Source organism: Engystomops pustulosus, chromosome 2 (genome assembly GCF_040894005.1).
Source record: "Engystomops pustulosus chromosome 2, aEngPut4.maternal, whole genome shotgun sequence".
NCBI classification, from domain to species: Eukaryota; Metazoa; Chordata; class Amphibia; order Anura; family Leptodactylidae; genus Engystomops; species Engystomops pustulosus.
This window is the reverse complement of record NC_092412.1, coordinates 177596856-177741034: the sequence shown is the minus strand read 5'-3', so window position 1 is coordinate 177741034 and position 144179 is coordinate 177596856. Positions and strand designations below refer to the sequence as shown.

Genomic DNA, 144179 nt, shown 5'->3' with positions numbered 1-144179 from the left:
CACCCGTCACTTGATGATTGACTACAAGTTATCAATGGGATTAAGATCTGGGGAGTTTCCAGGCCATGGACCCAAAATCTCTATGTTTTGTTCCCAGACCAATTTAGTTATCACCTTTGCTTTATGGCGAGGTCCTCTATCATGCTGGAAAAAGCATTGTTGATCACCAAACTGCTCTTGGACGGTTGGGAGAAGTTGCTCTTGGAGGACATTCTGGTACCATTCTTTATTCATGGATGTGTTTTTAGGCAAGACTGTGAGAGAGCCGATTCCCTTGGCTGAGAAGCAACCCCACAAATGAATGGTTGCAGGATGCTTTACAGTTGGCATGAGACAAGACTGGTGGTATCGCTCACCTTGTTTTCTCCGAACAAGCTGTTATCCCGATGTACCAAACAATCGGAAAGGTGATTCATCAGAGAAAATGACTTTACCCCAGTCCTCAGTCCACTCCCTGTACCTTTTGCAGAATATCAGTCTGTCCCTGATGATTTTTCTGAAGAGAAGTGGCTTCTTTGCTGTCCTCCTTGACACCAGGCCTTGCTCCAAGAGTCTTTGCCTTACAGTGTATGCAGATACACTCACACCTGCCTGCTGCCATTCCTGAGCAAACTCTGCACTGCTGGTAGTTCAATCCCAAAGCTGAAACACTTTTAAGAGATGGTCCTGGCATTTGCTGGTCCTTCTTGGGCGCCCTGGAGCCTTTTTGGTGTAAGCCGAGTTTTGTGCAGTGCAATGATGACTGCACGTGTTTCTTTAGAGATAACCATGGTTAACAGAAGAAAAACAATGAAGCCAAGCACCAATTTCCTTTTCAATGAAGTTGAAATGTGCTTTGGGGGAAAAAGGCAAATATTGACTTTGAAATTAATTGCTGTTAAGCTAATTGTTCTTTATAACGTTCTGGAGTATATGCAAATTGCCTTTATAAAACCTGATGCAGTAGTCTTTGTAAGAACTAACATTTGTATCATTCTCAAAACTTATGGCCATGACTGTACATACACCTGGAAGAAGAAGGTGAACTCCGGCGGACAACACATGCAGGATATCGGGCTCACGATTTACGTGGATCGTAGCACAGTGCATCATTGTAGGGACAGTCCAGATCGGGGATCGCGACTCAGACAGGTAAGTAAACGTGCCCCATAATGTGCATTTTTGGAACGATGACAACTTGATTAAGTTGGTGGTAAGATTACATGCGCTAACTTACGATAATATATGGCTGGAAGGCCATCTGGGCCGGGGGCTTTATGTGAGGGCATTGATTGTAAGACCTTCTCCACTTCCTCTTTTGTGACTGGTTTTATCAGTTCATCTATGTCTGGTTGTGCTATCTTAGGTAAATTAATTTTATTTAGAAATGCCTGTATAAGAAAGGCAGTTTGTGGGTCCTCTGGAGCGTATTGGGGGGATAGGTTGTATAATTGCTCATAAAATTTTTTAAATTCTTCTGCTATTTCCTGGGTTTTCTCTGTAGTTTGTGTGGGTGATTGAGCGATACTGGAGATTGTTGAAGAATCTTTTTGTTTTTTGATCAGTAGGGACATTAATTTGTTTCCTTTATTACCATGTGCGTAATGTCTGAATTTAGCGTATAGGTAATTTTTGGCTGCTTTGGCATTCAGAAGATCTGCTAATTTACTCCTTTCTGTACATAGTTCTTTGAAAGTAGCCTCCAATTTTGTTCTTTTGAAAACAGATTCTAATCTGTATATTTTTTCTAGGATTTCATCTAGTGTTTTTAGCTTCTGTTTTTTGTGATAAGCACCTAGTGCCATGAATTCACCACTAATAAAGATTTTGTGTGCCTGCCAGTTATTGGTTATGGACGTGTCTTCTGATACGTTTCTTTTAAAGAAAGAGGTGAGTTTATCACATATAAGTTTAATTTTTTCCTCAGAGTCGAGCAATGTCTCGTTTAATCTCCATGTTCCTGTCTGGCTGGGGAGAGAGTTTATACTAAGGGAGATGGTTACAGGCGCATGGTCTGAGACCGTTATCGAGCGATTTCTACTTTTTTGATTGCCTCTAAGTAGTTATTATTTAGGAATATGTAGTCAAGTCTTTGGAATGAATGGTGAACCTGGAAATAGAAGGAGTTGTCCTTCTCCTGTGGGTGTAAGGTTCTCCATGTATCTATCAGTGAATAAGTGTGTAGTGTTTTCATGATACTTGCCAAAGCTCTTTGTGAGTGCTCTGACTTTCCAGTAGACGTGTCAAGGATTGGATTTAAAGCTATATTTAGGTCACCTCCCACTATCCACATGCCCTCTGCATAAGTGTTCAACTTCTCCAATGTGTCCCTTTTCCAATTCACTTGGTTCGTGTTGGGAGCATATAAGTTCGCCAACGTGACCTTGGTTGGACCTATTTTACCTAGAACAAATAAGAACCTTCCATCCGGGTCTTGATAGCTTGATATTTGTTTGAATGGAACTTTTTTGTTAATCGCTATGGTAACACCCCTACTTGCCTGTGTGTGGCAACTATGGAACCATTGGTTGAAGTGGCATGTGGGTAGGTTGGGAAGTTTCCCCAGTTTAAAGTGTGATTCCTGTATAAAGCAGATATCTGTCTTCATTTTCTTTATCAGAGTCATTATCTGCGATCTTTTTTGCGGGATATTTAAACCCTTGACATTAAATGACGTTACATTACCGTATTTTTCGCCCTATACGGCGCACCGGACTATAAGGCGCATTAGTCCGATGCGCCTTATATATGTAATAATTCCATGGCGTGGCGGAGGCGGAGGCCCGACGGGACGCGATGGGACGCGACGCCGAGACGCGACGGGGAACGCGGGGAAGGTGAGCGGGGAAGGTGAGGGGGAGGTGGAGGAGGGCAGCGGACCATACTTACATAGGTCCCCGCTACCGGAGACAGCAGATCTCCAGCGGGAACTGCAGACCACGCGGCAGAAGTTGTTCGTGCCGCGTGGTCTGCAGTTCCCGCTGGAGATCTGCTGTCTCCGGTAGCGGGGACCTGTGTAAGTATGGTCCGCTGCCCAGCGCCATACATAGGGCGCACCGGAAAATACGGAAATTATTGTCATTTTCTAGTGTTACAATTAGCTATAATATATCGGCCAACTGTACAGAATTTCCTAACTTTTGCAATGACATCTGTTGGGAATAGGGGTATGGGGGTGTAACCAGAACTCATATACACTGTACTAGAAATACTATTATCGTATAGAATGATTTTTACCATTCTTTGTTTCATCCTACCCTTATAAAACCGTATGAGGTTTCAAATGGAGGATGAGAAAAAGTGAATAAGCAGGAGTAATACCTTCACCACACACTTGTCTGTCTAGTGTATGGCGGGGTATTAGTCAGGGGGGGGATGTAGTGTCCTGATCGAGGTGGAGTGATATGATCCAATTGTGAGATCACAGCTGAGTGGGGGGGAGTTTGTACAGTCCTCTTGGGACCATTGTAGAAAGTATCACAGGGGAGAACCCTTTTGTGTAAGAGGGGTGTTTGATTCTGGGGAGAACCATTTTTGCCGACCAATAACGTAGCATAAACAGTAGAGTTGAAACCTCAACTCAAACATTAAACCACATAATATTTTCTAACAAGATTGCTCTTGTGTGCCTGAGCATGAAAATTGGGAAACAGATGTTACCACACTGGGGATCTTTTCACCTGTAAGTGGGCTTAAGCCACGTAGACAGTTCTTGCATGTCCCTTTCTTTGTTCTTGGAGACTTTGTAGGACCCACTACCGACCATTGCTGAGGTTTTGGTAGCGTCGGGAGCTCTAGAAGGTGTTCTGGGACCGCTTGCCAGGATGAGATCTCTAAAGGGTTAATATCCACTATGTCCCATGCCTGCAAAAGATCTTCAGGGATTCGGATAGTACACCTTTTCCCTCTAAACTGAAAAGTAAGACCAAAAGGATACAGCCAGCGAAATAAAATCTTGTTGCTCCTCAGATAATCTGTTAGAGGCTTCAACATTCTTCTCTTGTTTAGCGTGGATGATGCTAGGTCCTGAAAGAAGCTGATCTTGTCTCCTCTAAACATGAATTCTCCTCTTTCTCGAGCTGCTCTTAAGATGGTGGCTGCGTAACAGCCCGCATATTACATCTCGCGGTGGGTCGTCATGTTTGGGTACTGGTCTCAATGCTCTGTGTATGCGTTCTATGCGTATCTGCTTTGCCCTTTCCAGGGATAATAGATCAGCAAACATGTCAATGGCAGCTTTCTGCAGATCATCATATAAGATTGTCTCTGGGACCCCTTTTATTCGCACATTTTTTCTCCTGCTCCGATTTTCCTGATCTTCTAGCAGGGAGAAGGCAGAATTTATTGCTCTCAGTTGTGCTCTATATCCTTCCTCCATAGCTGTACTGTGGTTGATAATGGCGTCATGTGTTTCCTCTAGCGCTTCTACTCTTTTCCCTATCTGTTTTATCTCTGCCTTAAGGTCAGATAGCTCTTTAGCGACCGGGGTTAAGGCTTGGAATAAAGTCTTTTTAAGAAAAGATCTGGAAAGGGGTACCTCTGAGGAAGCTGCTGCGTCACTATTACCCGCCACGCTGTCCAGGTCTGATTCCTCTGGTGCATCGGAGTCGCGTGTGTTTTCCGGCGCCATCTTGCGCACCAGCGCCGGAGGGGTTGCCAGCTTCTTTTTTAGGTACTTATCAAGATCTCCCTGGTGTTTTCGGGATCTGGGAGTCTCCATTCTCTCCCCCGCTCTCTCCTTGGTAAGTCTCCCCATCTCTGCTGGAAGATTATGTTGGCTTTCTGATGGATCATATACCTACACAGCGGGAGCTCACTCACATGCGGCCGTCTCGCTCAGCGGTCAGGCTCGGCCCCCCCGATGGCAAACCTTTTAGAGACCGAGCCTGTAGTGAGCATTTTAACCCCCACCATGCTGGTCAAAATCTAATGCAAAGAAAATGGCACACCCCAAAAATCATTCTGCGGGTTGTTCCGAGTACAGCAACACCACACAAGTGCCAATAACTGACATGCTGGGCACATAGCAGGGCTGAGAAGGGAAAGAGCAAAATTTTGCTTTTGGAGCTGCATTTTCACACATTTGGATTTGGAGTGTCTTATAATGTTCGCCGGGCCCATGAGATACCAGTGCAATAGAAACCCCTGAGAAATTTTACCATTTAGGAAACTACACCCCTCAAAGAATTTATCTGGGGTGTGGTGAGCATTTTAACCCCCACCAAGCTTGTCAGAATCTAATCCTAAATGGTACAGAGCAAAAATTAAATTTTTATCTCAAAAATGTCATTTTAGTGCCTAATATAATGTGCCCAACTCATACCACTTTAGACAAACCCCCCCAAAATCATTCTGCGGGTTGTCAATAGCACTGCAATATCACACATGTGCCAATAATTTACAGGCTGGGCACACAGCAGGGCTGAGAAGGGAAAGAGCAAAATTTTGCTTTTGGAGCAACGTTTTCAGACATTTGGATTTGGAGTGCCTTTTAATGTTTGCAGGGCCCGTGAGTTACTAGTGCAATAGAAACCCCCTGAGAAATCATACCATTTTGGAAACTAGGCCACTCAAAGGATTTATCTGGGGTGTGGTGAGCATTTAACCCCCACCATGCTTGTCAAAATCTAATCCAAAGTAAATGGTACAGAGCAAAAATTACATTTTTATCTCAAAAATGTCATTTTAGTGCTTAATATATTGTGCCCAACTCATGCCAATTTAAACAAACACCCCAAAAATCATCCTACGGGTTGTCGGGAAGGAGCAAAATTTTGCTTTTGGAACACCCTTGTCACTAGACTGGTGTTGGGGTGCCCCTGAGATACCAGTGCAATAGAAACCCCAGAGTAGTGACCCCATTTTAGGAAAGGGCACCCCTCAAATAATTTATCTAGGGTTGTATGAAAATGTTAACCCCTGAGATGCTGGCCAAATAAAGTACAAATTGAAGGGGGCAGTGTAAAAATTGCATTGTTTTCTCAAATGTGTAATAATAGGAAGAAATTTATTCAGCCCAACACATGCCACTGTGGATAAATACCCCAAAAATAATTCTGTGGGTTATTATGGGTATGGCAATGTCCCATGTGTAGCAATAGTCTACAGGCTGGGGACACGGCAGGCCTGAGAACCATTACAATAGAAAACCCCGAGTACTGACCCCAGTGAGCCTCAAAGAATTTATTTAGGGTTGTATGAGCATTTTAACCCATAAGATCCTGGCTCAAATGTAACTCAAATTGAATGGTGTTAAATGAAAGGGAAAACATTTTAATACACGGTTATCTCGAGCAAGGCATGTAGTAGAATGTGCATTTGGCTTTTTGATCAATCAGTGGCAGTTACTAAGCACTGTAATATGTTTAAAAATGAGTACCAAGACTTGGTTTGTCAAAATACAAAAGCATTATGTCATTGTTCTGTGGTGTCCGGGTGGTGCATTAGGGATTGCTTTGCCAATTATTTTGATTTTGTTGAGGGCTATGTACCTTGGCAAGATATGGATTCATTTCTTTTACTGATTTCTGAGTTTCAATGCATAAATTTGTATATTTAAAGATTTTTGCATAAATTCATTCATTTTCTTTTTTTGAGATGCGTTTTGATTTTCATGTTTTTTTGTTTGTTTTTATTTTTTAAATTTGTGTTTGTTATGTTATTTTTGAATGCAAGACTCTTTTTGGAACTTAAATTACCGTATTATAAACACATTTTTACATATTAGCCCATAATAAGTACAAATCAACAATTCAAGTTTTAAACGGCAATGTATTTTTCATTATAAGTCACAAATCAACAAATTCAAAAATATGAATTTCGAAGAGTTTAATAACATAATATTTGCTTCCACTTTGAATTCTGGGTTTTTGTTTTCAAATTTCTGAAGTAACAAAAAGTGCAATACAATGTATCTAACATATTTGAGAAATATTGTTATTTGTTTGAATGCAGAAATTATTGTCTTTAATCATTCATAAAATGTTTTGCCATAAACTTAAATGGCACAAAGTATTATACAAACATATAAGCTTTGAATCCGGAACTATATATATATATTTTTTTTTTTTGGAAAAGGATACAATTTTGAAGATTGAAATTAAAATTCAAAAAATAAATGTTGCATTTGTAACATATATGTCATGGTTGCAATTCCATCTTTGTATCCACCAAAGAGTTTAATAGTTTTTTAATTAAGTAATTTAAAAAATAACTATAACATTTAGTGTATTTATCCCAAAAAAAAGAGGCATCAGTTTGCATTGACATACTGCCAATGGCACAATGTATGATCATTAATGATTTGTCAAGAATACAAATATACCTTCCTCCTTATAACAAGGCACACTAGAATACGGACAACAAATGCTTGCAGGAAGAACCACCAACAATCTAAAGATCAAAATTGGATGGTGGCTGAGCTGTTACCGCTTGTAACGGAGAAGGGGGATTGGAAACACTCCAAACCTCTGGCTCATCACTTAGCATCTCTAATAAACTTGGTTGTGTGTTTCCGAAAATGAGATTGCCAGACTGCAGTGGTCCCCTCCATTCAAAATGTGATGGTTGACTTGACGCCTGACTGGAATAATGTGGCATATTTGGTCGGACATGTTGTGCAGCAGGATGTGTTGCTGCTTCCTGTCTTGGAAGTAGAACTGTGCGAATTGTTGCTTCAAGTACATCTATCCCTGGTATTACATGACAATCAAGCATTATCTGGGCAAAATTAACGGCAAATGTCATGTATATATATAAACGTCTGTTACCCTCCAAAACCATCATAGGCATCCTCCCTGCTCACCCTTTGTAAAAACGAAACTGCCTCTGCCCTGGCTGGTGCATTTTGCTTTTTCTGAGCAGTGGCACGTTGTCAAAGTTGGATGGGCAAATTGGATGGCCGAGTTGGTGGATCAACACTTGCAGGTGGTGAGTTAGACAGTTTGGGCAATATACTGGCAGTCCCCGGATTACATACAAGATAGGGTCCGGATGATTGTTCTTAAGTTGAATTTGTATGTAAGTCAAAACTGTATATTTTATAATTGTAGATCCAGACAAAAACAATTTTGGCCCCAGTGACAATTGGAGTTTAAACATTTTTTGCTGTAATGGGACCAAGGATTATCAATAAAGCTTCATTAGAGACACTTTACAGCTGATTATTGCAATCTGGGACTATAGTAAAGCATCCAGAAAGCTTCACCAGAGGTCAGAGGGGTCTGTCTGTGACTATGGGTTGTCTATAAGTCGGGTGTCCATAAGTAGGGGACCGCCAGTACTCCCCTTTATCTCAAGTTCTAGATTTTCTTCCATTGGATCATTGGAGTTGTGTTCAATATCAACATTTCCTTGACTCTGCAAGGGGAATGTTTCCCTGTGTCCTATTAGTAAGAAATAAAATTAAATATGTACTATCTTTTTATCAAAGTGTGATTTAATTCTTACACATCCTATCTAATATGGCCATGTTTTTTTTATTGAAGATCAATCGGTGTGCTTTCATGTATTGCAATTTGCTTGGATTACATGTTTAACATTCCTCAAATGAAGGCTAAAAGCACCGCCCACAGCTACGGAATGGTACAGTGTTCTCATGCACTGCACTGTAACGCTCCATATGGCACCGCACAAACATTGCCGGTCTATGGGGGACGTATATCCAACGTATACGTCCCGCACCTGCCTTGTGAATGAGGCCTAATACAATAACTATCAGGTGTAAATAGCTATTGGACTACAATCTTACAAAAATAACACCCCCCCCCCCAAAAAAAAAAGGAGGAAGCAGGCAGACACAGTCTCATCACAGAGAATTTTCCAGCTATAGAGCAAAATTCAACCATCTTATGGTATATTGGTATGGTATGGTATATTGCATTGATTCAATGTTCCAAAAATGACTTCCAATGTTTTAAAGGCTTTGCACGTCCATTCCAAGATACATTGTCAACCCTATTTGGATCAAGCAGACACCTTGATAGGTCATAAATCTCCCCACACCCGCCGGCCGCTTGATTATCAGGCTCTCCAGGACATTAGGTATGTTTTAAAATAAGCCAAAAAGAAAAAAAAAGGCAATTGTCAAAGAATTCACATTGGTCATTTTATGTGGTGGACATTGATGTTGTTTTTTAAACACACTTTTGCCAAGCATTGACATAGCATCACACATGACGTATGACACTGGCTGAAATTGCACTTTGTTGTACATTGACATTAAACAAAGGACCAAAAAAAAAAATACACTATGACAATATGGCAAAGCAGAGACATAGATGTCGGGACTATGGACTGTGACAGTGGACATGCTTGGAATTATTATTTCTCAAAATATGCAAAATGTTTTTTTTTCTGTCTAGTGAATACATTTTTTAGTTAATAAAATTGGAGACATGATTGTTGCATTCGTTGTAAACAAATTTTTCAGCTAAAGTTTTCGTTTGGACATATCATTTTTTGACGTTAATAAAAGAATGAAAAGAAAACTTACTGTCGTAATGTATGTGAAGGTGCTACAAACAATAATTCATCATAATGAATATATTTTTTGATTTTGCATGGCGATGAACCACTTTTCTCATACATTGAATGATCTTTGCGAAAATGGTCCCTCATGGAATGCCACCGATTCCGAATATCTGCATCTGTGACAAAAGTAGCGTGTTCAGACTGAGCATTAAATAATAAATAATATTTGTAAATAAGGCTTTTTTGGCATAAATAACAAAAATTAAAATAAACATTGCAGAAAGATGTTCAGAATGCATAAATGCATATGTCTGAACAATCTCTTTTCAAACTGTGTAATTAAACGTTTTATGATATAATTTTTACATTGTACACATTTTCACATTATCCAAAATGTATCAGATTACTGTTTTAAACATGATCTTAACCCCTTTGTGTCTAAGCCATTTTAGACTTTTAGGACCAGGCCTGATCTTTAAAATTTGCCCTGCACCATTAAAAGAGGTTATAACTTTGTGACGCTTTAAAGGAAACCTACCACTTGAAGTGGCAGGTTTCAGAAGAAAACACCGAGCACCAGCTCAGGCTGAGCTGGTGCCGGTGCTTATTTTTGTTAGTGTTTTAAACCGCGGTATCGCGGTTTAAAACACTTTTTAAACTGTATAGCCGGCGCAGGGAGGTACGCGCTCGGCGCTTACCATGCGCGCGAACGTGCGCGCGGCTACATAGGAAGTGAAGGAGAGCCACGCGCATGGTAAGCGCCGAGCGCGTACCTCCCTGCGCCGGCTATACAGTTTAAAAAGTGTTTTAAACCGCGATACCGCTGTTCAAAACACTAACAAAAATAAGCACCGGCACCAGCTCAGCCTGAGCTGGTGCTCAGTGTTTTCTTCTGAAACCTGCCACTTCAAGTGGTAGGTTTCCTTTAACGTATCCAGGGGATTTTGAGACTGTTTTCTCGTCACACATTGTACTTCAGAGTAATAGAAAAATTTTGATAATATCTTTTGTGTTTAGTTATGAAAAAAATTTAAATGTGGCAAAAATTTCTAAAAATTATTCATTTTCAAAGTTCAAAATTTTCTACTTTTCAGGCATATAGTCATAGCACCCAAGTTACTTTATAACTAACATGTATTAATTTGGGCCAAAAATTAAACCATCACAAAGTAATAAATGACAAAATCTCCACAAAGTCTGATACCCAATTTCTCCCGAGTATGCGGTTTACCACTGTATGGGCACAAGGCCGGGCATAGAAGGGAAGTAGCCCCATTCAGAGCAGATCTGCAATGTCACATTTTACAGGCTATAAAATGTTTATTTTTTTGTAATTTGGACATATGGAAGATTATTTTTTTGTGGATGAGATCCACTTTTCAGGTACACCATTTATGGGGGGCTAAATAGCTAATAATCAGATTTTATTAACTCTTTCTTGGTGGTGGTTAAAAAGAATTAATTAATTCTTGTTTATGGTTTGAGCATTTTTTTCACCGGACGTTCATCGTACCATAAAAATAATGTGTTATCTTTATTCTATTGGTCATCACTAGAGATGAGCGAGCACTAAAATGCTCGGGTGCTCGTTATTCGAGATGAACTTTTCCCGATGCTCGAGTGCTCGTCTTGAATAACGAACCCCATTGAAGTCAATGGGAGACTTGAGCATTTTTCAAGGGGACCAAGGGTCTGCACAGTGAAGCTTGGCCAAACACCTGGAAACCTCAGAAAATGATGGAAACACCACGGAAATGGTCAGGAAACAGCAGGGGCAGCATGCATGGATGCCTCTGAGGCTGCTTAATCGCACCATTATGCCAAAATTATAGGCAATAGCATAGCGATGACAGAGTGACCGAATGAGGCTAGATAGCATCTAAAACATCCAATAATTGACCCTGACACTATAGAAGACGGCACGCAGAGGTAGCGGCAGCAGCGGCAGGCTAGAGAGTGGCATGGCGACATACCCCAAATGGACTCAGGCTTCAAACCAATTTTAAAAATTCCTTTTGGCGAGGATAACATGTAGCACTGTATGTATCAGTATTTTGCCTGGTTAAGGCGGCAGAGAGGAACCAAAGGAGGTGAGCAAGAAGCGCTGAAATGATTTCCTTGTGAACAAAAGGTTCACAAGGTTAGTCGATAACACAGCATGGTGGCGACATAGTGACCAAGTTCCATAACGTATCTGCTGAAACACCCAAAAAATGAGCCTGACAGCTCGTTTGATAAGGGGACGACATGTGGAGGCAGCCATGGAGACGATTTCCATGATTAAGAGCGACAGTACGGGGCATCCATATTGCGCTGCTATGATTGAAAATTCAGGTCTCCAGCATGGCGGCGACAGATGTGCCGAGTTCCATTATGTATCTGGTGAAACATGTGAAAATTCTGCCTGACACAGCTCATGTGATAAGGAAATGATGTGCTGTATTTCCTCTTGCGCTCAAGCGTCTGGGGTATAGACAAGTGAAAGTTGCGCATGGAGACATTGGTGGACGCTGTGGAGGATCGTGGAGGCGAAATGGACAGGAAACAGCAGGGGCAGTATGCATGGATGCCTTTGAGGCTGCCTAATCTTGGGATGGAGCTGGCTGTCCGCTGCCAGGCGAGCTTTCGCCTGTCCAAGACCCTGTCTCTAGGCTCCTCCCCACCCAAAATGGGCCTGGGGGCCAGAAGCGTTTACTTTGAAAACATTATAATTTTCAAAGCAGGCGGGGGCTACAAACAGCACTTCTAAGAACCTTTTGTATAAGATCAAGTGTAGTACTGTTCTTATAAGTAATTGGCTTGGTTATGGCAGGTGATATCAGACATCCACATCCACTCCTCATTGTAGACTTGAGGAAGCTGACTGACCTGACTACCAGTTCTGGTAGAAGTTGACATCTGGCAGTCTACAATCGCTCTGCGCTGCTGGTAAACTCTGGATAACATGGTTAATGTTGAATTCCACCTCGTGGGCACGTCGCACAACAGTCGGTGAGCGGGCAGTTGGAGGCGGCGCTGTGCTGCCCTGAGAGTGGCAGCATCTGTGCTGGACTTCCTGAAATGTGCACAGATGCGGCGCACCTTCGTGAGCAAATCAGACAGATTGGGGTATGTCTTGAGGAACCGCTGAACTATGAGATTTAACACATGGGCCAGGCATGGCACATGTGTCAGTGTGCCGAGTTGCAGAGCCGCCACCAGGTTACGGCCGTTGTCACACACAACCATGCCTGGCTTCAGGTTCAGTGGTGCCAGCCACAGATCAGTCTGCGCCGTGATGCCCTGTAATAGTTCTTGGGCGGTGTGCCTTTTATCGCCTAGGCTCAGCAGTTTGAGCACCGCCTGCTGTCGCTTAGCGACGGCACTGCTGCTGTGCCTAGAGCTACCAACTGATGGCGCATAGTAGGCCTGAGAGACCTGGACCGAGGTAGGCCCGCAATCCTCGGCGTCGGCAGTATATGACCAGCCCCAGGGTCAGACTCGGTCCCAGCCTCCACCAAGTTAACCCAATGTGCCGTCAGCAATACACAGTGGCCCTGCCCGGCAGCACTCGTCCACATGTCCGTGGTCAGGTGGACTTTGTCAGAAACGGCGTTGGTCAGGGCACGGATGATGTTGTCTGACACGTGCTGGTGCAGGGCTGGGGCGGCACATCTGGAAAAGTAGTGATGGCTGGGGACCGAATACCGAGGGGCGGCCGCCACCATGAGGTTGCGAAAGGCCTCGGTCTCTACCAGCCTATAGGGCAGCATCTCCAGGCTCAGTAATTTGGAGATGTGGGTGTTGAGGGCTTGGGCGTGTGGGTGAGTTGCACTGTATTTCCTCTTGCGCTCCAGCGTCTGGGGTATAGAGAGCTGGACGCTGCGCATGGAGACATTGGTGAATGCTGTGGAGGATCGTGGAGGCGAAGGTGTGGTTTTCGCACGAGAGGTGTTTGGGCCGGGGTCCTGAGCAGGGGGCTGACTAGCAGAGGCAGCAGATGACACAGGGGAAGGAGCAGTGGTGTGCCGGCTGGAGGTGAACGGCCTTGGTTCCATTGAGTGGGGTGTATGCCTGCGCATACTGGTTAAGCTGGTAGTGGTGGAACCCCTGCTGATCCTGGTGTGGCACAGGTTGCACACCACAGTCCGTCGGTCATCCAGTGTTTCTTTAAAGAACCTCCCGACTTCCGAAAATCTAGCCCTCGCCACAGGAACTTCACTACATGAAACATTTGGCGCTGATGCACCAGCTCTGGCCCTGCCTCTCTCCGTCTGGCCCCACCACTGCCTCTTCCAACCTGTTCTGCTATAGGACTCGCCTCCGTCTCAGAAGCACTGTGTTCACCCGGCCTATCAACCCAGCTTGGGTCTGTCACCTCATCATCCTCCAATCCTTCAGTCTGCTCCCCCGTCGGTCTTCCTGCCCTGACAACAACTTCACCACTGTCTGACAACCGTGTCTCCTCATCGTCCGACACCTCTTTACACACTTTTTCCACTATGTCAACAATGTCATGTCAATGACAAGAGCTCAGCAGCAACTGGACAAGTGGTTTGTGACTCTGGGAAGGGTCCAGAAAACAGTTCCTCAGAGTATGCCGGTTCAAATGCCAAATTTTCCTGGGGGCAGACTGGGGGGGAGGAGGCTGAGGAGGAGGAGCTGCAGGAGTGCTGATTTCGGTGACATGGGTGGACTGCGTGGAAGACTGACTGGTGGACAAATGGCTAGAAGCATTGTCCGCAATCCACGACATCACATGTTCACACCGTTCTGGCCTCAACAGTGCTCTACCACGAGTCCCAGTAACTTGAGACATTAACCTCTGCGGCGTCCCCTGCTCCCTCATCAGCAGGTGGTGTCTCACCCCGCCCAGGACCACGGCCTCTGACCCCTGCAGTAGTTGGATGCCCACGCCCTCTACCCCTACCCCTAGCCCTCGGGTTCAACATTTTCAAAATTAAAGTGTAAACTGTAAATTTATTTTTGTTATGTTTTTTTGTGTGTTTTTTTGTGGTTTTTTTTTTAAACAAAACAATCACACAGCAACCACAAAAGATGATGATGATTGCTTTGTCTAGTTTCTAACCTACACTGACAGCACACAACTGGATTTTGTGGTGTGCCTGTCACTTTAAGTTTTGAAAAAAAAAAAAAATCATCAGACTGTGCCTAATTCAATCAAACCCCTAATAAATTGTCCCACTTAGGTGTTTGAGGTAGGTATGTGTGTCAGTAAGAGCTAAATAGAACGTTCGCAAGTCTCCCTGCAAATTTGTCACAATATGGTACTAGCTGCATTACTAGTGCCAGCAAGCCCAGCCACAAGCAAAGAAAAAAAAAATATTCTAGCCCTAAGAAGGGCTGTTGGATTCTTGTAGACTCACTCCTACCTAACAGTCAGCTAATATAACACCTTAACGCTACCCCTGCAGCAGCAGCAGCAGATCTCTCCCTAACGACATCCAGACAGAGAATGATGCGAGCAGCGCAGGCAGGGGCTAGTCTATTCCAGGATCACCTGATCAGGCCAGCCAACCACTGCTATCGACGTGTAAGTGTACCACGTCATGCTGGGTGGATTGCAGAGTCTCCTGGCTTGTGATTGGCTCTGTTTCTGGCCGCCAAAAATCAAAACAACGGGAGATGCCATTTTCTCGAGCTGGCGAGATATTTGTCCGAACAACGAGCAGTTTCGAGTACGCTAATGCTCGAATGAGCATCAAGCTCGGACGAGTGTGTTCGCTCATCTCTAGTTATCAACATTACGGCGATACCCGATTTATATTGTTTTTTTATGATAAACTTGTTTTGCAGAATATAGAACTCATTTTGTGAGAATTTCGTTTGTTTTTGTATCGGCATGTAACAATGGGCAGAACATTTATATTTTTTTGTTTACAGAGCTGGTTTAGATTTTATTTTTTGCGGAACCAGCTGTACTTTTTCTTGGTATCATGTTGGGGTAAATTTTACTTTTTGATCACTTTTTATGCGCTTTTTATGCGGTCAGATGTGAAAATTTATTAATTTTTGTGAGGGTTTTTTTTGTGTTTTTTTTTTATGGTGCTCACCATACAGGTTCAGTCACAATCTTATTTTATTGTACGGGTTGTTACGGGAAAACAAATGCTTAAAAAAACAAAAACAAAAAAAAATGATCGAAAAATTAAAACCAAGAAACAAAATGATTAATAAAAAGCCCAAATAGGAAATAAAACACTATAGATAAAAAAAACAAATAAAACTAAACACCAAAAAAAAAGGTAACAAGTGTGCAACATGACTGTTACGCAAAATAAATCTGGATACATATAATGTAGCACAAAAAGAACGGTGAATGCCACATATACATTGAAAAAAATTCAACAAAATTTCCACGTGCATCCAGCTGCAACAGTAATGTACAAATGCAATTATGGGGCCAAATACGTAACATGAGCCCACAGCTAAGAAAAATATTGCAGCCAAAAAGCGGTTGCTGTGACCAATTAATATATTAAAAATGAATAAAAATGCATTCAGATTAACTATTACAGTATTTAAACAACTATGCTGCATAAAATATATAGCATACAAAAAGCAAAATAGGAAAAAAAACGATTAGGCCAAAGATTTAAAGAAATTTTCCATCAAAAGCAAATCCCTCCAAAAAAACATTTGAACAAGAACAACAAGAAAAAAATAATAAAGATCCTGGTTAAACCAGTGTACATACAATGCAAATTATACATTTGGGCAAAAAAACACAATGGTTCCTAAAGTAAAACAACAAATTTGAAACCAACTAAGCAGAAAAAAACAATATAGAAAGGATGACAGGGAGGAGACACCTACCAGACTTATAATTTTGGAAACATCTAGGCCGAGCCGATGATATGCCGCCATTTTCAAATTCTTCTCACAGCACAAAAAAAAACATTGTTCCTCTTCAGACAGTCTGCGCATGAGCAGTATTGGGAGGGAAACAAACGCAATTACAGTCGAGCCGCACCCTCCAACATCAAAGGCAGCACGTAAGAGCACAGCACACACGCACATACCAACCACAAAGGGCCAAACACAACCTCCAAACGCAGCCAATGAAAGAGAACAACGCAGTCATGTAACGCAAAAGGAACATGGAAATGCAATGAGCGAACAGCAGATGAGAAAGACAACCTAAATACATTACTGCGTCCAAGCAGTGATGAGAGACGACAACCCAAACCAGGTGTTCAGCCGCAACCAAAACGCAACATATGATCCCCCTAAAAAAATTTTTGGCACCATAAAACATTTTTAGATGCCCTTTAGGGATCAGTACAGTAGAAACCCCTGAGAACTTACCCTATTTGAAAACTATATCCCTCCATGAGTAAATCTAGGGGTGTAGTGAGCATTTCTACCCAACAGGTGGACCTCAAGGATGATACATAATGGATAGTGCATAGTACAAAATATCCATTATGTCATCTCATGCCCAGCTACTGCCACAGGAGACAAAGACCCCAAAAAACATGATGGGGGTTCTCCCGGGTAATACCCCATATGTAGCAATAATATATGCAATCGTTCGTGCATAACCCTGGTTTCTCGAGGCACGTGTCACACTGGTATATGGTTTGGTTTTTTATGCCGCTTTTGGAACACACCCTGCACCTCTTCTGTGTCCTTCCCTTGCTGGCAGTTTGGAGAACTTCTCCTGGAAAGTGCTGCCCTGGTACAATGTGTGATGTGGCCTCGCTTCCAGACGTACTAACACTTGCCGCTTCCTGGTCTCTAAAAATCAACTGCTTGACTACCACCTCTTGATATTCCAGGAAAGTTCCCCTCTGGCCTGAACATCGATGTAGCGCGTAAGCATTATACAGTGCTATCTGCATTATGTGCTTCTTGTACCACACCCTCGACTTCCGCATGGCATTATATGGCTGAAGTACCTGGTCCGACAAGTCCACCCCTCTTACGTACCTATTATAATCCAAAATACAGTCTGGCTTGGGGGCTTCTGTACTGGTACAATACAGAACAATGCCTACTCCTCCACACAACACCTACTCCTCCACGCAATGCCTGCTCCTTCAAGCAACGCCTATTCCTCCACGCAACACCTGCTCCTCCACGCTACGCCTACTCCTGCACAAAGCACCTACTCCTCCACAAAGCGCCTACTGCTCCACAAAACGCCTACTGCTCCACAAAACGGCTACTCCTCCACACAACGCCTGCTCCTCCACACAACGCCTACTCCTCCACAAAACGCCTACCTCTCCACAATACTCCTACCCCTTCACGCTACACCTATCCCTCCACGCTACGCCTACTCCTCCACGCTACGCATCCCCGTTGGTAATACAACTCCTCCTCTATTTTTCATGTTTTATGTGGACAGCGCATTTCGAGGACGGATTGTCCTCTTCATCAGGTCCAATAAATATAAATAGTACACTAGAATGAGATCACAATAAAACAATAAAAACATATAAGTATGAGAAATAAATAAGCATATGGGGATAATTGGTATAAAATGTCATGGTTTGCAAGAATAAGATACATAAATAGATAGATATATACATACATAGCAGTTCATATATGTTCATATATTCATACATAAGTGATTGGTAAATACATACAAAGCAGTTCATATGTATACACATATAGGTCTAGTTTATATACACTTATGTATATAATCCCCACATATATAGTATCACCGCCTCTGTAACAACCCGTAGAATAAAATTATATCATTATTGAACCACACGCGATGAACGCTGTAAAAAACTGTAAAAAAAACCCCAAAATTATGATTTTTAACTATTGAATCCTACAAAAAATGCAATAAAAAGTGATGAAAAATACATATCTACTCCAGAATGAAACTGTTGCAAAGTACAACATGTCCCGCACAAAACAAGCTCCGTAGCCAAAAAAGTAAAAATGTTATGCCACTTGAAAGACGGCAATGCAAAAATGGTGGATTTTTCCCCACAATAGGGTTTTATTTGGCAAATTTAGTAAAACAAAAGAAAAAATATTCAGGTATGGTAACCCCGTAATTGTATCGACCCATAGAATAAAGATAACATGATTATTAAGATTTATGGTGAACACAAAAAATAAGAGGAAAAAATCCTGTACAGAATTGATGCTTTTCTACTCCTGCCCTCAAAAAAAAGTTCCTACATTTTCAACAATAGGGAATACCAACCCCAAAATGGCAACACTGGAAAAAGCATCTCATCCCACAAAAAAAATGTCTTCACATGGCCATAATAACAAAAAAAGCAAAAATTTTATGGCCTGCAAAAGGGGCCAATGAGGAAACTAAAATCCTGGCAGCTGCAGGACGCTCCTTCCCTTCTGCGCCTCGCTGTGCGCCCCTACAACAAATAACAGCCACATGTGGGGGGGGGGTCTCTGTACTCAGGAGAAATTGCATAATAAATTATAAGGTAGGTTTTCTCTTTTTATCTTTTGGAAATGTGTAAATCTTAGGGCTAAATGAATGTATAACCGACAAAATTTGACCATTCTAAATTTCACCTCCATTTTGATGTAATTACTATGAAGATCTCAAGGGGTTAACAATCTTCCTAAAAACTGTTTATCATAGGTTGAGGGGTGCAGATTTGAAAATGGGTCAATTATTTAGGGGATTTTTGATGTTGAATATGTAAAATTTATTTCAAAACAGTATTTATCCCGAAATAGTCAATTCTGAAAATATTGAAAATCGATATTCAATTTGTAAGCCGCGTGACATCAAATAAATTATCGAGACATTTCAATTGTAAAGTAGACAAATTGGAAATGTTATTCAGCAACTTATTTAGGTGGTAAATCTATCTGCCTGAAAACGCAATGATTTCAAATTTCAAAAATGGGAAATTTTTCAAAAAAATTCATAATTTTTTCTTTTTCTTTGTAAATAAACGCAAAACTTATCAGCCAAAATTTATGACTAAAGTGAAGTACAACATGTGGGGAAAAAACACTCTCATGATTGTTTTGATAAATAACAGTGTTCCAAAGTTATAACCATATAAAGCAACACATGTCAGAATCCAAAAAATGATGCTGAGCCTTAAGCTAAAAATTGGCTACGTCCTTAAGGGGTTAAAGTATTTTAGTTTGTGGGAGAAGCTCGGGTTACCCAGAAGGTGGATTTGCTCAAAGGCTCCCATGAACAGGTTGGCATAACAGGGGGCGAATCTGGTCCCCTTTATTTCCGAAGGAAAAGGTGTTGTGTTCCAAGATGGATGCAATACTATCCACAATGAATTTAGCTTCTTCACTTGGTAGTGTGGTGTCTGTGGCAACGGTGTTTGAGACAGCCATGGTACCTAGTTCGTGGGAGATGTTCGTGTACAAAGATGTAACGTCCATGGTGATGAGCAAAAAGTTGGGTTAACTTTGCGGATAAATTGGTTAAAATCCAGAAATAGATCGAATTCCTTTGATATGGTGGATGGAAAGAAAGAAAGAAAGGCCCTTGCTTAGGAGGCTGGTTTCACTTGGTGAGAGCTTGTGTGTGGATAGATTGAATATCTTGACTGTCTGGATTCTAAGGTCAGTTAGTGGTTTGTCCTTTTATTTTTTGTTTTTGTTTCGGCCCCCTCTGAAACCCATGGTCCTGCTTTTCTTTTTTGCCTGTTGTGGGCAGGGGAGAAGATGGAGAAGGTGGCTTTGGGGCTGAGGAGGGGCATTATCAAATTCTCAGTGATCGGGGGGAGGGGGGGGGGAGTTCTAAAAAGAAATGAAGCTGTTGGAGTTTTGTGATGGAGGAGTGTAATTAGCAGGGACTTCTCTATGTTTATCAACAGGGTTTTGGGGTGATGTTTCACTGATGGGGGTGTCTCCAAAAGTAGTGGGGCAACCCATGGGAACTGGAGTTTGCGTTGAGGTGGAGAATGGTACTTCAGAATGGTCTGTTGATTTTTCGTTATGGGTAGAGATTTGAGATAGTCTGAAGTTGTTCGTAAGTTTTTGTGGGGAGGGGCTAGGTTTCGTCTAGGTTTCGGTGTCCATGCAAGGGACTTTTTCTGAAATAGAGGAACTCGTTGTGGTTTTCTTGTCGGTCTGATTGACATAAATTCGAGGTTTGGTTGGTGCGGGATTATTTTTTCAGTATTGCAAATGGTTTCTTGTGGGAATGAGTGGAGGGATATGTGGATGGAGGGGACAGGACCTGGGGAGAGGTTTGACATAAGATGCCATTGGATTGACCGATGGAATGTCTATCAAGAAACGAGTTAAGATAAAACTGTAAAGGAGTCGTTCCTCGTCATTAATGTAGACCTGTAAGCATTTTAGAACAGAAATAGAAATTTGAAATTAAAATGAGGTCTTATTTCAGGATAATTTTTCTGCATTCACTCTTTGATACTCAGTTTCAGTTTATTCAATTGCATTCAAACAAGCATAAAAAAGCTTTCAAGAATTTGTTTGCCTTTATTATCATGGGCACATATTTTACTAATAACATTTTGTAGTGATGAGCCCTGATTAGAAATATTTCACTATTTACACCTTACACTCCACCTACACACAGAATACCTACTAAAACCCATTCTGCCTATAAAGGCAACCTGTATCTATATTGTTGTGTAAATCAAATAAGTGTTCAAATTACTATTCACAAAAAAGTGACCAAAGCTACAAAACTGGTGATGACCATAAACATTAGGCTGGTATTTTAAAATTCTATTGGTGGGATAGATATGGAGGTTGGAGAGAGAATCCAGAATGACAGATATATAGCATGGTTACACATGGTCATATTGGGAATGTCTAGGGACCACCTAGTAAATCTGTTCTTGAAGCACGCTGTACAGATTTATGGAGACATTAACTAGATGAAATGAAACTGATTGTCTACACAGTACATCTAAATATTATCTGTCATCCAATGCAGTCACCAAACTTTTTTTTAAAACTACGGACCAACTACACAATACAGTTTTTTCCATTGGACCACTGGGTGGAAGTAAGGGGTCGGTTATGAAAATGAAAAAAATTAAAGATGAAACATTTTACACTTTTACATTATTGTCACTACACATTTACAGATAAGGTTGGAAAATATCCAACCTATAATTTAGGATTGAACAAATTTTTTTTTCCCATTACAAATTACGTTTTTGTTTTAAAGAAAGACATCCATTCCAGGGGCGTGGCCTGGCTATGGAGGAGACAAGACCCGTGTGAGCTCAGCTCCCGCTCTTTCTCTGGGTTATGCTGTGTTTTGACCCAGAGTTTGCCATCTAAGACTCACTAAAGATGGTTCCCAAGAAAAGAACAGGCAGAGCTCCCAGGCAGAGATATCGGGAGCTTTTTCTTTGGACCGGAGGCCTCTCCTGCCTGCGGTCCCGGATCAACACCGGGTGCTTGCCAGGCCTGTGAGGATATCCCTTGTACTACAGGGGAGAGGCATCCGGGTAACCCTGCATTAACCGCCGAATATCAAGCACAGGACCCATACTCCTAACTCTCGGCGTCTATGCAGCGTCAGCTATGACCTGGGGCCTGGTTATACCATTCTCCACAATGGCTGGATAAAGAAGAACACTGGTTATCTGAGGCTTCCTATGGGGCTTCCGATTCCTCGACACCAAGATCCATTTCTCCAGACTCCCCTCTTACCCATTCCCTTAAAGGGGAAGAATCACCAAATCAATTGACATTCAGTGCAGATTTATGCAGACATTAACTAGAAGAAATTAAACTGGTTGTCTACACAGTACATCTAGATATTATCTGTCATCCAATGCAGTCACCAATCTTTTTTTTTTAACTACAGACCAACTACACAATATAGTTTTTTTCCATTGGACCACTGGGTGGAAGTAAGGGGTCGGTTCTAAAAATCAAAAAAATTAAAGATGAAACATTTTACACTTTTACATTATTGTCACTACACGTTTTCAGATAAGGTTGGAAAAAGCCCAACCTATAATTTAGGATTGAACAAATTTTTTTTTTCCCATTACAAATTACATTTTTGTTTTAAAGAAAAACATCCATTCCAGGGGCGTGGCCTCGCTATGGAGGAGACAAGACGTGTGTGAGCTCAGCTCCCACTCCTTCCCTGGGTTATGCCGTGTTCTGACCCAGATTTTGCCTTCAAAGACTCACTAAAGATGGTTCCCAAGAAAAGAACAGGCAGAGCCCCAAGGCAGAGATATCGGGAGCTTTTCTTTGGACCGGAGGCCTCTCCTGCCTGCGGTCCCGGATCAACACCGGGAGCTTGCCAGGCCTGTGAGGATATCCCTTGTACTACAGGGGGAGGCATCCGGGTAACCCTGCATTAACCGCCGAAGATCAGCACTGGACCCATACTCCCAACTCTCAGAGTCTATGCAGCGTCAGCTATGACCATTCTCCACAATGGCTGGATAAAGAAGAACACTGGTTATCTGAGGCTTCCCATGGGGCTTCCGATTCCTCGACACCAAGATCCATTTCTCCAGACTCCCCTCTTAACCACTCCCTTAAAGGGGAATAATCACCTAATCAATTGACATTCAGTCCAGAGCAACCCTCATCACAAATAGTTTCATCTCCAATGCCATACAACACCTTACAGCCTGCTTTGCTCTCTCAAATGTTAGAGGGTTTAGAAGAACTTCGATCATTCAAATGTCACTTGAAGGCAATTTCTACAAATGAAGACATGGTATGCTACATTTCAAGACTCGAACTATCATATAGCATGGAGATAGCAGGGATCAGAGAAGAAGCTCTACAACTGTCAAACAGAATATCAGCCTTTGAAGTGGCACATACAAACCTGCAAGAATGTATGAAATTTCTAGTGGACCAGCTAGATGATAGAGAAAATAGAAGGCGCTGGAATAATATCCAGGTGAGAGGCATACCTGAAACAGTTGAACCAGCCTAACTCCATGACACACTCCGTTGTGTCTTCAACTCTGCACTCAGAGTCCCAGAGCACTCCCCGGTTGAACTAGAGGGGGCACACCATGCACTTCAAGCCTGCCCAGCAGCTGATGACCATCCGAGAGATGTAATATGCCGGGTACATAGATTCCAATTGAAAAACAACATCATGCAAAGAGCCCCTGGAATGGCAAAGATAGGGTACCCATTTGCGGCTCCTTCCTGATCTATCCAGATTGACATTACTCAAAAGAAAGGCCCTAAAACCACTTTTAGACTCCCTATGTCAAAGAGAAATAGCTTATTCATGGAGATTTCCTTTCCTCCTCCAGATCTGCCATTGGAGTAAAGTCCATGTTGTCCGACACCCGTCCGAGGTGCCACAAGTGGCTGCAGACCTCAATATTGAAGTTCCCAACATTGAGACCTGGCTGGCTCTGCCGCTACCTCCAGGCTTCGCAGCTCCACCTCAACCTCCGCAACCTCCCAAAAGAAGACCAAGACGTGAACAGGGGGTTCCTCGAATCTACCCTGCGGGTGATAGGTCTGGGTACCCATATGCTTGAAAGGATTATGGCACTGTATCTTTGAATATCACGAACGGTACCAGACAAGGGTGCCCATTATCCCCCTTTCTATATGTAATGATGATGGAATCCCTGACAATAACACTGAGGAAGAACACGTCAATACAGGGGATAAAAACAAGCCGGGTCACCCACAAAATGTCCCTATTTGTGGACGATCTGCTCCTTTATATGTCCAACCCGAGAATCTCCCTTCCGAACATATGGAAAGAGTTTGAGATCTTTAGAAAACTGAGTAATTTTAAGGTTAATGTCAGAAATACTTAACATTTCCCTGGCAGATTTGGAAGCTAGCGCCCTGAAGGCAGAGTTTGCCTTTCATTGGGGTGAATCTTCCATAAAGTACCTTGGGGTTCACATACCTTCTGACCTTTCCCATCTGGTAGCCTTGAATCACGAACCAATGCTGAAACGTATAGCGGATGACTTGTTTTGGTGGAAACAATTGATGTTGTTGTGGTTTGGTAGAGTCAATGTACTCAAAATGGACACACTACCACATCTCCTATATATATTTCAAGCACTTCCCATACCTGTTTCTAGGGCTTTCTGTGTCTCACTCAACAAGCTTACCACAAAATTTGTGTGGATGGGATACCCCACACGTATATAATGTAGCTTGCTCAATAGGCTGAAAGTTTTGGGAGGGGTGGGGCTACCAGACTTCACAACTTACTATAGGGCATCCATAGGGGCCTGCATTCTAGATTTGTTCTACCACCAAGAGGATAAACTGTGGGTGGTGACAGAATTTGAACTTACCTCAGCCCACATCTTAGGAACATTTTGGTTACCATCTGCTTGCCCCCTCCATGCTTTGGCCTTACCAGCAATTGTGTCATACGTTCTAAAAGCCTGGAGGAAATTTGCCTTCAACCCGAAAATAGTAAATGTCCCAGGCCCCCTCACACCAATTCTAGGTAACCCCCAACTACCCACATTCCTTCCAGTAAACTTAATATTGTGTTTTCCACTGATTCCCCTCTCAAGAATCCGAGACGTAGTAGACGATACTTGGCTATGCCCACTTTCAGACTTTCCGACAGACCCAGAGGAGCTGGAGTTGCCCGCTGATATCCCATTTATGGCAGGAGATCACACAATTATACAACTCCCTTTTCCACTCCTCAATCACATTGCCACCAGAACAAGCTTTGCTTTCAGTTCTTCCTGGGCTGATTTCCAAAATCAAAAAGAGCCTTTGGGGCCATTTCTTTTTGGCTATGCGCCAGGCGATCCCTAGAAAATGGCGGATAGATTCAGCACCCTCAAGGGCAGATTAGATCATTGCACTTAATCAATTCTTTAGGATATTTAGGATCTTTTTTTTAATTAATTAAATTTTAATTAATTTCACATCCACCACACCAGGCAGCAATGTTAGACTAACAGGCACACAACCATCCAACCTGATGGGAGAGGAGAGGATCTACAAGGAAGAATGGCAGAGGATCCGCAAATCCAGGTGTGCAAAACTTGCCACATCATTCCCAAGAAGACTCATTGCTGTAGTAGCTCAAAAGGTGCTTCTACTCAATTCTGAGCAATGGGTCTTAATTAGAGATGAGCGAACATACTCGTCCGAGCTTGATGCTCGTTCGAGCATTAGCGTACTCGAAACTGCTCGTTGCTCGGACGAATACTTCGTCCGCTCGAGAAAATGGCATCTCCCACCGTTTTGCTTTTTGGTGGCCAGAAACAGAGCCAATCACAAGCCAGGAGACTCTGCACTCCACCCAGCATGACGTGGTACCCTTACACGTCGATAGCAGTGGTTGGCTGGCCAGATCAGGTGACCCTGGAATAGACTAGCCCCTGCCCGCGCTGCTCGGATCATTCTCTGTTTGGATGCCGCTAGGGAGAGAGCTGCTGCTGGTCAGGGAAAGTGTTAGGGTGTTCTATTAGAATAGTGTTAGGCAGGAGGGATTCTACAAGAACCCAACAGCCCTTCTTAGGGCTACAATAACGTTATACATTTTTTTTGTTTTATTTGCTTGTGGCTGGGCTTGCTGGCACTAGTAGTGCAGCTAGTACCATATTGTGAGGAATTTGCAGGGGGACCTGCTACCGTTGTGTTTAGCTCTTAGTGACACGCATATCCACCTCAAACACCGAAGTGGGACAATTTATTAGGGGTTTGATTAGAATTAGGCAGAGTCTGCTGATTTATTTATTTTTTTTTACCTTTATTTCATTTTATAGCTCAAACTCTTCTTGCAAAGCAGTGTGCTTTCAGTGTCGGCTACAAAATAGCCATAGGAGAACCCCAATGGCTTACTTAGACCTACAATAGCGTTATATTTTCCTTTTTTTGGTTTGCTTGTGGCTGGGCTTGCTGGCATTAGTAGTGCAGCTAGTACCATACTGTGAGGAATTTGCTGGGAGACCTGCGACCGTTGTGTTTAGCTCTTAGTGACACGCATATCCACCTCAAACACCGAAGTGAGGCAATTTATTAGGGGTTTGATTAGAATTAGGCAGAGTCTGCTGATTTTTTTTTTTTTTTTTTTTTTACCTTTATTTCATTTTATAGCTCAAACTCTTCTTGCAAAGCAGTGTGCTTTCAGTGTCGGCTACAAAATAGCCATAGGAGAACCCCAACGGCTTACTTAGACCTACAATAGCGTTATATTTTCCTTTTTTTGGTTTGCTTGTGGCTGGGCTTGCTGGCATTAGTAGTGCAGCTAGTACCATATTGTGAGGAATTTGCTGGGAGACCTGCGACCGTTGTGTTTAGCTCTTAGTGACACGCATATCTCAAACTCCGAAGTGGGACAATTTATTAGGGGTTTGATTAGAATTAGGCAGAGTCTGCTGATTTATTTATTTTTTTTTTACCTTTATTTCATTTTATAGCTCAAACTCATCTTGCAAAGCACAAAATCCAGTTGTGTGCTGTCAGTGTAGGTTAGAAACTAGCCATAGCAATAGGATAGCATCGTTTTGGTTAAAAAAATAATAAAAATTAAAAAAAAATAAACACAAAAAAAAAAAAATTAAAAGTTTACACTTTAATTTGGAAAATGTTTAACCCGAGGCCTAGGGGTAGAGGACGAGGGCGTGGACGTGGGCGTCCAACTACTGCAGGGATCAGAGGCCGTGGTCCTGGGCGGGGTGAGACACCACCTGCTGATGAGGGAGCAGGGGAACGCCGCAGAGCTACACTCCCTAGGTTCATCATGTCTCAAGTTACTGGGACTCGTGGTAGAGCACTGTTGAGGCCAGAACAGTGCAAAGAGGTGATGTCGTGGATTGTGGACAATGCTTCTAGCCATTTGTCCACCAGTCAGTCTTCCACGCAGTCCACCCATGTCACCGAAATCAGCACTCCTCCGGCTCCTCCACCTCAGCCTCCTTCCCCCAGTCTGCCCCCTCCCAGCAAAATTTGGCATTTGAAGCGGCATACTCTGAGGAACTGTTTTCTGGACCCTTCCCACAGTCACAAACCACTTGTCCGGTTGCTGCTGAGCAATTTTCCGATGCCCAGGTTTTCCACCAGTCGCAGTCTGTGGGTGATGATGACATTATTGACGTAGTGGAAGAAGTGTGTAAAGAGGTGTCGGACGATGAGGAGACACGGTTGTCAGACAGTGGTGAAGTTGTTGTCAGGGCAGGAAGTCCGAGGGGGGAGCAGACTGAGGGATGGGAGGATGATGAGGTCACAGACCCAAGCTGGGTTGATAGGCCTGGTGAACACAGTGCTTCTGAGACGGAGGCGAATCCTATAGCAGAACAGGTTGGAAGAGGCAGTGGTGGGGCCAGACGGAGAGGCAGGGCCAGAGCTGGTGCATCAGCGCCAAATGTTGCCCGTAGTCAAGCTCCCGTGGCGAGGGCTAGATTTTCAGAAGTCTGGAGGTTCTTTAAAGAAACACCGGATGACCGACGGACTGTGGTGTGCAACCTTTGCCAAACCAGGATCAGCAGGGGTTCCACCACTACTAGCTTAACCACCACCAGTATTCGCAGGCATATGAATGCTAAACACCCCACTCAATGGCACCAAGCCCGTTCACCTCCGGCCGGGCACACCATTGCTCCTTCCCCTGTGTCATCTGCTAGTCAGCCCCCTGCCCAGGACCACGGCCCAAACACCTCCCTTGCGAAAACCCCATCTTTGCCTCCACGATCCTCCACAGCATCCACCAGCGTTCAGCTCTCCATACCCCAGACACTGGAGCGCAAAAGGAAGTATAGCGCAACCCACCCACACGCCCAAGCCCTCAACGTCCACATCTCCAAGTTGCTTAGCCTGGAGATGCTGCCCTATAGGCTGGTAGAGACCGAGGCCTTTTGAAACCTCATGGCGGCGGCCGCCCCTCGGTATTCGGTCCCCAGCCGCCACTACTTTTCCCGATGTGCCGTCCCAGCCCTGCACAAGCACGTGTCAGAGAACATCATCCGTGCCCTGACCAACGCCGTTTCTGACAAGGTCCACCTGACCACGGACACGTGGACGAGTGCTGCCGGGCAGGGCCACTATATATCGCTGACGGCACATTGAGTTAACTTGGTGGAGGCTGGGACCGAGTCTGACCCTGGGGCTGCTCCTATACTGCCGACGCCGAGGATTGCGGGGCCTACCTCGGTCCAGGTCTCAAAGGCCTACTATGCCTCCTCCTCCTCCCACCCCTCCTCCTCCTCCGAATTACCATCCGTGGGCATGGCGCCATCAGTCGGTAGCTCTAGGCACAGCAGCAGTGCCATCGCTAAGCGACAGCAGGCGGTGCTCAAACTGCTGAGCCTAGGCGATAAAAGGCACACCGCCCAAGAGCTATTACAGGGCATCACGGCGCAGACTGATCTGTGGCTGGCACCGCTGAACCTGAAGCCAGGCACGGTTGTGTGTGACAACGGCCGTAACCTGGTGGCGGCTCTGCAACTTGGCAGACTGACACATGTGCCATGCCTGGCCCATGCGTTAAATCTCATAGTTCAGCGTTTCCTCAAGACATACCCCAATCTGTCTGATTTGCTCACGAAGGTGCGTCGCATCTGTGCGCATTTCAGGAAGTCCAGCACAGATGCTGCCACTCTCAGGGCAGCGCAGCGCCGCCTCCAACTGCCCGCTCACCGACTGTTGTGCGACGCGCCCACGAGGTGGAATTCAACATTAACCATGTTATCCAGAGTTTACCAGCAGCGCAGAGCGATTGTAGACTGCCAGATGTCAACTTCCACCAGAACTGGTAGTCAGGTCAGTCAGCTTCCTCAAGTCTACAATGAGGAGTGGACATCCCGCTGCTTGGCCTGTTGAAAAACTCTCTGGTCAGCGTGAAGTCGGAAGCTTTGCGCTCGTCACAAGAGACGGGGGAAGAAGATTCCCTTGTTGATAGCCAAAGCACCCTTAGGTCTGTTTCTCAGCGCATATCGGAGGAGGTGGAGGAGCATGAGGAGGAAGAGGAGGAGAATGTTGGAGAGACAGAAGAGGGGACCATTGTTCAGTCCTTCACTGTTCAGCGTGTATGGGCAGAAGAAGAGGAGTTGGAGGAGTTGGAGGAGGAGGAAATGGGCAGTCAGGCCAGTGAGGGGAGTGAATTTTTGCGCGTTGGGACTCTGGCGCATATGGCAGATTTCATGCTAGGCGGCCTATCCCATGACCCTCGCGTTCAAAGAATTTATTCCAGCACCGATTACTGGGTATTCACTCTCCTGGACCCACGGTACAAGCAAAATCTTTCCACTCTCATCCCTGGAGAGGAAAGGAGTGTGAGAATGCATGAATACCAGCAGGCCCTGGTGCACAAGCTGAAACAGTATTTCCCTTCTGACAGCGCTAGCGGCAGAGGGCGTACTTCTGCGGGACAAGTAGCGAGGGAGAGTAGGCGAGCAGGCAGCTTGTCCAGCACTGGCAGGGGTACGCTTTACAAGGCCTTTGCCAGTTTTATATGTTCAGAGCATATATGTATACACTGCCTGAAGAAGGTCCGAGTACCGGACCGAAACGCGTTGCAACGGTATATTTTATGTAATATATTTAAACGAATAAAACTTCTGATACCAATCAGACATCGGAGGTCGTGAGTATCCTTGAGCGCTCGATACCACGCGATTGTGGAAATATCAGATGCTCTGAACATATGAAATACCATCCCCGGTGATCCTGGAACACGGAGGACGGGCTATAATCCAGACGGAGCGGCCGGATACACTAGACCACAAATACTATATGCTGTCATTTATCATCAAACAGGTGAGAGTCCATCTGGACAATCCTTTTATATATCTCTAATCACCTTGGATAATGCACTAGGAGAGCGCTCCTGTCTTTTTGTTCCCTTCTTTGTCTCTCTCCTGTTACCCCGGAGGGAGTCTGCATTGTGTGCATATCCCACCTTGCTCCCAGGTTTGCCAGTTTTATGTCACCCCAGCAAGACACTGTCTCCTGTCCCCAGTCTCGGCAGAGTAGGGCTGATTTTTACAGAAAGATGGTGAGGGAGTACGTAGCTGACCATACCATCGTCCTAAATGATCACACAGCTCCCTGCAACTACTGGGTTTCAAAGCTGAACATGTGGCACAAACTGGCGCTGTACGCCTTGGAGGTTCTTGCCTGCCCTGCCGCTAGCGTGTTGTCCGAGCGGGTTTTCAGTGCAGCTGGTGGCATCATCACCGATAAGCGTACACGCCTGTCGACTGACAGCGCTGACAGGCTGACGCTTATCAAGATGAATAAAGCCTGGATTTCTCCGGATTTTCATTCTCCAACAGGTGAAAGAAGCTCAACCTGAATAATGTATGCACTCCTCCTCCTCATTGTCCTCCTTCTCCTCCTCTTTGTACACTAAAGCATAGGAAACTGGCTATTTTTTGCCAGGGCCAACTGGCTCTAGCTATAGTACTCTATGTATTTAATTTTTCTGGAGGGCCACCTACCCGGTTTTCTGTTTTAAGCAATTTTTGGGAGTGCCACATACAGGCACTAAATCTATTTAATTTTTCTGGAGGACCACCTACCTGCTCCTCTGGTTTGAAAACTTTTTTGGACTGCCACATACAGGCACTCAATTTATTAAATTTTTCTGGAGGACCACCTACCTGCTCCTCTGGTTTGAAAACTTTTTTGGACTGCCACATACAGGCACTCAATTTATTTAATTTTTCTGGAGGACCACCTACCTGCTTCTCTGGTTTGAAAACTTTTTTGGACTGCCACATACAGGCACTATCCAAATTAAATTGTCTCCATAGCAGCCTCCACATGTCGTCTTTTTAGCTGGCTCCACACGTTGTCTCCATTGCTACCTCCACACGTCATCGCCATAGCTGCCTCCAAAAGTCGTCCATATAGCTGCCTCCATACATGGTCTCCTTATCAAACGAACTGTGTCAGGCAGAATTTTGGGTTGTTTTCATGGATTCCACATCAAACTTGTTAACTTTGTCGCCACCCTGCTGTGTAATCCACAAAATATACTGGCAAACTTTTATCATTTACCAATATTATTTCAGCGCTTCTTGCGCATCTGTTTACATTCCCCTCACCTGCCATATCCTAAACTTATAAGAACGCTACTACACTTGATCTTATACAAAAGGTTCTTAGAAGTGCTGTTTGGGGAGTAGCCTAGAGACAGGGGCTTGGAATGGCGAAAGCTCGCCTGGCAGCGGAGCGCCAGCTCCATCTCAAGATCCAACTAACATAGTTTTAACTGCAGCACCTTTAATCTACTACTAGTTCACTGCCTCCATACATCGTCCCCTTATCAAACGAGCTGTGTCGGGCAGAATTTTAGGTTGTTTTCATGGCTTCCACATCAAACTTGTTAACTTTGTCGCCACCCTGCTGTGTAATCCACAAAATATACTGGCAAACTTTTATCATTTACCAATATTATTTCAGCGCTTCTTGCGCATCTGTTTACATTCCCCTCACCCGCCATTTCCTAAACTTATAAGAACGCTACTACACTTGATCTTATACAAAAGGTTCTTAGAAGTGCTGTTTGGGGAGTAGCCTAGAGACAGGGGCTTGGATTGGCGAAAGCTCGCCTGGCAGCGGAGCGCCAGCTCCATCTCAAGATCCAACTAACATAGTTTTAACTGCAGCACCTTTAATCTACTACTAGTTCACTGCCTCCATACATCGTCCCCTTATCAAACGAGCTGTGTCAGGCAGAATTTTCAGGTGTTTCACCAGATACATAGTGTAACGTGTCCCATCTGTCGCCGCCATGCTGGAGACCTGAAGTTGCAATCACAGCAGCGCAATATGGATGCCCCATACTGTCGCTCTTAATCATGGAACCATTTCCGTAAAAACAATTAAAAATAGAACCACTATGCTATTCCATTATTCCTAGGTGAAATATTCAAACGACCCGGCCTGCTTTGAAAATTATAATTTTTTCAAAGTAAACGCTTCTGGCCCCCAGGCCCATTTTGGGTGGGGAGGAGCCGAGAGACAGGGGCTTGGACAGGCGAAAGCTCGCCTGGCAGTGGATCACCAGCTCCATCCCAAGATTAGGCAGCCTCAGAGGCATCCATGCATGCTGCCCCTGCTGTTTCCTGTCCATTTTGCCTCCACGATCCTCCACAGCGTCCACTAATGTCTCATTTCAACTCTCTATACCCCAGACGCTGGAGCACGAGAGGATATGCAGCACATCATCCCCTTATCAAACGAGCTGTGTCAGGCAGAATTTTCAGGTGTTTCACCAGATACATAGTGGAACTCGGCCCATCTGTCGCCGCAATGCTGGAGACCTGAAGTTGCAATCATAGCAGCGCAATATGAATGCCCCATACTGTCGCTCTTAATCATGGAAGTTGTCTCCATGGCTGCCTCCACATGCCTCCATTTCCGTAGTGTTTCCATCCTTTTCTGAGGTTCCCAGGTGTTTGGCCAAGCTTCCCTGTGCAGAGCCTTGGTCCCCTTGAAAAATGCTCGAGTCTCCCATTGACTTCAATAGGGCTCGTTATTCGAGACGAGCACTCGAGCAGCGGGAAAAGTTCGTCTCGAATAACGAGTACCCGAGCATTTTAGTGCTTGCTCATCTCTAGTCTTAATACTTATGACTATTTGATATTTTAGTTTTTCTGCAGAGTGTACATTAATGAGCAAAAAAAACAAACTTTTTTGATCTTACCAGCCTGCTGCGATGGAACGAGTGAAGTATTCATAGAGGCCTGAATACTTTCTGTATCCACTGGCAAATACGCTAGTTGAAGGAGTTGTGTATAGAGGTTTACTAGCCTTGAAAATTGTGCCATAGAATCCAAATTTCTTCAGTGTGGAGAATGTAAATGACCAATTAATCCTGTTGAATGCCTTCTCTTCATCAAATGTAAGAAGTGTACAAGACATCCAATCTCCATCACTGTCTTCAGATAGACCATCCATCTTTGTGCTGTAAGATGCATGTCTCTCTTTTGTAAAATTGTTGTGGACAAATTTTAGCAGAACCGCAAGGAGTCGTTGGGCTACTAGTATGACATACAGTTTGAAGCCGCTGTTGGAAATTGGAGGTTGGCAGCCATGTGCTCTGCCGGCAGGTGCCGCTGCTGACATCATAGTATGTGCCGGCCGGAAGATAACATGGGCACGTCTATACCGGCTGTTACAGGAGACCGTAGACAGAAGAGGAGCCGCGGGGAAGACAGAAGAGGAGCTGCGCCGAGGGTGAGTAAGTTTATTTTTTTAATTGACTCGTGTATAAGCCGAGGTGAGGTTTTTCAGCTCATTTTTTGTGCTGAAAATCTTGGCTTATACACTAGTATATATATATGTATATATATATATATATATATATATATACAGTATATATGCGTGTATAAATATATAAACAGTATATATATATATATATATAGTATATATGTGTGTGTATATATATATATATTTACTGTAAATATGTGTGTGTATATACAGTATATATGTGTATATCTATATACTGTATATATACAGTATATATGTGTGTGTATATATATATATATATATATATATATATATATATATACATAGAGTATATGGGGGAGACTTATCATACGCCGACACCCCTGCGCTGCGTATGATAGCGGCCCCACCCACCTCATTGCGCCAGATTCATCAAGAGGCTTAGGCCTCTCGATGCATCTGGCGGGCGGCCTGGTTGGCGGAGTGTGTATGTATGTATGTATATATGCAGTATGTATAGGCAGTATGTGTATGGATGCTGGGCGTTCCTGTTCCAGCACTTGTGCACTTGCTGCAGCCGGCAAATTTTCATATGTGAAAATGCGCTGGTTGCGTTTATAAACACTGCTTTGGACCCCGGCGGATACACCAGGAGGCCAAAGACACTTGATGTATCCAGCGGCGCTGGAGCAGCGTCCGGCTTATGATAAATAACCCCCTATGTGTGTATATGGTGTATTTATACTGCATGTATGTGTAAATATGGTGAGTGTATACTGTATGTATTAGTATATGATGTATATATGTTATATGTTTGTATATAATGTGTATGTAGTATGTATGCAAATTTGATGTGTATGTTTGGTATGTGTGTATAAATGTATGGATGTGTATATAATGTATGAGTTCATATATACAGTATGTATTAGTGAATAAATGTATATATGAGTGCATAATGTATGCGTATAAGTGTATACGAGTATATAAAAGTAAGTGTATGAGTTTAGAACTTTATGTGTGTGTATATAATCTAAATGTGTGTACATGAGTGCCTAAATGTGTGTGATTGAATAAACGTGTCAGTACCAATATGTATATATTTTTTTAAGGGGAGCCCCATGCAAAAATCTGCAATGGGGCCCAAGTTCTACTAGTTATGCCCTTGTAGCTAGGTATAGTAAACAATTCTATATCAGTGCAAACTCATATTGGCATAGATTGGCACAATGGGTACATGGTATGTGGTTAAAACATTGCATAACGTTACTTAGCATCATTTGTTGCAGTAACAATATGAGTATAAAAGCAAATACTCCTCATGGCAATCAATAATGTTAAGAGTCCTTTTTCCCTAGAAAAGTAACATATGACTATTAGTCTCTCAGAATTCTCTGATACGCTACAGTCCATCCTCTGGACACAGTACTTGAGTGGGGAAAAAGGGGCACCGTCTGTATTCTCAGCATGGGGAAACAGGGGCAAAGAATCTCCTCTGCGATGAGGGGCACTATCCTTAGTAGAGGTAGTTGCATCTGTGTTCAGAAGAGACGGGTGCTTTAAAGCACTAATGGAGAGAAGTCCAACAATGTCTCTAGCTTGTAAACATAATTATAAGAGTCCCAGGAAAGTCTCTCTATAGTAGCATAGAGATTATGGGTTCAGCCCAGTTTCGAAGAAAGCAATCATATATACAAGAAAACAGTACCTGTTTTGGGTTTAAGCCCTAGCACTGGGAAAGCTGATACTCCTGCAGGTATGGAGGAGCCTTTCCTTTAATCTCCCTCTGAAATCTGCGCAGGAGCTGCTGAGTGGATACCTCTAGTTCTTCACTGTCATCTTCACCATTGGGAACTGGAACAAGGATTCAGGTACCTTAGAGTCAGGTAGCACAGCAGGCTCAAGCATGCTTTTCCTCTAGGGTCATCAGAAAAGGAAACTGCAGTTGCCGCGGAAGCCTCTCGGGACAAGGACTCACTGTACACAAAACTGAGGAACAGTCACTAGGTCGAGAAAGCCAGGAGTATCTAATCATACAGGATCCCTGGGTGTGGACACCAGAACAGGAGACGCTGACAGGGGTGTGGAGGAATGTAGATACCTCTTGAGTCAGTTCCTATGTACATGGATGATCAATGTCCAACTTCTGTTTGCTCTGTGCTTTCTTGATGATCTCTCTAGTTGTACAATCTCTCTAGCATCAGCCAGACATCTCTGGTGCTCCTGGATCCAATCAGTTTGAAGGAAGCAGAGGTTGGTAATCAGCTAATATGTCTCGGGCCATATAAGCTGGCAAATGGCTGTGTCTCCCAAACATCAGATTAGGTGGGGTGCCCTGTAGAGCAATGAACAGTGTTATTGTAGAGGTACACCAGCTCAGGCCATTCAGTCATTTGTGCAGTTGGTAGGTTCCTCAGTATATTGATAAGGATCTCATTCATCTTTTCACAGAATCCATTTCCCTGTGGGTGATAGGCAGTAGTCCTCAGCTTCTTGCAGCTGTAGAGAGTACATAACTCCGGAAATAGCTGGGACACTGACCCGGTAACTCGAAGTTAAAAAAGCTGTAGGCTATGACCTTCTTGGTTCTGCTTTGAAGCTGGGATAACACAGCACCTAGACCTTATTTGCTGGCATAGGTGAAGAGAATGAAAGGCAGGTTGAAGTCTGAATACCCTAACAACGGATTCTCTGTAATCCTTTATTTCAGCTTCTGGAATGCAGCTTCTCACTCTTCTGGGCTGTCCGTTAGCTGTCCTTAGGAAGTCTCCTTAGGAGATCTTGTACGGGAACAGCTAGCTGGGCACACTTCAGGATAAACAGCCGGTAGTAGCTGGCAAATTCCAAGAAGCTTTTGACATCCCTGGTTGCAGGGTAGTCGTGTACAGCAATCATGATGTATAATCATCGTATGGCTCTATTCCAGCAGCACTCACCATGTGCCCTAGGTATTTTACACTAGCCTGTAGCAGATGGTTTCAACTTCATCCCAAGCTGGGTCAGGATTTGGAAAACTTCAGCTGGATGTTGTAGTAGGTATAATAGTACAATTTCAAAGTTCTGATGTCCCAGACATCTCTCCATTAACCGCTGAAAAGTGCCTGGGGCATTGCACAAGCTGAAGGGCATGTTTTTGAACTCATAGAGGCCCAATGGGGTGGTGTATCAACTTCTTCACTTCTTGGTAACAGGCAGGAGGAATAGGTTGGTATCTCTCCCTGATAGGATGGTGAGAGCCAGTGGGGATGCTATGCTGGATCAAGGTGGTCTGTCCAAAGTCCAACAGTGTTTGCTGAAAGGCCTGGTGGTGTTGCATATCCAGTTCCAGTACACCTTGCACCTCATCAGCAGGGGTGATATCATCATCCCCAATATTGAGTTTGAGCCACCAGGATTGTTCAGCAGGTTTGCCTTCAGCAGTTCGGTTGACCTCCAACTGTTGTGAAGCTGACAAGGAGATTTCCACCAAGTCTTATGGATAAACCTCTGAAGAGGTTTGGTACCTCCTCAGATCCACTGGGGAGTCTCCCACATTTAACAGCCGAATAGGGACTTGTCCTGGTTATACAGTGACCAGGCTTCTGGCTACCAGGATGGGTAGATCTTCATCAGCTGGTAAGGGTTCCACCATGGCTTGGTAGTCTTGGTCCTGGACACCCATGAGGCTCAGAACCATACCAGCATTTCAGTCCCAGGTCCCATCCTTAATCTGGACTCTGCAAATTTTTCAGTCGAGGCTGACAAACTTTTGTTGTGCCACAAGGACCTGCATTGTCTCGTGAATTGCCTTCCTGGAGTCACTGGGCATGGATGGCAGGGAATTCTGGAGAGACTTAGGCACTTCTGGATGACACTGGTATCCAACCCCAGGGAGAAGTTACCGTCATCATGCACTTGGGATATATCTGTCTCTCTGGAGGACACTGGTACCCAACCCCAGGGAGAAGTTACCGTCATCATGCACTTGGGATAAATCTGTATCTCCCATGGTTAGAGTGGGCTCCCAGTAGCCGTGTAGGGGCACAGTCTTCCCATTAGTAGGGATGATGTTTGAGTAAGTCTTTGGAGGCTGTAGCAGGTTGAGCTGCGTATAGTGGTCACCTGAGAGCCGGTGTCATTTAAGGTTGTTCAAGCATTTTGTTCCATGTGTCGGCCAGAACCGTCACTTGCTCCACTAGGACAGCAAATTATTCTGATACCAGAGGCGGTGCAGCTGGTGGGGCCGGCAAAGCAGTTAGAATGGTATCCTCCAGACTCACTAGCTCAGACTCCTGGCAATCACTCTCCTAGGATGTTGATGGCCATCTCTTTAAACTCTAGAAAAGAAGCCTAGGCGTGTTGGAGAGACTACAGTTTTAGTTGACATTTGTTATTCTTATCCAGAAGCTCAAGAATAAACTGTTCCCGCAGGATTTGTTCTGATCTGCCTTATTAGGGAGCCTAAATTCTCAGCCTCAAGGTGCATGATAGCCTTCCACGAAAAGGCAAAGTCTCCGAGGGATTTGTGGGGATCCTGTCTCTTCCCAAAGAATTGTTGATTTAGCTTGGAAGCCGTATACTTCTCCAAGGTAATGTGCAGCCTATTTAGGATTTGGGCCACAGTCTGATGTTCTACCCAGGGCCAAGACTTGACCTCACAGTGAGCTGACGAGTCTGGATCCCCCCCTTTTGATCCTCAGTTAAAGGGTACAGGGTAAGGGTAGATAGCATCTTGGCCCTAAACTCGGATGGGGTGTTTCACTTCCCTTCCTAGTGGGATGGCATAGTAAGAGGCATAACCATGGCAGCACTGGTATGAGTAGAAGTAGGCGGGCTGTATGGCGTGCTTGGTAGGCTCCTGTGTACTTGGAATGGATGTGGCAACAGGAGTCGCTCCATCATGGCTTCATCATCCTGGTCTCGCACAGTTGTTGCAGGAATACTAAGCCTAAGGGATTGGAAATGTAACAATGTCCGTTGCTATGGGCGATAGCTCGTAGTGGGGCGTGGTCCCTTTTAGACACAGTCACTAATTCCTAACACTGGGAGGCGAGCCAATATACACCTAGCTTTGGAAACAATCTCTCCCCCCTTTACCCTCCCCAGCAGTACTCACTGAGGATCAGCCGCGGTGATGGAACAGCTCTGGTACACAATCGATCCTTCTGTGGATAGTTGGCTGGCAGAAGGTGGACAGCTGAGGTAAGTGGTTCTCCTTTCCAGTCGCAGCATACTCCCCTCCCCCCCAGCGTCCAAACCAACATGTGCCCGGAGTATATACTACTCTATATACTCTATATTCTTAATCTTGTACTGTTCGTAAAATTAATTTAATGATGAACTTCAAATGTGCTCTTATAATCCATCTATAACTAACCAAGTTATGTCGGATCCATGCTTTGTTGATTTTAATAACGCACAAGCTTTTTCTCTGTGCATTAATTATGGTTATGAGGTCTTTTTGGGGTTTGTGCTTTATTATATGTCCGGGCATGACTGCTTTTTGTCTGTGCACCATTTTTTATGTACCCGGCATCAATTTATATGTTTTTTATGTACATGTGTTACTATTCAATTCATGTCAATAAAGATTGCAATATTTTTTATATTTACTCAGATTTGTAGTCCTGCCTTGTTTTCTCCTTTTTAGGAGTACGATATGTAATATAATTATGGTCTTTTGAGGTAGCTGACTTGGTGTTTCTAATTATACAGGGATACACTCTTCAATTTTGTTGGGAATAGGCTCAGTCCCCCCTCTTTCTCCCCTGATTTTCCTGTTTCTTCTTTTGATTAAACCGGCCATTCTCACTTTGCTAGGTTTCTGCTGCATTGGCACCTTCTTTCTCCTTCATCTCTTTCACTTACACCACCACATCCACCTCCAAATCCTCCTCCCGAACTCTGACACTTGTCTAAATTCTTATTTTATTTAATTTGTTTTCATTACTTAATTATTAATTTAATTAATTAGTTTTTATCTTATTTTATTTTTTATTTTATATTAATTATTATTTTAAGTACTTCACCCAACCCAGTTTTTGCAAGGCAATTGCCCTGTTTAGAGATGAGCAGACCAAAAATGTATCGATATATCCATTGTGTCTTTTATTGCAGTGAGAGGAAGGGCCTGGTTTTTCCTATTGCGTCTTTTGTGGCAGTAAGAGGAACTCCAATTGTGGTGGAGATCCCATCTGACATTGAGGGCTCTGTGGCAGTTACAGATGACTACGCTCCTCTCATAGAGACTACAGATGTCACATGCATCATTCTTTAGAGTTTCCCTGAAGATGTTGGTGTGTTAAGTCTTCGCATGTTTTCTTTTATTATATTCAGTGTAGAATTGATAATATCTTAGTGGAAGATGACCACTATTCAAGAGCCAAATCTGTTTTCCTTATGACGAAAAAAAAAAGCAAACTTCGGAATGATTTACTGAAAAGCTTAACAATTTTGCATCCCAGGCTTTTTGTGATCACTTTTTGCTCCCCACCTTCAAGAATCTATAACTTTCTGCGTAACAAATTGTACTTTTCAGTAACATTACTTATTATTCCATGCCATGTACTGGGAAGCTGGAAATAAATTCCAAATGTGGTCAAATTGACACAAAACGCATTTGCATTGCTTACTTCTGGGCTCCATTTTTATGACTTTCACTGTGCGTTCCGAATGATACATCTACTTTATTCTCTGGTGGGGTATGATCACTGTGATACCAATTTTATATAGGTTTTATTGTTAAAAATTAAAATAATGGGCCGCATTTATTAAAATCCCTGCACTAGTTGTTTTCCATGTTCTTTTCAGTGCACACTGCTTGCACATGTATTTAAGAAGTGTCCGCAACACATATTATGTGTTATGTGTCGCAGCTGCACCATACCGGGCGCCACGGGCGCCACAATTCATGAATCCTGCATACTTTTCACACTTCAAAGACAAAGTGCACCTAGTTTGCACTGTTTTTGATAACTGTGTCCCAATGTATACTAAAAAAAAGGATTTTGCCATCTTCTGACGCTAATAACATTTTCATACTTTGGTGTATTGAGCTATGTAAGCGATCATTTTTTGCAAAATAAGCTGACATTTTAATTGCTACAATTTTGAGAACTGTGCAATCACTTTTTATAAAATGTTATGTTTGTGATTTTTACTGTTTATTTATTTTATATCAGTCTAGGGAAAGGTGGGTGATTTGAATTTTTAGGTTTTTTAACTTTTTCAAAATTTTTTTACCTTAGACAGTCTGATTGTTCCTACCATATATTGCAGTACTACAGTATTGCAGTATATGGCAATTTTACATATCATGCAATATGGCAATAAAATTTAACAATTTACAATGGACTTGTCCTCTAGATAACCCAACTACATTGTTAGCTATCTGATTAGCAACAAATGGACAAAGATAATAGAACATGACACTCATTATCCACAGCATATATCAGAAAACACACAACCTGTATTGTGTAGATAACAGCAAAGAAAGGACATTCATCAATAAAAAAAGGCAACCAAACAACAAGAATTCAGCACCAACCTTGTGACTTTACTGACTTTGATTCTTCTGTGTCAAAATGCTGATGGAAATTATATAAGGTAAAGTCATTGTTTTGGCATGGTTGTGTCTTGTTAGTACAGCGTAAGGAACTGGTTTGGTTAGGTGAGGAGCCTTAGACATGGGTCAGGAAGCTAAATATGTTGCTACCCTCTTCTTCTTATGTAAAAACAGTGCTTGAACTGATATTCTGGTATTCTATCATAAGGAATGGAAAGTGTGTTTTCAAATATGTTTATAATATTTACATGCTGTATATTGTTCTGCTTTCCTATAAGTAAAATTTATCATACAAATAACTGATTGTTTATGACCCTTCCCCAAAAATCTTTCAGCCTCCATAAATTGGATAACATATCGATAGCTGTATCGCGGTTTAAAACACTTTTTAAACTTTATAGCCGAAGCTGCTTCGGCGCAGGGAGGTACGCACTTGGCGTTTACCATGCGCGCGACCGTGCGCGCGGCTACATAGGAAGTGAAGGAGAGCCGCGTGCACGGTAAGCGCTGAGCGCGTACCTCCCTGCGCCGAAGCAGCTTCGGCTATAAAGTTTCAAAAGTGTTGTAAACCGCAATACAGCGGTTTAAAACACTAACAAAAATAACCTCCGGCACCAGCTCACCCTGAGCTGGTGCTCGGTATTTCCTTCTTATACCTGCCACTTCAAGTGGTAGGTTTCCTTTAAAGTGTAAATAAGGTAATTTGATTTGTAAAGCAAGACCTTTATGAGCAAATATATGAATCTCAGGTGTCTTAGAATCACCTAGATACATGGCTCTTAGCCAGGAGAAAAAGACAATTATTGGCAATCTACTATCTCCTGACTTGGTGAAGAAATCAATCTTTCATAAAGCTGAAATGGCCACAAATTTACAAGATCATGATATTTATAAACATAAATGGCATTTTGTTTCAAAGCATGAAATCTGGTTCATTGTCACATACGCAATCTCCAAATATGTTAGGTGAATGCAACTGTAAGGCGACACTCGCTAAACCATGCACTTCATTAAAGAGGACCTGTCAGCCCCAAAAAGGCACCCATCTAAAAATGCCCGCCAAAATTCTTTCCCCAGCCGCTTTCTATCTATGCTAAATTTATCGTAATGTATCTAGGGAAAGTTTAGGTAAATCTTGCTGGAAGAACTAACCTCTTATCACATCAAGTCAGATCCACGTAACTTCATGCTTGCGGTCAGGTATATTCATCAGGGGGCTGGCACACCTCTGTACCTTCTGGTCGTCACTCCCCCGGGTTTTAGTTCTCGCGTGTGATAATGGCATCCAGTGTGAAAGTGCTCCCAGCCGTGCATGGCAGTAGTTACCCCGCTGGCGCACTCAGCAAGCAGAGCGAGCGTGTGGGCCGCATCACGGAGATCCCACAGCGATTTCACAATATATGCAATGTTGCCAGCTTCACTGGCATTTATCCCCTGTACAGGGATCTGGAATTTGCTGCGGAGAGGTTGCAACGCCACTTCCTCTTGAAGTGGTCCAAGTAAGGATAGCAGCTGGCCTAGCAGGCATAGAGACACCAGTACTTGGTACCAAAGGGTCAGGCAAGTGAATACTCTAAGTCAGTCTGAGGTTGAGGCAGGTGGCAGGTGCAGTCGAGTACAGGCAGAGGGTTGTGGCAGGCGCACAGGATCAGAATACTAGCCAGGGTCGTATATCAGGGAGAACAGGAACAGTCAGTAACAAGCCAATGGCCACACACAGAAAGTCAACAGAAGAAATCACCAAATTGCAGGACTAACAAACTAGGAGCCTTTGCTTGGGCGCTGAGGAGCAGGACATGCTGGGCTATATGGCTACTGGTGCACGCTGTTGGGCTGGAACAGCCATAGCTGGTATACGCCCTGTTCCCTTCAGAAGGGAAGAGAGACGTGGCTCACACCCTAAGGCAGCTGGAGGAACAAGGATGCCTGACAGAGTATACTGAAGTGCTTTGCTGTAACATGGCTGGACACGGTGGCTGAAGAGAAGCTTGAAACGGGGAATGTGACCAGGGACAAATCGCCATTGTTAGAGTAGCCTTACCCAGCAAACAATCAATCTGCAAATACAGACATCACAGAGCCGCAAACACAGTCAAGAATAGGACCTTCTCTGAGTTTTCTTTTCGAGGGAATTAGGCTCATACAAGGGTCTGTGATATCCTCAGCTGTGTTTATGAGCTTATAGAAAGCCATAGGGACAGGAGCAAACTGCAAAAAACGATGGCAAATATGGTGGCTAAAAAAGAGAAAGCAGGTTGCACACAGGACGCTGTTTTATATTGGGTATAGACAATGGCTCTGTACTTGTGTACTGTGTTTGTTCAGTACCTGAGCCGTATGGATGCAAATGTCTTCCATATGTCACCCGTACATCCAATGTATTTGTGGGCTGCAGTGCTTACCCCTGAAGATTGGCTTAAGATTCAGCTTAGTTTCCAAATTGTATTGATGGAAACATATTCTAGTGAAGAAGCCACCTCACTCACAGGCCCACTAGCACTTACTGACAGTAATCTCCTGTGTATACTTTTGTATATTGGGGCCTATGGAAGCTCTGATGCTGCTGTCTTTCGTGCTTTGTGATTGCCTGCGTTCAAGTTAACTTTCCCTTCCAGCAGCCAGACCTTTGCCAGTCTCCTCAGGGTCAGTACCATTTTGATGGAGATAAGGTTGTTGCATTCTCCCCTCATGTGTTGCAGCATTTTTGTAAATTTTTTATATGACCGGAGGTGCATTTTTAACTACCGTTTGTGGACTGTGTCTTTGCAGCAACTGGGAGGTGTTTCATGCCTCAATCGAACTTGATCCAGACAATGTGAATTGGGTCATCTAAGCCTGTGTGATTCTGCCCTTTGTTCGGATACATGCTTGTGGTACTGATGTTTTCCATCCCATCTATCCTTCTGGGACAAAAATATTATGGCAGGCCAGGTGCTGCTGTACTGTTTGTTCGGGAACAGTTTGCTGCCTATTTTGTGGCTCCAGAGTATGAAGTTCCCTGGCAGCAGGCTGCTTGTTCCTACAACTGATGATGTCACATGGGTTGCAAACTTGTATCTTTTCCTCTTTTTGCTTCTTTTTTTTAAAATCTGTTCTTTAATAAATATGTTTATTAAAAAAAAAAAAAAGTATATACTAAACCCTCACGGAAGATAAATAAGCTATTAAACATAGTGAGGACAACTTAGATTATTGTTATGTGTGATATAGCTTAAATTTTTTGTACACATTTTGTGAACATCCTGATCAAAAAAACTAAACAAGCACATTAATAAAATTGAAAGGGCCAGCATAAAAAATATGCCAGAAAACATGCCTTGTATGCCGTAATGGCATATATTTCAGTATTTTATCCCACATTATACTATAACTAAGTACCTTTAACAGTTTGAAATGCATCAGATTTTTTCAGCTATGTTTTTAATAACAATATGAATAAAGTGATGTTTTAATTCATCCCTACCTTATTTTTTTTTATCAGTAAATTTATTTTTCTTTGTAGTATATAATCTAAAAAGATGCCGATCATTCAATAATAATGTCCATAACTAAAGTGGTAGGAAAGGAATAGAGCCTATCATATGTGCACCAGGTTAAATCAATAAATCACAGATTCAGATAACTTTGGCTTGATAGATGATAAGATGAAAGCAAATTACCATACTTTTTTGGAAAGTTCTTGACAGTAAACCCCTATTATATGCAGAAGCGGTTGGTCCACTGAAAATAATCTGTTCTATGTGACCTCAAAAAATTATGCAACAAGCTCATCTTATAGGACTGTAAACTATTACAGGATAGGACTTGCCTAGAATAGGACAGGATAATCAACTTGCCTATTTCAGAGAAGCGTCTCTTCGCTGTTGCTGTGCTTTCCCTCAGGGCATCAATAAAGTATTATTGTTTCATATTGTATCATTATTTCAGCTGATACTACCCTGCCTGCTTGTTTTGGTTACACTGCTTCATCTATTTGCTAAAGAAACTCCCGCCTAAGAACACATTAGTCCTTGTAGTCTACTTGAAGAAAAGTAACCTTGCTTTGTCTTGCCTAACTGTCAGGTAACTGTGAGGTACATTGTCTGGTCCATAGTTTTCTTATAGGAGAAGTGTGTCAGACACCTTTATGTTGATACTGTTTCTGATGTACATGGTAATGCTGTGGCTTCCTTTCATAAGGCTACAACGTGGAGTACATTTTAGTAAATACTCCAATTATACCATGCAGCCGGTCAATTACTTACCCCCTCTTTATTGGAATAATGTGCAGAGGCCAAGAGATTGCTATCAGCCAATACCCATCTATTATGTATGGTTTGCTTTACCAATGCGCTTCATTTAATGTTTTGCAACCATTAAACATTCTCAACTTAATTGTGACTGTTTAAAGCAGCTCTCAGGGGACTCAGACCTTAAGGTCTGCAGGTATCCATAAAATATCTGGTTCCCTGCTGTATCTTGTATTATTGATGCTTACCCAGACACATTACCCCTGATAAGACTAAAAAGCAGACAGCACCATCATATTTAATGGGTTGTCTATGCATTACAGTGTGCATCCACAAGATGCCTATACATGCCAGATGGGGATGTTGCTGAGAAAACCATTCTCTGGTCAATTGTAGGTTGTATCTGCAAGTGTCCTTGGGTTATCAAAACACTTAAGAGACACTCACCAAGGCAATGCAAGATTTTATTGAGTGTCAGATGTCATCCCCATAGAATGAGTCATAGAATAGTCAGTTCAAAAGGGTAGTGGATTATTTGTATAATTCACTATCCAAAGAACCTTTTTGGAGATACTAAGACTAAGCACTCGTACACACATTGAACTTAACTGATTTAATGTATACATATGTATATAATATAGGAAAATGCAAAGCAGTACAGCAAATGAGTAGTGAGTGCACAGCCGTAGGTTCCGTGGCGTGGACCGTTATATAAAAATCCAAAAATAGGCAGCACTCCGAGGTAATGCAAAGTTCAAAGGTGAAGTTTATTCCAATGCGATGTTATACACTCACCGGCCACTTTATTAGGTACACCATGCTAGTAACGGGTTGGACCCCCTTTTGCCTTCAGAACTGCCTCAATTCTTCGTGGCATAGATTCAACAATGTGCTGGAAGCATTCCTCAGAGATTTTGGTCCATATTGACATGATGGCATCACACAGTTGCCGCAGATTTGTCGGCTGCACATCCATGATGCGAATCTCCCGTTCCACCACATCACAAAGATGCTCTATTGGATTGAGATCTGGGGACTGTGGAGGCCATTTGAGTACAGTGAACTCATTTTCATGTTCAAGAAACCAGTCTGAGATGATTCCAGCTTTATGACATGGCGCATTATCCTGCTGAAAGTAGCCATCAGATGTTGGGTACATTGTGGTCATAAAGGGATGGACATGGTCAGCAACAATACTCAGGTAGGCTGTGGCGTGGCAATGCTCAATTGGTACCAAGGGGCCCAAAGAGTACCAAGAAGATATTCCCCACACCATGACACCACCACCACCAGCCTGAACCGTTGATACAAGGCAGAATGGATCCATGCTTTCATGTTGTTGACGCCAAATTCTGACCCTACCATCCGAATGTCGCAGCAGAAATCGAGACTCATCAGACCAGGCAACGTTTTTTTCCAATCTTCTACTGTCCAATTTCGATGAGCTTGTGCAAATTGTAGCCTCAGTTTCCTGTTCTTAGCTGAAAGGAGCCCATCTGCCTCAAAGTTTGATGTACTGTGTGTTCAGAGATGCTCTTCTGCCTACCTTGGTTGTAACGGGTGGCGATTTGAGTCACTGTTGCCTTTCTATCAGCTCGAACCAGTCTGTCCATTCTCCTCTGACCTCTGGCATCAACAAGGCATTCCCGCCCACAGAAGTGCCGCTCACTGGATGTTTTTTCTTTTTCGGACCATTTTCTGTAAACCCTAGAGATGGTTGTGCAAGAAAATCCCAGTAGATCAGCAGTTTTTGAAATACTCAGACCAGCCCTTCTGGCACCAACAACCATGCCACGTTCAAAGGCACTCAAATCACCTTTCTTCCCCATACTGATGCTCGGTTTGAACTGCAGGAGATTGTCTTGACCATGTCTACATGTCTAAATGCACTGAGTTGCCGCCATGTGATTGGCTGATTAGAAATTAAGTGTTAACGAGCAGTTGGACAGGTGTACCTAGTAAAGTGGCCGGTGAGTGTATATACGGTATGCAGTCCGACCAGGGCTAAGAGAGAGATGGTAACAGTCACTGTGATATGGGCCCTCGGGTCCATGGTACTCACACCAGAGGTGGTCCCTTAGAGGTCCGTAATCGAAGCACCAATAATGGAGAAAGTCTACTGTAAGGGTGGGCCCGGAGTCCCAGCCGGAGAGGATGGCTGCTGGGGATGGTCCACCATTTTGGACCTATTTCTGAGAAGGTCGGCAGAGGAGGAATGCAGTGCGGGTAGAGAGCCACGCTCCATTACTGACTGGAGGTAAGCGGTTCTACATTCCACATGCAAGACACTTGTGTCGGCACTCCGGTCGGCAGGCTTGGTGGCGGCCTGTGCGGAAATCCAAGATGACCAAATAACCCTCTTCCTTGCTGGGCCGCAGTCACTCCAGCTCCTCCTCTAAGGTACTTCATGCCACAAGTGCAGAGGGCAGAGCTTAGCGAACAGCCTGGATTTCCCACCAGTTAGGATTTTTGGCAGGTTGGAACTCCTTGCTGTGCCACACAGTCTTCCAGAGGTTGATGCTTTGAGCGCTGCAGCGTCAGATGTAGCAGACACAGTACTTTTGCAGGGATTAACCTCCTGGGTGCTCGAGCAGCGCTCGACAGCATGTGGCAATGAAATAACCCAGTTTATCTTGTAGATCCCAATCACTTGGGCCTTAACACGGATGGCAGCAGGGTTAGGCAGCACAGTTTTTTTGTAAAAGGACGGTTTATAGTGCCAGGATAAGGCACAGAAGTATATATCCTGTTTGTGATGCCGCTTGCAACATCCACCACCTGGCCCTAGCCTTTTCTTGGGGTCTGGAGGCAGGCCGGGGCCCAGACTGCTGGGGTGGCTGAGGATTGCGGCCTAGGGGGCGCTGATGTCATGGTGCTTGGTATGGGGAGCGGAGGGCTGTCCTACAGCCTGGCAGGTCTCCAGCAGGTGGTGTGTGCAAGAAAAAGGAAGGAAGGGGCTGAATTACTGGTTCTCCCTGGGGCAACCCCTGAGTGTCTGTAAGATAGGTCCCTGGGTAATGGGTGAGGGAGCCCGTGGTGGTAGACAGCCATATCCAGGGATTAGAAGGAGGCAACGTTGTGCAAATTAACTCACAGTTCTTTATTGAACAACAAGTAGCAGGCAACGGGCCTTAACAGCCAATATGTATTCTGTTACCGGAGTGGTCGTGGAGAGGGGTCCTCAGGAATAAAGCACCAGCCTCATGGTAGATGCAGGCTGGAATAATTCAGATGGAGCTGTGTCCAAACTGTGGAATCTGCAGCTCTGGGTTAGAGTCTCCTGACTCAGATCTTGGGATTGCTTTCTGTGGCAGCACTCTGTACACTCTGTCCATGTTCTCAAAGACCATGAGGTCTAGACAGACCAGAGAAGACTCGCATAACATCTTACACCCTTTTAACTATTGTGTTTCCAAGCAGAGGCTACAGCTGCAGATTATTTGAGTTCTCCCTGCATTATCCCTTGGGTGACTTACGCAGGCTTACTAGATGGATTTTGACAGGTAGAGGGCCTTATTTGCAATTACCCCCTTGCCTATATGTTGACAGGGGTGTTGCATTCAGCTCTAATCAGTGTAAGAAATTGCATGTGGCTTCTTCAGGGCAAAAGTAGTATCACTATATGCCAGACATGCAAATAAGTGAGTTTTGGAAACACTAAACCAATCCTTTTTATCCTTTTTATGATAGGATTTTTATTCTGGTTTGGAGATTGAGGTAATAAGACTGAGATCTACATGAAACAAACCTTTTAAGCCCACTATAAAAAAAACATTTTAGGTCACTATTTTTATTGCAGTTTCTTGGTAAAGAACAGTCAAAACACATTCTCACATTTTCAATTTAACTACTTTTTTACTGTATGTATGTTTTTTCTGTCTTCTCCCATTGGCTTTTTCCCTGACCCAGTTTCTTTTTGTTACTAAGGCTGAAGAGAATAAGCCAAAAGCAAGTGATGTCCTGTAAGCATCCATCACATAACCTCTAAAGCTAAGGGGCATTGAGTACAACTAACTAGACTGGCTTTAGGCAAAACACATATCAGAAAAAGTGTATTTATGACATTTTAACACCAAGAGAAAACACAGTGGAAAACATTTCTTTCTAGTTATAACTTAAGCTATGTTCATCTTTTACCAGAATACTACATTGTTAATTACCTCTGCCAGTATAAACTAAATAGTTGGAAAAATTGGACATGAAGGCGCCAAAACAAGTAGGGTGCATTAAAGATTTGTTGTTCAAGCGGGGATCATTTGTTTTGACTGAGGTCTTCCCACTTCATGAGATCCAAAAAAGCAGCTGGAGGAAAGGTGAATGCGGTGAGTTTTTTTTGTATAAATTAAACACATTTGTTTACAGAACTTACTGTAGTTCCTGTTTCATCAAATTTGCAATCATTCGCTATGCCTCTTTTTAGTTTTATTTTGTGAAAATCTCTGCTGTGTGGTTAACTAAAAAATTCACTAATAATTCAGTTTTAAAAAAATAACTAAGAAGTTGACTCCTAATCTGAGAAGCAGATCCACCATATCCACCATAGCACACAACAAAATCGGCTCAGTGAACCTTTGAGAAACAGTGCCTAACACAAGATATGAAACAATCTGCATTGTGTTATGATGGACCTGAGCAGCTTATGGGTGCAGGTGCCTAGTGTTGGCCCTCTCCGGTTAGATATTGATGGCTTATTCTGAAATAGGCTATCAATACAAGTTTGTGGAAAACACCTTTAAAAGACATCTACCATCATAAATGTAAGAAAAAGAGTCTCACATACCCTGGCTTGTCTGTGAGGTGGAGCCTTCCACGGCGTCTGGCATGTAGAGCAGTCCCAAGAGAATATGAAAAACAGCCGGAGCACATCCAAATACGATCCAACGTTTTTTATTACATATCCATTAAAAATAACACACAATCTTTGTGCGTGGTCGATGTAGGTACACACCTACGCGTTTCAGCTTAGTACAAAGCCTTAGTCAAGGTAAACCAGAAATACGTTAAAAAAAACAGGCTTTTTAACACCAGTGTACACCTGGCCAATCAATACATCACATCTGGTTAGGTGTAGGTAAACATACTTGAACGTTTTCATTGCATACTAATATTAATGTAGAAGCAACATTGTGTGCAATCAATAGATATATGTTAAATCATTTTTGGAATTCACTCCATTGGGATGTCTGGAATTAAGTGCTAGAATCCAGAACACTTCTCTCTTAAGGAGAACCTTTCTCCAGTCTCCTCCCCTAACTGGGCAATTAACATGTTCAATGCCTTCAATTACGCTACAGAGGCACCTCATACCTGATACGTCATCCTAGAGACATTCCTGAGGTGGTAGTCGCTCTTGAAGGTCCAACTCCTGACATACTAGATTGGCCTACGCTTCCAACTCCACTCGGCTTGGCTGATCAACCTCGCCTCCCACGTCTTCCTAACCGTAGGGCGGGTAATGGTGGTGGGGGCCCCTGCAGGAGGAGGACCGCCCCCACGCTCCCCTAGATCAACTATGAGGACCAGTTGCAGCTGAGCTGAACTTGCTGGGACTACTCTTTATTCTCTTTATTCTTTATATCCTTTTCTCTTTTTTTTCATTGAAGTTGTGGTTTCTGGGACATATTGAATTTGTTGCTTATTCATTACTTATTAGTATTAGTATTATTACTCAGTATTATTAGTATTAGTGTTGGGTGACGTCAGTTGTTATTTTTAGGCACAAGGGGTGTGGACACGGGCTCCCTTTGTAGCGAGACCACTTTCCACTAGGGGGCACATATCCAGCCAGCCTGTATACGGTGTGTATATTTCCCCTCCCACCTGTTTTTTCATAGCTTGTTTCCTTTACCCACTCCCTATTCTTACTACTCTCCCTTCAGTTCGTCTTCTCCTACCCCTTGTTCCCCCTTTCTTTCCCTCCCGACTCGTGTCTGTGGTGTGAGTAGTTGTCCTTCTTGTTAACGTATCCTGTGCATTCTCTTTTTATCATCTTCAGTGCTATCTTATCTTATCCTAGCCCATTGCCTCCTAGTACTCAACTGCAGTTCTGGAGATTTGTTGCAGATACCCCATTATGGCAGCTGTTAAGATGGGTTCCCTGAATGCCAGGGGTCTAAATGTCCCTCAGAAACGCTCACAAATCCTGTATGGAATGCACAAACAAGGGGTAAAGGTCTTATTTTTGCAAGAAACTTATTTTAAAACTGGCCATGCCCCATCAAGTAGGGACCAATATTTCAAAACCTGGTTCCACAGTACTAACCTTGAGTCATGCTCCAAAGGCGTGTCAATTGCAATTCACAGCTCGCTCCCTCACATGATCTTGGTTGAAGAGATGGATGAAGCAGGCAGATAAGTCTTCTTTAAATTTCAGATTTATGGTCAAACTTTCACCAATCGTTTCCCCAGTGGCCGCGTGCAGACACATTCTAGCAACCTTATTGGTGGTCTCGGAGGGGATGTTGGTTGTAGGAGGAGACTTTAATTTCTCTCTAGGTGTTAGCTCCGATACTTTGTCGGGGAAGAGCCACATTTCACTTCAAAAGCTGGGGCCCCTCAAGAGGGATTTACATGATCTGCGGCTAGTGGACATTTGGCGGATACTGCACCCAGGTGATAGAGACTATACATACTTCTCCCCGGCCCACAATTCCTATAGCCGGATTGACTTCTTTCTTCTCCATATTGATGAAACAGCGCTTCCCTGCTTAGGGACAGAGGTAATGGAGGAACTATCCCCATCAACAATTCCCCTTCTGGGAAAGCCCGGGCCCTGGCTGTTTCACCCCGGCCTTTTATAAATCCTTCCAAGCTATCCTCATGACGAAATTCATCAATTCTATCTCCCCTACTACGGCTTTTCATCCTCAGTCACTTGGAGCCAACATTAGCGGCCTATTGAAACCAGGAAAGGACCCTGTATCCACAGCCCGCTATAGACCTCGCTCTTGAACATTGACTTAAAAATTTTTTCTAAGATCCTGGCCGACCGCCTAGCTCCTCACCTCCCAAATGTGATCCTGTAACGATCTGGGTCTGGTTTTGGAGTCTAAGTGTTGTAACTTACTTGAGTTATTGCAGGCAGGAATCGTAGTCAGTAAGGCCAGAGGTCAGAACACAGGAGAGGCTTAGCAGTACAGTCGAGCAGACAAGTATCGTAGTCAGGAGGAAGACGAAGGTCGTAGCACAGAAGATCAGCGTCAGTATTGAGGGAGCAGGCAGGTATCGTAGTGAGGAGGAAGCCGGAGGTCGTTGCACAATAGAGGAGTCAATCGCAGGATAGAAGGAGACAAGCTAGACTACAGGCTGGAAGCACAATAATCTTGCAAGGATGTATTGGCAAGGCTGGGTTTAAATAGGAAGTCCACTCTAGGAAGGGTTGGAGCAAGGCCAGGGAAACAGGAACTGGGAACTGGAAAGTCAAAAACTAGGCCAAGGATCAGCACTGGAGCTGTCCAGAGTGTTGCATAACTCAGTTGGTAGAGCTGCACCCTGGAAGCATTAAACGTCTCACTATCGCCCTTGAGGACTTCTTTCCATTCCGTTTGCACGCGAACGTGATCACATACCTAGGAATACAGGTCCCCAACGACCCCTTTAACCTATACTCCTTGAACTACCTGCCACTCTTGGAACACACAAGGACATCTCTTCATACAACAAAAAAAATCTGTCCTGGTTTGGTCGTATCAACGTCATCAAGATGAATATATTACCCCGGTTCCTTTACCTTTTTCAAGGGGTCCCGATTCCGCCACCCGCATCCTTTTTCAAATCCATCCATTCAGGGTTACTATGCTTTATATGGGGAACAACACACCCTAGAATTGGTTGGCGATATGTTGTCCAGTCAAAAACGGCAAGAGGGGTGGGTCTGCACGACTTTAGACTCTATCATCAGGCATCTACCCTAGTGAGGCTTTTATATTGGCACTATCATCAGGCCTTCAAACAATGGGTACAGATCGAGCAGTATAGCTCTACAATCCCAATACGCCTATTTCCTTGGGTGTCTTACTGATGAGTGGACTTGGAACCGAAGTCTCTATTTCCCTCACAAACTCTGAAGATATGGGATTCCCTGATTCAACGTAAAGTTCTTTCCAGACCACTCAGCCCCCTAATTCACCTATTCCAAAATCTGGACTTCCCACCAGCTTACTCTAGATCCATTTTTTAAGGTCACTCAGCAGGAGGACCTTCGCATGTATGAGCTGCTGGGTGATGCTCCATTACCCTCCTTCAGGGACTTAGCCAAGAGGCCCAAAAGATCCCATGTATCATGGTTGGAACTTTCTCAGCTAGGATCTGTCCTTGAACGACTGGGTCCTGACGCAGCATTCAATGCCTTGCTGACGCCCTTCGAGAGTCTTTTTACACCAAACACCCCCTCCGGAACATTGTATCTCCCAAATATACAGTCTCTTAGCAAAGGAAACTGACAATTCTAGTCTTCCATATGTAAAGTACCATATGTAAACGACAGCTAGTTAACCGGAAAGAGCTTTGCTGTCCACACTTCCCGGTGAGATTTGGAAACAAAAGCATAGCTTGCTTGCATTCTCCTTAATGGCAGTGCGCTCAGCCATCTCCCGTAGGTGGCGCTCCTCTGTTCCCCCCTGTATCTCATACTGGGCCCAGGAAATGCTTCAGATCTACCGCATGGAAGAAATAATGGCTGATATAAATGGCACAGCAGTGAAATTCCTCAAACTCTGGCAACCCTGGGTAGTGTTTCAGGAATGTCTTGTTTTGGCCCCTTGCACTGGACCTATAGGCTATCATTACTCCTGGGTAGGGATCATAATGTAGTGTATCACATGAGAAATTTATCATAGCTCATAGCACTTCTCAGGCCTAGAATCTCTGATGGCGTCTCCACAACTGGAAGTTCTCCTTTACTGCTCTCAAGATGATACTGGGTTCTCCATGCTGAGATTTCGGCATATACAGGCAGTCCCCGGGTTACGTACAAAATAGGTTCCATCAGTTTGTTCTTAAGTTGAATTTGTATGTAAGTCGGAACTGTATATTTTATAATTGTAACTCCAGAAAAATGTTTTTTGGTCTCATTTAAAAATGTTGGCTGTCATAAGAACCAGGATTAACTATAAAGCTTTTCATTGCAGACACCTTTAAGCCTAGGGCTAAAGTAGAGTAAATTACCAACATCCATAGGTAATTTATATAAATACAAATAATCAATCACACATCCAAAATGGTACTACAAGCACGAAGAAAAAGCAGATGTGTATAGATAGAAAATAACAAATTTTATTGAAAAAAACAGTTCTTTAAAATCAATTAAAGGACACCTGTCATCAGGTCTGTGTCACTAGTCCTGTCACCTGTACCTGTTGGAGCAGCTCACAAGGATCCCATCACAGCCTTTATCTAGTTATTTCATACATTAATCATTGTAAAATCATCTATTCTTTATCATAGAAATGAGGCTGGTCACATGGTCAGAGGCAGTGATGTCACCCCTGTTCCCCCTCCCCTCTCCTCCCCCTGCTCATGTCTGTGTGTAATGTATAGTAAATGCTGCATCCTCCTAATATACAGGTGAGAGACACAGACATCAGCTACACATGAATCTGACATGTTCTGCTGTAACATGGCTGCCAGGAGCTGCTGTATATCTCCTATACACACACACACATGCACACACAGGCTGCAGGGGGCGTGGCCACCAGCACCAGGAAGCACATCATTATACAGCCTCACAGCATTATACAGGCTGTCAGTCAAGCACTGGGGGTGTGGCTGTGCCTCCCACTCATGAATAGAGTGGACAGCTTGAATATGCTAATGCTTCATTGGACATTTCACAGGTCATTTGCATACAGCTTTAGGACCTCATTGCTTAGGTTTACAGGCATGTAGAGGCACAATGAAGGGATAGAGGCAATGCTTTCTAATGGCAGTTTATGAAAATATATTTAATTTAGGGGGGTTATTTTGCATGACGGGTTCTCTTTAAAAACCCAAAACGGGTATATACCAAAAGGCTCCCCAAGTCCAGACTAAATGCGTGGCAAAAAGATGGCAAGAATAGTAAATATGCTACATATTTAAATACAGCTTTATACAGTTTTTAGACACATTGGGGGTCATTTACTAAGGGCCCGATTTGCGTTTTCCCAGCGTGTTACCCGAATATTTCGGATTGTGGCGCATCGGCGCCGGCATGCACGCAACGGAAATCGGGGGGCGTGGCCGAACGAAAACCCGACGGATTCGGAAAAACCGCCGCATTTAAAAAAAGAAATGTGTCACTTGGTCCGGCCCTGTGAACTCCAGTGCGTTCAGATGCTTTTCAGCGCAGCAGCGCCACCTGGTGGACGGCGGAGGAACTACCTTGATGAATCCACCGAAGAGAACGCGCCGCTGGATCGCGAACGGACTGGGTAAGTAAATCTGCCCCATTGTGACTGGTACAACAAAAGGTGCATTGGCCAACTTGCGTTCTGGTATAAACTAAGCTAATAGGAGGTGCTTAGTTAGAGCAGACAATCTTATTCACTGTGAAAAGTCTGGTGCAGTATAATTCTGTCTAACTGTACACTAATGTTAAATGGTTCTGATAAATCTACAGTAATTGCGTTAAATATTGTGCAAAGTCATAATATCTATTGTTCAATTAGGTGTAGTCAGTTTTTGTACTTAAGAGTGTGACCAAAAAAAGGTTTCCTCTGGTAAGCCCAGGGTACTCCAATTTAACATTGATACCAAATTAATTGTTTAAATGAATGAAGCAGCAGGTCGCTACTATGGTAGCAGTTGGAAATTGAGCAGTGCTTGGCAATTTCCAACAGCTCCCATAGAAGTAAATCAATAAAGGAAGCCTACCACCACATATCTACCTATTAAAGTTCCTGTAATGGATAGTAATATAGCCCTTTTTAGGGCTAATTCTTTCGTGGCTCAGAACTTTTATACATTTTAATTCCCCCAATATGCAAATTTCCTAAATAGGCTAATGGGGCGTGGAGTAGCCGGAGCTGAGGCTACACGAAGTAGCTACTCCACACCCGAGTAGCCTCTTGCATTCCGCCTACCAATCCATCTTCAGCATACAGCTACGAGGAGCTGCGCGTACTCGTCTTTGAAGATGGGTTCTGCACATGCACAGTTGCTCCGGCTTCAGAGCCAAGACTGCGCAGCGGGCAGCCTGCGTTCTGCGCACACGCAGAACCCAGCTTCGCAGATGCAGCTTCATGTGATTGCACGCTGAATATGTATTGGTAGGAATGCAAGAGGCTACTAGGGCATGGAGTAGCCGTGCTATGTAGCCTCCGCACTGGCTATTCCATGCCCCAGTAGCCTCTTTAGGGTATTTGCATATTGGGGGAATTAAAATTTATAAAAGTTCTGGGTCACGAAAGATTTACCCCTAAAAAGGACTATACTACTATACATTAGTGGAACCTGCCCTCGGATCTACCTTAATAGGTAGATCTGCGGTAGTAGGTTTCCTTTACGCGTATGTCCTGCTGCTTCATTGAATTAGAACATGATCCCTGTTCCAGTGATTGGAGGGGCCCAACTGCTGGGATATCCTGTGGATAGGGTGATAATAATACTTGGTTCAGTTGCTTTAAGGTTGCTAATCGTATTCACTAAACAACCTTCACTACCAGCATTCACACAGCATGCAAATGGAAATACATCACGGAAGACAATGACCTGCATCAATCCTGTGTAGGAGTCCAACAGAGTGCTGCTCTATGTCTACCCTTCACCGGGTCTGCAGCGTGGCCTGCAACAAGCCAAGCCTGATCCGAAGCTTGCACAAGTCAAAACCAACCAACTTTACCCGTGTCATTGTCCCACAACATCGCCGCCTGTTGCCCATGCCTCCACCAAGCTGGGCCCAGCAGTAGTCACACATTTGAGCGGTGCTAACGCCATTGAGGTCCCCAGCACCACCCATGGCATCATGCCAGACCACTGTCGCTGCACGATGCCTCCTGCAATAATGCCTCTACCTTCCTACATGCACCACAAGCCTGTCGTAATGCAGAACCCGTCCACAGTGTGGATTTGCAGTTGTCCAAGCCTGTATTGCAGATCCCTCTACAGCACAGATTCTTCAGCCATCCCAGCCTGTATTGCATCCTGTTATATAACCTACCTACACCAGGCATCCTCCACCAGGGCTGCATCCCTAATAACCAGGGATTCACCTAGCCCCTAGGCCCTTGTGCTCACCAAGCCATCCATACCACCTACATGCAGCATAAAAGTCATACCCCCCATGCAAATGGCACCCTTTTTATCTCCACAGCACAAACAAATAACAGCACCAGGCAGTGACGACACCAAGTGGCTCATGTAGCTCATCTGGCGCAGAGATTGCTGGATCCTGGTAGCTAAGAGTGACAGTACGAACAGCATGGGCACAATTTAAGAATAACACTGTACCAATTGCTTCTGGGGTAGCTTAAAGTGCAGGTACCTGGCACCATAGTGGCCATGTACTGTGCCCACCGTGCTGACCTGCGGTCATTCCTCCCCAACATTGCTAGCTGTACAGGTGCCTGGTATGTGACCTATGAGTATATTTCTTGTGTCTATATTAAATATTGTATTGTGTATAGTATTTATGGATGTGTAACAGTGAAAGTGTGTAATGGTGTAACTGTTAATGTGCTTCGTGTTCGTAACTATATATATCGTAACATAAAAATAACATATCTATACAACTGTACCTAAGCCTATCCTATTCTTGTGTAACATTATGCCTGGACACTTTTGGAAAAAAGAATATTCTCCCTGGGATGAATAAATATATATCATATTGCTCTGAGACACATGCAAGTGAAATGCATATTGCACTGATCAATTGACATAGAAACGATAGATCACATTCATGAGTCTTTTTCACTCGGATGCATAAAAAATGCATTTCAAATGCTAAAAAAGGATGCGGGAAAAATGAAAAACACTTATGATTCGGATGATGGAAATCACAGGCAAAAATTTCAGTTTTACATGCATTTCACTCTGACGTGATCTGACGTGAGGGCCTAAGACTGAAGGAACTGCCTAAGTACATCAGTCCCATAGAAATGAATGGAGTACTGAAAATATTCCTTGAAAATCGTTTTGTCATGAGGAATTTTTGTTAATGTTAATGCTAAAACATGAAATACACTCTTATCGTTCTAAAATCATATTCTAATGCTGTCACAAAGCCACATGGCAGCCTAGTTGTACCAAGGGAAATGCAATACTAGTCGTGAATGTGTTATCTGTGCTGTGTAGTTATTGATCTCTATTGTGGACAATACAATTTGCTTATAGTGACTTGTAGTTCTATTGTCTCTAACCAATCTGCATCCCAAAACCTATTCCAGCCTAACAATGTAGGATAAAGAAAGGCAAAATAGATTGTAAATAATATTGGAAACAGTTGAGCTTTCAATGCATCACACATTGGTGTATTTCCATTAGTGATGTATTCAGTGTTTACACAGCCTTTGGGCATTGTGAAAGGCAACATTTTCAATTACTGCAAAACACAAATTCACAAACTGTTCACATGAAAACCAAAATTAGTCAGGGAAGTTTATAATGTATCTAATGTAAGTTTATAATGCAATTATTGAAACAAAACAGTTTCGACCTCTTATCTTTTTATTACTATTTTATATATGTACACTGAAGCAAGGGGGTGAAATAATTAGGGGGCAGAGGTGTAATGATTAAACACATTGAGGAGAAGTCAAAAGAATCTAGTGCAGCTGAGTGTTAAGTGTTGTGTTTAAAGAGAATCTGCCATTGAAATGAACTCACCTACAATAAATATTTAATTAAAAACTGTGATTAAAAAGCTTTGTCCTTATCACTAAATGGTTCATTTCCATGGCTGCAATGTTAAAAAATCAGTTTGTAAATTTATGTGAAACACACCTGATGTTAGTCCAATGATACTAAATGAGTACCCTACATATTCAGTGGTTACTTTATTGCTCTGCCTCCTTGTTCCTGATTGACAGGTCTCAGTGCAGTGCTATGATATGCTGCTGTATGGACATTGAGAGAGAGAAGGCTCTGGTTTATCATTGGGCACTTAAAGTCATGTGTCTAGGGTGATGTCATTTAAGGTCCTGTTACATCTGCACCGTCTACCCCATGTATGAAATCACTGCATGGACCCTCCTTGGACTTCTACACCTCCCCATCCTTCATGGAGGCATGCTGTGATTTCATGTGATAAGATACATACAAGGGGTAGACATTGCAGATGTAACATGACCTTAAATGACATCACCCTGGTCACATGACATGAAGTGCTGAATACTTACAAGAGGGATGGGAAATGGGGAGGAGTAGATGGGAGGGGTCAACCGAGAAGGGTAACCATTTTAGCTAAAATAAGGGAGTCAGTTAGTTAAATGAAATCTACCAATAAAATAAATTAAACTGAAACTACACTTATTCACCAAATGTCCTCTTCTCCAGGATCCCGTCGCTTTTCTTCTTTCATCTACACGTTGGGATCGCTGAAAAAAAGAGATAGACAAAGCAGCCTGGGCTGTTATTTATTCAAACATCATGAGTGACATCACCTCCCTCTCCCATTAGGGAGGTGACGTCATGAGAAAGGTGTGAATTCACCACTTGTTTACCCTTCCTGCATTATAGATACCTCCCTTTCCCATGTTGAAGTCAGGCAGGAGGCTTGAATAATTAACAGCCTGGAGCACGGATACATTGTGTCCCGGAGCTAAAGGCTGCTTTTTCTAACTCCTTTTTTCAGTGAGAACGGGGTGCCAAGATTAAAGAAAACAAGCGCAGGGATTCTGGAGAAGAGGATCTTAGGTGAGTATGTGTAGTTTATTTTAGTTTATTTTAGTGGTAGATCTCCTTTAATGGGATCTGTGGGAACCTGCCACTAGCTGTATTTGTGAAATTGTGGTGAAGTTTCCTTCAAGAAAGTAAAGGAGTGTTGCTTCAGTATTTTAGGTATAATTCAAATTGCTTGGAATTGAACACTAAAACCTGAGAGTAACTTTGAATTTATTGATTTAAGTTCCAAATCAGATGAATATATACAGTGTATATTGGTAGCCTAGTTTTAGTTAAATTCCTGTAAATAAAACTGAATATCCCTACAGCTCTGGACATGAAAAATACTGCAGACTCCTCAGGACTAATACGAGAAAACAATAAAAAACAATCTTTTTTTACTCAATGCTTGCCCACAACAATTTAAAATAAATTCACTTGTAACAAATCAGCTTAAGAGGGCTGGCCGCACTTTTACATAATTTGCTCATGTTTCTTTACTGCCTCAATAATAATCCTTAAATGTTTATCTAGTCATTCAGCATTCCTGCTACTTACTTTAGTTCTGTCTGCGGGATCTGTGGATCTTTGTTTACATGTCTGAACACTGATCTATAGGAGGGTGAGCAGGAGAGGTATAACTCATCCTGCTATCCCCTCTCAGAGGGCAGCATGGTGAAAACAGGGAAAGTCTGACGCTTTCAAAGGAGGCTAGGAGGTACTGGTACATATACATCCAGAGATGTTGAAGGGAACAGATTTAATGAAAAGTAACTAACCCCTTTAAGTAGTTTCTAGTTTCATTGGTTAACAATTTCATGACCAATAACTTGTGTAAGTGCCAAAACAAAGAGTAATTGGCTTTGTAAAGGGTTTGTCATTCCCTCTTCTCCTACACATGGTTGGGTATCACTGGACCTAAAATACGGTGGCCACCTTTTTATAGATAATTAAGAGAATAAGAGATAAGAAATAAGAGAATCTTTCCTAATGTCACAGACAGAATATGGGCTAAGAAGCAAATAGCGCCCATCTTTCTTTGTTCTCTTCTGAGGGTTGTTCTGTGATCTCTGGGCTCAGAGCTGGAATGAATCCTTATCTTTTCCTCAAGGATTCATTTTCACATTGGATTCCTGTCTTCCCACATCGGCTAAGCCTAGACATCAGTGACCTTCCCCTCTTCTCACTGCAAGTCCCTGAGAGCCAAAGTGATACATGGAAAAAATGGAATGCCATGACCACTTGTCTTTTTACACCTTACCTTTTAAACTAAAAGGGTTTCTATGACATTACTATCATGTAAGTTTTAACCTGACTGTAAGCAAAAAAAAAACAATGCTGTCCACTAATTCTGTGCACTCTAACATACAGTATATTATCTCTCAACCAGCCTCTATGGCTGTCAACAGAGTAGAGGTATAGGAAATTGCTTTTAAAGATTTCTGAGATCACATTCTTGATTTGTTGCTAAAGTGGCTGCAGTGGTTGATGAAGTTTCTAAAATTGCCAATGCAGAAGGATGGTATGGTGTGCTTTTATCACTAGGTACAGGGATGTGACATAATGGGGAATGGTCGAGATGCACCAAAATGATAACAATTCTCTTTCCTGACTCCATAATGTTTCATTACAATGTTCCACTGGCAAAGACCCAAGGCTGTCATATTGCAGCAAACTCCCACCGCTAACACCCATGGGTGTGAACCCTTTGATTACAGCGGCTGTCAAAGTCTGGAGGCGCATGGGCTCCACCATATTGTTTTCGATCACCGCTCCCTGTGACGTCATCGGGGAGCGGTGATCGAAAACAATATGGAGGAGCCCATGCGCCTCTAGACTTTGACAGCCGCTGTAATCAAAGGGTTCACACCCATGGGTGTTAGCGGTGGGAGTTTGCTGCAATATGCATCAAACCTCATGTCTGTATGAAGAGGGAGCCCATATATCATTCACAGCTCTGTGCCATAGTATTATTGCGTGGAGCATGAAGAGGTTAATTAGCTTCGAAACTGCGTTAGCTAAAACAAAATGAATAAAAGTATAACTTACAAACTCTGCACCTTAGTTTCCATGGCTCCTCTTCTCCCTGGCTTCCAGTGAAGGAGGTGGCAATAGCGCCATGATGTCATGGTGCTGACACATCATAGAGAATGCGCAGGATATGATTTCTATGCCCGTGTGTTCGTTATGATGCGGCAGCTGTGTTACCTCTCTTATTATCAATTGTATGTGTGTCTTAAAGATGCAAAATACAATTGATTCCTTATCTGCAGTCTAAGGGCCCTAGCAAATAAGGGCCCCCTCCATCCCCGGCTGGGTTGTGTTACACCCCTGTTTGCTAGAGTATACATATATTTAACATGCATATGTGGCATTCATACTTTGCATTAAGTGCTGGGTTTTTGTGTCTAGTACGTTGCATTCTCCCTTTGCATTAGCAATGCAGCCCATATTTGCTTAGTATAGTTACTCCATTAGGCCTATTTTAGCACCAGATAAATACCCTGTAGACCATTAACCTGAATGTACTGTAAATGTTCTCTAACATAATAGCACTTAGTAAATAATTTTTCTGAATGTAAGAAAGCAATTATTGCTAATTATCAGCATTTTGGCCTTACATAAAGTTACATGCATTAAATATTAAAATGAAACAAAGGAAACAGGAACCTACTTTCCTGTTAGTATAATCCACATTTTACACATCTTTCTTTCTTTTTTTCTTTTGTTTCTTTTCTGATCTGTATATCAAAAGTTTATATATGCTGCATTTTGGTGCAACTACAGCCACCAAACATTCCACATGACTTTTCTTTGGGTAAAGGGAAGAAGCCCAGAAGAAGACAATCATTAGTAAAAATCCATGGCCAGGAGTGGTTGGTGTGATGTGTATAAAACAAAAGGTGCTTTTTTATGGTTATAAGTTGTAAGTGTAAAATTAATATTATTAACAGAACATTTTCTCTGTGGTCTACACTGTGTGGTTTTGATCTAGCATCCAAGACATTACATAATGCTGTGCAAAACACGCAGTGTATAAAAAAGGTAAAATCTAAGGCTATATTCACACTGCCGTTGCCCGCCCGTGCCGTACCGTAGCGGGCAACGGCAGTGTACTGGGAGAGGAGGAGGAGGTGAGCGCAGCTCACCCCCGCCCCTCTCCATAGCAACCTATGGCGCACGGCCCCGTATTACGGGAAAAGATAGGACAGGTCCTATCTTTTTCCCGGGTACGGAACGGTACGGTGCCGCACGTGTGCGGCACCGTACCGCTCCCGTAGGGTGCCGTGCGCCCATAGGAGTGTATGGGGGACGTATATCGGCCGTATATACGTCGGCCGTATATACGTCCCCCATACGTTCGTGTGAATATAGCCTAACTCTGAAGATACTTTCAGTCTGGCAGCTCCTATATTTTCCTGAGATTGTTAGACTGGCAATGAACGACTGTGCCTGGTTCATGAAAACCAAACTGTGTGCTAGTCGGATTCCGCAGACTGTGCACAGTCCTGTGGATGGAAGTCATTGCATCATACTGATATATGATGCACGGAGTCCCAGCAGGACTGGACTGATTACATCACGATGATGTGCCAAGTCCCTTTTTATGCACTATGTTAGGTCCATGGAATCTGACCAGCAAACGGACTGGTTTCAACAGACTGAGCACGGTCTTGTGCCACCAGCCTAACCTTATCACCAGTCCTGGTGAACTGCATGAATTTTGCAAAAAGAAGTATAGCAACCCCAGGTATAAACTATATTTTAGTCTAAATTTTTGTTTAGAGTGTAGAACTGTACTACCCATGTGCTTTATAAGTAACTATCGGACTAAAAAAATAGAACCTAACAACATAATTGGTTTTATTTCATGTACGTCTCTTAAAAATTTTTCATTATGTTATTACAACCTTTTTTGTCTTTCCATTTTACCAGATCATCCAATACAATGTAAGTGATAAGCAGCTGTTCTTACAATTAGAGGTGTGGATATTCCATATTGTGGAGTACTCAATGTTAATGGAATGTGCTACTATTTTTTTTTTCAGTGTGTGCTCTAAATTGTATGTCAGTTTTGTCTACAAATACTCTGCAATACTATTGTAATTAAAAATAAGACTGCATGCAACCCACTATATTTTAACCCCAAACCAAATTATCAGCACAAAACAGAAAAATAACTTTTGCCCTAAAGATATCTTTCTTATTTGAACCCACTCCATCAACAATTCAATACTATACCAAAAAATGAGTGAAAACCGGTCCATGGACAATACATCACAACTTGATTAACCCCATAGCACAATAAAACGTACCCTTACCTCTTTTAGCGCATGGGGGAGTATGAAGAGGGCTCACGGCTGAGCTAACACCCATTGATCAGTGAGAAGCATGGATGGTTCCAGAGTGGGAGACCTTTCGATACCTTTCACGACAACCGGCATCCTTTGCAGGTGTTAGTTTTCCTCTGTAACTGGGGTTCTTTTAAATGCCCCAGTTACAGGGGAAAACATGTAGAAGAAAAAAAATGAGTAATTTTTTTAAAAAAGGAAAAAATGTGAAAATGTTCCCCATGGGATTTTTATGACCTCATGGGAGGGGATATAAAATAAAAAAACGCATACACAAAAAATATTAACGAATATTCATAAAAATAAATTTGCATTTCCTCATATAATAAAAAAATCCCCTGCTACACTACAAGCAAAAGCATCGCCATTGTCATGTTTGCCCGAGACTATACATATTAGATTTTAAAACAACCAAAACAAAATAGGGAATTCATTAATAATGTTCATTTTGAGTTAATTTGAAAATAAAATAAATATGTACTATGAATTACAAAAAAAGCCTTTTTTACACTTTTAACCCCAAATAAAAATAAAAATGAAAAAAAATGTTGAAACCCTTTATAATGTTTTAATAAGCTCCATGTGTCCCAAAAAATAAACACAGCAACAAATTTAAAGGTAGCATGCAAAAAAACATATTATGACCCTTAAAGCGTAGCTTACGAAAATTCGCTAAAAATGCCCGGTCGCTACAGACTTTTAAGGGGTAAAGTAATCACTTTGTTTAGTAGTGATGGTACCCAAGGCAATACCATCATCAATAATATTTAAGCTTTTTTCTTGAAACCAAGCAGTAATCCCCCCTATTCATCAAAACCACTGTGCCGTCCTTATTGGACATTTCTATCGCAACATCATCACAATTTTTTAGTTCAGACAAAGCCACAAAATGTTCCATAGACAAATTTCTTTTGTATTTCATGGTAGTATCTGAACGGGTGCTCCAGAAACCCACATCCCCTCTCCGCTCCCCAGGATCCCACTGTCAGTCTCACCTTTTCTCGATTCAACGCTAGCTCTGGCAGTCTGGCTTGCGTTTCCACGCCTCCTTGGGTGTGTGCGCGCCATCTTACGGAGATTTAAAGGGCCAGCACTGGCCCGATAATTGGCGCTGGCCGGCTGCCAATTCTGTTAAATATCCATCTTCTTCCTGTGTCCACTGCCGTATCGTTGTGCCTTATAGCCTTAAAGAAAGCTTGTCCTGATGCCCTGTGCTTGTGTTGTGAATTCTATTGTGACCCCGGTTCTGTTATTGAGTTCCATCCCATGCTGCCTGTCCTGACCTTCCGCTACGTCCCTGAATCTGATCTTGCGCTGCCTGTCCTGACCTTCTGCCTGTCCCAGTCTAGGATTCGGCTTTACGGCTTTGTACCTCGCCTTGGCCACCAACACGGTCAAAGTCGCGCCTGTGAAGCGACCTGATGGTACCACACCGCAACTAGTCCAACCCGCTTTGAGATGGGCTCTGGTGAAAACTGGGTACCACTCAGTCTCCCAGGTGACGGCTTACGTCAGTAGGTCCACTACCCCTGGTGCCTGATAGTATCGTTTTGGAGAAAATATAAATCCTGCAGTATCTTATCCAGTAACACATCTATCGACGATGTTTTGGATTACAGCGAACAGAAAAATCGATTCCTTAATTTGAGTCTGTCCACTTGGCATATCATAGCATCATCATGTGTGTTAATAGTGTGCAGTGACACTATTCACAGAAATTGAAATCACAAAAAACTTTATCATATCATATTGGATTTTAACATGTGGAAAAGGTGTCATTTTGTTGAGTATTATCATACAGGAAATACCATTTAACAATTACATTTCGGACAAATTTATATCACAGATGGTGTAAATTGGTCAAATTTCTTGGTAGGAACATAGTATATACCAAGGGACAATAATTACCTCTGTTCTCTAGTTAGCTGGTGAGATGACAAATTTAAAACATCCAGGGAACCATTTACATTTTCTGGCTCCATTATTTGAAGGTCGGAGGATCGGGTGCGTCTGTGTTTGCGGCCCCTCCTCCATTTTTGAAGGGGTATCAGATATCCCTTGAGAATTTTTATTATGATTTTTCTTATACTTTTTGTAATAAGACCCTTTCATTTTGGATTCCCCTGAATAAGAATGTTCAAAAGTGACATCCGATGAATCCGAATCAGAGGTTGTAAAGCTGACATGTTCAGATGAATTAGTTAGATTTTTTTTTTAAAATAGACCTAGGTTTTTGGATCAGACGCTCCCACCGTCCCCACTCATACACCTGGTCATGTACATAGTCAAAAACGTGTCTTTGAAACTTATTTCTCTTAATATCGTCCTGAATGGCAGTGACCAACTAATGTATTTTCTAATGTATTTTTTTTAAATCCGATTATCATAATTAGTGATCGTTTACTCTTTTTTGAGGAGCTCTTGTGTTCTTGTGTTTCCATTTCCCCAATCCTTTAGGCAGTGAGGGCAAAGTAGGAACAATGATTCCTTATTTAATGTGATAATAAACCTCAATAAGAAGAAACAGTCCAATAAAAGTTGCTGACTCCAGCTCAAACACATGGGACGCTGGGCTCCAGCAGCATGTGTATGCACATAGCTGGTTTTATACAAAGCCTTGCGAAAATATTCAGCCCCCTTGAACTTTTCTAACTTTTACCACATTTCAGGCTTCAAACATAAAGATATCAAATTGTAATTTTTTGGTGAAGAATCAACAACAAGTAGGACACAATTGTGAAGTGGAACGAAGTTTCTTGGATATTTTAAACTTTTGTAAAAAATAATAAACTGAAAAGTGGGGTGTGGAATATTATTCCTCCCCCCTATATTAATACTTCGTAGCACCACCTTTTGCTGCGATTACAGCTGCAAGTCGGTTGGGGTATGTCTACCTGTTTTGCACATCGAGAGACTGAAATTCTTTCCCATTCTTCCTTGGAAAACAGCTCGAGCTCAGTGAGGTTGGATGGAGAGCGTTTGTCAACAGAAGTTTTCAGCTCTTTCCTCAGATTCAGGTCTGGAATTTTACTTGGCCATTCAAACACCTGGAAACTTTTATTTGTGATCCATTCCATTGTAGATTTTGCTTTATGTTTGGGATCATTGTCTTGTTGGAAGATAAATCTCCATCCCACTCTCAAGTCTTTTGCAGACTTCAACAGGTTTTCTTCCAGAATGGTCCTGTATTTGGCTCCATCCAACTTTCCATAAATTGTAACCATCTTCCCTGTTCCTGCTGAAGAAAAGCAGTGCCAAACCTTGATGCTGCCACCACCATGTTTGACAGTGGGGCTGTGTTGTTTTTACACCAAACATATTGTTTGGCATTGTGCCCAAAAAGTTAGATTCTTCCACATGTTTGGTGTCTCCCAGGTGACTTTTGGTAAACTTTAAGCAAGACTTTTTATGTATATCTTTGACAAATAGCTACTTCTTGCCACTCTTCCATAAAGGCCAGATTTGTGCAGTGTAAGACTAATTATTGTCCTCCGGACAGCCCGTCCCACCTCAGCTGTAGATCTCTGCAGTCCATCCAGAGTGACCATGGGCCTATTGGCTGCATCTCTGATCAGTCTTCTCCTTGTATGAGATAAAAGTTTAGAGTCATGGCCGGGTCTTGGTAGATTTGCAGCGGTCTGATACTCCTTCAATTTCAAAATGATCTCTTACACAGTGCTCCTTGGGAAGTTTAAAGTTTGTGTAATCTTTTTGTATCCAAATCCGCCTTTAAACTTCCCCACAACAGTATCAAGGACATGTCTGGTGTGTTCCTGGGTCTTCATGATGCAAAACCCTGACACCATCACAGAGCAGGTGTATTTATACGGAGACTTCATTACACACACGTGGATATTTATCATCATCAGTCCTTTAGGACAACATTGGATCATTCAGAGATCATCATTCAGATATGTTTGAAGCCTGAAATGTGGCAAAAGGTAGAAAAATTCAAGGGGGCTGAATACTTTTGCAAGGCACTGTACATAGTAGGGCCCTGGGCAAAACTAAATGTTAGACCCCAAAATAAAACAGCCTTCTTTTCCCAAACAGCTTTATACAAGTTATACAAATCAATCATCTCACCCCCCCACCAGCCCTCCCGTACCCGGGGATGCGGCCACAAATAAAAAAAGAAAAAAAAAAACATGTGAAAAGGGTTACCCCTTATACCCATCTATCTATCTGTCTTTTTTCCATTCCCTCCATATTGCCATCTCCTTCCCATCTACTTTGCTAGATTCATATCTCCGGATTTTTTCTACCAAATTGCGCCAATTGCCAATATCCGTTCTTTTTAACCCCCTTCCAATCTTTGACCAGGATAAGGCGTCCTAAGAATAATAATTTCGTCACTAATCCTTTTTTTTTTGTTATTTCCACCATCTTCTCTGATATGTATCCCAGGACGCCCAAGATAGGGTCAAAAGGAAGAACCAGTCCCACATTTCTCCAGATGTCCACAAATATTTCATGCCAATACTCCATTACGTATGGGCAAAACCACATAATATGCCCGGTATCGGCAGACTCTTTCTTACAGCGCGTGCACCTTGAATCTGCTTTCAATCCTGCTTTCCATAATATATATGGTGAATAGTACACTCTGTAGAGAATATTTAATTGTATTACCTTAAAGTTATCATTCAACAATACCCACTTAACCTCCTTATAAATCTTATCCCAGTGTTCTTTACTTAACCCATTTATACATCTCTCCCATTTCTGTTGACTCACGTGCACCACCCCTTTGTTAACTTCCTTCAAAATATCTTTATATATTCTCGATAGGTTCTTTTTCCTATATTTCATAACATATATATTTGATATTTTAGCGTGAGTTGTCGTAATGAATAAACTTCTATTAACTTCTGCCTGTACGGCATGTTTTAATTGTGTATATCTAAAATAATCTACATCTCCTAGTGCAAATTTATGTTTCAACTCTTCAAAACCTTTCATTTTCCCTTTGTGAAATAATTGTGTACTATACTTTAATCCTTTTTTTACCCAAAACCTAGCCGCTTCAAATTTCAATAATTCTCCCAAGTGTACGTTTCCCCATAACGGAGTCCATTCCGTTGCTCCATGGACCCCTAGTATGGCCTTATATTTATACCACACCCAATGGAGCATTACCACTGTGGGGGTGAGCTGTATTGCATTCTCTCCTCTTTTGTTAAATATACCGGACTCTAATGCAGAAAAAATATTCTCGTAGCCTCCCCCCTGATATTCTAATATCCTTTTGAAATAATTTGATTCCCTACATTCACCAATAAACTATATCTGTGATGCAATGTAGTGATGAAAAAAGGATGGTAGGGCTACTCCTCCCCGTCTTATATCTTTCTATCTGACACGTCCCCCTGGTCAAAGAGAATTCGTCCGACAGCCTCCCATTAATTTTTACCTTCGCCTTAGGGTTGGCATAGAAGAGCTTCACGTTGTCAATAAACTTACTTCCCAGATTGAATCGCTCCATTACCTTCCAGAGGAAGGCCCACTCCACCCTGTCGAACGCCTTTGCTGCATCCAAAGACGGGATGGAGCGGCCCTCCCCCTGCCCAAATTGGATAGCGCCAAATAACCTTCTCAGGTTGTTCTTAATACAGCGACCCGGAATAAATCCTGATTGGTCCTCGTGTATTATATCTCTGTGGACATGCAGAGAAAAAGGAACAGAGAGAAACAGCACTACCTAGTGCGAGATTATCCTTGGTTAGTTCGGGGGTGCTCTTGAGGAAGAGGTGCTCTTGGGTGAGATTGGGTACTCACCTTTGCTGGTTGTGCTAGAGACAGGCACAACGCTGGGTCAGGCATATGTGGTAAGTAACCGCTGCCGCGTCCCCACCCTCGCCCCAAGGTTGGGTAACAAGGGCGTATAGCAAATGGGCTGGAGGGTAGGTCACTAATTGTGCCACCCTATGTGTAAAAATGGGACGTCAGAAAGGCGCTGGTCATCAGGGGTAAGAGGTTTCCTTTTATTCAGAGATATTTATGACAACGCGTTTCGCACTCCAACGAGTGCTTCCTCAGGTCTAATACAATACACAAAAATAAATTAATTTTAATATTTATGGTAAGTTAAAAAGGAGAATAGCAAGCAGAGGCTCGGTATACCAAAAAGAATAAAACATAGGCTTTAAAAAGTTCATATAAGTTAGGAAATTATACATTTGAGGGAAATAAATATTCCTATGGCCTTCTCTAAGGTAATTGGTGATCACATTGGAAGTTGAAGAGACAGATAATACATGATAAAAATAAAAATATATATATACATATATATACACATACATACATATACATATAAATGAATAAACCTATAGGCTAAAAACAACCAATTGGTTAAAATCATGGAATATTATATAGTACAACATAATCATAAATATAGTGACCTGTGACAAAGAGTATGCATCGGATGGCTTAAAGATGAGGGGCCCTGGAGTTGTGTTTAGCTGAGGGCCAATAGTCTATGTAGCTGGTTGTGATGGATGTCTAAATAGAAGTCTGGAGGGACTCACCTAGGCTTGTTGTGCTGGAGAAGTGATCTAGGTTCCCCTGTTTTGGCGGAAATTTATAGGTGTGAGTGTCTGAATAAAATAAAGAGTATTATATCTGTAACTACTTTACTCAACCGATTAGCTAATAATTTTGCAAGCAGTTTCCCGTCGGTATATAGGAGCGATATTGGTCGGTACGATTCTTTAATACTTGGGTACTTATTTTTTTTTACAAATCAAGGTAATGCATGCGTCATACATAGAAGCAGGGAGCTTCCCTTCCTGCTGGCTCGCTTCCCACACCTGTACCAATATTGGAAATAATATATCGCCGAATTTGCAATATACTTCCATTGGGAAGCCATCAGGACCTGGAGATGAATTTCCGTTAAATGAACCTAACGTTGTCTCAAGTTCTTGGATTGAGATGGGGGATTCCAGCATTACTCGTTGCTGGTCCAATACTTGAGGAAGAACCACCTGATCTAAATATTCTTGCATCTGACTTGATGGAATATGCAGCTCCGATTCATATAGCTCCTGAAAAAAAAATTTAAATTCCTTCACTATTTCTTTCTCGTCCCTAGTCACCTCCCCTGATAACTTCTTTAACAGCATTGTTTACATTACTAGTGGCGTTAGATAGGATCTTTTCCGCTAGCCTTTTCCCCAGTTTATGCCCCTCACAAAAAATTTTTTGGTCCCAAAAAATGGTACGTTGTTGAGCTTTATTACATAATATGCATTATATTCTAGTTGGGTTGTATTCAAATCAAAGGCTCTTTGCTTCTAATTCAATTACCCTTTTTTCTAACATCTTTTCTTTAACATGTAAAACTGTTCTGAATCCCAGACTATACCCGCCGGGGCGGTACCCATATTAAACTTAATAAATTCCTTCAGGCCCTCTCTGAGCTGTTCTACGTCCCCTATAAGGTTAAACCAGTGTGGATTAAGCTTCCACTGAGATTATCTCGGACTGCCGTTATTAAACACCAGTTCCAAAAAAATCGGTGAATGGTCCGAGATAGTTCTTACTCCATATCTCATACTATTTATCAGAAGACAACCTTTATCATTGGCTAGCGCCAAATCGATGCGAGATCTGGATTTGTAAGTCTGACTAAAGCAAGAAAATGCTATTTTATCCCCATAAAGGGTTCTCCAAACATCCCTTAATCCTGTTTCCTCGCAGAAACTCCCGAGTAAGTCTTGAGGGATGCGGTATATGCTTTTGGGCCTTTCCTCTTTCTTGCTGATAGACAGATTCACGATCCAAATCATTCCTTAACACACTATTGAAGTCTCCTATCACAAACACAGGGTGCTCCACTCCTTCGCCCATAAATTCCATCAGCTTCTTCAGGACAGTGAGATGAAAGGGGGGTGGAATATAAATAAATGCCAAAATACACCGAACCCCAAACAATAATCCCTTAAGAAATATGAATCTCCCTTCTTTATCACAAAGATAGCTTTCAGTTTGAAAATTTACGGATCTATGGATGAGGACTGAGACAACCCTTGAGTATTGTGAAAAGGCCGAGTGAAATTCTTGTGTACTCCACCCTTTCTTAATCAGGTGAATCTTGTCCTGAGTTAAATGGGTTTCCAAAAAAACAACAATGGCCGGTAGCTATTTATTAATAATATCAGTTATTATACATCTTTTTCTTTTTTCATTGAGCCCTCTAACATTCCACACCACCAATCTTACCGCCATATACTATCAGCTGGGGTAAGCAGGAAGGGAAGAGAAAAGAGAAAAAAAAAAAAAAGACTGCATCCCCAGCCCGACCCACCCCCCTCCCCCCACTTTCCCCATCCCCTAGTGTTCCGGAACACACCAGAACTCAAACCTAATGGAGTAGCCTCTGTACTCCCTGTCATCACTACTACAGCGTCTTAGTTTTAGAACATTTCAAAGCGAAGGCGCTAAATGCCTTTGGAGTCTAGCCATTCCATTGCTGACTCAGAGCTGGAAAAAAAATGCGATGGGTGGGAAAAAGCAATGAATATCCTATCTTGGCAGACCTCAATCTTTTCTTAATCTCAACAAAGCTCATTAGTTTTTTCATAGTTGGCTCTGAATAATCAGGGTATATAAACACCCTTGAACCATTAACCGAGATTTCTGGTGCAGTACGATTCCACCTCATGATGGTGTCCCTGTCACTGGAAAGTAACAATTTAAACAAAATTGTGCGTGGTGGAGCACCTGGGATATTTCCTTTTCTAAGAGAAATTCGGTGGGCTCTTTCCACACAGAAAAGGGGAGATAATTTTTCCTTTCCTACGTTCTCCACCAACCACTCCCTCACAAAACGCACCGTATCGTCTCCTTCTGCCTTCTCAGGTACTCCTATAATGCGGATATTATTTCGTCTGGAGCGATCCTCCAGATCCTGTACTTTCTCTTTTAGATCTTTATTATCCGCTGACAGCTTCTGATAGGAACTTCTCAAGTTTGCATGCTCTTTTTCTAGCTTGCTGACCCTATCATCTATAATTTTTTGATTCTCTCTGATTTTGTTCAAGTCCTCCCTTAGCAGAGAGATGTCACTTCTCACCGCACTCACTTGGTCAACCAAGTCGAGGTTACATTTCTTTATGGATTCTAGAATTTCTTTCAAGATCCCACTGCCCTCACCCACCTCACTGTTTTCATTCTCCCCAGATACTAGGGGGGAAAATCTGGATCCAGTGGTCTTTGGGTTACCCCCTACTTTCTGTCCTGCTCTAGTTTTGCTGGTCGGGGAACTCCATATTTTATCCAGTTTGTTTTGTCTGTCTATTTTATCTCACCACTTCCGCGCAGGAACCATAGATCTATAAAGCCTTTCCATCGGACAATCTCCTTGCGTGGGGAGAGAGAAATAGGGAACAGAGAGCACAAGCCAGGGGGAACCCCCTTTACTTTGATGCAGGCTAGGACCTCTTACTGTGCCCAGGTTAATCCACACTGATCTCCCAGCCTCGGTGAAGTAAAGGAGCCGGCGTTCAGCGACAGGCTCCACGGGTGCCACTCCTCGTGGTGCTTTTGTCTCCTTAGGCTTCCACGATTTCCGCGGCGGCTGTCACCTTGATGCCGAGGGGTGCACCTCTCACCTGCAACCCCTCAGAACTCCTTGGTCGGCTGGCTGGTTTCTTCTTCAGGTGGGTTAACAAATGCCAGACTCCAGATTTCAAGGGGCCCAGCCGCTAGCAGATTCCTGCCGCCGCTCTTATGGGGGCAGCCCCCTGAGCCTTCCGGGCTCCTCGCTCCTCCAACCAACCAGTCGCAGGGAACTTGCGCTGCCGCACGGCTGCCACCTCCCGGGGTCCCGTCGCTCATCTCAAAGCCGACAGTCGGCAACTCCTTGCGGAATCCTGCATGCCGGGATCAGGCTACCCTCGCTGCAGTGTGTGACAGGGAGCACGCTGCGGCTCCCTGTCACACACTGCACAATAATAGCACTTTGCATTATGTGGCAAAAGGTAGAAAAATTCAAGGGGGCTGAATAATTTTGTAAGGCACTGTACATAGTAAGGCTCTGGGCAAAACTAAAAGTTAGACCCCCAAAATAAAACTATACAATGAACTGTCAAATTCAGTAAGAGGCTCCCTTTATCGCTGCACAATAATAGCAATTTGTAGTTTCCAAACAGTATTATGGGGAGGAACTCTGAGTTATGGGATTTAGGGATAATTTTCTAGGAGATAGATAGGAAATATGAGATGGATGTGAAATATATGTAGAAAAATGAGCAGCACTCCAGTCAAGCTATCACTGAAATAAGTAAGCTGTAATAAAATGTACTCTGCCGAAAAGTCACAACTTGAAATAAAGTTCACAGCTTATTTCACTTGATACCTAGACTGGAGTGCTACTATTTTACTATTTACTATTACTATCTAGAAATACAGATAGATATGAGACACATTAGAGATAGAAGATAGATAGATAGACTGATAGGAGATGGATAAATAGATAGACAGACCGTAAGATAAACAGATATAAAGCCCCCCCCCCCCTCAGTTTATATAGAGAATCCCCAAAGTCTATTTGTCTGCAGCCCCCTGCACCACCACAGTCCATATACAGCCACTCATACGGTGTATTGTATGCACCGTACCATTCTGTAGCCCGTAGAAAGATGGGACATGTCCTATCTTCCCACAGAATACGGCGCCGTGCGCTGTGTATTCCTATGGAGAGGGGTGGGGTGAGCAGCGCTCATCCCCTGCTCCTTTTCCCCCGGCGCCATGTATGCCTGCCTTACTAGGGCCCCCATACATTGTGTGAATGTAGCCTTATGCTGTGCTGTGTCTGATCACTGTGTCTGATGCTGGATCATGTTAGGGAAATATCCCCATCTCTTGATGTGATGTGTGGGTCCAAATCATTGTATAGTACGAGCTGCTTGGTGAATCACTCAGACCTTCACATGTTTGAGAGAATTCCCATTTATTTAGGTAGCAGACAGTTTTTATAGGTTCTTGGGACAAAGGAACCTACTGAGCATGTCCACATTCCAATAGCCTTCAACAGGAGGTATCAGTGTAAAATGATCTGTGTACACGGGGGATGGTACTAAGCATAGGCGTCTTTTCTATAAATAGAGCCAAAGAAAAAGACACATAGAGGGAGAACACAATTGAAAATGGATTCTATTCCCTCACAATTCCTCCCTTTTGTGAATAATTTCAGGTACTGCTCAGGTGGTACATTGACATGTGCTAATCACACATCCAGGACTTATATGACCACTTCACCTGCTTCCCTCCTGAGCATCCTGAACATTACATCACAACACAATTCATGTAAATCCACTGTAAAGGGCAGAATATCTACATCCTATTGGTCTATATCCTTATACATGTCACCCTACCAACCCCTGAGTACTATTAGACATAGTACAGCGCACACACTGTCACAGCTTTCTTTTGCATAGCCCATGAAAGATATTGTGATCACAATCTTTCTTAGAGATGCTGCAAGTGGTAAGAGTAACAATGTCCATAGCAGCATCGAGATACACAGATTCATGTTCTGTAGTCTATGGGTACTGCACTCTTCTTCTTCAGCTGTCGTGGTCTCCTTGTAGTTTCTACATGTTGATGTGTCACAGTTATTTGGGATGACCCTTCAAAAGACTCTTCAGGTGAGTCACATCAGGACCATCTCATCACCCGGGTGCAGGTCCTCTGCTCTAGCTACTTTAGGTTCTGGAACTAAAACGGATACTTGGTTATGCACCTAAGAAAAAAAAAGTTTCTTCAGGTTTTGGACATCCTATCAATTCTCTATGACACCTCTGAACGACCTTAGGGAAGTAATGTTCATCTTTGGGGCAATTCTAAAAACAACCTCAGTAGGTGAAAAGCCTATTTAATGCCTAGTGCTGTCATCAACTATATTACTCCCAATAGAGATTTTTACTTTGGTCTCTAGAATAAGTGGACTAACGTATTCCTCGATCCCTGGCTGTGGTCTTTACAGTTGCTTTAGTTACAGGATAGGGTTCAGATTACCCAGAAAAGAGGTCCACACACAAGCACATGTTAGTAGCCACTTACCTTTCGTAGCTGTACTTAGCGAATCTGCAACCTCTGGAAGAGGTAAAGCAGCTTCGGAGTGTAGATATGAGGGTTTTCACTACTCTCCCTACATTGTACTAAGCATATATAAACATACTTGTGTAAATGAACAGTAGAAAAAGTGAATCTAAGTGATGCTCAATACTTATCCACCATGGAGCATATAGAGTCTTAGACTGGTGTCTCACCCTGTGGGTGCACTGAACCATCATAGGCTTGTCACCTCTTTGCCGTAGTCCACCCTCCATCCATGGGGTCCCAGTTTACTCCAGTCTTGCTTCCTCACCTGTGAAGCCGGTTTCTATGAAGACAGGAGTATAGATAACCCTACTAGGACAGCACGGGTGACGGACTGTACTGATCCAGGCTCCTTTCCCCTAGGCTTTCTAGTAACCAGTATGGTCACTTCATGTGTTATAGTTTATAGGTTTTACCTTCTAGCATGGACCTTTATTGTAACACTAAGGCCTCTATCAGCTGTTTCAAAGTCTCATAGTTGTTGCTGAACTTACTAGATCACGTCAGGAATCATAAGGAATCCCAAAAGACTCCCATTCTTACCCTCTACCACTTTACACCCCTCCATCAGTGCCTTCACCTCCGCCTCCTGTACAGACAGGTAGGTCAGGAGTGGTTTTTCTTTAGTTACCTCCTAGTGTGTGACCACTGCACATCTGATGTAGAATTAACCTCATTCCCGGTTTCTAAAGCCATCTACAAAAAAACTCAAAATGCAGATTAATGATATATTCAGTTTTGACATTACAAAAAGGTAACTGGTTCATTAATCATTAAGTTAATAGAAAATTTTAAATACAACCCGTCTACCTCATGTCTCCCCCCTTTGAATCTAGTGAAAGTAGTGGAGCTGGATTCAATGCAATACATCATAAAGAGGGCACATTATAACCAAGGTTTCTAGTCATGAAGAGGTGAAATATTATCAGGATAGTCCAAAACTACTACAGAAGCTTTTTATACACAGGCAGCAGTAGGATACAAAATCAAGAAGAGTCCAGGTTGTCATGTTACACACGATCAGCATAGCTTCTGGCCTGTTTCCTCTCGTCTGTTAGGTGCTTGGCTTAAAATTAAATGAAAACAATAGAAAATGAGCAATATATTCCAGAAAAAAACTGTTTTGGGACCAATGCCGATGTATCAATGCTGTATTATTTTAAAACTATACAGTCATGCTGGGGGCACATAATAGGGGCCCATAGTGGGGGCACATACTGAGCAGAAGCATCACTAGAGCCAGTGACGTAAGGAGGCTTCTAGGAGTGTTATAACTTCTGCCGTTATAGCTGCTGAATAGGGCTAATAGTATGGGATCATAGGGAGGTTTTACTCCTGGTTAAAACATTAAAATTACAGAAGTTGCAGTAAATCAAACCCAAAATCTGCTTAGGGCCATCAGGGTTATCAGTCCTCAGTAATGAACACACATTCTCATTGTTCCTTTCATGCATCTTAACATTCCAACACTTGTCCCACTCCCCCCTCCCCCCCCCGTGTTCATGGAGACAAGGGGGGGAGGCAGCCCCCTCCTTCTCCCTGTGGTGTCTGTAGTACTAGGTCTCCCAGCATGCCAGGATAACAAAGAAGGAATCTAACACACCATTGTAACATCTAAGTTCACTCTATCATCCTACACAAACAAACTTTAGGTGTATTAATAAAGTTTTACACTACATTTCTGATTTTATTAAACATACATCACAAAATTTCTCAGGTCCAAGCCTGCAATGAACAATGTCCACAATTGTGTGCTGGACTTTCCTCGCATCTGGTAACTCTGATGAAATACCATAAGCACAATACATGATATAGCAAAACACATATTTATATCTTTGCCATAATCTGCAGGACTGTATAATGTAATAAACTCATAGAACACCTACAGTATCTGGCAAGGGTCAGCTCAGGGAATCAAATTGGGACTGCACAACCGTCCAGGAGTTCTCCCCACAGAAGACCAAAATCCGTAACAAATATGTTACTACCCGGGATTTTGGACTTTGAAGTTCTGAGAGGTGACTCTTAGATAAGAAGGCAGAGTCTTGCACCTTTATTCCCTGGGTACTATATCTTAGTTGTCCTCTAAAGTTACAGCAATAGCCAAATACAGCTAAACACAGCTGAGTGGACTGTGGGTGCATCATTCATTTAGGTAATGCATCATTCCTCCATACCACTGGTCTACTAAAGTATATCAAGTTGGGATGCCCCCTACAGGAGAAATATCTGAAGACAATTTCTTTGTTCTGTGGAGAGCCCGCACTTTTTCTAATCTAGTCAAGACCGGATATATTCCAGTGTGGGGGTTGGGTCTAGGTGCCACACTGCACATGTCTCCCGCTAGTCTGGGTCTTTGTTTCCATACATCAATTCATCCACCATTTTAGGGTGGAGGTAGAACTTTTCCTGAATGTTGTCTTTGTCTTTTGTCTGTCCAAAGTTTTTGTCCATCATTGTCATAACACTCATACAACACACAATTTCCTATGGCTGTTTCTTTATAACCTCCTCTGGTCACTTCCTCTGTAATTTTCTTCTATCCACTTGCAATTTCCGTCATATCATTATCATGCAACCAGCCTTTGTTCTTATAAGAACCTTTCCATTTACTAACATACAAACAACCATCGTTTGATATACTTGTCCTTTTCCAACATTCTCTGACATCCTTTTACATCCTCTTTTCCCTCTCTCTCTTTCACGATCTGCAGTGCTGGTTTCCCTCCGAATTGCCTCTCATCTTACCTAGCAAATTTTCCCATAATTTTCTATATATCTCTAGTGCCGGCACACACTTGCAGTCACTCTTCCTTAGGGCAGTTTTAACCACTTTTATTTTATCTCTATTTTTTTCCTAAACCGTTTGCCCGTCAAGAAATGACTGTAGTCCCCTTCCTTCAAGCAGATTTGGATCCTACCACACAAAAAAATGTATAGAGTCTGACTGTCCAAACTCAGTCTCCTTTGTCTCAAGCGAATTACGATCCACCAACTGCTCTTCAAGGCTGACTCTTCTGGTAGGGGCTATACTATGATGTTACTTTCTTAAAACCAGTACAGTACAGTATCACAACAAAGCGCTATCAAACACACATGTTCAAACTCACACAATACCCATATACCCTACCACACATCACATGGAGTTTTCAAATAATAATAACAAGATTCTTTGGACTGGGCAATAAAGGCATGCAACTCACCGGACAAGGGGCAATCCAAACAAGGAGAGACAGAGCAAATTGTAAGAAAAAGCTTCTTACCGTTTTGTGCAGCTGCATGGTCTGTCTGTCCTGAAAGGATGATCCCTAAATTGTCCGGTAGGCATCATGCAAACCCATGTCCCTGTTCGGGCGGCAATTTATGTTAGGGAAATGTCCCCATCTCTTGATGTGATGTGTGGGTCCAAATCATTGTATAGTACGAGCTGCTCGGTGAATCACTCAGACCTTCACATGTTTGAGAGAATTCCCATTTATTTAGGTAGCAGACAGTTTTTATAGGTTCTTGGGACAAAGGAACCTACTGAGCATGTCCATATTCCAATAGCCTTCAACAGGAGGTATCAGTGTAAAATGATCTGTGTACACGGGGGGATGGAAATAAATATAGCATAATTAAGGACTTTGAAGTACACATGAACGGATCCAACATTTATGTTCAGGTTCAGCCGCACAGCTGCCTGGACACACTGCCGAACTGGCGGCCAAACAGCCAATCTGGCAAATTGAGGCCCCCAAGAACTAGCCATGGTGATGATGGGACAAGGGCTATTCAGCTGCCAATCCAACAATCTGGCCACTATACCTCCTATATATCTTTTCAGTGTGGCTCCTTATTTCTCCTGCCAATGTACACTCCTCCCCCTGCCTTCAGGGGGGAGGGGAGTGCCCAGGCAATGTACACCACTGTATAGGCATACAGTGGGAAACGTCTATGCCATACGTTGTGAGGACAAGTCGAAATCCTCCTGACGTGTCCTTACAACATATGGCAGATAATGAAGTGTGAGCCCAGCTTTACCTTACAACTATGCCTCCTCCACACCATGAAGGGGGTGGGGGCAGCGGTGGAGTGGGCCGGCGTGGGATGTACCTGCCTTGTGCCTTCACACTTGATAAAGTCTGCAAACATTCACTGCTGAATTTTGCAAGCTTTCACACAAAACTATTCCAGTCGGAGCCTGGAATAAGTTTGTCCAATGGTGCAACTTCCCAATGGATACATGAGGAGATCTAAGCATCTTGATGTATCTACCCTGAGGTGCACGGCTTAAATCATAGGAAAATTCCCCCTTTAGGCTTTTCCCTACAACACCATGCTGTTTTTCTGAGACCACATGCATTTTGTAGTAGTAGTTATGAAAGTCTCTAAAAACTGACTACAACCCTTCAGAAATGTGGTATAAGGCAAATATTACAGAAATTTCAACAAGCTATGGGGAGCTATGACGAAGTGCTACCATTATTTCTGACAAAAATATAGTCCTGCAGTTTTCATCCAATTTTCTACTCAATTAACCTTGAGCATAACAATTCAGATTTTAGGCAAAACATGTTTTAATCTTTTAGCGCTTAGTCCTTTTTTCGACCCCTTTAATAGTGGAGGTGCAAACACAGGTGTAAACTGGGCCTTAGTGACTGGTGAGTATCTTGAGTCTTGGACCCACCAATGATATCTTTGTACTTATAGGGAACCTGTCACCAGGGACCTAATTTTCATTAAAGACAGGCTGCAGAACCCTTTTAAACTGGCATTACATATATTCCTTTCTACCTTCTCTAAGCATTTGAATTACAATATACACTCATCGGCCATTTTATTAGGTACACATGTTCAACTGCTCGTTAACACTTAATTTCTAATCAGACAATCACATGGCGTGCAAATAGGCATGTAGACATGGTCAAGACAATCTCCTGCAGTTCAAACCAAGCATCAGTATGGGGAAGAAAGGTGATTTGAGTGCCTTTGAACGTGGCATGGTTGTTGGTGCCAGAAGGGCTGGTCTGAGTATTTAAGAAACTGCTGATCTACTGGGATTTTCACGCACAACCATCTCTAGGGTTTACAGAGAATGGTTCGAAAAAGAAAAAACATCCAGTGAACCATCTGTGGGCGGAAATGCCTTGTTGATGCCAGAGGTCAGAGGAGAATGGGCAGACTGGTTTGAGCTGATAGAAAGGCAACAGTGACTCAAATCGTCACCCGTTACAACCAAGGTAGGCAGAAGAGCATCTCTGAATGTACAGTACGTTGAACTTTGAGTCAGATGGGCTACCGCAGCAGAAGACCACGCCGGGTGCTACTCCTTTCAGCTAAGAACAGGAAACTGAGGCTACAATTTGCACAAGCTCATCGAAATTGGACAGTGGAAGATTGGAAAAACGTTGCCTGGTCTGATGAGTCTTGATTTCTGCTGTGACATTCGGATGGTAGGGTCAGAATTTGGTGTCAAGCATGGATCCATCCTGCCTTATATCAACGGTTCAGGCTGGTGGTGGTGTCATGGTGTGGGGAATATTTTCTTGGCACTCTTTGGGCCCCTTGGTACCAATTGAGCATCGTTGCAACGCCACAGCCTACCTGAGTATTGTTGCTGACCATGTCCATCCCTTTATGACCACAATGTACCCAACATCTGATGGCTACTTTCAGCAGGATAATGCGCCATGTCATAAAGCTGGAATCATCTCAGACTGGTTTCTTGAACATGACAATGAGTTCACTGTACTCAAATGGCCTCCACAGTCACCAGATCTCAATCCAATAGAGCATCTTTGGGATGTGGTGGAACGGGAGATTCTCATCATGGATGTGCAGCCGACAAATCTGCGGCAACTGTGTGATGCCATCATGTCAATATGGACCAAAATCTCTGAGGAATGCTTCCAGCACCTTGTTGAATTGTGAGTGTAATTGTGTATTACAACTTACCTTGTACGCTGGCAGGATCATCTGTTAAGTCCCAGGGGTTGGCTTTGGTTTGGATACATTTCAAAAAACAACACGTGACTTGTCTGTACTGCACACTGCTCAGCTCTCAGCCCCCACCTTTATGCTCCTGTACAGCTCCTCCCTCTCCACTGATGTCAGCTCACCACACTGCAAGCTCTATCTGTGAGTGAAGGAGCAGGAGGGAGCAGATGTACAGGAGCACAAAGGTGAGGGCTGAGAGCTGAGCAATGCACAGCATAGACAAGTCACATGTTTTTTAATGCATCTAATTCAGAGCTACCCCTGGGACTTACCAGAGGATTTTGTCAGGGTGCAAGGTAAACTATATCATACAATTATATTGTAATGCATATGCTTAGAGAAAGCAGAAATACATATTTGCACTGCAGGTGTAATAAGCTTCTGCAACCTGTCTTTAGTAAAAATGAGGTCTCTGGTGACAGGTTCCCTTTAAATGACACAACAAAAGATTAAGAAACACAAGTTTTATGAACAATAGTTTTATTTTCTTACACAGATTGAACTTTATTTAGATTTTCCTTTAGACAGTGATAAAAGGCATGAATAAGAAACATTTTACCACACAGGTGACCAGAGACAAATTGTAACACTTCACCTATGTAGTTTTTTATCAATTCCCTATGGGAAGACTATGAACTTGGGAGTTAATATACATCCAGGTCAAAATTACAGGATATTTAGCTTATGAGGGGCCTAGGAGAATCTGTGAGTCCATTTCTATATCTATATCTCGAATACCTTTATTTATTCCTCCATCAGCAGTGCAAGTATAATCTCCAGAACTTAGCAGAAAACATGAGGCTCCTGATTTGTTTTTGTCTTTGGCACTGGCTCGTCGAATAATTCTGTTGTCTTCCAGTGGTTGGAACGGGGGTGGATCTTCATGATCCTCATCTGACATTACTGTGTTGGCATCCCCATTTTGCTTAGAATCTGTTAGAAATGTGAAACGTAAAATAAGAATGAAATATAGTAATACATTATATTTTATGGTATATTTCACAATACTACTCCTTATGTTTACTTAAGAATAACAATCTACATGCAATCTTTTGTACATTTCATCATCTGTATGAGTAGACGCTTAAGAGTGCACTTGTCTTGACCAAAAAAGGCTTTAAATCTTATGTAAATGAGCCTGAGGTGCTCCAGGCTCCATACCTGCTAATTGAGCTGTAGCACCTCAGGCTTCATTTGCATATTTAAGTTAAGTAAGCGCAGAGATGGGCTTTCTAGGGCCTGTGCCACTTAGGCCTCATGTATACAAATGTATTTAGGGGAGGTGTACTAGCCGTTATTTTATAACTAGAACATGACCTCATATATTTTTATAAGCTCATGGTTTACATGGCCTTGTGTATGAACCAACTCTCTGAGCTACAAAACTCAGAGCAAGTCTTGTTTCTCCCTGGGAGGTAATGTTTCTCCCTGTGGCTGGGGTACTCTTTCCTCCTGTCATCTGCTTGGGACTAGTCCCACAAAGGACCACAGGTCTATTATTTACAGCTTGTGATATGCACATGAGGCCTCATACTCATATTGCTAGCATTGTATTTAACTGAATCCCAACCGCCCACTGACTTTCGACGTCAGCGAGCGACACTCTTGGGAGCAGGACCTTAGGGAGAAGGAACATTTCTTTCTTCTCCGATCCTCACAGAATCGCCCTGAGGTAACACGATGCAATGAGGAGCAGAGCAGACACTGCCACCATGTCTGTAGAGCCACGTGATCGGCAAGTCTGTAGGGATTACAGTTCTGATCAAACATTCGTCCCCACAGAGGGCCGTTTCTCCCTGTAAATGGGGCTTTTTTAGATTCCCCGGTTACTGATGAAAACAAGTAAAAAAAAATGTTAAAAAAAGAAAAAATTTTAAAATGTCCCCCAGGGGATTTATATGACCTTATGGGGGACATATAGAGTCAATACACAAACACAAAGTGGTTTGTTTGTCCCCCAATTCGTCTTTCCCCTATACTGTAACTATACTGCACACAAGTGTGTAGCTTCTAATGTAAAGTATAGCTGATCCATTGGATTCTGATGCTATAGATGTGCATGATAAGGAATCCTTATTCTATTGACCTTAATGATAAAATAACAGATCTTTAGGTTTTTGCGATTTTACCTAGTACAATGGTGTAGCAGACAGCCGTTTCTGTGTCGGCCAGGACTCATTTGTGTCAAGATAAAAATAGAATGAATATGTTGACTTTTTGACTTGGCTTGCTATTGTGTATTAAAAAAATCATGCTATATTCTTTTGGGAAATGGTCTCACCTCTTGTCTTACAAACAGTTGAGTTTCTCACCAATGCAACACGTGAGAATGCAGCCTGGGACATGCACTTACATATTAACCCTTTCACTGTATGGAGTGCAATCTACACAGGGAGAATGTATAATGAAATGATCTGTATCTGTTACACATTTTGAACCCACTCCTGGTTTTGGTTTAATTGGTGCTGCCATAGGATGATATAATTAATGGCCCGTTGCCGCATTAGGACGATCTATATCGCCCAGCAGGGAGATCTCTCCTTGCCGGGCTGTTTAAACTCTTAACTGCCGCAATCAATTACAATCCCACAGTAGTAAAGGAGAGAGACAGAGGGAACAACGCAATTGCGGGGTATGGGAGGGGGGGGGGTTGCCATGCAAGCTGGAGGTCAGATGAAGCCTGGGTATCATAGGCAAACAGTCACAAAACAGCAGAGAACAACAAAAATACTGTAATGTATTGTATGAGGGATCAAGGTATCCCCAGTGTAAGTTAAAATTAGTTAAAAAAAAGTTAAGTAAAGCTTTTAAAAAAATAAATAAATAAAATTTTTTTAAAACCACAAAAATACCCTTTTCCCTATATATAATTATATTTTCTACTAAAATAACCCCCACCCACAAAATTTACATTGGTCAAGCAAATATTACTTTTTTATACCCATATTGTGAAGGTTATAAGAAAAATAAAATTGCAATTCTAGTGCTTCCAACCTCCCAAAAATATGTAATAGAAAGTAATCAAAAAGTCAGATGTACAGTATAATAGTACCAATCTAACCATTAACTTTTCCCGCAATAAACAAGCCCCAATAACCCTCTTTTGAATGAGTAATAAAAACGTTATAGTTCTCGTAATATGACGACACATAGGCATTGCGATTTCCTCAAAAAAGTGTTTTATTTGCTAAAGCAGTAAGACATAAGAAAACCTGAACATGTTTGGTGTCTCCTTAATTGTAATCAACGACAGAATAGTTGTATCATGTTAACTATACTCTATGGCGAACTGTGTAAAAGTTTTAATTAAAAAAACAAGTGGTGTTTTATTCTGTTTCGCTACAGGAAAGAGTTAATGAAATTGAATCATTATACTATTTTTACCATAAAGATGAACCCATTGGAAAATACAGATCTTACTACAAAAAACAAGCTCTCATATGCCCATGTCTTTTGGAATTTGAGCAGGGAAAAACTAAAAAATTGCTTTGTCTTGAAGGTCCTGAAGGCAATTTAAGGGCGTGTCCTTAAAGGGCTTTACCCGTGAAAGAAAATTCTCCAATTTCAATCCCCTAGTGATATTAACACAATAAAGATAATTTTTAACCCCTTACTTTACAATTTTACTCAATTTTATTGCCGTTTTAGCTCCTATAACTCAGTGATGGTCAGTGTAGAATTCCAGAGTGGGAGGGGACTCTCAGAGCAGACATATTATGATCCATCTAGTTCTATGTGCTCACAATGTGGTTAGATTATCAGGGTATATGTTTATATACACTTTCATTTAGTTTCTGAACATTGTACTAGTATCTGACACTTAGAAAGAGAGATGGATCAGAGATGATGAAATCCATGATTTGTATATAACATTCTCAGCACTTCTACATCTTAGCCATAGACACACACAACTATATACCTCCCCCCTTCTGCCCAGGATAAAGAACTTATCTGCCTGTAGCTTGTAGCTTTACACTCCTCACGCTATGTACATGCTGGGAAGACGCCAGTGTCTGTGTCAGTGTTTGAGAGCTTGTCCTGGAAAGCAAGGTGGTGGGGCTCCTACAGAGAGCAGAGGGAGAGAAGAGCTTATGAAGCCTCAGATGGCAAGATGGCTGCTGACCCTAAAGTCAGAAGATACAGGGTCGGGTCTAGGGGGAAAGCAAAATTGTGTACACCAGGACTGATAGAGACAAGTTGAAATTATATCTGTGAAATGCTTTTGTTAATAACAGAGAATGTGCTGTTTTGTTATCCTGAGTACATTTAAGAAACTTGTCTTTGTGGGAATACCCCTAGTTTTTGGTATCATTAATTTTTCAACAAATAGGTGATGAAAACAAAGAACAGGTGCACATTTACCTTCCTAGTTACCCTCTCTCCAACTGCACATAATATGCTGTATAACTCAGTAGGGGGAATTTATCAAGAATGGGTGGATCGTGCATATTAAGAGGTTCTGTCATGTGTGCCTGCATGAATTCTATATCAGGTATTTACTGAATTGTGGTGCAGGCTGCAGCTGGATTCCATGCCAGAATTCAGTAAATTCTGCGGCCACTCCCTAGCCACTTTTCAAAGAGTGGCACTGAGGTGCTGAGAAGGAAGTGGAGTGGCAATTCCTGTTTTTTTTTGCCAGGAATTGAGACTTTTTCATGCCTTGTAAGCCAGAATACTGTGTTAATGTTTCCAGTGAAGTAACATAAGGAGCTTTTAACTGTGAATGGCATCCAAGCTTACTTGCATTATTTAGGGTTGTGTTTAACTGACCTTTATGGAGGCATGTGGCTGTCATTGTCCTTTGTGACTACATGTGGCTTTTATTTAGGCTATATGAATGGATGTTTAACAGGGCCATGTGGATAATTGCTTCTATAGCAATACATATGTATCCTCATCCAACAAATTCCTGCATGTGCTTCAACACTAAAGACAGACTCTGCCTGATGCATAATAATAACACAATTAGAGACGGGTGAATTTGTTGAAATTCGGTTCGACCCGGTCCGCTGAATTTTTTGAAAAAATTTTATTCAACCCGAATCGCATCGTGACAAATCAAGTTAAAAAACAGGTATTTCCTGGCTGTAGAGAGCCTGTAGGGTGTTGTAGAACATTTTGCCATGCTCAAATATGCTTTGGTCTTCAAAATATGCTGTGTTTTAGTATGACACGCACCTGACAGCCGCCGCTCTTAGAATCGCTTCACTCTTCAATTCCATGGGCACTTACAGGGGCCGACTTGACCAAATAAGTGAAGCGGGAACGCAGCCTGACAAGGTAACGCCTGTACCAGCTAGAAAAGACTGAGCCAAGATCCCACTCTTTTTGCACTGACATCAGATGATTCCAAAGATTATGACAGAACCTGTTCTGTTAAACCCAGATACATGTAGAAACCCCCCAAAAGAGTGCAGAGGGTGTTGGCAGTAATTCTGCATTGGCGTCACTGATCAACTTGCCCTTCATTTCATCCACCAGTGTCAGCTTTCAATCGGTCAATAATTCATCATCAGTATTGCTAAAGCCAAAAACAAACAGGAGTGGATCCAAAACAGAGATGACCAGTAAGTGGGATATTTGCATGTCCTCTGTGTTCTGTATCCACTCCTGCTTTTGGCTATCTATCCTCAAGCATTTCATTCTGCTGACAGATGAAATGAAGGGGAACACTAAACATAGTGGCAACGTCATAGAGCGGTAGAGGGTGAAAACAGTATTATGGAAATCACTGGGTGTTCCAGGGAGACAGCGGTAAGTTGGCAGCAGCATGAGTAGGCAGAGTGGCACAATGATACAGTGTGGAGGTGGAGGCAACCTGGTAAGCCACAGAGTGGATTTGACACGTATTTCTTGCTCTCAACTTACGCAACACAGAGTGGATTTGACACGTATTTCTTGCTCTAAACTTTCGCAACACAAAAGTATGGAATTTGCGTTATACAGATACCCCACAACAGACACCCTGTAATTGGAGCGAAAATCACTCTATAAACTACATGGATTTGACAAGTATTTCTTGCTCTCAACTTTAGTAACACAAAAAGTATGGGAATTTGCGTTATACAGATACCCCACAACGGACACCCTTAGAGAGGAGCATAAATCACTACAGCTGCTGTGCGGATATAACATAGATTTCTTCCTAATGGCTTCAGTAACAAAAAAGAACTGCTATTTGGGGTATACATATCCCCCTAAACGCACACCCTGGGAGAGGGGCAGAAATCACTACAGCAGCTGTGTAGATATTAAACAAATTTCTTCCTAGTGGCTTCAGTAACAAAAAAGAACTGCTATTTGGGGTATACAGATCCCCCTAAACGCACACCCTGGGAATGGAGCAGAAATCGCTACAGACAGCACATGCAGTGTTAAATGCCGAGATTGCAAATGGCTGACAGTTTTTATAGGGATGTGACATCACATAAGCCTGCGGGGGGCTGATTGGCTTACTGGTCTGCAGATGTCATCGAGGGTGTTCCTTTCTCCTTTCCAGAGTTCTCTGCCCCATGTATCACGTTGTGCTCGCGCCCATTTAGCTAAAAGAGCGGGGGGAAAAAAACTTTGTTCCCAAGAATCAGCGTAAACTTCGGATTCATAGCGAATCGAATTTTAGGTGAAATTTGTATCGAATTCCACTTCATTCAAATCGATTCTCCCATCTCTAAACACAATTCAATTTACTTTTCCAAATGTTGGTATATTCTTTTGTCTGTGTGCAGAATACACTGCCCAGAGGTCTTGATTTTATAAAGCATGACATGAAGACATACTAGAGCTCAGAGCCTGCCAAATTCAGATTTTACTGGAATGGATATAGGAGAAGTAAATCTACCACCAAGATCAAAGTTTGTACACCAAGCACAATGACATACTGGTATGTGCCCCCTCTGGCAGGATCCACTGTTATCTTTTTATGCCCTGGGTTATATTCACTCCCTAGGTGTTAATAAAGCCTAAAGCCCCTAAGGTTGTTTGCATACTTTTTTAAGCCTTTTTTTCTTAAAAACAATGACATAGAAGGTTCAAAGAAGAGTGGATCCTGCCAGAGGTGACACACCAGTATGTTAGTGGGATTGGTTTACAATCCTTGCTCCTGGTGGTATGTAAGGCAAACTATTACTAAATTGCAATTTTGTGACCTATCAAAACCATTGATGTAACCACAGTAACAAAGGAAGGTATATCTTGATCCTTTAGTGGTTAGTCTATTCAAATCAAAAGATATGTATTCATCTAAAGTCAACTGTGAGCCATCACATGTATCAAACTTGGTGCATAAAGCAAAAGCGCTATGGACCTGTGTGCTGGTCAGCTCCCACAGACCGAGCAGCACAGTGTAGTGTAGTGGATCAAATAGATATCAAATTCATTATATATACATCAAAGAAGTGGTAAACACCTAAAGGACAAGGGAACAAATGTAATCTTATCACTGAACCCATAATTAAAGTCAATAACACAAGTTGATTTAATAATATATACCCTATAAAACATATCTAAAATGAAACCTCAATAATATGATACCACTTCCAAACCTGTAAATAAGGCATAATACTTTAAGTACACCACTACAATCAAGTAATATTACAATCAAAATACATCATCATGTAACAGAAGAAATATATATACAGGCGGTCCCCTACTTAAGGACACCCGACTTACAGACAACCCATAGTTACAGACAGACCCCTCTGCCCACTGTGACCTCTGGTGCAGCTCTCTGGATGCTTTAAAATAGTCCCAGATTGCAATAATCAGCTTAAAATTGTCTGCAATGAAGCTTTATTGATAATTCTTGGTCCTATTACAGCAAAAAAATTTAAAACTCCAATTGTCACTGGGGCAAAAAAAAAAAAATTGTCGGGAACTACAATGATAAAATATACAGTTTCGACTTACATACAAATTCAACTTAAGAACAAACCTACAGTCCCTATCTTGTATGTAACCCGGGGACTGCCTGTACCCAGTGCATCAAAATGTAGTTCCCGTGTTACTCTTCAATGGTTTATAAAACAAAATAATTAAAAAAAATAATATTTTAAACATACACCCAATTAGAGATGAGCGAGCACTAAAATGCTCGGGTACTCGTTATTCGAGACGAACTTTTCCCGATGCTCGAGTGCTCGTTTCGAGTAACGAGCCCCATTGAAGTCAATGGGAGACTCGAGCATTTTTCAAGGGGACCAAGGCTCTGCACAGGGAAGCTTGGCCAAACACCTGGGAACCTCAGAAAAGGATGGAAACACCACGGAAATGGACAGGAAACAGCAGGGGCAGCATGCATGGATGCCTCTGAGGCTGCTTAAATGCACCATTATGCCAAAATTATGGGCAACAGCATGGCCATGACAGAGTGACAGAATGAAGCTAGATAGCATCTAAAACATCCAATAATTGACCCTGACACTATAGGAGACGGCATGCAGAGGCAGCGGCAGCAGCGGAAGGCTAGAGAGTGGCATGGCGACATACCCTAAATGGACTCAGGCTTCAAACCAATGGGTAGCAGAGAGGAACCAAAGGAGGTGAGCAAGAAGCGCTCAAATAATATTGGTACATGATAAAAGTTTGCCAGTATATTTTGTGGATTACACAGCAGGGTGGCGACAAAGTTAACATGGAAGCCATGAAAACAATCCAAAATTCTGCCTGACACAGCTCGTTTGATAAGGGGACGATGTATGGAGGCAGTGAACTAGTAGTAGATTAAAGGTGCTGCAGTTAAAACTATGTTAGTTGGTTCTTGGCATGGAGCTGGCGCTCCGCTGCCAGGCGAGCTTTCGCCAATCCAAGCCCCTGTCTCTAGGCTACTCCCCAAACAGCACTTCTAAGAACCTTTCGGATAAGATCAAGTGTAGTAGCGTTCTTATAAGTTTGGGATATGGCGGGTGAGGGGAATGTAAACATCTGCGCAAGAAGCGCTGAAATAATATCCGTAAATGAAAAAAGTTTTCCAGTATATTTTGTGGCTTACACAGCAGGGTGGCGACAAAGTTAACAAGTTTGATGTGGAATGCCCTGCAATAGCTCTTGGGCGGTGTGCCTTTTATCACCTAGGCTCAGCAGTTTGAGCACCGCCTGCTGTCGCTTAGCAACGGCACTGCTGCTGTGCCTAGAGCTACCGACTGATGGCGCCATGCCCACGGATGGTAATTCGGAGGAGGAGGAGGTGGAGGAGGGGTGGGAGGATTTGGAGGTATAGTAGGCCTTTGAGACCTGGACCGAGGTAGGCCCCGCAATCCTCTGCGTCGGCAGTATATGACCAGCCCCAGGGTCAGACTCGGTCCCAGCCTGCACCAAGTTAAGTGTAGTAGCGTTCTTATAAGTTTGGGATATGGCGGGTGAGGGGAATGTAAACAGATGCGCAAGAAGCGCATGGTGCGCATGGAGCTGGCGCTCCGCTGCTAGGCGAGCTTTCGCCAATCCAAGCCCCTGTCTCTAGGCTACTCCCCAAACAGCACTTCTAAGAACCTTTTGTATAAGATCAAGTGTAGTAGCGTTCTTATAAGTTTAGGATATGGCGGGTGAGGGGAATGTAAACAGATGCGCAAGAAGCGCTGAAATAATATCCGTAAATGGTCAAAGTTTGCCAGTGTATTTTGTGGATAACACAGCAGGGTGGCGACAAAGTTAACAACTTTGATGTGGAATGCATGAAAACAACCCAAATTTCGGCCTGACAAACCTCGTTTGATAAAGGGACGATGTATGGAGGCAGCTATATGGACGACTTTTGGAGGTAGCAATGGAGACAACGTGTGGAGGCTGCTATGGAGACAATTCAATTTGGATAGTGCCTGTATGTGGCAGTCCAAAAAATTTTTCAAACCAGAGGAACAGGTAGGTGGCCCTCCAGAAAAATGGAATAGATTGAGTGCCTGTATGTGGCAGTCCAAAAAATTTTTCAAACCAGAGGAGCAGGTAGGTGGCCCTCCAGAAAAATGGAATAGATTGAGTGCCTGTATGTGGCAGTCCAAAAAATTTTTCAAACCAGAGGAGCAGGTAGGTGGCCCTCCAGAAAAATGGAATAGATTGAGTGCCTGTATGTGGCAGTCCAAAAAAGTTTTTAAACCAGAGGAGCAGGTAGGTGGCCCTCCAGAAAAATGGAATAGATTGAGTGCCTGTATGTGGCAGTCCAAAAAAGTTTTTAAACCAGAGGAGCAGGTAGGTGGCCCTCCAGAAAAATGGAATAGAGTGAGTGCCTGTATGTGGCAGTCCCAAAAAATTGTTTAAAACAGAGGACCGGAAAGGTGGCCCTCCAGAAAAATTGAATAGATTGAGTGCCTGTATGTGGCACTCCCAAAAATTGTTTAAAACAGAGGACCGTGTCGGTGGCCCTCCAGAAAAATTAAATGCATAAAGTACTATACCTAGAGCCAGTGGGCCCTGTCAAAAAACAGCCAGTTTCCTCTGCTTTACTGTAGAAAGAGGAGGAGAAGGAGGAAAATGAGGAGGAGGAGGAGTGGATAAATTATTCAGGTTGAGCTTCCTTCACCTGCTGGAGATTTGAAATTAGGAGAAATCCATGCTTTATTCATCTTGATAAGCGTCAGTCTGTCATCGCTGTCAGTCGACAGGCGTGTACGCTTATCGGTGATGATGCCACCAGCTGCACTGAAAACCCGCTCTGACAAGACGCTAGCGGCAGGGCAGGCAAGAACCTCCAAGGCGTAGAGCGCCAGTTCGTGCCACATGTCCAGCTTTGAAACCCAGTAGTTGTAGGGAGCTGTGTGATCATTTAGGACGATGGTATGGTCAGCTACGTACTCCCTCACCATCTTTCTGTAAAGATCAGCCCTACTCTGCCGAGACTGGGGACAGGTGACAGTGTCTTGCTGGGGTGACATAAAGCTGGCAAAAGCCTTGTAAAGCGTACCCTTGCCAGTGCTGGACAAGCTGCCTGCTCGCCTACTCTCCCTCGCTACTTGTCCCGCAGAACTACGCACTCTGCCGCTAGCGCTGTCAGAAGGGAAATACTGTTTCAGCTTGTGCACCAGGGCCTGCTGGTATTCATGCATTCTCACACTCCTTTCCTCTCCAGGGATGAGAGTGGAAAGATTTTGCTTGTACCGTGGGTCCAGGAGAGTGAACACCCAGTAATCGGTGCTGGAATAAATTCTTTGAACGCGAGGGTCACGGGATAGGCAGCCTAGCATGAAATCTGCCATATGCGCCAGAGTACCAACGCGTAAGAATTCACTCCCCTCACTGGCCTGACTGTCCATTTCCTCCTCCTCCAACTCCTCCAACTCCTCTTCTTCTGCCCATACACGCTCAACAGTGTAGGACTCAACAATGGTCCCCTCTTGTGTCTCGCCAACATTCTCCTCCTCTTCCTCCTCATCCTCCTCCACCTCCACCTCCTCCGATATGTGCTGAGAAACAGACCTAAGGGTGCTTTGGCTATCAACAAGGGAATCTTCTTCCCCTGTCTCTTGTGAGGAGCGCAAAGCTTCCGACTTCATGCTGACCAGAGAGTTTTTCAACAGGCCAAGCAGCGGGATGGTGAGGCTGATGATGGCGGCATCGCCACTGACCATCTGTGTTGACTCCTCAAAGTTACTCAGCACCTGACAGATATCAGACATCCACGTCCACTCCTCATTGTAGACTTGAGGAAGCTGACTGACCTGACTACCAGTTCTGGTGGAAGTTGACATCTGGCAGTCTACAATCGCTCGGCGCTGCTGGTAAACTCTGGATAACATGGTCAGTGTTGAATTCCACCTCGTGGGCACGTCGCACAACAGTCGGTGAGCGGGCAGTTGGAGGCGGCGCTGCGCTGCCCTGAGAGTGGCAGCATCTGTGCTGGACTTCCTGAAATGCGCACAGATGCGGCGCACCTTCGTGAGCAAATCAGACAGATTGGGGTATGTCTTGAGGAAACGCTGAACTATCAGATTTAACACATGGGCCAGGCATGGCACATGTGTCAGTCTGCCGAGCTGCAGAGCCGCCACCAGGTTACGGCCGTTGTCACACACAACCATGCCTGGCTTCAGGTTCAGCGGTGCCAGCCACAGATCAGTCTGCGCCGTGATGCCCTGTAATAGTTCTTGGGCGGTGTGCCTTTTATCGCCTAGGCTCAGCAGTTTGAGCACCGCCTGCTGTCGCTTAGCGACGGCACTGCTGCTGTGCCTAGAGCTACCGACTGATGGCGCCATGCCCACGGATGGTCGTTCGGAGGAGGAGGTGGAGGAGGGGTGGGAGGAGGAGGAGGCATAGTAGGCCTCAAACACCTGGACCGAGGTAGGCCCCGCAATCCTCGGCGTCGGCAGTATATGACCAGCCGCAGGGTCACACTCGGTCCCAGCCTCCACCAAGTTAACCCAATGTGCCGTCAGAGATATATAGTGGCCCTGCCCGGCAGCACTCGTCCACGTGTCCGTGGTCAGGTGGACCTTGTCAGAAACGGCGTTGGTCAGGGCACGGATTATGTTGTCTGACACGTGCTGGTGCAGGGCTGGGACGGCACATCGGGAAAAGTAGTGGCGGCTGGGGACCGAATACCGAGGGGCGGCCGCCGCCATGAGGCTGCGAAAGGCCTCGGTCTCTACTAGCCTATAGGGCAGCATCTCCAGGCTTAGCAATCTGGAAATGTGCACATTAAGGGCTTGGGCGTGCGGGTGGGTTGCACTATATTTGCGTTTCCGCTCCAGCGTCTGGGGTATGGAGAGCTGAACGCTGGTGGATGCTGTGGAGGATCGTGGAGGTGACGATGGGGTTTTTGTGGCAGGGTCCTGGGCAGGGGGCTGACTATCAGCTGACACAGGGGAAGGAGCAGTGGTGTGCACGGCCGGAGGTGAACGCGCTTGTTGCCACTGAGTGGGGTGTTTAGCATTCATATGCCTGCGCATACTGGTGGTAGTTAAGCTAGTAGTGGTGGAACCCCTGCTGATCCTGGTTTGGCAAATGTGGCACACCACAGTCCGTTGGTCATCCGGTGTTTCCTTAAAGAACCTCCAGACTTCTGAAAATCTAGCCCTCGCCGCAGGAGCCCTCGCCACGGGAGCTTCACTAGTTGACACATTTGGCGCTGATGCACCAGCTCTGGCCCTGCCTCTCCGTCTGGCCCCACCACTGCCTCTTCCAACCTGTTCTGGTCGAGGACTCTCCTCCGTCTCAGAAGCACTGTGTTCACCCGGCCTCTCAACCCAGCTTGGGTCTGTCACCTCATCATCCTCCGATCCCTCAGTCTGCTCCCCCCTCGGACTTCCTGCCCTGACAACAACTTCCCCACTGTCTGACAACCGTGTCTCCTCATCGTCGGACACCTCTTTACACACTTCTTCCACTACGTCAACAAGGTCATCATCACCCACAGACTGCGACTGGTGGAAAACCTGGGCATCGGAAAATTGCTCATCAGCAACCGGACAAGTGGTTTGTGACTGTGGGAAGGGTCCAGAAAACAGTTCCTCAGAGTATGCCGGTTCAAATGGCAAATTTTGCTGGGAGGGGGCAGACTGGGGGGGAGGAGGCTGAGGTGCAGGAGCTGGAGGAGTGCCGATTTCGGTGACATGGGTGGACTGCGTGGAAGACTGACTGGTGGACAAATTGCTCGAAGCATTGTCGGCAATCCACGACATCACCTGTTCGCACTGTTCTGGCCTCAACAGTGCTCTACCACGAGTCCCAGTAACTTCAGACATGAACCTAGGGAGTGTAGCTCTGCGGCGTTCCCCTGCTCCCTCATAAGCAGGTGGTGTCTCACCCCGCCCAGGACCACGGCCTCTGACCCCTGCAGTAGTTGGACGCCCACGTCCCCGCCCTCGTCCTCTACCCCTAGCCCTCGGGTTAAACATTTTGAAAATGAGAGTTATAACTTTTTTTTTTTTTTTAACTTTTTTTTTTTTTTTTTTTTGTGTTTTTTAGTTTTTAAAACCAAACGATGCTATCCTATTGCTATGGCTATTTTCTAGCCAAGTATTACAGCACACTACTATGCCAGATGAGATGACGCTGAGTTATGAAAAAAATAAACGTAAAATAAAAAAGGAAATGGCAGACTGTGCCTAGTTGAAATACAACCCCGGGCCCTAATAAATTTTCCCACTTCGGTCTTTGCGATGGATATGTGCGTCACTAAAACACAGTGGTCGCAAGTCTGACTCCAAATTGCTCCCAATTTGATAGTAGATGCACTGCAGCAAGTACAGCCACCAGCAGATCAACCAGAAATCAAATATATATAACGCTACTGTAGGCGTAATTAAGACGTTTGTATTCTCCTATGGCTATTTTCTAGCCAAGTATTACAGCACACTACTATGCCAGATGAGATGACGCTGAGTTATGAAAAAAATAAACGTAAAATAAAAAGAAACTGGCAGACTGTGCCTAATTGAAATACAACCCCGGGCCCTAATAAATTTTCCCACTTCGGTCTTTGCGATGGATATGTGCGTCACTAAAACACAGTGGTCGCAAGTCTGACTCCAAATTGCTCCCAATTTGATAGTAGATGCACTGCAGCAAGTACAGCCACCAGCAGATCAACCAGAAATCAAATATATATAACGCTACTGTAGGCGTAATTAAGACATTTGTATTCTCCTATGGCTATTTTCTAGCCAAGTATTACAGCACACTACTATGCCAGATGAGATGACGCTGAGTTATGAAAAAAATAAACGTAAAATAAAAAGAAACTGGCAGACTGTGCCTAATTCTACTCAAACCCCTAATAAATTTTCCCACTTTGGTGTTTGAGGTGGATATGTGTGTCACTAAGAGCTAAACACAACGGTAGCAAGTCCCCCTGCTAATTCCTCACAATATGGTACTAGCTGCAAATAAAAAAAAAAAAATTATAACGTTATTGTAGCCCTAAGAAGGGCTGTTGGGTTCTTTAAGAATCACTCCTGCCTAACAGTAAGCTAATAGAACACCCTAACGCTTTCCCTGAGCAGCAGCAGCTCTCTCCCTAGCGGCATCCAGACAGAGAATGATCCGAGCAGCGCGGGCAGCGGCTAGTCTATCCCAGGGTCACCTGATCTGGCCAGCCAACCACTGCTATCTACGTGTAAGGGTACCACGTCATGCTGGGTGGAGTGCAGAGTCTCCTGGCTTGTGATTGGCTCTGTTTCTGGCCGCCAAAAAGCAAAACGGCGGGAGCTGCCATTTTCTCGAGCGGGCGAAATACTCGTCCGAGCAACGAGCAGTTACGAGTACGCTAATGCTCGATCGAGCATCAAGCTCGGACGAGTATGTTCGCTCATCTCTACACCCAATGTATTATAAAGAATACATTTCAAATATACATCCATATAGATAAAAATATTGGAGGTAGGCAGTCACCCAAGGATAGGCAGCTCAGTTGAACAATAATAAGTGAATGGAACAGTACATTAAAACCTATTGTATGTCATCATAATCATATATGAAATCATATAAAATATATCAAAAAAGGGAAAGTAATTAGAAAAGTAATCTGAGTATGTGTGGTCCAGTAGGCTTGATTGGAATTGCTGGGTCCCACCAGAGGTCCTATGATCCTTTAGTTCTCAGTAACTGCTCCCAGCGATGATGTAATAGACTGTCCTGCTCTGTTACCATAGTAATGACACAACACTGGCCAAACTGGATGCATTGCAACCAACCGACTACAGCCAAACGTAGTGCTGATCACATGACCTGCCCAGGCAGGTGCCGGACATGTGATGTGGTCATGTGACCAGTGGCCATCTTCTGTCCTGTGTCTGCTCCGCAAGGAGAAAATCAACAGACTGATTAAAGGGCCAGTAACATTTTAATTCTTCATTACAGCCTATGTCAACAGCATTTTTCCGCTAAGGGTAGCAAAATTTTAAACAACAACTAATTACATATTAGCTTATATTTTAAGTACCTATTTGTATATGAATTATGCTGATTCCTGAAATATCCCTTTAAGTATTCATCTCTATCATTAGGGGCTTTATCTGAAACCAAATCATTTTGAATATATCAATTCTATTGGGCTATTTATGATATGTCACGTTTACTTTTGTGAAATTTGTAATTATGCTCTGATAGGCCCGTTCCACACTTGCGAGTGTGATGCGATGAACTCGCATCACACTCGCAACGCATGCTGCCGGGAACGCACGGCCCAAACGCTGCACACCGGGAGTGAACTCAGCATGTTTGTTCACTCCCGGTGTGCAGCGTTCGGGACGTGCGTTCCAGGCAGCTTGCGTTGCGAGTGTGATGCGAGTTCATCGCAAGTGTGGAACGGGCCTTACACTGACTTTTTCCAGTGCTGACCTTCTGTGGTGTATACATAACCTATTTGTTACCATTTTGGGGAGATAGCCTTTACTATTACCATGTATGGCGTAATACGGACCTTGGTATTGTTGGTTCATATGAATTTAATGTGTCTTTACACGTTTTAAATGTTTTTATGAGATTTTGTGTATGTCTTGATTAAAATGGTTTTGGAATAAAATGTTTTATATTTTGCCTATATACACTGGCTTGTTTTTTTATGATATGTCCATATGATATGAAGCATGGAGTCCTTGCCTGCCGGACAAACAGAAGCGCTGTCACTGTAACAACTGTGTAACAGCAGGAGAGGAAAGCTTTGCATCATATTTCTCTATGATGCCAGGACTCATGTCCTCTGCACTGGTGCTCGGTCCATAGGATCTGAGCAGCATACAGGTCCATTTCCACAGGCCGAGCATGTTTGCATGCAGTCCGCTAAGTGAAATGATACAACATTGAGGCTAGGTGCTCTGTGGAAAAAAAATGTAATCCCTATATTTGCATAAAAATAGACCACCAGTGCATTGTCCCAGCTTCCATCAGTAATTTATTCACAACCAGACTGAGGTCTAGTATTTGCTAGTATTTCCATCAATATTGTCTAATACATATATCTGGCATTTGTGTTCAGCAACGGGTCATTGTTCTTCTCACCTCCATCAGATTTAATTAGCTATCTACTTTCTCCTGTGTCGTTGCCTTACTAAAAAATGTTTATATCAATATCTTGCTTCCCTCTCCATGTGACTACATATTTTGTGTTTGTTTTTAATGCAGTTATAATTTTATATACATACTTATGCTTTAAAGGTAATGAATAAATTGTGTTTTCAAACATTATTACGCAACATACCTGAGCGGTGGCAGAATATTAGAATTTTATGCACGTCATTGTTGGGGGAGAGCTCTTGGTTTCCCCCTTCTCCCACTGACTTGTTTCCCGTGAACATTATATAGCCTTTTCCACTCAGATATGTGGTAGCCATGATTAAGAGTGTTTAGCCCTTGAAACGCATGGGCTGAAATTTGTAGCCCACAGTATGGACGCAGTGCCTTGGTCTATGTGATGTTGTATCGCATACTCTGGAGTCAATAAAAACTTTTCAACTACACGTGCTGGATCGTATAGTATCTGTGACATTATTGTAACCTTCATTAATTGCTATTAAGGGAGCCAAGAGAGGCACATGTCCCTGGCACACGGTCCCTGAGACCGTTGCTGGCACCAGCTCACACTCTTGTTGTTTTGAGTCCACTTAGCTCAAGCTTACTGTACAGGTGCACATTGTTATCCCTGAAGAAGGTTAGTACTTGAAGAACTTGGAAAAACCTCCAGCACTCCTGCAAGGTTGTGGCAGACAAATTCTTCTTTATTAGGACATAAGATAAAAGCCACAAGTACTGTTAGGAACATGATGACCAAAACATTTCAGCTTGACCTAACAAGCCATAATCATGGTCATAGAGACTATTAAAAGGAGAAAAGATAAGCGGCACTCACCATAACTGTGCAATCGGTATGTTTATTTCAGGTGCAAGTACAGGGAGGAGCGGGACCTGGCGACGAGTCGTTTCGCGCCTACTGGCGCATCATCAAGCCAATGACGTCACTCACCTGCGCTGCGCCACAATTTATGCGCGCGCGCCGGAGAGTGTCGCCATAGAAACAATATGCACGCATCAAGCCAATGACGGCGTTCACCGCGCCGCGCCAAAAATCATGCGCACGCGCCGGTGGGCGCCGCCAGGGGAGCGACACAAATGCATAGACAACAAGTGACAAACACGGTAAGTATAAAAACAACAAATAAATCAAAATTAAAAACATTACATAGTAATATGTCTTCACATTGGCAAATAGCAGGCTAAGTAGGAAACATCATATTATATTCCAGCAAAATATATTATTATACATATATCTTAATTCAAGAAAACATTCAAATGGATCTGTCAGATGGAATACATTAGGGGATAGGACCTGGTGAGGGGGTTTATTAGAGGAAAACGCTATAATCGTTCTTATCGTTCAGACCTAAGGTGCCGGTGGCATCAAAGGCGATAATCTGTCTGCTCTCTTCTCTCAGCAATCTTAAATTCCTATCTCCTCCATAAGAGTTATTTTTGATTTGAGTGATTCCAGCAAACCTAAGGATTTCTGGATTGCAATCATGACAATTTTTAACATGCTCAATAAGACGAGGACACCCGTTTCCTGTAGTAATTGACTTAACGTGTTCCCTAAATCTTACATATAATCTTCGTATGGTCTTTCCAATGTAGAACCGTTTGCAGGGACAAAAAATAATATAGACAATATGCGTGGATTTGCACGTAATGAACGAATTGACTACCCTGGATGTGCCCCCGAATTCTATCGATTTTAATTGGCTATTGTAAGTACAAAATTTACATGAACCACATCTGTAATTACCTTTTGGGATACCACTTTCTAACCAGGTAGATTGTGCAGAAGAGAATCTGCTTTTGACTAGTGCCTGTTTTATTGTCGGGCATCGTCTAAATGCTATTACAGGATAAGTGGAAGTAATGTTATGGAGTTGGGGATCTTGACTTAGAATGCTCCAATTTTTTCGAATAGCTTGGCGAATGGCTCCTTCACATGGACTGTATTCAAAGGAAAAGGCGAACTTTTTGTTGTCCCTTTTGCCACCTTGGCTTCTCCGTCCCCCACCATCAGTTAACAATGCCTCTTGAGAAAGGGAGGTAACTTTATGATATGCTTCTAGGAGCAGCTTGTTGGGATAACCTCTCTCTGACAAACGTTTGGTTAGGTCTTTAGCTTGACTGACAAATTGTGTATCAGTACTGTTGATTCTTCTCAAACGAAGAAATTGGCTGTATGGGAGACTGGTTTTTGTGTGGATGGGGTGGAAACTGTTGAAATGTAACATGGAATTTGTGGCTGTGGTTTTTCTAAATGCTGAGGTACACAATTCATTTCCTATTTCTTTTACTTTAACATCTAGGAAGTCTAATTCCTAGAACGATTATAGCGTTTTCCTCTAATAAACCCCCTCACCAGGTCCTATCCCCTAATGTATTCCATCTGACAGATCCATTTGAATGTTTTCTTGAATTAAGATATATGTATAATAATATATTTTGCTGGAATATAATATGATGTTTCCTACTTAGCCTGCTATTTGCCAATGTGAAGACATATTACGATGTAATGTTTTTAATTTTGATTTATTTGTTGTTTTTATACTTACCGTGTTTGTCACTTGTTGTCTATGCATTTGTGTCGCTCCCCTGGCGGCGCCCACCGGCGCGTGCGCATGATTTTTGGCGCGGCGCGGGGGAACGCCGTCATTGGCTTGATGCGTGCATATTGTTTCTATGGCGACACTCTCCGGCTCGCGCGCATAAATTGTGGCGCGGCGCAGGTGAGTGACGTCATTGGCTTGATGATGCGCCAGTAGGCGCGAAACGACTCGTCGCCAGGTCCCGCTCCTCCCTGTACTTGCACCTGAAATAAACATACCGATTGCACAGTTATGGTGAGTGCCGCTTATCTTTTCTCCTTTGAATACCCACTGGACTATTTTTCACATTAGCTGAGCACCACCGTTAGTGCCATATAAAGAGGAATTGATCACCGGAGTCTATCTGCAGTGAATACTGTTACCCCACAACTGGTTTGTGTTTGCCACCGTAATAATCTGGATTGTGCCGAGCGCTATCTTTTCTTTTATGCTGAGTCATAGAGACTATGATTAAGGCTTGTTAGGTGAAGCCAAACACGTTGGTCACCATGTTCCTACCTGACTGTACTTGTGTCTAAAAGTTATGGTGCATGCAGCGCATACAAAAAACATACATAAAGAGGCATCTTATATCTAGATAAATGATGCACAATGTTTTTGTTTTCTGTATTTTTCCCCATATTGTATCATTTAGCATTATTATTACTGCTACATACAAATCTGCATCATGTCACCACTTCCAGGTACTATCATGGAGTGCCCAAATAATACTTGACTATGAATATGACTTAAAAGATCTGTATAGAAAAGAAATGTTGTGTATTATTCATCCAGATTCAATAGCAGTCTCAAGGCCGTTTAAGATATTATAAACTCCTGTGCCACCAACTGTATAGACTTATGTGCCTCCACTCCTAATTACTATGGCACCACTATATTAAACTATACTACCCCTATAATAGTAATCTTTCTGTTCACACTCATATATGAGTCCCCTACTCCTATTCCCCTACTCCTATACATTATGACAACCATCTGCTCCCTCTCCTACAGACCATTTAGGACTCTATCCCCATCCATATCAACTATTAACCCCATCCTTTCACTCCTATAGATTAAGTCATTGAGTCCCCTTTCTTATAGCTTAAGATAGCATCGCCAGCAATCTGGTGAAGGAAAACAGTTAAATATTTTTTTTAAAGAAAGAGAAACAATCAAAAATCAAGCAATCCTGCTCCTGAGGGCTCCCATTCATAACTGGATGCCTTAGGTACAGGAACCCAATTGCATAATGGTTGGAGGCCACCTCTTTATCTTGGAAGCACACAAGAAATCCTTCCAGTGCAATAGAAAATGGAATTTTGTGAAATTTATGACATGGTCTTTTAATTCTCTATAGTGGTCTACTAAGTTTGAATAGACTAAAAAAGACAGGAAGCGATATACTTCATTGAAAGAAAGACTTTACTGAAAAGGAGAAAGAGGCATCATCGAAGAAAAGGACCATGCTCATCTTACATAGTACAAAAGCCCTGTGTTGTTTTATGAATGAACAAAGCTGTACCTCTGTTGTCCATAACAAACAAATGCTAAAAAATATGGAGCTTCTCTGTAACTGGTTGCTATGGGGAGAAAGTTTTTCTAGCTGACAGCTCTGATAAATGAGGCTCGCTCTAAACGCAAATTAGTTTTCAGACCTTAGCATCACAGGCAACATCCACATGTTTTTGCATGGTTTTTCATGTTTTATTTTTCTGATTTGTCAATGTAAGTAAGGTGACATGAAGGCTTACACAAAAATCTCGCCCATATGTAGGTCTTGACTCTTGTAACCACTGTTTGCCCTAAAGGTAACACAGTTCAGTTTTCTCTTTATGTAAGATGATAAAATAATTCTACACAATTATAAAACTGATTTTCCAGATATGGTCAGGGCTTGGCTGTTGTTCTTATATACAGATACTTTGCACTTTGGTCTCAAATCTCAAGACCCTGGTTGTTGTATTTATTAAAATACGGTGTCCTAATTAATGATATTATATACTGCAATCCTACTGAATACTTTATACTATATGTGCAACACCCCTGCCAATGCATAGGCAAGGTGGTTGTTGCGAATAGCGCCCTCTCCTTGTCAGGATCTATCTGGTGACCCTGCGCAACTCACCCAGAAGCTACTGCTAGGTAAACTTAGTAATTATAGCTTGAAGTCACTGCTTGGTAAGAGTTAAGTGTGCCAAATGTTTTTGTCCAAGATATGCCTTGTACAATTGTAAAGCAAAGTGGAATGTGGTTGGAGGGTGCTACCACCTGACCAAGGGAGTATAAAACCCCCTTGGGTACATGAAGGAGAGTCAATTAGTAAGGAGAGCAGAGACTCCATCTTGGAGCATATTTCTGCAAAGCAAGCAGAGGAGAGTGCGGCTCCTGCAGAGCTGCACCAGCCAGTGTCCTAATACCAGGAAGCAGAGGTACCTTAGGACAACCTTAGGGTTAGTCCAGAGACTAAGCCCTAGAGCAGAGGTCCATGATTTGGACTTGGCTCCAGCTTAACCAGCCCAGCCTGAAGTTACTACCAAGCTGTGAGCAACCTACCTGTGGACCAGCTATATGCAATAACCTTACAGCTTGCTGAATCTGCTGGTACTGTTTGGCCGTTGCCTGCTGTTTGAAGTTGAATATAGAACTGAAAGTTGATTTCCACAAAGTGCCTACGTGTAATCCCTGGATCAGGCGGCTTCACCATCATGGGCTCCCCACCCTCCATCATCCAGGGACTCTCATATACACATCAGGGGTTGCCCCAGGGAGAAACCTATTGCATCAGCTTCTCCCTCCATATTTCTTGCACACACCTGCTGGAGACCCGCTAGGCTGTAAGCCCCTCCTCCAGTCCCAATCTCAAGCACCGTGGCCATAGCATGCCGAAAGCCACATAAGCCAGCCACTCCGGAATTCTGGGCCCTGTCTGTATACAGCCACTGAAGAAAGGCTAGGCCCAGGTGGGGGATGTTGCATATGGAGTGCTTCTTTTTAATTGTATATAATATATTAGGTGCAACTCCGTCTTTAAACTGTATTACGTACAGCACACACTTGCAATCTTATAAATACAATAGCCTTTGAATTGATAATGATATATTCAGTACCCCTATGAATTCATTATAATATACAAAGTACACCCCCTGAATTTTCATATATGCAGTGCCCTCAAACTAACAAGTTAAAATTGATTTACTTCTTCTCCCATTACAATTCAAATATTGACCCCCATTACAATTTATATATAGTGCCCCCTTAAATTTCAAATACTGCCACCACCATTATAATTCATATAATGGCTTCCCAACTATAATTCATATAGTCCCTCCTATTACATGTCATTTGGTCTCTCCATCATGTTGCTTAAATGCTCCCTCAATCCAATAAAAATTACATTTTTTTAGTGCTCCCTTCATTAAAATGTTTCCCTCCATTAAAAGTCAGCTTTCTTTGGCTACTGTGTAATGACACAGGTGACATAACTATATCATGGTGCTGCTTGTGTTATAGAGAGTGCCACAAACAGAAGGAAGCACACTGCTGCAGCACTCTAATAACCAATACAAGTTTGGACATAAATTCTTGCTCCTTTCCCCAGGCACTCAGGATTCCCCTGCCCAGTGGTCAATTGTTTTACAAGATGAAAGAGGTTTACTGCTATATATTCTATATATTACATCAGAATGAATACACTGAAATATCCAACAATCAAATCTATATGATGGATAACAATAGTGTAAGGGCTTATTTTAAAAATAACTTTCCTTTTAAATATTTCAAGTGGCTTTATATGTAGTGTCTTAAAGTGTGTTGTAACTCGGAAGAGCTAAACTGTCATGTGTCAAGTTTCCTTCCTTTTCAGCTCCTTAAAATATCTGGTGTGCAATTTGCCATCTAAATGATGGTGTTTTGGGGACCACTAGGTCGTAATTAGATCCCATTAATTTAACACAAATCAAATTGTATTACTTAGTGGCACCATTTCCTAATTCATACAATGTACTGGGAAGCATTGTGGTAGTTTCTACGGTTCGGTCAAAATGAAACCGTTTTATTCTTTGGGTAGGTATAGATCACAGAGATATCAAATGTATATAGTTTTGTTATCTCTTTAAAGGAGTTCAGTAAGGAGCGATATTAATTAAATTTGTATTAATGGGAAAATGGCTAAAAGTACTAATTCTGACATTATACATTTTTTTTTTCATTATGGTGCTTATGCGAGTCTCTCAAAGGCTTTCAGGCCTATCTTTTTGCAATATCTATTACAGCCTGCAAAACAGTTGTACAGTCGCAGCAGTTGGTGTCCTGTATAAAGAGGGCTGTACCTGTGAACCCTCACCATACAGAATGTAATGCATTATGACATATATACTCAAGTATAAGCCCAGTTTTTCAGTACAAAAAATATGCTGAAAAACCTCACCTTGTCTTATACTCGAGTCAATAAAAACAAACAGTGTACTCGCCTTCCAACACCCCCTGGCAGGTCCTCTTTTATACAGCGATGATCCGTCATCGGCTCCATGTCCCCTCGCTGTCCGTCGCAGGGATCGTGACTTCAGCCACTTGCTGACGTTCTACTATGTGAGCCGGTATCGGCACACACTATGATGTCAGCGAGTGGCTGACATCATGGTGTCTGCGATGGACAGCGCGGGAACACGGAGTTAATGCCGGAGCATCGCTGTATAGAAGAGGACCTGCCGGGGGCGTCAGAAGGTGAATACACTGTTTGTTTTATTCCAACAGGCATTATATTGGGGGCAGGGGTTGCAGGCTATATACTACAGGGGGCTGGCAGTCTATATACTATATTGGGCTGGCAGGCTATATACTACAGGGGGTGGCAGGCTATATACTACTGGGGGCTGGCTGTATACCACAGGGGGCTGGCTGGCTATATACTGGGGAGGCTTTGACCAATGCATTTCCCACCCTTGGCTTATACTTGAGTCAATAGGTTTTTCCAGTTTTTTGTGTTAAAATTAGGGGTCTTGTCTTATACACTGATCGGCTTATATACGTCAATTACATTGTGCTGTGGCTAGGGGTTAAATGTTCTTTAACAGATCGTCTTTTTAATCGTATAACTGCCATTTATGTAAACTTTGTCACTAATTTTATGACAACTAACCCAGGATGCTGTAAAAACAAGAAGTACGGTATTTTATAATCACCTACCGCGATGCTGCTGCCCAGTGTGGCTTCTCTCGTGACCATCACAACCACAACAGTTACTCACTACAGCCATTGTAATGAGGTCTCCCCTCAGTCGTCTTTTTTCTTAACTGAATAACCCCAAATTTTGTAATCTGTCATTGTATTCTATCCCCCCATTCACCTAATAATTTTTGTTGCTCTCCTCTGCACCCGTTACAGCTCTACTATGTCCTTTTTATACACTGGTGCCCAAAACTGTACACAATATTTCATTTGTGGCCTGACCAGTTATTTGTGGTAGGGCAAAACTATGTCTTTATCATGAGAATCTATTCCTCTCTTGATACATCCCAGAACAGTGTTTGCTTTAGCAGCAGCCGCCTGGCTCTGGTCACTAAAATTTTAAAGTTTACCATCCACCAATACCCTTAAGTCTCTTGTAGCTGATGGGGTAGCTATGCACCACAGATTTTACTCTATTCTTTAATATTTCTCACTGTGCTATATTTCACTTCATCAAAGAAAAATTGGTTGCTTAAACTTAGGCTCTAGCCACACCTTAAAGTATAATATACAACCTATTAGAAAAAAAGAGATGTGCTTTTCTTTCTCTAATAGTTAGTACATTTCACTTTATTATGCAGGTCATCTATAAATTCTAATACCCCGTCATTGTATCATGTATCATAGTAGATACCAGATGAATAGTGATGCAGACACTGATAGGCCTATAATCTAATGCAGCCCTGTGACTACTATATATACTACCTGGTTAGATGTATGTGTCAGCCTGGCTATTCAGCAGATGCTGAGGACACAGAGCACACACAGAAGTAAGCAGTCTTTATCCTGTGTATCTAACTCCAGTGCTGAACCTAGCCTCATTTGTTCACTGACTATAGCCTTGTCAAAGCTTAGAGAGTTGAAGTTGGAGGTGTGCAGGGAAGGTTTATGGCCTATATAAGATTCTTTATTAAACTGAGCAGCTGCATGGGTAGGAGGCGGACTGTGTGTGGAAACATGAGAGCAGAGTGTAAACTGGACAGAGCAGACATGAAGGATCCGCTTCCTGTAATTACTCAGCAGAGACCAGAACTACCGCAGTACATATCCCAGCCCCCTCATCTCAGTCAGAATCATGTTTTACTTTAGGGACCGTTCTTGACAACCAGAATGCGGGGCAGAAGGGAGAAAGGCTGAGACAGCAAAAACCTCCGATAATGTAATGAATATTAGTTGAGAAAAAAACTTTATACATTTTACAGTGATGTTTTAACATTACTGGTTCCACTCACTTTTAAAAGTTAATTAAAAGTTTCCTGGCTTCCTGCCAGCAAACTACATTGAGTCACAGGGGCATTGGAGTCCCTGGTGTCTTAATCATGATCAACTCCTCTCTGCTCTGCTATATCTCTCCATATCTCCCCCTCCCAACATGCAGGCATTAGCTGAGCAGTGGTGGCGAACCTATGGCACAAAATAACACTTTCTTTAATTTTGTTATTAACAAAAATGCAGCATTTCACAGATGTAAATCCAACCTGTCTCTACCAGTCCTGGTGTACACAATTTCAGTTTCCCCTAGACATGATCCTGTAACTTCTGACTTAGCCGTCATCTTGGATTTCTGTGTGAGCTGAGATTTCTGCATCTCTCTGCTGTGTGTACTTTAGCCACACCCCCTGCACGGAGCTCAGAGACACTCACTGATCACTTCCTGCCAGGAGATTGTGAGCAGAGAGAGAGAGGCTGCAAAGTACAAGCTACAAGGAGATAAGTGGTCCGGGGGAGGCAGGCACAGATCTGTGAGATGTAGCAGTGCTTACAGTGTAAAATTCTGTCAGCCTCTGTCTGTCAGCCTCTGTGTAGTCTCATGCATCTATGATCTGTCTCATCTCTTTCTATGTGCCAGCGTGTTAGTACAATGTCAGATAAGAGTAGAGAGTACACAAGTTAAGGAAGGTGCCCTGGGACTGGAGGCTTTGGTTGTTTTGCCTTAAATAGTTAACTGCTGCCACTTTAATGAAAAGGGGGGCGGGCTTGGGTGTGGGCTACCATCCCTCCCCTCTGGCTACCTCATTATGTCCACCCGCCTAGTTTACGTGGGGTTTTATAACCCCGTGTTTCCCTCTCACCTACCTCTTTGCAGAGTCGGCACCGACCTGTATTCTGATACTGTAATCTCATTGTCACCCCACAGTGCTAGATGGATCATAATGTATTTGCTTATAGATGCTTAAGAGATGCTACTCTCAGCGCTATTTTAAAGCAACACTTCATTGGCTGTTTGGAACTGCAGGAAAAGTGAGAAGGTGTGGACCTATCTTTGAAGGCATTGGGGCAGATTTACTTACCCGGTCCATTAGCGATCCAGCGGCGCGTTCTCTGTGGTGGATTCGGGTCCGGCCAGGATTCATTAAGGCAGTTCCTCCGACGTCCACCAGGTGGCGCTGCTGCGCTGAAGTTCCCCGGAATGCACTGAAGTACACCGACCTATTCCTAGTGAAGGTAAGCGCGAGCCCCGCAACACTTTTTTTTTAAAAATGTGGTGGTTTTCCCGAATCCGTCGGGTTTTCCTTCGGCCACGCCCCCGATTTCCGTCGCCTGCATGCCAGCGCCGATGCTCCACAATCTGATCGCGTGCACCAAATACAGGGAAAATCGGCGCAAATCGGAAATATTCGGGTAACACGTCGGGAAACCGCAAATCAACCCCCATTATCTTTGAAGGTCATCCTGCTGGACCCTTCATTCTTCCTCTACAGAGAGACCCTGGAGAGAAGCAGCAATGATAGTCTGAATTTGCCCTCCTTCTTTTAATTGTATTTGTGGCCTCATGGGCTGATACGATTCAAAGATGTGGAAGAACAGGTACAAATAAGGTACTGTTTAAAATGCCATGTTGGCACTTCACGGTAAATAAGTGGATTTTAATTGTAGCTTGGACATCCGGTCTGTAAAAGGTTCACAATTACTGTGATAGAGAGCACAGTGCTTAGAGCACTTTGTCATCTCATGAGCTACATCAGAGAGGGAGGAGGGAGAAGGGGGAAGGGGGAGAAAAAACTTTTACCAACTTTTATCAACTTGTAACAGTTAGTGTGATCCATCTGCAGCCATTTTATGGCCAGGAATGTCCGGCTGATGAGGTAAAAGACAGGAGGCTTCAGGTTGTTTTAATGTACCGTATATTCCGGCGTATAAGACGACTTTTGAAGACAGAAAAATCTTCTGTCTGGTCTGGGGTCGTCTTATACGCCGGTAATTGACCGCCCGCCGTGTATTCACGGCGGCGGTCGGGTCGCGCTGCATGGAGAAGGCTCACAGGCTGAGCCCTCTCCATAGCCGGTAAGTCTTTGCTGCTGTGTTTTCACAGCGATGGCTTTGCAGGCAGCCTCAAAAAGATAGCGGCGCATGGGCGCCGCCATCTTACCTGGGATCGCCGCTCCCCGTGACGTCATCGGGGGCGGCGATCCGTCTCAATTTTGTTTTAACCCCTTCATTACAATGTTACATTGTAATGAATGAGGAGGAAAATCCCCATATACTGCCATACAGTAGTATGGCAGTATATGATAGGATCGATCAGACAACCTAGGGTTAAAGTACCCTAGGGAGTCTGAAAAATAGTATAAATAAAAATAAAAAAAAGTTTAAAAAAAAAAAATTATAATAAAAAAACCTAAAATTTAAAATCACCCCCCTTTCCCTAGAACTGACATAAATATAAATAATCAGTAAAAATCATAAACACATCAGGTATCGACACGTCCGAAAATGCCCGATCTATCAAAATATGATAACGGTTTTTCAATGCGTTTAACCCCGTAAGGGAAAATAGCGCCCAAAGTCGAAAATGGAACTTTTTTGCCATTTTGAAAAATATAAAAAAATCTATAAAAAGTGATCAAAAGGTTGTACAGTCCTAAAAATGATATCATTGAAAAGATTATCAAATTTAGCAAAAAATGACACCACCCACAGCTCCATACACCAAAGTATAAAAAAGTTATTAGCGCCAGAAGTTGGCAAAATCAAAAAAATAATTTTTGTACAGGAGGTTTTCATTTTTGTAAATGTATGAAAACATTATAAAACCTATACAAATTTGGTATCCCCGTAATCGTACAGACCCAAAGAATAAAGTATACATGTCATTTGGGGCACTCAGTGAAAGACGTAATATACAAGCCCACAAGAAAATGGCGCAAATGCGTTTTTTCACCATTTTCATTGCATTTGGATTTTTTTTCCCGCTTCTGAGTACATGGCATGGAATATTTAATAAAATAAAAATTTAAGGTACAGTATGGTAACATTTACAGTAAAATGGACGATGGTAATGTTGTTGTTGTATGCCTTATGTTTATGAGCGACAGTTTTCCTGCTATATACCTGCATGTCATAAGAATTTAAATTAAAAAAAGGACCATGTTAAATTCAAATCTGTTTTTTTTTAAATTTTTACCGGTGTTTTGTATGCGTTGGAAAAGGGGTAGTCTTATACGGCGAATATATCTTAAACTCTATATTTTAAACAGGAAAGTAGGGGGGTCGTCTTATACACCAGGTCGTCTTATACGCCGGAATATACGGTATATTGGTAAATTACCTAATATCCTGCCCCCCACACTTACACACACATTACACAAACATGAAGTAGGCCCCTTCAAGTAACAAGGAATGTCATGGCTTTTTTCACAATTATATTCTCTCATATTGTCATTTGAGAACTTCTCACATAGTGGCATATCTGGTCACTGAATCTCATGCCAAATGCTGGAAATTTAAATAGAATCTAAGATAGATCCTACTCTTGAAACTACTCTTCACATACCTGTTTTATGTAATACTTGTTTCCATAATTGTTATTTCATGACAAATATGATTATCAACTGAAACAGACATGTCAGCAGTAGAGACAGCTCCCCATTAATTAAATGTATATCACGTATCAATAATGGTGATCATCTCTGAATTAACTTCTCAGCAGTTGCTGTTAATAAAGTCTCTTCTGATTAATGGAACATGTTGACAGAATGACAATATATCATCCATTTCTGATCATTTAATTGAATGGCAGAATAAGACACCATCTTCCAAGTTATAAATCCAACAAAAGAAATGAATGTTTAACAAAGTAAAATGGGTCCCATTATTATCTGCACGCTGAGGGACAATAGGGGCCATGTATGTAAAGATAGTTAAATTGTCTAATTTTTGTGACTTTACTGTTTTTGCTACTTTTCACTGCTACTTTTGCTGTCGTTTTTCAAGTAGGCCTTGGTCTACACCTTATGCAGTGTGCCTTGTGTATCTTATTTTTCTAGATGTTCCTTGCAACTTTTCACTTATATATCACTTTTTTTGCTTATTTTTGCCACTTCTTAGGCCAGGGCAGGTGCAAAGTTTTATTTGGTGCACGCGATCGGATTGTGGAGCATCAGCGCTGGCATGCAGGCGACGGAAATCGGGGGCGTGGCCGAAGGAAAACCCGACGGATTCGGGAAGACCACCACATTTTTAAAAAAAAGTGTTGCGGGGCTCGCGCTTACCTTCACATGTTAAGACGTAATATACAAGCCCACAAGAAAATGGCGCAAATGCGTTTTTTCACCATTTTCATTGCATTTGGATTTTTTTTCCCGCTTCTGAGTACATGGCATGGAATATTTAATAAAATAAAAATTTAAGGTACAGTATGGTAACATTTACAGTAAAATGGACGATGGTAATGTTGTTGTTGTATGCCTTATGTTTATGAGCGACAGTTTTCCTGCTATATACCTGCATGTCATAAGAATTTAAATTAAAAAAAGGACCATGTTAAATTCAAATCTGTTTTTCTTTAAATTTTTACCGGTGTTTTGTATGCGTTGGAAAAGGGGTAGTCTTATACGGCGAATATATCTTAAACTCTATATTTTAAACAGGAAAGTAGGGGGGTCGTCTTATACACCAGGTCGTCTTATACGCCGGAATATACGGTATATTGGTAAATTACCTAATATCCTGCCCCCCACACTTACACACACATTACACAAACATGAAGTAGGCCCCTTCAAGTAACAAGGAATGTCATGGCTTTTTTCACAATTATATTCTCTCATATTGTCATTTGAGAACTTCTCACATAGTGGCATATCTGGTCACTGAATCTCATGCCAAATGCTGGAAATTTAAATAGAATCTAAGATAGATCCTACTCTTGAAACTACTCTTCACATACCTGTTTTATGTAATACTTGTTTCCATAATTGTTATTTCATGAAAAATATGATTATCAACTGAAACAGACATGTCAGCAGTAGAGACAGCTCCCCATTAATTAAATGTATATCACGTATCAATAATGGTGATCATCTCTGAATTAACTTCTCAGCAGTTGCTGTTAATAAAGTCTCTTCTGATTAATGGAACATGTTGACAGAATGACAATATATCATCCATTTCTGATCATTTAATTGAATGGCAGAATAAGACACCATCTTCCAAGTTATAAATCCAACAAAAGAAATGAATGTTTAACAAAGTAAAATGGGTCCCATTATTATCTGCACACTGAGGGACAATAGGGGCCATGTATGTAAAGATAGTTAAATTGTCTAATTTTTGTGACTTTACTGTTTTTGCTACTTTTCACTGCTACTTTTGCTGTCGTTTTTCAAGTAGGCCTTGGTCTACACCTTATGCAGTGTGCCTTGTGTATCTTATTTTTCTAGATGTTCCTTGCAACTTTTCACTTATATATCACTTTTTTTGCTTATTTTTGCCACTTCTTAGGCCAGGGCAGGTGCAAAGTTTTAACATGTAAATTGGAGTTATTTCAAATGCTTAAAATGTTTAAAATTTTGCACATTAACCAGTTTTTTTTAAATTCATAAATATTTCCATTTCCATTTTTTTTATATTTTGGTTACTTCTATGGGTGAGGTCACATGTGGCGTTTTGGTTGCATTTTGAAACGCGTTACAGCAGCTGAGGAGAATGTGATTTGCCGTATTAAATTACTGTTAACATTTGCATTTACAAAATACAATGTAAACGCAATGTAACCATATGTGTTAATGCCGTGTTAACGATGCATTAACATGCGCATTTTGTACATGCTAAAGTTAACATTAATGTAATCAAGCAAATCACCTCTCCTTAGCTGCTGTAATGCGTTTCAAAATGCTATTAAAAATGCAATGAAAACTTCACCCTTAAATGTCATATACCAAATTTTAAAAAGTGTTAAACACTGATATACCATAAAACTGCAGGGAAAACTAAGCCAAATCGAGAAAGGTTTTTTTAAAACAGATCGTTTAAACCAATTAAAAAGAAGGTATAGGTCTGTTGACAGATTTTTCAGCTTTTCTGTTTTGTATGGACTGTAAAAACATGATCCTAAGGGTATGAAAACATTTATATACAGTCATGGCCAAAAGTTTTGAGAATGACACAAATGTTAATTTTTACAAAGTCTACTGCATCAGGTTTTATAATGGCAATTTGCATATACTCCAGAATGTTATGTATGTTAAGAGTGATCAGCTTAACAACAATTAATTGCAAAGTCAATATTTGCCTAGAAAAGGAACTTTTCCCCCAAAACACATTTCAACTTCATTGCAGGCCTGCCTTAAAAGGAGCAGCTAACATCGTTTCAGTGATTGCTCCATTAACACAGGTGTGGGTGCTGATGAGGACAGGGCAGGAGATCAATCTGTCATGATTAAGTAAGAATCACACCACTGGACACTTTAAAAGGAGGCTGGTGCTTGGCATCATTGTTTCTCTTCTGTTAACCATGGTTATCGCTAAAGAAACATGTGCAGTCATCATTGCACTGCACAAAACTGGCCTAACAGGGAAGAGTATCGCAGCTAGAAAGGTTGCACCTCAGTCAACAATCTATCGCATCATCAAGGAATTCAAGGAGAGAGGTTCCATTGTTGCCAAAAAGGCTCCAGGGCTCCCAAGAAGGACCAGCAAGTGCCAGGACCATCTCTTAAAAGTGTTTCAGCTTCAGGATCGGGCTACCAGAAGTGCAGAGCTTGCTCAGGAATGGCAGCAGGCAGGTGTGAGTGCATCTGCACATACTGTGAGGTGGAGACTCTTGGAGCAAAACCTGGTGCCAAGGAGTAAAGCAAAGAAGCCACTTCTCTCCAGAAGAAACAACAGGGACAGACTGATATTCTGCAAAAGGTACAGGGAGTGGACTGCTGAGGATTGGGGTAAAGTCAGTTTCTCTGATAAATCCCCTTTCCAATTGTTTGGAACATCTGGAAAACCGCTTATTCGGAGAAGACAAGGTGAGCGATACCACCAGTCTTGTCTCATGCCAACTGTAAAGCATCCAGCATGTGTGGGGTTGCTTCTCAGCCAAGGGAATCAGTTCTCTCACAGTCTTGCCTAAAAACAAATCCATGAATAAAGAATGGTACCAGAATGTCCTCCAAGAGCAACTTCTCCCAACCGTCCAAGAGCAGTTTGGTGATCAACAATGCCTATTCTAGCATGATGGAGCACCTCGCCATAAAGCAAAGGTGACAACTAAATGGCTCAGGGAACAAAACATAGAGATTTTGGGTCCATGGCCTGGAAACTCCCCAGATCTTAATCCCATTGAGAACTTGTGGTCAATCATCAAGAGACGGGTGGACAAACAAAAGCCAACAAATTGTGACAAAATGCAAGCATTGATTGTGCAAGAATGGACTGCTATCAGTCATCATTTGGTCCAGAAGTTGATTGAGAGCTGCCAGGGAGAATTGCAGAGGTCCTGAAGAAGAAGGGTCAACACTGCAAATATTGACTTGCTGCATTAACTCATTCTAACTGTCAATAAAAGCTTTTGTTACTCATAATATGATTGCACTTGTATTTCTGTATGTAATAAAAACATCTGACAAACACACATAAAAACCAGAGGGCAACAGATCATGTGAAAATATAATATTTGTGTAATTATCAAAACCTTTGGCCATGACTGTACACAACAATGTAAAATATCTGCTCTTTCTCAAACACACTGTTGACCTTTGAAACATATAACCTTCTGCTTGGATGTGTACAGCATATATATATTTACACTTAAAGTATACATCACCTTTTACCAAACCTTTCTAGTGTGTAATTACAGTAGTACATGGGGAATTACACTGTTTCTGGTATTTTCCAGTAACTTCATCTCTGCAGTCCCTGTCTAGAGTCTACTGTCCTACATGAGCTTCTATATCTCACCACACCCCCCACTTTAATTAGCATAGAGCTGATATGTAAATTAGATGTGGAAAACTGGGTACCTTGAACTGGGGTGGGATGCATAATTTTATTGGCATCATTTTAAAAGTTGATTTTAAAAGGAAGGCGGTCATGGAATACAAATGTGAGAAGATTACCACAGTCACAGTGTCTAGAGTAAGTGTCCCTCCCTGGTTTATCCATGCTTGATTTTGGTGGAAGAATTTCATTAAAGGGGTATTCCAGGAATCAGCATAATTCATATACAAATGGGTCCTTAAAATATAAGCTAATGTGTAATTAGTGGTTATTTAAAAATGTGCTCCCGTTAGCAGAAAAATGCTGATGACATAGACTGTAATGAAGAATTAAAATGCTACTGGCCCTTTAATCAGTCCGTTAATTTCCTCCGCGCGGTCTGTTGTGGATCAGACACAGAACAGAAGATGGCCGCTGGTCACATGTCCACATCACATGTCCTGCACCTGCCTGGGCAGGTCATGTGACCACCACTATGTTTGGCTGTAGTCGGTTGGTTGCAGTGCATCCAGTATGGCCAGATTGTGGTGATGGCAGTTACACATCATTACTATGGTAACAGCAAGAAAACCTGTTACATCATCACTGGGAGCAGAGCATAAGAGGGAGAAGGAGTTACTGAGAACTAAAGGATCTTGGGACTTGTAGTTTCAAGTGGCAGCCATCTTGGTGATAACTCTGCATCGTTTAGAGAGGCCATAAAATTTGGTGAATCATAAAATCTAACTATTTAAGCTCCATTTTGTGACTAATGACATTGAGTTTTGTTACATTCATTTATTTATAGCATCATGGGTTTTTTGTATCAGACGTTCATATTCCCGGAATACCCCTTTAATTTTTCATTTGAGCTACTCTGTAATCTAGCACCATGACAAAAGTTTGAAGGTACCTAATGCAGTAGCTTTTATTGATGCCTTCTCTTGTGGTTTACCATACAGTCGCCATCTAATCCATATGCATGCACAGTGTACTATGCAAGCAGCTAAACCATACAGTGTCCAAATAGTTTTCTAAATAACACTGAACAAATAAACAAAACGTAAAATATCCAGATTCCAAACAGTTTTGTTCTCATGAGTAGAAGGATCAAGTCTGGTATCAGAAGTGTAGTGTTTAGGTACACAGTCTTTCAAGATGCTGGCAACTTTATGACCACATTTGCAAATCTCTCCTTAACTGGTTAAGGACCTGGCCCTTTCCTGTTTTTTCATTTCCAATTTTTACTCCCCACCTTAAAAAATCTATAACTTTTTTATTTTTACACATAAAGAGCTGTATGACAGCTTGTTTTCTATGTAGCAAAATGCACTTCATAGTGATGGCATTGAATATTCCATGCCATGTACTGGGAAGCGGTAAAAAAAATCCAAATGCAGTGAAAATGGCGCCGTTTTCTTGTGGGCTTGGATATTACGGCTTTCACTGTGCGCCCCAAATGACATGTCTACTTTATTCTTGGGTCGGTACGATCACGGGGATACCAAATTTGTATAGGTTTTATAATGTTTTCGTACATTTACAAAAGTTAAAACCTACTGTACAAAAGTTTTTTTTTTATTTTGCCATCTTCTGGCGCTAATAACTTTTTTATACTTTGTTGTACAGAGCTGTGGGTGATGTAATTTTTTGCAACATTTGATAATATTTTCAATTATATCATTTTTAGGACTGCACGACCTTTTGATTTTGATTTAGATTTTTTTTATATTTTTCAAAATGGCAAAAAAGTGCCATTTTCGACTTTGGGCGCTATTTTCCGTTACGGGGTTAAACGCAGTGAAAAACTGTTAGTATATTTTGATAGAACGACCATTTTCAGACACATCGATACTTAATGTGTTTATGATTTTTACTGTTTATTTATATTTATATCAGTTCTAGGGAAAAGGGGGTGATTTGAATAGGTTTTTTTATTATCATTTTTTTTAAACTTTTTTTTATTTTTACTATTTTTCAGACTCCCTAGGGTACTTTAACCCTAGGTTGTCTGATCGATCCTATCATATACTGTCATACTACAGTAAGGCAGTATAGGGGGATTTTCCTCCTCATTCATTACAATGTGCTATCAGCCTCTCCATGCATCGGGACCAGCCGCCCACCGTGAATACAGTTGTTAACCAGTTTCATAGTTTCATAGTTTATACGGTTGAAAAAAGCCACTTGTCCATCAAGTTCAACCAAGGAAGGGTAGGGATTGGATGAGGAAGGGATTTAGGGGAAACAATCCTATATAGCATAACAATCAATGTTATTTAGGTGTAAAAAGGCATCTAGACCCTTCTTGAAGCTCTCCGCTGTCCCTGCTGTGACCAGCTCCTGAGGCAGGCTATTCCACAGATTGACAGTTCTCATAGTAAAAAAGCCCTGTCGCCTCCGGTGATTAAACCTTGGTTTCTCCAAATGGAGACAGTGCCCCCTCGTCTTTTGATTTGATTTAATCTGGAACAATTTACCACCATATTTTTTGTATGGACCATTCATATATTTATATAAATTAATCATGTCCCCTCATAGTCGTCTCTTTTCCAGACTAAATAAATCTAGTTGTTTTAATCTTTCCTCATAACTAAGACCCTCCATACCCCTTATCAGTTTTGTGGCTCTACGTTGAACCCTCCCCAGCTCCAGGGCATCCTTTTTATGGACCGGTGCCCAGAACTGGACAGCATATTCCAGGTGTGGCCGAACCAGTGCCTTGTATAGTGGTTATATTACATCCCTATCACGAGAGTCCATTCCACTTTTGATACATGACATGATCCTACTAGCTTTAGAGGCAGCTGATTGACATTGCATGCTGTTATTCAATTTATGATCTACTAGTACCCCCAGGTCCTTCTCAACAAGGGACTCTCCCAGATTTACTCCCCCAAGGACATATTTTGCCTTTGGATTATTGGCCCCCAGGTGCATAACATTACATTTATCCACATTAAACCTTATTTGCTAAGTGGATGACCAAACATTCAGTTTCTCCAAGTCACCCTGCAGCCTATGAACATCCTCCATAGACTGTATTACACTACACAGTTTGGTGTCATCTGCAAAAATAGACACGGTGCTATTAATTCCTACCTCTATATCATTAATAAATATATTAAATAGTAGAGGGCCAAGCACAGAACCCTGAGGTACACCACTCATAACTGGTGACCATTCCGAGTAGGAATCATTGACCACAACTCTCTGGATACGATCCTTCAGCCAGTTTTCAATCCAATTGCAAATGATTTCTGCCAAACCAATAGCCCTAATTTTACCCATCAGGCGTCTATGAGGGACAGTGTCAAATGCCTTTGCAGAGTCCAAGAACACAATATCCACAGCTGCTCCTTCATCCAGGCACCTGCTCACCTCTTCATAGAAGCAGATAAGGTTAGTTTGACAACTTCTATTCTTAGTAAACCCATGCTGGTTATCACTTATTATTCTATTTGATGTCACATACTCCAGTATGTAGTCTTTTACTAACCCTTCCAACACTTTCCCCACAATGGAAGTTAAGCTTACAGGCCTGTAATTGCCTGGTGAAGTTCTAGAGCCCTTTTTATATATTGGCACCACATTTGCCTTGCGCCAGTCACTTGGCACCACACCAGACATTACGGAATCCCTGAAGATTTTAGTGGTACAGCAATAACAAAACTGAGTTCTTTAAGAACTCTGGGGTGTAGCCCATCTGGTCCAGGAGCTTTGTACACATTGATTTTATTTAGCTTAGATTGGATAATGCCTACATTCAGCCAGTCTACTATATTACAGGGTGCATGACTCGCACTGGCACCACCCAAGTCAGAAGTTCTCTCTTCTATTGTATAAACGGAGCTAAAAAACCTATTAAGTATCTCCGCCTTCTCCTGGTCTCCAGTCACCGATGCCCCATTTTCAGAATAAAGGGGTCCAACCTGTTGTGACCCATTTTTTTTTTGCATTGATATACCTAAAAAATTTCTTGGGATTTGTTTTGCTATCTTTAGCCACCTGTCTTTCATTTTGTATTTTGGCTGATTTGATTTCCTTTTTACAGATTTTGGTAAGTTTTTTGTAAGTATTGAAAGCCTCAGGTGACCCTTCAGATTTATATTTTTTAAATGCCCTCTTTTTCTCATTAATTGCCCTTTTAACTGTAGCCACGAGGGGTGTAATCTAGCCCGTCTATACTTGTTACCTATTGGAATAAATTTAGAAGTATAATAACCCAGGATAGATTTGAATTTCTCCCATTTAACATTAGTATCACCATGTGACAGTATCTGATCCCAGTCTATATCCTGTATTGCAGCCCTGAATTTTTGGAAATTAGCCCTCTTAAAATTCAAAGTTTTCGATTTTCAAACCTGTTTCTGCTTTTTAAAGTTTAAGAGGAAAATAATTATATCATGATCGCTGTTCCCAAGGGGTTCCCGGATACTGACATTTTGGACAATCTCCGCATTGTTAGAAATCACAAGGTCCAACAATGCATCACGTCTTGTGGGATCTTCTACAAGCTGCACCATAAAATTATCCTGAAGAATGTTCATAAAATGTCTCCCCTTCACAGATGAAGACGAGCCCTGACCCCAATTTATATTTGGAAAGTTAAAGTCTCCCATTATCACTACGGTCCCCTCCTGTGCAGCCCGCTCCATCTGTTTATATAGGTGTCCCTCTATTTCCTCAGAGATGTTAGGGGGTCTATAAATTACACCAAAAATAATTTTCTCAAAGCTCTCTTGGCTTTGAATTTCAACCCACAAAGTTTCAGCCTCCTCACACTCTGAGACCACTGACTCATTCACAATCGCTTTTAAGTCTCTTCTGACATACAGACATACACCACCTCCCCTCCTATTTGCCCTGTCTTTCCGAAAGAGTGTAAAACCTTGAATATTAACACCCCAATCATGCGATGCATCAAGCCATGTCTCTGCTACACCAACAACATCTAACTGTTCCTCTAATATCAGAGCCTCAAGCTCGCCCATTTTGCCTGAGATACTTCTGGCATTTGTGAACATACAATTTCAATTTCCACAGTTATTTATCTGATTTAAAGTAATTTTACTGGCACATATATCCTCACCACCGTTCTGTAACTTGTGGATCTCCTTATCCACTGCCTTAGGCCCCCATACACCGCCCACATCACCACCCACCAACATAACCTGCCCCCTCTCTGACCTGTCTACCCCTTCAGTGTCTTCCTTTTCCTCCTCCCCCGATCCTAGTTTAAATACTCCGCCACCCCTGCTAGGATCTTCTCCCCCAGCACAGCAGCCCCCCTTCCATTTAGGTGCAAGTTATCTGCGGAAAACAGGTTGCACCCCAGTGAAAAGTCAGCCCAATGCTCTAGGAACCCAAATCCCTCTGCTCTACACCAGGATCTGAGCCATGCATTTAACTCCCTGAGCTCCCACTGTCTGCTCTGTGTAGCGCATGGCACAGGTAGAATTCCGGAGAATACTACCTTGGACATCCTTTTCTTAAGCTTTGAACCTAATTCTTTAAAATTATTCTTCAGGCTCCTCCACCTACCATCTATTCTGTCATTGGTACCAACATGGACCACAACAGCTGGGTCATCCCCACCTTAAGACCAAAGAAGGGTATAATAATCCCAAATTTATTAACATATATCTATGTACTTTTTAGTCCTGTTTTCTAGGCACCACCACTACACGCATTGCTTGTGGTACCTGCTGGCAGCGATGACATCTGTTATGCGATGCAAAGCAACACAGATTGCAGGTTAAATGTTAAATGATTAATGTTTGATAAGATCCACAAAGTTTGGTGGATAATTCTGCAGAAATATGTGTGTATTTTAAAAAAAACATAGTAGAGAAGTACACATCGCTCCAATTGCTAGGTTCTCAAGTAGAATACCAAACTGCAGTATCGTCATAACACTAAAATGAGTAAATTCTCTTTGCATCATTAAGGAGTACCAAGTTTTTTATGTTATGTGTTACCAAATAAAACAGCCATCAATAAGTTTTTAACTAGCAACTTCACAGCTGCATCTTGACTCTGAGTGGGACTGTGCCATAAGTTTTTCTTTCAATTAGGTACAAATTAATACCCATTATTGCTCATGAACACTTCCTTATTAAAGATCCATAGAAATTTAAGTTACACAGAGCCATAATTTGAAACCAAGCGACTACAGGGTATATTTGGGGCCCAGCTGTACCACTGTTCTTCTATAATGTCACAAACAGTTTCCCTTACTGTAGGTCTTGTGCAAAAATAGTTCACTGCTTGCCATAATGTGGATAGATTGCATTGCTCCTAGCATTGGTCTGAAGAGCCTTAGGCCTCATGCACACATTAGGTAGAGAATGTATTAAAACGGCCTTATATGTGGGCGTATATACAGCCGACATACGGCCTCATGCATTCTGATGAGCAATACATGTAAATGGCCGTAATGTACACCACACCGTACAGCTCTGCATTCTATTTTCCACCATATTTCTGTTCCGTACAGCCCTTAGAAGTCAAAGGGAACGTATAAAATACAGGCTAGATACAACCTGCATACTGCTGTGCACCATATTCTACCATATATACATCGGGTATCCAGAACCAGTGGGAGCTGCATTATGTCAGCCAGCCAATAGTCAGCCATCCATCATTTGGCGGCCCACCGTATTTTATATCGATACGGCACAGATACGGTGCCAGAATACAGACATATATACAGAACAGAAGAGACCATACTGTCATGTGCATGAGATTTTACTGATATGTGCATCAGGTCAAAGCAGTCTATTCTCAACCCTTTGGCTCACCAGGAGAATCACTGGATAATTAAATATATTTCTTTTGTTTTAACAAACTCTGTAAGCCTTTTCTAGCTGTACATAAGAGCTGTAAGGTGACAGCAATTGACTTGCTTATTAACAGCCAAAGTTTACTGTGGAGCCTGAGCAGATAACTAAAACAAGTATGACATATGATAAGTGGATAGTTACTGAACACTTACATAGTCATACAGATGCCCTTTCTGCAGTACTGCAATAATGCAAACTGAAATGTTGGCGGAGACTAGCAATGCGTTGATGCTTTGCTTATAAACCAGACTGACTGTATATCACGGTAAACCAACACTGTGCAATATAAACACAGACACATCTATAGTTGCTGTACCTACATGAACAAAACTAGTGTATGCGACTATCACCAAACCCAAGTAATATACCAAAATTATCCTTCCAGCATCATGGGAAGTGCCGGCCTCATTTACCTACAATACTGTATATACTCGAGTATAAGCCGAGGTCCCTAATTTTACCACCAAAAACTGGGAAAACCTATTGACTCGAGTTTAAGTCAAGGGAGGGAAATGCATTGGTCACAGCCCCCCCAGTATACAGCCAGCAAGCCTCAAGTAGTATACAGCCAGCCCCCTGTAGTATACAGCCAGCCTGCCCCCTGTAGTATACAGCCAGTCTGCCCCTGTAGTATACAGCCAGCCTGCCCCCTGTAGTATACAGCCAGCCTGCCCCCTGTAGTATACAGCCAGCCTGCCCCCTGTAGTATACAGCCAGCCTGCCCCCAGTAGTATACAGCCAGCCTACCACCTGTAGTATACAGCCAGCCTACCCCCTGTAGTATACAGCCAGCTTGCCCCCTGTAGTATACAGCCAGCCCCCAGTAGTATACAGCCAGTCTGACCCCTGTAGTATACAGCCGGCCTGCCCCTGTAGTATACAGCCAGCTCTTTATAGTATACAGCCAACCCACCCAGCACTTAAAGAAAATAAACTTATACACTCACCCTCCGGTGGCCCTGATGCTCAGCGCAGCTCCCCGATGTCGGCGTGGCTCCTCTTCTGTCTTCCCTCTAGTCCTCTTCTTTCTTCGGTCTTCTGTAACAGCCGGCAGAGACGTGGCCATGCACTCTGCCAGCAGGCGCATACTATAAAGCGGCCGCTGATGACATCATAGTAAGTGCCGGCCATCAGATAACATGGCCGCGTCTCTGCCGCCTGTTACAGAAGACGAAGAAAGAAGAGGACCGCAGGGAAGACAGAAGAGGAGCCGCTCCAACATCGGGGGAGCCACGCTGAGCATTGAGGCTGCCGGCGGATGAGTATATAGGTCTAGTTTTTTTATTGACTCGTGTATAAGCCGAGGTGAGGTTTTTCGGCACTTTTTTTTTTGCTGAAAAACTTGGTTTATACGCGAGTGTATACGGTACTTTTCTATGACACAACTTTTATTACTTTATAATGTATTTAAGTGTTCCAGGCATATTTCTGGGCACCGTGACTAATCTTCCATGTTACTCACAATGAGAATTACATCAGGCAAATAGTACTGTTAAAATATACATAAGCTAAAAGCAGAACATAACGTGTTTGCTAGGCACCTGCGACAAGGCAGGCACGCAACTGTCTTATAACATTGCTGTTAGTGGATATTACTTCTGGCATATTCTTGGATATTGGTTGTGTATATGCAATTATAAACTGGCACAATCTTTTGGCTGAGAATTACTATTATTTGTAGCGTTCTCTATGCATCTGATCCTGTACAGTGGTTTAGATATGCTATATTCAGCAGGGTTCATTCTGGAAATATTGCCAGGTCTATAAATGTTCTGAACTGCATTGCATTATACTAAAAATAGATTTCACCATGTAAATAATAGGTGGGATATTGCAAATAAAGCCTGGTACTATTACTTTGTAAGAATGCTATGAGATGAAAAAATATGCTTAAATCATTGTACTACATGTTCTGACTACAGTACTAGTTTAGTCTTCTTTGACAGTAACCTATGACTTTATTTTAGGCAAACATCTCTTATTGAAAAAAATCTTCACAGATTTATTCTTTTTATAAATCCCACCTCCAACAGGCACTACTAAAGTTTGGTTTCCATTGTTTTTTTTATTTATTTTTTTGTATGCTGTTGACATCAAGTGTAGATATCAGTAGAATATAGTCTCATTATAGAGTTTATTGTATTTATGGTATAAAATAGGGGTCTGAGCTTTTCCTAGTAGCAGGTGCATGAAGCTCATATGTTATTATTTAAAAGGGTTTCAGTAATTAATAATAGGGCTTAGAAGGGTCTTGCATATCAAAGAAGTACTCACCTGTCTGTTTTCCCTGGCACTGTCATCATTGCTGCTGCCCGGTTCCTTCTGTCCCCTGAGACACAATAAATGTCTGGAGCTGTCAGCTTAACCAATCACTGGATAATGCTCTGACCTGCTTCAGTCAGCATCTAAACTGTTTTGTTATGTTAGCTTGCCCATTGTATGTGCTATTTTCTATTAGACATTTATTAGAATATCTCATGTAAAAATATGTTATATATTAGCTTATTACTTCATTTAATTTAATATTCCAATACCTCTTGAATTGCACAGAATTTTGAACTTTAAGTATTGCACTACATCCTGATAATTGTTTTGAATGTTTCTTAAGGAATTTAAAGGATTTAAATTAACTAACATGACATGACCAGTGACAGAGTACAGTAGTAACCAGGGACAAACCTGCCATATGGCAAGTTGATCTTCTATCCTCAGGCGGCGCCCCTTGCTAGAGAAGGGGGGCAGCATCATAGGCACTGTGCTACCAGTGCCCTGTCAAAATTCCCAACCATTCAGATTCTTTAGCTGCTGTAATTTATACTGTGGGGTGTTAGGCTTCTAGCTAATGTGAATTGCACATTTTCAGAGTAGAGGAACAGGGGCAGGATCTGCTGCTATGTGTCTGCTCCGTAGTGTCTATAGCACACATCATATGTACAGCAGCAGTGAATTCTGTGAGTAGTGGGAAATATGTCAATATGTTTTCTAGGATGGGAAAAGTAAAACATTGCCTCTTTTGGTGACCTTGTAAAGCAGACATTAAATTATGCATGAATTTAATGTTGGCAGTATATTCAACATTTGGGCAGTATAGAGATTTCATTTGAAGACACATTTGGATTGGTTTATGTTCTCTTGGTTAATCTGCTCTTCTTTTACCTTCTTATGCCCTGGTTTTTACAAAAGAAGGCTTTTAAAATTATGCATATGAGCCTGAGGGGCGTTAAGGTTGTTGAGGGTTGTTAATGGAGCATTTAGCTCCTTGGGCTCATTTGCATACTTTTACAATCCTTATACTGGTGGTAGTTCCCATTTAAACTGAAGCCTGTTACAACAATATGTAAGGACTGTGGGACTGGATACTTGTATTTAATAGTGCCATTTCATTTTTTGCCTCAGGTAACAGAAAAGCTAGATGCAGCCCTTGTAGTAACACGCATTCTCTGCAAGCAAAAACCACTGGACAGAAATGGAATGTAGAGGAGGGGATGCAATGGGTGAATATAAAATTTTATAATTAATTATTATTATTAATTTTATTATTTAACCATTTTTGGTGGATGTCTGAAACCCCTGCCAGTACCAAGTAATTCAAGGTACTGACAATTAAGTTCACAGGGATTATTCCACATTTATTTTCAGTGGAAATATAAAAAAACTAGTGTTAGAGCTCATGCGTACATACAGGCTCACAAGTCGTATGTTATGCTATGCCCTGCTGTATGGTCCTGGAGGGCAATTAGTATTTGTGTTATTTTGGAAAGTTGAAAGAAGAATTTTCCGTTTCAACTAAAAATGTAACTTTAGTCAACAACTCCTGTAATGTGGAAAGAAAATTGATGGAATTTGTTATGAATTATGCCAAAAATGGGAGAGTATGCATTTATGACTACAAATGAGGCACAGTTATACTTTCAAATGGCTTTTATTTTGCTACCATACATGACCATGAAGCTTGACATTTGGCGTTCCAATGGTGTTGAGGGGAGAACATGCTTAAAGAATGAGTTATACAGAAGTCAGTATCATGAAACAAGAAAAGCATGAATTAATGAAGAATATCAAATTAAAACTTTTATTGCAGATATTAGAACAGGTCCCTAAAGTACAATCAGTTAGAAAAGAAATACATCTGACAAGTGCAGACAGGTTTGCCAATGTGTTTGGTTCTAAAACAACACTGAATGGACAGATTCATAGATTAATGCACAAAATGAATAAACAAATTCTCTTAACGCTCTAATTTGCTTTGCCTACAGAGATGACAGACACATGGCTTCAGCATTCTTCAGCTCACCCTTTATTTTCCTTATTTCTTTGTCCTTGTACAAAGTGGGGTCACCAATGTTGTACATGTATGGTGAATGAAATGTTGGAATGCTATATAGCATTAGATAATTAGTGTCTATCTGTTTAACAGAAACATAAACATGTCATGCTCATTTTGCAAAGCGCTAACGCAAGTGAGGGAGCCACACCTGAGCTTCATGTCTATTCTCAGCTCTGACATCCTTATGATCCTGGCAGATGGCATGGTGACTTATACTGCTTTGACTACATACAACAGCTTAACTATAGTACGGGGCATAGAGATATCTTTAGTGCTTATTCAGAGGAACAGTTTTTTTATAGTCCATAATGCATCTGCTACTGACAGTTCTGTTTGTCAGTGTTCAGTTCTAGGAAATTCCAGACTGCACATTGAAAAGGAGTTTTTTGGGCCCCAAAAATATCAAAATAATGCCCTCTACAAAGGAAATGCGTCTGTATGCTGCCTAAACTTAGTCCACGTCTAAACTATAACATAATCAACCAATATTCCATAACTAAAGAAAGTGAACGAGGTATTTTATAAAATAAAATAAAACAATGGCCAACTTTTGCTAAAACAATAGAAACAACGCTATGTGTCGGACTTTGCATGATAAATCTGGCGCACGGTCCGCCTGAGCACCAAAACGCCCATTTCATTGCAGAAATTTGTATGATGCCTAGTGCAGTCGTGCCACAAATGGTTGCGTGCAACACAAATGTGGTACAGACACTTCTTAAATACCTGTGCAAGCAGTTTGTTGTTTATCCACCAGAAAACTGGTGCAAGGACCTTAGTAAATGTGGGCCATTTTGGTTCTGGGAGAGCATGACTTCAGTTTTCTGGCAGACTGTGCACGCTCTTTTCACTGCAAACTGCTTGCACGTGTATTTAAGAAGTATCAGTGCCACATTTGTGTCGTATGCGACCCTTTTGTGGCATGGCTGCACTATTCTTCACACAATTTCACAAATTTCTGCACTGAAATGCGTGATCCGCTGCATAGTCAGACCATGCAACATTAATCATGCAACAGAAATGTGTCACACGGCCCATATTAAAGATGCACCAAAAAGAAATTGGTACACTCTGTCGGAGCAGTGCAAGGAGTGCTAGATTCATGAAGAACGAGCGCCAGAAATCCTGAATCTGGCGCCTTCTGCACACTACACATGCAAACTGTACATTTGACAGGTCTGTCTACTCCAATAGAATTCCACCCCCATTTCAATCAATATAACTGGCATTCACTTAGCTAAAATGCTGCAGAACAAAATGCTGCAGAACAAAACTCCTCATCTCCTCATCACTAAAGGAACTTGGGCACAAGCGTTTACCCATTAAACTAGTTATCAGGTAGGGCATGAAATGTACCATTGTCTTTTTTGTGTGAAATCCCACCCATTTACCTATATAAAATATCCTGCAAATGGGCAAATAAGGAGATGAAGAGAATCTAAGATGCAAAGTTAATAGGGAGAATCTCACATTCCTATCTTTGATTCTAAAGTACCTAGAACTATGTTATAGTATTAAAGATAACAAATTTCAGATAATAGTGCATCAAGGTCTACCCAGTGCATCTTCTTAAGTGCTATTTAAGTGCACAAACAGAATTATACCAGAATTGAGCTTTCTAGAATATGGCCGTGCGCTCCATCATCATCCTCATCTTCAATGTCATCACTTTCACATCACTCATTTCTCTCATCCACAGCTATGTCTACTTAATTCGGCACCATCAGTTCCAGTATCTCTTTTAGTATTGCTTTTTCTCTTCAACTTTTATGTTAATTGGTATGTGTGAATGCATATCTAAAGTTGTGTTGTTATCAGGCTTGTTGTTCTGTGATCTATACAAGGAGCTAAAGAAATAAGTGAGAATATTATATGCAGCTCGCATTTCCAAACATGGTTCTAGCTACTATAGAACCAAAGGTAAGGGGATCTGGAGTGACACTCATCCTCTAGCTCATTTACATATGTTTTTGGAACTAAATTTTTATAGGTAAACGTGCAAGATTTTAAAAAGGATATCTTATACCATATCTAAGGGTGTTGCTAGAATAGAGGGGTAAAAACTGGTGAAAGGCATATCACAGAGCAATAATTCTGCCCAACCCAGAGTTCCGCCCTTCTGGATTTATCTATGGTATGTAGAGGGGTGTGTCTGATGAAATATATGAAACGGTTTTAAAGAAGACATTTTGTGAGCAATTTCCATTTAAGAAGTCCTTTCGCTGTGTGACATTAAAAACACACCTTTTTTGTAGCTAAATAATCCATTTCCAGCATAAAAGTAGTAGTGCCTATCTGTAAAAAACATCAAGCAGTGATGTCTGTACATGAGGAATCAATGTAGAGAAGAAAGTACAAGAATCAAGTGGACTATAGAACATTTAGGTAGAAAAGAAACACCTCAATATACTGTATATGGATCACTTCGGTGGCATAAGAACTCAGATAGTACAGACACCATTAGGTACATGAAAAACACAGGAGAACAAATTATTCCTAGTGAAGCCGCTGTGTCCCCAAAGCAGATTTTATCATCAGTTATGATTGCACAGCATGTTTCAGCCTTGAACTAAGGCCTTAGCATAACGCATTTCGGTCATGAACTATCATAAATCATAATCGAAAATCTGCTTTCACATTTTGGAACCTTCAATGGGAATCATCATTTCTCCAGCCCGATCCAATGTACATAAAACTTTGCTCAAAATGTTATTTCATACCCTTCTAGAGGGTGCAGTTTACTGGTGAAAATCCCAATGAGATGGTTCCATTGAAGGTGAGGAATGCAGTACCACAGAATTTTAGCAAATAACTGTGAGCGTATCAGGCTCCTTTATATATTTTTATAACGTTGTTTTCTTTTGAACCTGGGAGGCCTGGAATTAGCTGCACCATTCCCTAGAAATAACTAGCATGCATAAGCGGACAGGTTACCATAGGTAATCTGGTGGGAGATGTCCTTTAAATTAAATATTCACATGTATATTGGGTCCAATATTAGTATTTCTAGGCAAGCAAACATTACTCTCATTAACAAAAACACACAGACAAATTTCTTGTTTTAGATCTCATTATATGATTATTTTAACTTCTATTTTATTGTATTATTTTATATGTAGATGAATAAAAGTAATGATCCAATTGTTAGCAAAAGGGGCATACCAACTTTTGTACACATTTTTATTTATATTTATAGCTCAATCACATGTTATCCTTAAATGAATTCATTTTCACAGGTTGTAGAAGCCCATTACAGCTGCATTGCAAATATGGCTTTCTGCCTTTCCTAAGCATTATAATATAATTGTGTGTCATAACTTACCTTGCACCCTGACATAATCCTCTGGTTAGTCCCAGGGGTTGTCTTTGGTTTTGATGCATTTCAAAAAACAACACAACTTGTCTGTGCTGCAAACTCCTCAACTCTCAGCCCTCACCTCTGTGCTCCTATAGAGCTCACAAAGAAGCATAAAGGTGGGGGCTAAGAACAGAGCATTGCACAGTACAGACAAGTCATGTGTTGTTTTTTGAAATGCATCCAAACCAATGCCAACCCCTGTTACTGACCAGAGGATTTTGTCAGGGTGAAAAGTAAGTTATAACACACAATTATATTGCAATGCAAATGCTTAGAAATGACAGAAAGGCATATTTGCAATCCAGGTGTAATGGGCTTTTGCTACCTGTCTTTAGTGAAAATGAGGTCCCTGGTGACAAGTTCCCTTCAAGGCTACAATCACACTATTCATTTACATTGCATTTACGTAAGCAGTGTGTAAAAAGAATGTAACTACAATGTTACAGCATTGTAAACGCTATGTAAAGGCAATGTAAACTCAATGTAAATGCAACATTTAAAAGCCGTCCCAGGGTGCGTTCCCATGTTGCAGTTAAAACTGCATCCCATCTGTATAGTAAAGAACTGCAAATTATGTTATGATGCTGCTTTTGGAGTCTTTTTTTTTTTTATTTTGGTGGTGAAACCTGTTCAATAAAGGTGTCTCATCTTTTCAATAAATGTGTTTCACCTGTTAAATTAAGAAACTGCACCTTGAGGGTGCGGTTACACGTCACATTTAACGCATGCGTTTAAAAACGCACTGCAACAGCTGAAGAGAGATTTGCCTAATTAAACAGCTGTTAACGCTTTTGTTTGGAAAACGCAACCATTAACGCAATGTTAACACATGCATTAACGTAAGTGTTAACATTTGCATCTTGTAAACACAAGTGTTAACAGCTGTTTAATTAGGCAAATCTCTCTTCAGCAGTTGCAATGCGTTTTTAACAAATGTGTTAGGCTGATGACACACGTGACGCTTTGTCTGCATTTGCAGACGCAAACGCAGACAAAGCCGCACCCGACGGGGCGGCCCGCGGCCCGATCGCATCGGCGTTTCTATGGAAGCGCTGCGATCAGGAACGAGCCGCCAATGTTTTGCATTAATTTAATTCAAAACACCGGCGGCCCGCCCCAGTGGATGCGACTTTGTTTGCGTTTGCAAACGCAGACAAAGCGGCACGTGTGTCAACACCCTTAAACGTGATGTGTGACCGCACCCTGAGGGTGCAGCAAATGTACTAATGCAATGCAAAAGCCCAGGGGCAGGGCTCGGGCCGATCGTATATGCTTTTCCATTGCAAGAAATGCAATCAGGAACTAGCACCTGGTGTCTTGCATTTAAAGAGGACCTATCACCCTCAAAAACATCACTAGGAGCTGCTTACTAAAGTAAAGTGAACAGCGCAGCAGTGTTTGTCAGCGTTAATGGACGTTTCCGATAACGCTAACAGTGTAAGCCCTGTTCCACACTTGCGAGTGTGATGCGCTGAACTCGCATCACACTTGCAACGCTTGCTGCCAGGATCTCCCGGCCCGGATGCTGTAAACCAGGGTGACAGGTCCTCTTTAACTGGTTCACGACTGCCCGCCGTGTATTCACGGCGGCGGTCGGGTCCCGCTGCATGGAGAGGGCTCACGGGCTGAGACCTCTCCATAGCCGGTAAGTCTTTGCTGCATATTGCCGGTTCTAGCACCGATTGCGGGTGTTATCACAGCGATCGCTGGCAAAGCTGCCAGCAGCCTCAAAAAGATGGCGGCGCTTGGGTGTGTGATGATCAGACAACCTAGGGTTAAAGTACCCTAGGGAGTCTGAAAAATAGTAAAAAGAACAATAAAAAAGTTAAAAAAAAAAAATTATAATAAAAAACCTAAAAATTCAAATCACCCCCCTTTCCCTAGAACTGACATAAATATAAATAAACAGTAAAAATCATAAACACATTAGGTATCGACGCGTCCGAAAATGCCCAATCTATCAAAATATATTAACTGTATTTCAATGCGTTTAACCCCGTACCGGAAAATACCGCCCAAAGTCGAAAATGGCACTTTTTTGCCATTTTGAAAAATATAAAAAAATCTATAAAAATTGATCAAAAAGTTGTACAGTCCTTAAAATGAAATCATTGAAAATATTATCAAATGTCGCAAAAAATGACACCACCCAAAGCTCCGTACAACAAATTATAAAAAAGTTATTAGAGCCAGAAAATGGCAAAATAAAAAAAAAAATTTTGTACAGGAGGTTTTAATTTTTGTAAATGTATGAAAACATTATAAAACCTATACAAATTTGGTATCCCCATAATCGTGTAAAAATAAAAAAGTTCTAGATTTTTGAAGGTGGGGAGTGAAAAATGGAAATGTAAAAACCGGAAAGGGTCCTTAACCGGTTAAACATTGCAAAATACTAACTGATGCCTGATCCACGACTCTGGGTTTTTGCATTGCATTTTTAAATGCAATACAAATGGCAAATGGCACCCTGAACCACATGAAACTAAATGCTGTCCATTTTAGTAAGTTCTCCTTTTTATTTTAAAATAAAAAATACTCCACTGACCTACAACTTTCCATTTTCTTGTGTAATTTCTAGTACACCAAATAAGCGTTTATTGACTAAAATAGGTATAATTATTATACAAACAAGCTGTGGATTTCATGCACATTTATAAATAGTATATTTTCATTATTAAAATAGTAGAAAACACTTCTTGTAGAAGGCAATTTCTTTGTGATGTCAATGCTCAAAACCATTATTTAAACGGTCTGTGGCACCGATCTGTAATGAATCGCTAACAGACTATAGTATAGACAGATTGAAGCAAATCGCCATGTAACCCCTGCTTTACCAGAAACATGGTACAAAATAAGTTGAGGAGGTTGAAATAAAGGTTTGTGCAAAAATATTTTATATAACTTATCAATGCATATTTCTCTTTTTATGCTTAAAAGTTGAGGCAGATCTGTCAGAGATTAAAAGGTTCAACTTTATAACTGTCAGACAGTGCCCACCAGTCAAATTGATTCTGGGGGGTCCACTTACTACTAAATGGGAAAAGTAATGTACATTTTTAGGCCACACATTTTTAAACACATCAATATTAAAGGAAACCTACCACTTTAAAATCGTACTCATAAGCATCAAATACCGTATGTGCGCCTGTATAGGAAGTGCCGGAGAGCCAGTGATGTCGCGATCATGGTGCGCCGAGCACGTATCACCGTGCACCGAAGCTGCTTAGAATATAAAGAATAAAAAACTGTTAAAAAGCATTACACCGCTTTATGGAAATAAAGAAGATATGCTCCGGCACCAGCTCACCCTGTATTTGATGCTAATAAGTACAATTTTAAAGTGGTAGGTTTCCTTTAATAATTCACAAACACAGATCTGTTTTGAGTTGCATTTTTCCCATTATGTTTTCAATGCTTTTTAATATACAATGCAGACACATAGGTGGGAATTTATCAAAAGTTTGCAGGTTTTTAAAAAGTATGCAGGTAGGGATCAGGAAAACCCTGTGCCTGCCCACTCCACTGCCAGCGGTGCCCCTCTATTCCCCCTCCACACCCCCATGTCGCAATAATAATCACCAATTCTTGCATAGTGTTAAAAAACACTAGTGTTAAAAAAAAAAAGGATTAACTCCTTTCTGAAAGCTGATATGTTTAGACCTAAATGCTTGGATCTGGTAACAAGCGTTTAGGCCTCATCAGAAAAAAAGATATTTTGGATGTGCTTCATATGCGTTTCAGAATATAATTAAATACATATTGTAAAAATAGCTCCACTCTCCTATTGTGGCCCCTAAGGGAGATATTTCTGGGTAAGTGTATGATGAACTTGCTATATATGTGTGCTTATAATGACTGTTGACAATAATCATACCTTATAAAAGAAATGTTCTCGAATAATAAAATTAAATACATTGCTTATTATAATCCATGCCAGAAAACATTTGGGGGTTTATTGAGACACATATACTTAGGTTACAATGTTATTTCAGCTTCATGACACAATACAATAATGACTAGTTAGATACTATATAATAGAGATTTGACTTTTTAAGATGATCCAAATGTTTCAGATTTCACAGAAAAATATTGCAGGAATAAAGTTAATGACAGTATTTGGAAGACAAGGTCTCCCAAGATCCAATGTCTTTAATTGGTGTCTCTAGACTTAAATAAATAAGGCTGAAAATATCTCGCTTTGAAAACAACAGTTTTCTAAATGTTGCTCTCCTTATGCTTATAAAGTCTTAAAAACGTCAAAAGGCCAAAAGGATAAGGACACATAATAAATTTCATCATTTCTTCTACGCCCATTGCAAAGAACAATGTGATTTGTATATATTAGTAATAGAAGTAGATATGTTTATACTGAGGAACAAGTTCAGCATAATGAAGTTCCTTAAATAACTGCCCTGTAAAAATTGCCCCATTTCCTGGAGTTTCTGAATGCCCAAGCCAATGGCTACATGAAATACCAACAAAGTGTCCATTTTAAAGCAATATGGGTAAAGCTTTCTAGTGTTCAACATTGACCTAAGACCAGGCAGTAGGCAGGCAAAACTTTAACAAGTTAACACACATTTGATGTATGATAGAAGAAACCATCTCTTCCCCGACTTAATAATATCCGACTTACAGAAGACCCCTAGTTGAAAACATACCATTCAGTCCACTGTGACCTCTGGAGAAGGTCTTTGGATGCTGGGCATTTACTGAACTTTAGGCTGCAATGATCAACTGTTGGTCTCTAATGAAGCTTAACTGTCAATCCTTGTTCTCTTTACAACCCCAAATTTCTAAAATCCAATTATCAAAGGTACCAAAGAATCATTTTCTGGAGTTACACTTATTAAACATATCTTTTCCAACTTACATAAAAATTAAATTTGAGAACAAACTTATAGACCTTATACTATGCTTAACTCGGACTGTTTGAGGTAATGCATTGCAACTGTGAAGGAAACCTACCAGTTCAAATGGTAAGGGTAAGCTGTAAATACCAAGCACCGGCTCAGAGTGAGCTGGTGCCGGTGCTTACTTTCGTTAGTGTTATTAACCGCTGTATCGCGGTTTTAACACTTTTTAAAGTTTATAGCTATAGCTGCTATAGACTTTAAAAAGTGTTAAAACCGCAATACAGCGCTTAATAACACTAATGAAAGTAATCACCGGCACCAGCTCACCCTGAGCTGGTGCTCGGTATTTACAGCTTACCCCTGCCATTCTAACTGGTAGGTTTCCTTTAAATTCTTTTAGGGTACTCGGACCATACAAACTTTTCCTATTTTCAGTGCAAACTATAATAAATTTATCTTAACAGATAAAAAAAAAATCTATGGAACTTATGTCAGCATTTATTTATGGCTTCTCATCTGCACTCATCTCTATGTGCAACTTGTTTTTTTTGGACCTTTGTCCCATGCCCAGCTGAATCAAAAAATTCTGTTTTCAGTGAATGCCTCCAATTTTGTCTCTTTTTCTGACATTAAAGTTTCTCTTACATACAGATATAAATGATTGTATATCCATCTACATGAAGCTTGTTGACAAAAAAAATGGAAGGTCCAGTTTTTTTTTTCATCTAAAAAAATGGAAACCAGACTAACATGGCCTTCCATTTTATTTTAACAATTAGATGAAAAAGGTTTTATACAGATGAAAAGTGTAACAGAGGGTAACTAAAAACTGCTTGGTCCAATGAAAATCTGAACCACGTTTCACAGTATAGGGATAAGACACTTTATGGGTGGTAGGGCCACCTGCATACAAGCAAGTTTTTCAATTAAACAGGTTAACCAGCTCAAATGCCAAGCAGCTGAACTGATCTGACATGCTGATTCTAATTTAGTTGCTCAGTGTCTGGGCTGGTTTACCCAGCACATACATGCAAGAAGATGCAGCCCCACAAAGATCAGTAGATCAGTGGAAGCAAGTTTTCTACTTGTCATATACTCTGTTAAAAAGTTGCGGGCAGAAACTGATTTGTGGGGGTGCAGGATGTTGGACACCAAAAAACGGATAGTTTAACTTTAAAATAGGTCATCAATATTATTTGCATGTATACATATATATATATATATATATATATATGTATATATATATATATATATATATTGGTATTTGAGAAAACTTTATTACACATGTTTTTGTTCACGTTTTAGGTATAGGTGCAACAACAGGATTGGCAAAAATGATATATAGAGAAAAGAGTTGTTGACTGCACATACTATGCAATAATGTCCTCATTTAAATATCTTCCAGTTAAGACCTTGGAAACCTAACAGATAGTATTTCTAAGGTCAAGCGACCACAAACAAACCTAGGATTGTGCAATGCAAATCATTGATGGAGAGATGAAAAGCACATTGCTAGTGAGCTATGAAAACAAATCTGAAAACACCAACTGCGTTTTTTTTGGAAGCATAAAATATCTGGCTATTTTTCCCATTTTGATATACTTCCCTTATTTTAATGTGAACATTCAGATCAAAGGTTCTGCGGCATGGGGCTTTATTATACTATAAAATTCCTTTTTATATAAACTTTTCAGGTTTAGCATGACTATGGCCCAACAATGGAAAATCCATATAAAATGGCTTGATTTCCATTATGTGCAAGAACCTGACTGGACCCATACTGGGCATGAAGTCAAACTTCAGTAAAAAAAACTTAAAAACTCAATATGAAAGTGATTTTCATAAGGTATTACCTTGACTCTTGTGAAATTTATACAAGTTTGTGTTTCATGTTTCAAAACCCAGTGGAACGATTTCTGACTAAATTCAATAATTGGCCCATTGTTTGTATGAAGTATTAACAGCTTCCAAATTAATGTAACAGTAATGATACCTTTAGCAATTAGCTGTGAGTTAGCAATTAGCTGTGGAATGTATAAAGTATGCTTTTGGTTTTTAAGCGAGGTTAGTATTAGGTTGTATTTATTAATGGCTTTGTTATACACTTTTACCAGTCTCAGTAAAACCTTTATTTTTCTCAATATATAATGAAAGTTTTTTTCTGATTGGTTGTTGTTGGTAACAAGGTCCGTTTTTCTTTTAGTTTTGATACATGAGGTATTCTGGAAAATAATCAATGAAAATACAGAACTTTATCTCTGCTTACGGATTCTAGAAACAGTTGTCAGTTGTTTCCATTATCAAAAAGGATTGAAGTATATGCAGCCTATATACTTCAGGGCAGGTATAAACTTTTCATAGCTACCATACTGATGGCCTCTTCTAAGGATAGGCCACCAATATCAGATTGCTGAGAGTCAAGTACAAGGCTGTACCGGAGCTCCTGTATGTGTCCAAAACAGAATGCAGCATTCAGCATGGGTGTTGGGACTCCCACTGAACTGATATTGATGTCCTAACATAAGGATGGCACATCAATATTATACACAAATCCTTTAATATCACAGTTCCTTTAATATCACCGTCCGAAGTGCAGTAATAATTGCCCACTTGTAACTTTACATTTTTATGGAAGAAATTTCATGAATATTCAAGAATTTATTCCTGAGATTCCAAATAATCCACAGAGTAAAAGGAGGTTAATTAGAATTAATTAAAATGAAGTACAGAAGTCATGTGGCACTAACATTTGTCTGACATCACTGCACATGTCTGTTGTGCATCTTACCTGTCCGCTTTTCTGTTGCATCCTCTCCAGCTAACGGGCATGATTCACTTTGAGTGCTGTTGCGGTGTGAGGTGTCTTCAGATTTAGCAGTGGTTGGAGAGTCCAACTGAATAGGCTTAGGAACGTGTTTCTTTTTCTTCTTTGGAAGCTTTTGTTTGGCCATAGCAAGAGAATAATACATTCCAAAATTATTCACAATGACTGGAACAGGCATTGCAATAGTAAGCACTCCAGCTATGGCACATAAAGCCCCCACTAGCATGCCAGACCAGGTCTGTGGATACATGTCCCCATACCCAAGTGTGGTCATGGTCACCACTGCCCACCAGAATCCTATAGGAATGTTCTTGAAGTGTGTGTGGTTGCTTCCAGTTGGGTCTGATGATTTTGCACCTATTCGTTCTGCATAATAGATCATGGTGGCAAAAATTAGAACCCCTAAAGCTAAAAAGATGATTAGAAGCAAAAACTCATTTGTACTGGCACGAAGCGTGTGCCCTAAAACCCGCAACCCAACAAAATGTCTTGTCAGCTTGAATATACGTAGAATCCGGACAAAGCGAACTACGCGTAGGAAGCCCAGGACATCCCTTGCAGCTTTGGATGACAAGCCGCTGAGACCCACCTCTAAGTAAAACGGTAGAATGGCCACAAAATCTATAACGTTCAGTAGGTTCTTCACAAAGACCAACTTATCTGGGCAGCAGGTTATTCGGACAATGAATTCCAATGTGAACCAAAAGACACAAACCCCCTCTATGTATGTCAAAACTCGTTTTGTCTCCACCTCCTTTACCACTATGATCTCTGTCACATTTCCCACAATGACCAGTTCTGTTACGTTTATGTCCACAATAAAAGCCTCATGGGTCTCCAAGCAAAAAGTTGTAATAGAGATCAGGATGAAGAATAGAGAAATAAATGCCACTACCTGCAAGAGAAATGAAAACACAAGCAAAGATTTTCCATTTACACATATTTAAATTGAGGAAAATGTATCTATGGAACAAAAATTTTCATGAGGTATTAGCAACATGTATCCTATTTATATGTCCTAAAATGAACTAATTCATTTGCAGATCAGTCCGCTTATTTCATGAGCAATCACTTAGGTCATTTGGATAGCTGGGCATTCAGCCAATTGTAAAGTGAGATACTCAGTCTGTTTCTATTATATTGTCTATGGGAAAAGAATTTCGGCACTATCTGCTTTTAGATCAGCTCATCCACACTTGATATGTTTTTGATATGAATAGCTGGAAATGTTCTCCACGGAAACAGTTAAAGTTTCTTAAAGAGACTGGGGAATTCATGAAGGCCCAATGGCATGGCATGCTTGATTTACTAAGAGGTTCCAGCCACTTATGCAGTGGAATGAATTCTACACCAGGTTAGATTTTAGCTACAACCTGCACCTGTATTTCAGTGAAGACCATAATATTCGGTGGCCGGGGAGTTCTGGACCTGTGCCCTGCCACACCTACTTTTCTGGCAAAATGGCATCAGTGGAGGAATTTTGGCTTTTTTACAAACATTGTGCATCATAAAACTGGCATACATGGGATAATAAATCTGCCCCATATGACTGTATGATCTCTAGATAAGTTAATAATTCAAACTATAATGCCATAATAACTTTGCACCCCTTAAATGTTCATTAATCCTCTGGTTGTTACACAGTCAATATCACATGTGTTGTGATGGTTGTTGAGATTATTGTACATATGAATAGGTTTTCTTATATAACACTTAATTGGCAATTGCTGCATTTGCATATTGTACATTTTAAACATTTTATAAGTAATGAATCTCTTTGGTCACAAGTTCTTTTTAAGAGTAGAAAACTCATTTGACAGCTGATTCGCCAGTCATGGACAATAATAGCAATTCCTTTATTTAGATCCTTTATTTAGATCCAGCACTGCACAGAGTTTGTTATATATGTTAGTAGTCTCTATAATATTGAATATTATTTATGTATTTGGCAATTTCACCTGCACTTACAACTGGCCTAAAACACTTTACTGTACTGGTCTTGCAAGTTTGTCTGCAATTTTTATAATTATTTTGAGATATAGATATATGTATACATATATTTCACTGGCTACAAGTTGAGATACAAGTGGAATTATTTCTGCTTTTCTCATAATTACTTAGGTGTTTATCAGCAATAGAGTGAAAGAATCAAAGCCTTTTGCACAAAATCCAGTTATATATATATATATATATATATATATATATATATATTTTATTTTTTTAGATTGGGCTTAAGTCTCATATTTCATTTGACTGCCATCATTAATGCTCAACTACATTTTGGAGTCAGGGAAGGCATCAGGTTTATGGGAAATATGTGAGCTCCTATAGGACATTGCTCCCTTAATATAGAAGGATGTTTAAAAAGACAAGAAAGCACAGAACTCACCCTGGCAGCTTTAGATGAATAGGGATCCTCAAACAGTGCCCACATCTTGGACTGCCCTCTCTTCCAACGACCTCTGGACCTGTCTGCTCTCTCCTCTATACAAAGTAACTCAGGTGTGGAGTCCTTCTCATCATCTCCATCTTCTGGTTCCACGTTTTCAAAAATGTCCAAAGCCTCCTCAGCTTCCCTGTGCTGTCGGTATGTCATCCAGCAGCAGGGCTCCACATCTGTCTCATCAATGCCCCAGAATGCCAACTCCTCCTCAAACAGAGGTCCACAGATGTCCGCTGGGCAGTGCAGCTTCCCGGTGCGGTAGTAGTTGAGGACATAGGAGAAGATACCTGGGTGCCTGTCAAAAAAGAACTCGTTCTGATCCGAGTCAAGATCCAACTGACTGGAGGTGTCAGGGTCTGCCAGCCATGCCAGGCGAGTGCCAGGCAGCGTCCTCAAGGTGCTCTTATAGGTCTCATGCCGGGTGCCCCCTACATTGATGATGATCTTGCCGGAGTCTTCCCCCTTTGCCATCTCCTCCTTCAGGCATGTTTTGGAGGGGGGTTTGTTCCCAGACTTTCGTCCACGGTAAGATGAGACACACACGGAACTAATCATAGATTTCTCCGGGTAAGACCCCTTTAGACAGTCTCAGGGGCTTCCAGAGAGACTGCCCGGGGCTAGGAGACTGCACGGATCTGCCAACAGGTGACGGAGAGAGGAGGAGAGAGCTGCAGATAACAGGGCGCTGGGGATGGGAGTGACTGAGATGAGGAGGAGGAGGAGGAATTGACTATGGCAATTGGAGAACTCGCCCAGCAATCATGGGCACCAACCAAAACAAACACGATCGCTGGAGGCACAGCTTAGGCGAGGCAATGAGGACGATGAGGCACCTAGGAGATGCTGGGGGTTGTACTGCTGAAGCCGGCAAGGCAAGCTACTCCAACTGCACGGATGGTACACGGAGAGAAGGCTACTCCAACTGCACGGATGGTACACGGAGAGAAGGCTACTCCACCTGTATGGATGCTTTAAGGAGAGCAGACTATTCCACCTGCACGAATGGTACACGGAGAGCAGACTACTGCACCTGTAGGAATGGTACACGGACAGCAGACCACTCTACCTGTGCGGATGCTACACGGAGAGCAGACTACTACACCTGTACCAATGCTACACGGAGAACAGGCTAGTCCATCTGCACGAATGGTACACGAAAACCAGGACGTTCCACCTGTATGATTGGTACACCGAGAACAGACTACTCCACTTGTAGGATGCTACAGGGAAGCAGGCTACTCCACCTATACGGATGCTACACGGAAGCAGGTTACTCCACCTGTACTGATGCTACAGGGAAGCAGGCTACTCCACCTGTACGGATGCTACAGGGAGGCAGGCTACTCCACCTGTACGGCTGCTACAGGGAAGCAGGCTACTCCACCTGTATGGATGCTACATGGAGAGCACCTGTTCAGTGACTTGTTCCTCTACCTGCCTCTGTTCCACCTTTGCTGCCCTCACACTGCTGCCTGGATGGAGGTTGGCAGTGACAGCTCTGTGCACTATAGGCTGAGCCTGCCCTGTTTAAGATTCCTTCCCACACAAATATTAAGACCTCTTTCCTCCCAGGCAGCGCGTAGGCCCCTTCTTCATAGGTAGAAAAGAGGATGGAAGTTGCTGAGATGTGAACACGTTTCCTTGACGCTGTTGCTTCTAGATCAACAATTGGCCTTCTCCTCCAGCGTCTGACATGAGTGTAACCAGGCACCAAGTCCTCTTTTCCAAGATGGATCTAGCTGAAGTTTGCTTGCCAGCATCTAGACGTCTCATGCCATCACCCAGGAGCAGCTCCTCTATGTTGTCCTTCCAATGTCACCCTTCCTTGGTAATCTGAGAGCTATTGCAGAGGCGAATCTCCATGAACTAGGGGCTGCTTGTCCTTGCAGAGCTCATTCCAGGATTCAGCAGGTGGAGGCAGACTCTTGTCTCTGTAACCCTTTCACCCTGGATGCTTCCTTCCATGCATCTGGTTCTTCTGTGCTTGCAGGATTGCTGGCTGTCATTTATAGAAACACAACCTGTGGGAGGACCCCAGGAATTTTGCAAGGGCATGCAAAATGTGCAAATCGATAGCTTATCATTATGATAAAGTGGCCTATCTTCATTAGTAATGCTTTCAGATAGAAGACTAAAGTTAAAGAGATCATAGAATGGATGTTAAGAAAACATCTGCATTGTTGTCTCCTGATTCTTAGAGGAAGTGCACATAACTTGTTATGTGAAGTATAAGGCAAGAGCCACTTATCAATCCTGACATTTATTGTAGCTATAAGCTATTAGTTGTTTTATGTGCTGAGTAAGATGCATTTATTATTAAATTAATAAAACATTGCAAAAATACAATCTTCAGGAACATTTTTTTTCATCTATATACAGATGTAGCAGATGGTTAACATCAGTGTCCTAACTAGTTAACCTGAAGCTATAACTTAATCACACCAGCGTTTTTCACGTCCGTGGTTCGGTGATTTTCATGAATCCTTTACTGAGTCATTGTTTTTAATAGATGTTTTCACATTTCAGTTGTTTTCTACTAATCCGTTGTCAGTGAACATCAATTTGAAATCTGTCCTGCTTTTTTCACAGATGCGGATCATGGAAGGCAAAAGAATTCTATGGGTCTGAAAACAGGACTTTTTTTCACTGATGAGGCTGGGAAACCAGGTGTTATGTTTACTAACTGTGGTCAACCCCTTAGGGATGCAACCTTTGTTGATTAATTTTTCACTCCTCACCTTCAAAAATCTAGAACATTTTCATTTTGCTGTGTACAGATCTGTATGAGGGCTTATTTTCTGCATAACAAATTGTATTTCTTAGTGATGGTATTTATTATTCCATGCCTTGTACTGGGAAGTGGGGAAAACACTCCAAATGCAGTGAAATTGGTGAAAAAAACGCATTTGTGCTATTTTCTTGGGGGCTCAGGTTTTACGACTTTCCATGTACGTTCCAATAACACCTCTACTTTATTCTTTGGTTCAGTACGATCTCCGGCACATGTGAAACGGCCGAATCGGTGAGCAGTATATGTTTTTTCTTTTTGTACATAAATGTACAAAAAG

At 42.1% G+C, this 144179-nt stretch overlaps 1 protein-coding gene across 1 annotated transcript; it reads right to left on the bottom strand.

The window, feature by feature from the left end:
* Nucleotides 1-82986: 82986 nt before the first annotated feature.
* On the bottom strand, nt 82987-142591 carry KCNC4 (potassium voltage-gated channel subfamily C member 4). The gene is made up of 4 exons (XM_072137407.1): nt 142496-142591; nt 141058-142425; nt 138633-139563; nt 82987-83441 (listed from the first exon to the last, which is right to left on the bottom strand). Exons 2-4 carry the CDS (start codon nt 141664-141666, stop codon nt 83191-83193), a joined length of 1791 nt encoding a protein of 596 aa, XP_071993508.1. The 5' UTR covers nt 141667-142425; nt 142496-142591; the 3' UTR covers nt 82987-83190.
* Nucleotides 142592-144179: the final 1588 nt, after the last annotated feature.

Coding starts and splice junctions, on each gene's coding strand:
- KCNC4 (XM_072137407.1), bottom strand. CDS start 141,666: ATGATTAGTTCCGTGTGTGTCTCATCTTACCGTGGACGAAAGTCTGGG. Junction 139,564..141,057: donor ATTCATCTAAAGCTGCCAGG/GTGAGTTCTGTG, acceptor TTTCTCTTGCAG/GTAGTGGCATTTATTTCTCT. Junction 83,442..138,632: donor TGCAACAGAAAAGCGGACAG/GTAAGATGCACA, acceptor CATTTCTAACAG/ATTCTAAGCAAAATGGGGAT.